The 105,366-nt window shown below is 43.1% G+C and overlaps 1 protein-coding gene across 1 annotated transcript; it reads left to right on the plus strand.

Annotated features, from left to right (window-relative positions):
- The first annotated feature begins 15,493 nt into the window (after positions 1-15,493).
- TDRD1 (tudor domain containing 1) lies at positions 15,494-78,412 on the plus strand. The gene is made up of 26 exons (XM_024198610.2): positions 15,494-15,516; positions 22,127-22,446; positions 23,786-23,856; positions 24,660-24,683; positions 26,509-26,656; positions 27,316-27,421; positions 28,951-29,014; positions 33,856-33,960; positions 34,366-34,548; positions 35,508-35,651; positions 42,453-42,627; positions 45,462-45,548; positions 45,789-45,971; positions 55,358-55,465; positions 58,278-58,448; positions 60,302-60,553; positions 60,758-60,886; positions 61,988-62,098; positions 62,840-63,010; positions 68,893-69,147; positions 69,719-69,835; positions 70,101-70,214; positions 75,505-75,672; positions 76,083-76,298; positions 76,478-76,524; positions 78,320-78,412. Exons 1-26 carry the CDS (start codon positions 15,494-15,496, stop codon positions 78,410-78,412), a joined length of 3,585 nt encoding a protein of 1,194 aa, XP_024054378.2.
- Positions 78,413-105,366: the final 26,954 nt, after the last annotated feature.

Here is a 105,366-nt window from a genome sequence, read left to right on the forward strand (position 1 = left end):
GATTTTTTCTTCCTAAGTGGAGCACTTTGCATTTGTCTTTGTTAAACTTCATCCTGTTTAACTCAGACCATTTCTCCAATTTGTCCAGATCATTTTGAATTATGACCCTGTCCTCCAAAGCAGTTGCAATCCCTCCCAGTTTCGTATCATCCGCAAACTTAATAAGCGTACTTTCTATGCCAATATCTAAGTCGTTAATGAAGATATTGAACAGAGCCGGTCCCAAAACAGACCCCTGTGGAACCCCACTCGTTATGCCTTTCCAGCAGGATTGGGAACTATTAATAACAACTCTCTGAGTATGGTTATCCAGCCAGTTATGCACCCACCTTATAGTAGCCCCATCTAAATTGTATTTGCTTAGTTTATCGATAAGAATATCATGCGAGGATACCAAGTATCAGAGGGGTAGCCATTTTTTTCCCATCCCATCTCCTAGAACTGGAAGGGACCTTGAAAGGTCATCGAGTCCAGCCCCCTGCCTTCACTAGCAGGACTAAGTACTGATTTTGCCCCAGATCCCTAAGTGGCCCCCTCAAGGATTGAACTCACAACCCTGGGTTTAGCAGGCCAATGCTCAAACCACTGAGCTATCCCTCCCCCCATGTTAGTCTGTAGCCACAAAAACAATGAGGAATCCGGTGGCACTTTAAAGACTAACAGATTTATTTGGGCATAAGCTTTCGTGGGTAAAAACCCCATTTCTTCAGATTCGTGGAGTGAAAATTACAGATACAGGCATAAATATACTGGCACATGAAGAGAAGGGAGTTTCCTTACAAGTGGAGAACCAGTGTTGACAAGGCCAATTGAGTCAGGGTGGATGTGGTCCACTCCCAATAATTGATGAGGAGGTGTTAATACCAAGAGAGGGAAAATTGCTTTTGTAGTGAGCCAGCCACTCCCAGTCCCTATTCAAGCCCAAATTAGTGGTGTTAAGTTTGCAAATGAATTATAGCTCTGCAGTTTCCCTTTGAAGTCTGTTTTTGAAGTTTTTTTGTTGAAAGATGGCTACTTTTAAATCTGTTATTGAATGTCCAGGAAGACTGAAGTGTTCTCCTACTGGCTTTTGTATGTTACCATTCCTGATGTCTGATTTGTGTCCATTTATTCTTTTTACATAGAGACTGTCCGGTTTGGCCAATGTACATGGCAAAGGGGCATTGCTGGCACATGATGGCATATATCACATTAGTGATATATGTGCCAGTATATTTATGCCTGTATGTGTAATTTTCACTCCATGCACCTGAAGAAGTGGGTTTTTTTACCCATGAAAGCTTATGCCCAAATAAATCTGTTAGTATTTAAGGTGCACCCGGACTCCTCGTTGTAATCCAGAGATGCAGGATCTTTCCTTGAATCCATTCTTATAGCTTCTTCTCACAGAAAACAAGCTGACAGTGTCACTACCCACGTGGGCTTTTCCTTTGATGATGGAGAGTGAGGAATTTTGACTGACGATTTTGAGTCTTTGATTGCCGATCATCATTCACAGTGACCACTTGCTTTGACATTAACATTTTTCTGTTAAAGTTCTTAATTTGCATTTCACAAGGCTTTTTTCTCATTTGATGGCTCGTTTGATGGGTTATTTAGTTACAGGGGTATACACAATGTAAATGTTTGCTACTACATTATAACAGGATACAGATAAGTGCAAACAATGCAAGTAACATCCCCTTAGTTTTCATGACATTTAAAAACAAAAACATTCATATACATTTAACAGTTAGTTTGATCTATACTAATACACAAGGGAATTGACCTGGGCTTTGGCATGAGCTGACATCTGGTCTGCCAGTGTCACGCTGGGTTTTCTGGAACTCCTCCCGTATGGAAAGCTAAGCCTGTGTGTGTACAATATTGCCAACTTCAATCGTTGAAAAACATAAGTCAGGGCTCCCCAAAAAATCACAAAATTGTATGATTTTTTTAAAGAAAATCTCATGCTTTTTAAACCATTCAGAGGTCTTTTTATTTGCCTTCTGATTTCTGAGCCGTTAGGGTACCCTCACTTCACATTATCAAGATTTTCTCTGCAACCATAAGGGCTAGAAACTTACTTGAAAAAAATAAAACAGAAAGCTGAGATTCGCATGCCATTCTTTTTATTCAAGCAATGGGGGCTTTAGGAAAAGCACCAACTAGCAAGCACGGATAACATTGTTCATACATAGGTATGCACGCTTACAGAAATTTTGCGTGAGGCTTTTTTTAAAAAAAATTAGAAGTAGTCTTTTGAAGTACCAAGTGTAACTGGTCAGTGGCTATTGGCATATTTAACCTTTTTGCAGTCCTAGCCCATGTCAGGTGCCTGGGGTTAAAAAGCAAAGATCAGTCTCTTACCACGGCTCCTCTGTGTGACGTCGTTATTTCCTTTTTTCCCATTCTAACTTGTATTTCTGGGGCAAGTGAGCGCTCTCTATAAAGTGTGAAACACTTCTTGTGTTGTATAAAGCCCCAGTCTTGCAAGAAGCTTTGCATGAGCAGACCCTCATTTACTTAGATGTGGTGTTACATGGGCACCCATGCAGAGGTCCTTGCAGGATCAGTGCCTAAGTAATAAATAATAAAAGTAGCTTATCCTCACCCCAAAAGAGAATTATATCCACTCCCCACAATCAGTCCCTATGCACTCATTGGTCTCTAGGCCTGATTCACACATTGATGTCAATCAACTGTAAATCAATTGAAGTTAATGGGTGAAATCCTGGCCCTATTGAAGTCAATGACAGTGTGCCACTGATTTCAGGGGGCTAGAATTTCATCTAGTGAATTTACACTGGTGTAAGATCAGAGATAGGATCCTAAGTTAGCAGATAGATCAATAAAATGTCCTTGGCATTCAGTCCTAAACGTGTCTGAACTGCGTTTCAGTAGTCGGTAAAAGGATTCTTATATGGTCCACAAAGCCTTTTGGAATGCAAGGAACTACACAAATGGCACTTATTAATTATAAGAAGACATAAATTGAAAAACCTACCTTGGCTGACTACGTAAGGGAAAATACCTATGTTTACCATAATAGAGTAGCTGGCAGAAGAAGCAATTGCTTCTTCTCTGCTGGAAGAATAATCCATTTCTTAAATGTAACAGTAGGAAAACAGATGGTTCCTTTGTTTTTTTATATACCTATGAAGTCAGTGGTTCTCTTTAGCTCCTGTAATTCAAAGCTGAAATGAACAATTTTAGGAATCTTTGGAATTAAATGTACCATATACATTTTCTTTAAAAAAAAAAAATTAGGGTAGACTTAAAGTTACTGTGGTAGAACTTTTCCCCCTCCCCATATTTTTCTGGAAAGTGGGATTTCAAAACACCCAGCTCAAACGTTAGAAAACCAGGAAATGCTCCATAAAGGCCTCCTTACAGATCCCTGAAAAGAACATTGGGTTTATAAGAAACTCCACCCACAAGCTTCTAGAAACCAGGAAATGCTCCATTAAGTTCTGCTTCTCACTCTCACACCTCTCTCAACTCTGCCTTTATTGGGATGCCAGTGCCTTTAGTTTAGGAGAACATTTGCCTAAATGATTAAATTGCAGTAATCCCAAGATCCATTTGTAACATAGGTAAGGATATTTAAAACAAAATTATTTTAGGACCCTTTACTGATAGCACACACTAAGGCAGCTTGTAGCATTACTGTGCAGAAAGGATTCTCTTCCTACCCTAGCTGCTCTCTCTGGCTTCTACTCCAGCCTTAAGGCTAGAATAACTCCCAAATCACCCATGAGAACCTTAGACTAGGGGACAATAGGTTGTTATTATTATTAATAAATATTTATATGATAGCACTGCTTATGCTTGGTGCTGTACAAACAGTTATAGAGAGAATTTACAGTGTAAAAGTCTCTCGTGCTCTCTCCCTGTGCAATGGAACCACATCTGTTCTGCAGCAGACAAGGGCCCTCTGCATTGCAGGAAGGGGGCAGTATTTACCCCTTAATCATTTTGGGATGCTGCTGGTTTTGGCTTAGGGATATTGTTTCATTATAAAAGGAAACAAACAAACCAAAAAAAGGTAGGCCAAAAAGATGTTTACACAATAGTTCCATTCTCTACCTAACAACTGTTAATAATATGTTGTATTTCTATAGACCTTTCTATCAGAGGAGCTCAAAGTACATTACAAATAGGGATATGTCTACACTGCAAAAACAAAAAAAGGTGTGTTCTTAAATCAGATTATGTAACCTGGCTTGCTAACTCAGGTTAAAATAGCTTTTAACTCATTGAGACCTACAGGGCAGCCTGTGGTTGAACTCAAGCTACTAACCCAAGTTATTAGCTAAGTTGATGTGTCTTTGCCACCATTCCTGGGTTAGCTAATAAGGATTTAGCTAACCCAAGTTAAGATGACACCTTTTATTTATAGTGTAGACATAGCCTAAGTCTCAGAACCCTTCTTGAACTATAGAGAAGTATTATCGCTATTTTACTGATGAGTAAATTGATTGAGACATGGCATTGGATCAACACCCCCAGGCAGAAGCCTACCAGCACAAGCTTTTTCTTCTCAGAGCTCCCACATAGCCACCAATGGATTTCCACCCACAACTACCTCTGGGTCCACAGCACCTCTGAACATTGATGAGCTTCCAAAATCTTAATAATCGGTTCCCTACTGGGTCTTCGGCGGCACTTCGGCGGCGGATCCTTCACTCGCTCTGGGTCTTCGGCGGCACTTCGGCGGCGAGTCCTTCGGTGCCGCCGAAGACCCAGAGCAAGTGAACGACCCGCTGCCGAAGTGCCGCTGCCGACCCGGTAGGGAACCGGTTATTAAGTACCGCCCGGTGAGTACAAGCCCGAGACCCCCTACCCTAACGCTCCCCAGGGCCCCACCCCCTACCCAACTCCATGTCCCCTGACTGCCCTGACCCCATCCACCACCCCGACAGACCTCCGAAACTCCCATGCCTACACAACCCCCCCCATTCCCCGTCCCCTAACCCCCCTCCCCGAACCTCCGCCCTCTCCAACCACTCCCTGCCCCATATCCAACCCCACCTCCCAGCCCCGGCCCGGCCCCCTTACCATGCTGCTCAGGGCTGCGTGTATGGATGCCGCGCGGCCCGCTGGAGCTCGCAGCCCCACCCCCTTACCATGCTGCTCAAAGCGGCAGGAGCTGCAGAGCTGCGCTCCAGAGTGCTGGCGCCGGGCTCTGCGAGAGGGGGGAAGGCGGGGGAGGGGTTGGGGGAGCCTCCCCAACCGGGAACTCAGGTGGGCCGGACAGGACGGTCCCACGGGCTGGATGTGGCCCGCGGGCCGGAGTTTGCCCACCCTTTAACAACCGGTTCTAAACCGGCTTCTAAATTTAACAACCGGTTCGCGCGAACTGGTGCAAACTGGCTCCAGCTCACCACTGCCTCTGAACATCAGGACCATAAATGACTCTTCCAAGAAGATGCAGGAAGAGCTGTGAATAGCATCCAGATTGCCTGACTCCCAGTCCCATGCATTATTCCCAAGACCATTCTAACAGAATAGAATAACTGCAGGATGATTAGAGTCCTGAATGTGTATGAGTGTCATATTATTGTACGATTGTGTAAGAGGGTTTTTATTTTTAATTAACAGGAACTGTTCTCTTTGCTAAAACTTTTTTTATCATAGAAGTGTTTGTCTACACACAGTTTTTGCACCTCTATATCAGTATAGTTAAAACAGTGCAAATCCTTAGGGTGGACACAGTTATATAAAGGTGGTTGGGCGTAAGTTATACCAATAAAAGTACCTTTATATTTAATTTAGATTGTAAGCTTTTTGAGGACATGGACCATCATTTTGTTCTATGTTTGTACTTCACTTAGCACAGTGGTTCTCAACCTATTTACCACTGTGGGCTGCATATGCAGCTCTCTATGTGTTATGTGGGCTGCACTCCCCCCCCCACACACACTATATGTATATATATATATTACACATTACCTATATAGCCTGAGGATATCACATGGGCCGCAGCTTAGCGAGAAACACTGACTTAGCGCAATGGGGTCCTGGTCCATGGCTGGGGCTCCTAGGCAGTAACGTAATACAAATAATAAATTGATATAGTGAGAGGTACAAACTACGTGTGTAGACAGGCCCTAAGAGACAGCAGCCTTCACAGTTTCCTTCTGTTCCCTGCAGCTACTCTGATACTGTTCGGATCACCCTCATTTTTTTCCAGCACTCTCACTGTACTCACTCTCCCAGAGAACCTCTGACCCACTCTTTTACAAACATCTTTTTTTATTGCAACAGCCAAGTCTGTTTTCTTTTTAACATTACTCTATTTATTGCTGTAATTTCCTGCCTTTTCCAGCTTTAATATCCAATTCATGGAAAGTCCCCTAGTAACTAACAACACTTTAAAAACTCTCTTACCCTGTCCTTATTCTCTTGGAATGCTCTGAAAGACCTTTGCATTAGTTCGCATACTGATAAAACTCCATGTCCCCAATGGGGAACTTAATTTTCCTGTTAATTGCTTCCTCTCAGATGTTTCCATTTTAGAGTCTATAGTGTTAATTAGTGTAGTTTTAAAGGCTGTTCAGATTGACATCTTTGTTTTTATTAATACAAATCTTGGAGATAGAAATGATTAATCTTCTGAATGTACTGATAAGATCCTGTACTTTTTAGGCCATAAATGAAGATTTTCAGGTTAGTATTTGTGTTTGTGAAGGCTTGTATGAAATAACAATATTTTTAAAAGCCTCACTGATATTAGCACTTCCCAAACACTGGGGGCACTAGGTTTGTCCTGGGGTAAGGGGAACGTGATGGTGCCGAGGAGGTAAAAGAAGTTGCATGACCCTGGAATGACCCTGCCATTTCCCCTCACCCCCCACACTACAACTTTGGATAATATGTGATTTCCCTCCCTGTTCCTAAAGCAATCAGCTATGGTTGCAGCTCATATATTCAGGGCTGCAATCCAGCCTTCACTGAAGTTAGTGGGAGTCTTTCCATTGATTTCAGTCTGTGTTTGATCAACTCCCCAGGCAGAAGCTTACCAGCACAAGCTTTTTCTTCTCTGAGCTCCCACAGAGCCACGAATGGATTTCGCCATCTACTGGTGATAGAGGTACTGAGGAGAAGGAAGAATGTACTAGTACTATAGAGCAGACATTGCACTAGGACTTAGAAGACCTGGATTCAATTTCTGGCTCAGCCACAGACTTCCTGTGACTTTAGGCAAATCACTTAATTCAGCCTGTGCCTCAGTCCCCCATCTGTAAAAGGGGATTATACCTCCCTATCTCAGCCGGGTATTGTGAGGATAAAATCTATTAAGGACTGTAAGGTGCTCAGATACTATGGTGAAGAGTGACATATAAGATAAAGAGTGTAAACACTAAAATAGACCATGCTGAAGCATTCTTAGCACTAGGTGTAGACCTGGATTTCAGGACACTGTGCTGAAAACACCTGCAGCCTTTCTTCATTAACGCCACTTTTGTTGCAAAGATGTAATGGGGCTGGAAAACGGGTACAACATTATCTTGTGTAGACACAGCCTAGAGAAAGGGAAACAAACTGAGATGAAAAAAAAATACTGCATAGTAAAAGAAAGGGGAAAAGAAGAAAGGAAAAGGGGAAAAGAGAGGAAATGAACTGAAAATAGAAGACAAAGCAGAAAATTTTCTAGGGCACAGTGCAAAACCCATTTAAAACGTTTCAGAACAAAATGTGCTCCTAGTCAAACGCTGTGTCCTAAGTTTCATGTTGCAAACATATTTTTACAGCAAAGTTCTGAATTCATATAAAATGAGGTTGGCAACTGAAATGCTGACAGACACTTAATTTTATTGGTGCTATCAGAACACTAGTTATTGGAACATCCTGGCTTGCAGCCTGCTGCTGAAATGTAACATTTAGCACCTGCGGCTGACAGGGTTGCCAGCTGTGGAGTGTAGCCAATTAAATCCAATTTAAGAGAAACCCAAAGTTGCCCAAACATGTTCTGAGCGAGACGGCATCTTTTGTAGATTCAACTGAAATCTAATGCCTGAGGCGAAACGGGTACAAAAGTTCTCTGTAGCCAACATCTGAGAAAAAGTAATCACTTAGATCTTCCATTGGCAATAGAGTCAAGAGCACCTGTGTGATCCCAACTGTACATTGTGTGGCACTTAAGAGGCTAAAAGTGAAGCTAGTGAATGTCCTTAGCCTTCATAGAACTCAATTAATGTTCTGGAGGGGACAGAGTGAAAACAACTGTAATAATTTTGCTGAACAAATGGGTGAGGTCTCATGGAGCATGATTAATGTATTGTTTAATTGGTGCCCTGACAATCAGACTCTCGTTGAAAATAAAGACAAGTCAGCGTCAGCTTCTAAACTTAGGGATGGCAGACGTAACCAGAGTGCTGAAAATTAGAAGGTGACATTAAATTATCTCTGATTGTTCTGTTGGTCCCTCTTTCAGAGTGCTGAAAGAGTTCATTGTGATGCAGCACTGAATCCACTGTAGAGACCGTGCCAGCAACTGCCTATAGCTCACTGACACAGCTCTATAGTAGGTCTATGCAGATTCCAACTCTGATTAAATACCTTTTGTGATAACCTTCCTTCAAAAAGATAATACCAGCTTATCTGCAGCGGTAACTCGGGTAAGTCTACATTACAAAATTAAGTTGACTTAAGTTACGTCTACGCATAGCCACCACAGTAATAAAATCACTTTTGCATGTCCACCCTACCCATTGTGTGTCGGCGGTGCATGTCTTCACTACGAGCGCTTGCATCAATGCAGAGAGCAGTGCACCGTGGATAGCTATCCCACTGTATGACTTGCCACAATCTAGCGCAGGGCATGGGCGGCGGGTATCATAGGCAAGGGGAGGCTGTGCCTCCCCAAACAGTCTACCGTGGCCCCGTCTCCAGGCCAGCTTGCCTCCTGCAGGGACTCGGGGCTGCCCGGGCGGCTGGTGTTGGGCCGCGCTGCCTGCCCAGCACTCCGGGGCAGGACACCTGGAGCCCCGGGGCTGGGGGCATGGTGACCGGGCCACCCGGAGCCCCGGGGATAGGGGTGCGGCAGCCGCTCTGCCCGGCCACCCAGGGATGGGGATGCAACAGCCGTGCCGCCCAGAAGCTGTGGGTGCTGAGAGTGGCTGTGAGGGGCTGTCGTGGGGGTGCTTTGGGCTCCTGCGGAGGAGGGGGAGGTAGAAGAGGAAGGAGAGGGGGCAGAAAGGGAGGGACGGGGCCTCGGGCACAAGGGGAGGGGCCCGGGATTAGCCTCCCCGGCGGCCGGGTCACTGGCCGCCGATGGCACAAGGTGTTTTGGGAAGGGTTTGCAATGCCTCATGGGGGCAAATGGGTTGCACAGGGGTCACTGGTTTCAATGTCCCATGATGCAGTTTTCTCAATCCCATAATTTTATCTGCATCCTATAATGTTTTGCGCCTCTTTTCAAAAGCCCTGCAAACCCCACAGGTCCGCCATCTGTGTGAGAAGCTTGGATCCTGCATACCTCTGCATTATTGTGATGAGCATTGTGAGCATGAGCACCTAATTCTGCAGTATGTGGGAGGGATAGCTCAGTGGTTTGAGCATTGGCCTGCTAAACCCAGAGTTGTGAGTTCAATCCTTGAGGGGGCCACTTAGGAATCTGGGGCAAAATCTGTACTTAGTCCTGCTAGTAAAGGCAGGGAGCTGGACTCAATGACCTTTCAAGGTCCCTTCCAGTTCTAGGAGATGGGATATCTCCATTCATTAATTGAGTTCATCAATTTAACAAAGAAATTGATATGTACCAGGCTTGTTATCCCAAGGAGAGTCTCTGACACGCTTCAAACCAAACGCACTGCTTCAGGTAGAATAAACAAACAAATTTATTAACTACAAAAGATAGATTTTAAGTGATTATAAGTCAAAGCACAAGAAGTCAGATTTCGTCAAATTAAATAAAAGCAAAACACATTCTGAGCTGATCTTAACACTTTCAGTGCCATTACAAATGTAGATGCTTCTTACCCCAGGCTGGCTGGTTGCCCTTCAGCCAGGCTCTCCCCTTTGATCAGCGCTTCAGTCACCTGCCTTTCTCACTCATGAAGGTAACAGAGGCTGAATGGGAACATCTCCTGCATGCTTCCTGACTGGGGCCATATGTTGCTAGCTGCATGCTGGAATGGTGCCTGCTGAAGTAATTGCTGAGTAGCATGGGTAAGTGTCCTACCGCGGTGGAAGAAATAAGGCAGCCATCGCCAGAAACCTTCGGAAGAGGATTTCAGACTTCCTCCAGGAAAGTTTCCTCAAGGAAATCCGCAATGGAGGATTCACAGGACATCCCAGTGCACATAAATACATTGTTTGGCAGGGCCCCCTCTGCCTAATTGTACAGGGGAGTGAGAAGCAGATAGCAACTCTGCCTCTCTTTGTTATTTCACTACCTCTTCTAGAATGATTAATAAAGAATAAATGAACAGATGTGTCCCTGCAATATCAAAGCAAACTGCATACTTACCAGAGGCTTGCCTGTGCTGAATTGTAGGCACGGACTCAATTACTCTTGCGTCAAAAACAGGTCCTCGCTCACTGTGCCACTGGATCCCAGTCGCCTGTCCCCCATACTCCTCCTGCAGGGACCAGTGATTCTGGCTCCTCTGAAGTGTCCACATGGTGGTGGTGGGGTCTCCACTGAGGATGGTGTGCAACGCTTTGTAAAAGTGGCATGTCTGCGGCTCTGCACCAGAGTGACTGTTAGCCTCACTTGCCTTCTGGTACACCTTCCGCAGCTCCTTGGATTTCACGCGGCACAGCTGCAGGTCCCTCTTTTAGCCCTTCTTTCTCCTACATGCCCCAAGCAATCTGCTGTGATATCAACATTTTTACGGTTGGATCAGAGCTGTGCCTGCACAGCCTTTCCCCCCCACAGATGCAGGAGATCCACCACCTACTGTATACTGCAGGGAGAGGCATGTCTGCAGCATGTAGCCAGCATGGTCAGGTGGGCAGTCGTTAGGTAAGCTCTCCACGCCAAGGAAACAGGAAATGAAATTTCAAAAATTTGCTTTAGAGGGGAGGGGCATATACCTATGTACCTGGCTACCAGGCAGCGGAGTTCAAAACGGTGACCAAAGTGGTCATAGTGGGGCATTGTGGGACACCTCCTGGGGCCACTAAAGTTGACATAAGTAATGCAGTGTCTTCAGTGACATTGCGGTGACCTAACTACATCGACCTAAGCGCTACATCTCTCATGGAGGTGGAGTTATTAAGTCGGCATAGTGGGCGAGTTACATTGGTGGGAGCAACATTTTAGTGTAGATGCTTATAGAGTTAGGTCGATGTAAGCTGCCTTGTGTTCACCTAACTCTGTAGACCAGACCTCTGAGGTGGTCTGTTTTGAACTCAACTCCCTCAGCAGCAGGAACTCTGGCAGGAGGACTTTATCTCTGACATTTCTAGTGGGGGAGACCCCAAATAGTCTCAAAGCTGTAGTAAACAGTGCTCTGCATTGTATCCAGAAATTAACACTAACCACACACTAATTTAGAGAGGAATAGGTGTCAAATGTCAGGGGAACAATTGGTGGTACTCTTCCAAGCTCCGCCACAAAATAAGATCCACCCATTCATGACACCACAGGGAGACATTGCTCACAGTAGATTCGGCAAGAGTTCAACATATGATTGTGTATACTGTCTGAGCTTCATTGGGCTCCTTGAGTTTGGCTCCCACTTGATGGGACTTGAACATGCTCATGAGGTCTGCTGTGCTCTTTGGGTTTGGCTCCTTCTTGACAGAGGGACAAAAATACATGGTGGTAACTTCCAAGCACCCCCCAACACACCACTGACTTGTGGCACCACAATGAGAGTTCATTCACAGTAAATGATGCACATCTGTGATTCACCCTTTTCTTTCTTACATGAGAATGAAACAGTTAACAATGTAGAAAACCTTAGGAACATCCAGGCTTGTAGGGAAAATTTAAGTCGATATTTATGTTCTGCTGTTATAATTAGGGTTTAAATTTGACTTTATACGGTATGTACAGATTTTGTTTGGAGCAGAGTAGGAATGCTACCTGTTTAAGCCTCATTAAAAATTAAGTTTTATGGACCTGATTTTCAGCCCAATTCTCCCTTTTGTGCCCTCACTTTTGCAGATGCAAGTAATGGTGGATGCAGTTGTGATTCCACAATCAATTGTATGTGCATCATTGTCATTTTGATGCCTAACTGCTGGGGTGAACATGCACCAGGAAGTTAGGCATCCTAATGATATTGATCGTGCCATATAAAATGAAGACACATTTTTGTCTTCTTAGACTGTAAACTTTATGGGGCAGGGACCATGCCTTGGTATGCGTTTGTACACCATGTAGCACAATAGGGCTCTGATCTTGACTGGGGCCTCTGGACTCTTTTGCAAAATAAATAATACATTAAAAAAATAAGGTAAAGTGCTGTTTGACCAAATTGCCCAGCACTTGTTTCAAGGACAGTATATCACTATTTGTCATGTGATAAATTAAAAAGTGCAATTAATTAATTTGCATACAGGACTTTGAAGTTGCAGAGTGCAAATTGCAAACTGATTATCATGGGGCAAGTAAGCAGATAAATTGGTCCAATGGCCTATTGAGATCTTGGTTGACTCTTGCAAGGCACTGAGATGTTGTGTTGATGGGTGCTGTTGTAAGGACCTAGATAGACACAGTTATTATGATTGCAGAGCGCATGTGGTAGTGCGAGAGAAAGACTAATTCAGCAAAATGCAGTGAGTTTATACAGCACAGTCTAGTGTAGTGTGCAGTATTCAGCATAGGATAGGATGCAGACTAAATATGCAAGTGCTGTCTCAGGTATCGTTCAGGGTGCAAAGTGCAGAAATGGTTGCATTACAAAGGGCACCAAAAGTGCAAAAGCCAGTACTTTTGCACTGTAGCCGGGACAATGATTGGAGGGTGCCATCTGCAGTGTTATTAACTGCATCTGAACCCATTATAAATCAAGCCTAGAATCAGCTGTAAAATAATCAGTTAGCTCTGATAACAGAGCCAGGCCTCGCGTGAAACCAGTCACCAAACCCACTGCACCATGCCACTCCAAGTAGGAAAGCCACTAGACTCAGTCTGTGCATGCCTAGAGGTGAATTAAGATTCATTAGGACCCTGGACACAAAGAACATTTGGGCCCCCCGCTTGCCGTGGGGCCATGCCCCCTCTCCTCCTCTCCCCTGAGGCCCTGGCCAGGCCAGAAGCCAGAGCTGGGCAGTAGTAAGAGCCACCCAGGGACCCAAGCCACTGTGGGCAGAGCCAGGGGCTGCTCTCTGTGGACAATCTGATTTCAGTTTGAGCAGCCTATTTTGGTTGCCTTTCAACTTGTTCCCAGGCCAATTTAAACTAAATGGAAAAAGCCACTCTCAGATGATGTTTTCACTGCAAAAAAGTTGTGGCTTTACATAGATGTGGTGAATTCGAGATTGCTATCTCAATGTAAAATCCTAGTGGAAACAAACCACTGTAGTTTATACCTCAGCTTAGTTAGTTGAGGTCACCCCTATATCCCCCAACTGGGGTTTAGCCCTACTAGCTACATTAAGGTCAGAACTACCCGTGCCTTCCCTCCACTCAATTTTATATCACAGCAGTGATCCTGGTATCAAAACACACCATTTCTGCAGTGAACCCATAGCCTTTAACTGAAATCAGAGCAGCCACACTGGGGTTTACACTAGTTTAACTAAATCAGTTTAAATCCACCCCTTCAATTAAACCAGGGCCACTTTTACATGCAGACAGCCTCCATGCTTATTAGATCACCTTACATTTGACGCCATCAAAGAACAGCAATGTATTGACAAGGCAACAAAGACAGAGTTAGGGCTACCGTGAGGCCAAGGGTGATGGTGAGGCAAATATAAAAAAAAAAACAAAACCCATGAGCTAGAGTAATGGAGATCAGAGGTTCTCCCATAGGCTGTCGCTTATGATGATCTCGTCTCTCCATCACAGGGCATCTCCTGTGGCCTTCTCCCCTGGCACCACTTTTACACCAGTGTAACTCCCTGGACTAGCAGCGGAGCTACGCTGGGGGCTGGAGCCCGGAGCCCCGCGGCCGGGAGACGGAGCACGCGGCCGAAGCCTGGGCGAAGGCACCGGGGTGAGCCCGAGGCTAGAGCCCGCCGCCGCGCGCTGGGGGGCCTGAGCCCGGATCCCGAAGCTCCGCGGCGGCTCCAGCGGGCAGGGTCGGGGCTGGGGCTGGCTGGGGGCGAGGCTGGCGCGTGGGCGGGGCCCGCTAGCGGAGCGGCACGTGGTGGGGCCGGGCGCACGCGGGAAGGAAGGGACCCTGCCTCCGGCCTGGCTAACGGTCGCGGCGCTGCGTGGGCCCTGCCCTGTCCGCCGGCCCGGCGCGAGGAGAGACGCTGTGAGCGGGGGGCCGGGCCCTTGGCCCCTTTGGGGCGGGCAGCATGGTGACCAGGGCTTCGGGCGCACTGTAGGGCCGAGGGACCCCTTCCCAAGGCTGGGGGGATGCGGCTGGGGCCCTGGGGTGGGTGCTCCATGGCTCAGTTTCCCCACAGGCTGCTGGGAAGTGGGGCTCTGCGGGAGCAAGTAGGCACCGCACCTCCTGGCTTAAAAGCTTAGCGCTCCCGCGTGGCACCAACAGCCTGTGACTCAGGGACATGGTTATTCCCATTGTACAGTCCGGAAACTGAGGCCCATGGGCGAGGCTGGGATTTCCCAGGGGCCTAAAGGAGTCCGGGATGCTTCTCCCATTGAAAATCATTAGGAGGCGTGTGCTTCTCCTAGGGCTTACTTGGCAGTTATTCTGGTGCAAGGAGGGGGGTGGATTTAAAGCTCTTTGGCTATTACAGAGTAGCCGCCTATGTGGATTCCAGAATAAAAGGGCCTCTTGTCAATTCCCTTAATCCAGAAGTGGATTAAGGTAAATTGGGAAAAGGCACTCTTATTCCAGAATAAGAGCCTCCATATGGGGCACTATGGCAGAATGCTTTAGTCTGTGATCGCTAGGGTGACCAGATGTCCCAATTTTATAGGGAGAGTCCTGATTTTGCGGTCTTTTTCTTATATAGGCTTCTATTACCCCTCACCCCCGTCCTGATTTTTCACACTTGCTGTCTGGTCACCGTAATGATAGCTGTCTTGGTCAGTTTTCCCCAGAGATAAACTCTTAGGCCCTTCTGAAAATCCCAGTTTAGGTGATTTGCCTAAAGAGTTACAGCGAGCTAATTGCAGAGGTGGTAATAGAACACAGAGCTGTCTCCCATTTGTATGCATTGCCCCAGAAACCAGCCTCTTCCCCTCAGTGCTGTTGCCAAATATGAAGAACACTGTTTAGATTTTAGATTAGCATTGTGTCTATTTCCTACTGATGGAACGGTTGTTTCTGGCTTTGCCACTGACTTCCTGTGTAAACTTGGTCAAGTTCGTTTTCCTGTTATTCCTTTCCCATCTATAAAATAGTGATTTACTTTTATCTCTTGGTGGTGTGAGACTTCATTCTTTAGCGTTTCAGGGCTTCCTGAGCATCTGATGAAAGACGCTCTAGAACAGGGGTAATCAATTATCTTTTTGTCGAGGGCTAAATTTCTTGGTCAAGGTTTAGACTCTAGATAAAATAAGATTTTGCAGTCCATCCAAAAGCATCTGGTGGTCTGGATTTGGCCTGCGGTCCACCTATTGATTACACCTGCTCTAGAAGTACAAAGTTTTATGGTTAAAATCAACTGAATGATTTCCTTGAGTGTGCTCTACTTAGGTTAAATTGAGGTGTTGTAATCTATTCAGTGCATGTTAAGCCAGGCAGTTTTATTTAAGGTGTTGGATGTTAATGCTTAGCAGGAGGAGTATTTTACTTACATCATTCTTGTTGGAGATGCATGAAGCTGTAGAAACCATTGGGCTAAGTAGGAGAAACAGTTTTTCAGGAATTGTCAGTAATATAACTAGATCAAATATTTGAATTGTGTATGTTTGCTTCAGTCAACCAAACAACTTGTTCAGTGCTGCTATATTTGTTATTTATAACATCTCACCTTGATATGTTAATTTAGTGATACATTATGTAGTGTATAGAAGCAGGGGTCTGTAATTATCTAATAATTTTTTTTATATGCCAAGTTTCTTAATCTAAGATGCAGTACTTTATCCTCATTAAATTCTTGGCAAGGTAGAAGTCTTAAAAATACATGTTTGATTTAAAATCAAACAAGTGTCTGAGTAACTTTCAAAGTGAAAAACACACTAACATAACTATGGCCATTTATTGCTCTTCAGAACTTTCCAGAACAGTTCACTTTTGATCTGAGTCCAAATATGGAAAACTAACAGGTACTTTACAAAGTGCTAGCTCTAGCAATAACTATAACTTCTCTGCCATAACACAATACAGTAATTTATTTACAAAACAAGGTCCTTGAAATTTGTAGATTTTTCTGCATCTATGGAAACTTTGTCACTGTCTGTGATCCTTTTTGATAATAAAATTCAACTGCCACACTCAGGGGCTGGGTTTGTGAGGTGATAAGGAGAGAATTTTTATTCTTACATTTTTCATGAGTTAATTGGCTATTTCTCAGACTACTTCAACTCAGCTTTGCATAATTGCAACACTTTTTGAAACTTAAGTTGAAGGCTGTATTAAGAGGGACAAGAATGAATAATCTTGCATGTATTTATCAATGTTCTGGAGCTTCCATCGAGGCTTTTGACAAGTTCTTAGTTTCATTACACTGTATACTTGAGGGATAAAGTTATGTTGGTTTGTTAGGATTCCATTGAGCTCAGTTTGCTGCTCACTTTGGGTAATAGGTTTAGTTTTACTTCTGTACAAGAAGGGTGAGCTAAAATAGTGCAGGCAGCTTGCTTCTTACAGAGACAAGGAGTTTTCAGTAGCTGCTGCTCAGAAACTACTTATTTGAAGACCTAATTACAGTATGCACTGTATGTAGCATGTGTTGGTAGTTGATTGTATATAGCCTGAGAAACAGTACATGGCTTTCTTGCAAATTTATTTCCAACTAGCAAATTCTTTAACATATACAATAATGCAGTACTGCATTGTACTTTAACTTCTGGAACCCAAGGCCAGGTGTATATTACAAAGTTTGGTCAATATAAGTTCTGTTGGCGAAAAGCCGCCACAGTTAGTACATCACGTGTGTGTGTGTGTGTTCATACCTGGCTCCTTGCATCAGCACTGTGTGTACTCACCAGGAGTGCTTGTGTTGATGCGCAGTGTACTATGGTTAGGTATCGCACTGTACCACTTGCCTCCATCCAGCACACTGTCTTTTGGAAAATTTTGACAATGCCTGGTGGGGTAGAAATGAGTCATGCAGGGGTGACTGCGAGCAAGGGGTCAAGTTCCCATTATGCAGTTTTCTCCATCCCATAATACTATCCACATCCCATACATTTTGTATCTTTTAAAAAAAATTCTGTAAATCCATGTGGCACTTTTTGCTGTCTGCCATCTCTGATAGAAGCATGGAGCCCTCACAGTTATGCACTATTGTGTTTGCAACACACATGACAAGATCCTCCAGTATTTGCAGAGCCACGGGAAGAACCACAGCAATGGGGAGACATGATCATTTCAATGAGGACAATTTGCTGTGGGACATAGCAACAACTAATTCAAGGTTGTTGGTGGCATTCACGGAGCAGCTGCAGATGGTTGAACACCACTCCTGGGCACAAGAAATGAGCACTGACCAGTGGGATTGGATCATAATGAGGGTTTGGGATGACAAGCAGTGGCTCATCCTCTGTCTCTGTGCTGATCTCGCTCCAACTCATGGACACCGGAAAAAGAGCTGCAAGCAGCTGAGAAGCAGTTGGCGATTGGACTGTGAAGGCTTGTAATGCCAGATTCCTACCAGTCAGTGGGCAAGCATTTTGGAGTTTGAAAATCCACAGTGGGGGCTGTTAACAGACTTGTGTTGCACAGGAGTATGGCTCTCGGTAATGTGCATGACCTAATGAATGGATTTTCTGCAATGAGGTTCCCAAACTGCAGTGGGGTGATAGAAGGCACGCATATTCCTATTTTGGCTCCAGCCCACCTTGCCACAGAGTACATCAATAGAAAGAGCTACTTTTCTATGGTTATGCAAGTGTTAGTGGATCACCACCAACTGACATCAATGTTGGCTGGTCAAGGAAGGTGCGTGACACAAACATCTTTAGAACATAGAACTGTTCAGAAAACTACAAGTAGGAACATTCTTTCCCTACCGACAGATTACCATTGGCCATGTTGAAATGCCAGTACTGATCCTGGAAGACCCAGCTTATCCCTTGCTTCCCTGGTTCATGAAGCCATACGCCGTCCATCTTGACAGCACCATGGAAAGAGTCAACTACCATCTCAGCAGAAGCAGAATGACAGTTGAATGTGCTTTCGGTAGATTGAAGTGATTCTGGTGTTTACTCACAAGATTGGATCTCAGCGAAAAGAATATCCCAATGATTATAGCTGCCTGTTGTGTCCTGCATAATATCTGTGAGGCAAAGGGGTAGAAGAGGGCAGAAGTGGAGCAGCTTTCTGATGAGTTTGAACAGCCAGGCACAAGTGCTATTAGAAGAGCACAACATAGACCTATGAGGCTGAGGGAGGCCTTGAAAGAGCGCTTTAACTGTCCGCCACCATAATGTAGTGTGGTGAATTGTGCTCTACCTGGACATGAAGTTTTGGGGCCTGTTAAGAATTATGTGATGCTTGGTGTGCATTTATATGAATAATACAGTCAGTGCATCTGTTAATTATACAGTGCTTGCTGTACATTTATAATTATTACACTGTTTGTCACTGATCCTATGAGAGCCTTTGCCCTGTACAATCACAAGTAGTGGGCGCTTTGAGTAGCCGTGGGCAGATATTTAAAAAAAAATTGTTTTGTATATCAACCACTTGCAACAAAAACTGATTAAAAAACAAATGCGATGAAAACTTTTGAAATAAGTTCTGCTCTATTGATTTACTAAGGGAAAAGAATATTCATCTCCATTTCAGTCTATTTTTGCTACACATCCAGCAACCGTGGCCAGTGTATGTGAAGCTGTGGCTGTTTGTACTGTCCCCTGGCATGGAGTGGTGGGGGTAGGAACGCAGCCTCTGATGTCACATGGAACATTGGGGGTGTAGGGAGGTGCTAAAATGGAGTTCTCCATTGACTACCGAGGGAGGCGAGCCCATGCTTGTTGAACTTGTAGGTCAGCAAGAGTCTGCAGTATTAGTGCTTGCTCCTGGAGAAGTCCCATTAGGTCTGGGTGCATTTCCCTCTACTTTTCCTGCTGTGACTCCTTTCTCCATATTGTCAGCAGTATTCGCCCGCCAGGCCTTCTGTTCACAGTCCGATGCAGCACTGACTTGCAGGATCTTGTTGAGCTTATCCTTCCATGTTGTCTCCTTTCTTTTCCTCATCAGGGCCAGGTGTTCCACAGGTGAGGAGGGGACATCCCTCAAGGCTGCAACGGCAATAGCCACAGATAAAACACAAAGACTCGTCACTGTATTTAGTTAAAACAGAAGGTGAAAGTTAATGTTCAGAACTCATTCCCATAAAAGTTTTAAACAAGACATTCTTATTGACACTTCAGCTTTGGAGCACTTTGGCACAGCACCACCCTCTGGTCCCAGGCACAGTGAGTATGCCCTATGAGGGAAATAGGGGGGAGGGGGAGGGAATTGTTTGATTGCCTGAAACAATAAAACGTTGGTCCTTGTTTCCATGTATGAATGCAGGGCAATGGCACTGAGTAGTGCCACTATTTTCACAGGTGGTGATTTTTAGCTGATATTTCGCTCCTGAGGGTAACAAAGGCACAGAGAGCACAGCTGCTGCTGGCATTCCAAAGCCTCCTGGGTCTGCATGCTGTTAGCCTGTTTAAAGCAATGGTGCCTGCCAAAGTCATTGTGACTGGCACAGGAAAGTGTCCTATTGCAGAGGAAGAAATAAGACTGCCATCTCCAGAAATCTTCAGGAGAGGATTGCAGAGTACATCCATGGAAGTTTCATTGAGATCTCTCAGGAGGATTCAGGGGACATCCCTGTGTACATAAACATTTACACATCTCTTCTCTTCTCTTTTCTCTTCCACCCCTTCCCCCCTGCCAATGTTGGACTGCTATGTCTTCTAGTACAAGTAAAACAACGAAAAGTAGATACCTTTGTCCTGCGAAGTTGGTGTCTGGCACCATTTGTACATTTAAACGTTGTAATGGAAAAGGTATTCACATATTTACTCAAGGTTCCTTCCTGTGCATCAGGCTCAGCTGGCGGGATTGGCTAAACCAGGGGTAGGCAACCAATGGCACACATGCCAAAGGCGGCACGCGAGCTGATTTTCAGTGGCACTCACACTGCCTGGGTCCTGGCCACTGGTCCGGGGGGCTCTGCATTTTAATTTAATTTTAAATGAAGCTTCTTAAACATTTTAAAAACCTTATTTACTTTACATACAACAATAGTTTTAAGAACAGGAGTACTTGTGGCACCTTAGAGACTAACAGATTTATGCTAAAATAAATTTGTTAGTCTCTAAGGTGCCACATGTACTCTTGTTCTTTTTGTGGATACAGACTAACACGGCTGCTGAAACCTGTAACAATAGTTTAGTTATATATTATAGACTTATAGAAATAGACCTCCAAAACATTAAAATTTATTACTGGCACGCGAAACCTTAAATTAGAGTGAGCAAATGAAGACTCGGCACACCACTTCTGAAAGGTTGCCGACCCCTGGGCTAGACTGTAGTGTAGTCTCAAACACGTCCTGCTTGGGATATAGCTGGATGTCTCCAATGCCGCATTGCAGATCCCCCATCCTCCTCCTCCTGCTTGCTGTTAACGGCAGGTGTCTCCTTTGGGCTCCTCCGAGGTATTAGCAGTGCTGTGCAGGGTGCTGGTGGGGTCTCCACTAAGTATGGCAAGCAGCTAGTTGTAAAAGCAAGTTTGCGGCTAGGCACCAGATTAACTGTTGGCCTTCCTGGCCTTGTGGGATGCCTGCCACGGTTCCTCCATTTCCATGTGGTACTGTTGCTGATCCCTGTTGTTTCCCTTTGCCTGCCTCCCCTATTCAGTTTTTCATAGATGACCACATTTCTACAACTGCTCTGTAGCTATGCCGGCACAGCCTCTTTTCCTCAGGCCATAGTACCTCCAGACAGGAGTGTCTAGAATGTGTAAGTGGCATGACCAGTTGGGCAGTTGCACACAACAAGGGAGAGCTGATAGCTGGGCTGTTGGGAAAAGGCATTTCAAAAATTAACATTTGAGGGGGCGGGTTCTGTTCTCCATGACCCCTGGGCAGTGGAGTTCACAGTTGTGACCAGAGCAGTCACTGTTGGGCATTGTGGGACAGCTGCTGGAGGCCTGTAAGGGTCGACATAAGTCATGCAGTGTCTACACTTGTTCTGTGTCAATCTCAGTATGTTGGCCATGGCTCAATGCCATTCGGGGAGGTGGTGTTACTGCATCACCGTAACAGGGTGCTTATGTCGTCTGGAGATAAATTTGAGTGCAGACACACACACTATATCTATATCTATATCTATATCTACCTAACTTTCTAGTGGAGACCACTCCCAAATGCCAAAAAACTCATTGAAAAGCAGAGCCTGGTACAGTATACTCCCAAGATAATCCTTGCCAAATCGAAATTTGATTTTCTTCCTAATATTTCAACTTGTAATACTTCAGAACCCTTGCCTTCAGTTGCTTATCTCTAGTTCTTGAAGAACAGGGGACTATAACAATTAAGTGTTACATCTCCAGTTTTTCTCAGAATTATACTGTTAGTATTAGCTTAACATAGACACGGGTTTACTACAAATATGGACAGCTCAATGAGAGACAGATTTATTTCCGTCCACCATCACTACCCCTTTGAGAGTTCTTTACTAACAAATTCTTGGTCAGGAATGACAAAAATGGTTGAAATTTTAAGGAAGAAACTTAATACACCTTTCTTTTAGGATAATCATTTATACTTTATTTTCTTCATTAGTTTAATAAGCATCGTTAAAACTTTCCTTAAAATTAAGCTATATTTAAGTATTTTAAAAGTCAGAGTTGAATGCTATATCCAGTTTAACACATGTTTCAACTACTTTTTTTTTCCTCTAGGTTTTTGTAATTACAAAATAGTAACTTTGTAGGATGTCAGGGAATGATTTGGGTGTGCATGTTTACAAGATAAACCAACGATTTCATATAAAGAGCAAGGAGACGAAAGCCCCAAATGAATCCTTAAGAAGCCCTCGCGCCTACCCCAACTGCCAAGTGAAAAGCTCTGAGCTTGGAGGTAGAACTTCTGGATTATCCAACAAAAATTTCTTATTTTGTGAGCAAACTAAACAGTTCTTTACTAGTCGTGAGAATGGTTTAGGAGATGCTAGCTCTCATTGCAAGAGTGGAGTGGCAAATGACTTTAACAAGGAAGAGTTTGGATCAAAGATGAGCAAGGGAACGCTAACAGGTGAGAGAAAACATCTTTTAAATAGGGTAAGCTATGTGAAGGCTTACCTTTTTGTAGCACTATACAACATGCCCATACATGTGGTGTGCAGGTGGGAGGGGAAAGACTAATTTAATAAACTTCCTCACTAATCTGAAATTCCAGTTTGATAAAGGTCATCAATCTGAATACAGTTTGAGTACATGGTAACGGGATAACATTAATTTGCCATACGCATGTGTGTATGTAAAAATTATGCACAACAATTGTAAATGTATCTGACTAAGGAATAAAATTCATTAAAGGGAGACTATCAAATTGTAATCCAGTCACTTAAAAAAAAGTTAATAATTTCAGGGACTGCTTATGTCTTGATACCTGGAGTTTCCCCTTGCTTGTTTCAAACAGCAACAAGCATACAATACTCCTGGGAGAATTCTGCACCACTGTGCAATTCAGAATTTGCATGGAATGTTCTGTGCAGAATTTTATTTTTCCCCTGCAAAATTGGCCCTGCAGAGCTGCTGGGGGCTTCTAGACCTGGCAGAGCAGTGAGGATGCAGGCAAAATCATTTGAATGCTGATAGTCTTCCAGTGCTCTTCCTTCAGTCGTCTCCCCCCCCCTGCCTCGCAAGGACAAACAGCTTCTCCCATAATTGAAAGCCCTAGGAAATAATTCTTGAGTGTCTCAACACAAAGAACCATGGGATATATGCCCCTCCTAGGCCCATGGGTAAGTGCAGAAATAGTGTGAAACAGTAATGCAGGTATGGCTTTGCTATGGGGACATTCACATCCAGACTAGGCAACCTGGATGTTCAGATCTGGGTGCCAACCACCTAGGTTAACTGTGCAGTAAAACTAGAAACAATTATTTTAGCTAATATTTCTATTCCCGTAATATTGGGTCTACTAATGGCAATTCAGAATGTTTATTCGGTCTCTCTTTAAATCTTGTGTTTGGGGTCATACTCTTTTAAAGTCACACCCATGGACTTAAGTGGTGTAAAATTTGTATTGATAAGGATGCATGATTTTGTTAATTACTCATCCAACGTCTTGTATCAAGTGATAGACTGGTCTCGTTTTTATTACATGAGGATACTGTAGTTTCAGTGATGTCTTTGGTAAGAATGATTTGTGTCAAAAATTAATGTTAGTCAATTGTAAAACAAAAAGCTGTGGCACTTGTGTTTTCATATTCCTTGCTCTTAATTTGTAGAAATGGAAGATCTTCAGTTTTCTTAGACAAAATATTATTTGAAAATTTCTCATGCTTTTTGTAAACAATCTGTTAATACTACTCCTGTCTTTGGTTTTCTGAAATCAGACCATTTTGTAAACAATTCTTTGTTTTTAGGAAACTCAGTGGAAAGCATAAGTGGTAGAAGTAGTTTGCTGTTAACACCTTCAACTAAGGAAGAAAATGCTGTAAGTTGGGGTTTTGTGCCAAATTGGCAGCTTGTATAATGCTAACAAATGATCACCATATATTTTATGCCTTTCTAGAATATTTGCATTTGTGTTTATTTTTGCTTCATTTTTTTCCTGTTGGCATCACATTTCAGTTTACAATTAACCATTTGTTTTGTTGTTGTTTGCAGATGCAATATTCTTGCTTACAAGTGACCTTATTTGTGTACTTTATCAAATATAAACTTAAACTGCACATTTAACTTATTTTTAAACATAAATGCCCAGTAGCTCAGCAAAATTTTCACTGTTATTTACAGGTGGTCTATAAACTGCCAAGTAAATATCAGAAAAAATATTAAGGGTTTTAATGAGAAGGTACCTATGGCTCACATTTAAAAATTGGCATTGGAATGGTGATTTGCTAACAGTATCAGAGATACAGTGCGCTGGTCAAAATTAAAGACATAATTTGAGAGATGCAGTTAATCTCCCTCCCCATCCATATTTATCTTGTAATGTAGCTTCTCCAATATTCCTCTGAAAATCACTGACTTGACAAAGATGGAAATTTAAAAGACCCTTGTTTTGTTAAAGGCCATCTGTTCTCCACTAAGCCAATAAATTGACTTCTTCACTGGATAGTGGTCTAGAAAGATCCTGGATCAAATGTAATCTTTGAATCTGTAAGAATTTAAGACTGATGTGAGTCCTAAAGTGATGTTCATACGCTCGAAGAGGTCATAAATGTAAAGTTTTTGAGGTGCATGAAATGTAGGGAAACTGAATGACCCGGTTCCTCTATCCTGTTTTCTCTCTAGGTTGCTGGTCCAAACTTAATCCAGGTGAGTAAAAAATTAACATTTGGCCATTCAGTCGGATGAATATTGTACTCACATGAAATAAAGTAGAAATTTTGAAAAAAGAAACTTGACAAATGTTAGAGAAGTTTGTGATATACCTACTTTTAAATGTACTTGTCTGTTGTAAATTTCTTCTTTCTGGGCTAGTTATGTTATATTTCTCGCTTCTATTCTAATAATTTTTCAAAATTGTCCTCTGTTTGTAGGTCTCCTACTTTTCCTTTTTTTTCTGGCTGTTGTCTTGCTCTGCTTTTTGTTGGTCGTTTTCTCCCTATATATATTTTTTTCTCTCCATAGTCACTGGCACACTGAACAAACAGCATTCCCTAACTTATTGACAAATACCAATTTGCTCATAGCATTTTCTCAATAAGATTTTTAAAATGTCTTTATTCGATTTAACTTAATTTGGTTCTTCACTGATCTGAGTGTTCACACTATGGTTTGCACTGATTTAAGTTAAACTGCTGCTAACCTGATTTAGTTACATTGGTGAAAAAACTGTATGTAGGCCAGCCTTCATGCTACAGTGAGGTAAGGTCTTTAATTTTAAATGTCTAAAATCTGTTTGAGGCCCGCACATGTGAGACCTAAAGTTGACATTTTTTCATAACTAATGCTGTGTATCTTTTTTTACCAAAGAGTTACTAAATAGCATATGAAGGCTGTGTCTACAATAGCACTTTTCTCGCAAAACTTTTGTCGCCCGGGGTGTGAAAAAAACACATCCCTGGCTGACATAAGTTTCACTGACAGAAGTACTAGTGAGGACAGCACTATATCGGCAGGAGATGCTCTCCTGCCAACCTAGCTACCACCGCTTGTTGGGGATGGTTTAATTTATGCTGATGGGAGAAAGCTCTCCCGTCGGCATAGAGCAGCTACACGGGAGAACTTACAGTGGTGCAGCTGCAGCAGTACAGCTGTGCCGCTGTAAGATCTGTAGTGTAGACATAGCTGAAATCACCTACTCTTTACTCTGTCGTAATAGTGATAGTAGCTGGCAAAGATGCAGTTTCAGAACTTCTTTGCTTTTGCATGACCTTTATTGTTTCCTTTAGATAACAATTCAAACAAAATATAATTAGGTGTAAGAATCAAATGTAAAATAATTTGCTGATGCATTATTCATTAAATGGTCTAATTACAGAATTGTAAATAAAACTAGTAGCTGAAAGCCATGCTGTTGCATAGGCATAATTTTTGTTTTTGGGCAGGGGGGAGCCAAAAATGGTTGAGAACTTAAAAATTGGACAGTAGCAGCCTGTGAATCCCAGTGATATTCTAAATAAAAAAAGTTTTCAAGCATGCTTGTAGCTGTTTCTATCTGTTTTACATTTTAAAGGTTGGGATTTTTTACTGGATTAAAGCATTTAGGAGCTACACAAATTTGTACTATGAAAAGAATTATTCAATCTCTCTGTTGATCCTGGCATCTTCTCTTGTTAATCAAAAGGTACCCCTAAATGATTGTGATCCACAGTTTGTTAGTTAAGTGAAACAGCTCTATATTAGTTTTAAAAAATTAAGAATCTGCTTTAAATATCTGTTTTCATTGCTATTTTAAAGTGTGATCAGGACCTTGAGCAAGTTTTATTCAATTAATACTGAAAACTTAATTTGGTAGCTTTATCTGCAGTTATTTGTAAAGAAAGTAGTATGTGCTTTGGAATTTTGAGAACTTGTAACTTTTCTATACTAGGGTAAGCAGTTCTAGAATTGTAGGTATTCTGTATTGGAATATTACTGCTTTAGGGCTTTGAGTTCCTGTTAAAAAATATTATTTGAGATTTGTGTTCTCTTACAGAGCTCCAATTCTGATTTGCTGCACACAAAGCAGAAAAAGATACAGAATTCCCCTGAGAATATTTTATCTATAAGCTACAATTCAAAACTATTTAATTCGTTAATGCCGACCCCTCGGATGACTACTTGCCATCATTGTGGTCTGTATGGTAAGCCTTTATTACTATCCCGAAGGCCTGCACATACAGTATTCAAGTTGGACTAGGCTTTCAAATATATATGTGCAAAAGACTCTTATAAAAATGTAGATATTAAGCCATCTCCCCCAGACTTTCACTTTGAAAGAAAGTGATATTTTAAATTGGCATAGTAATTCTGTAAAACATAAATAGCAAGGATTTCAAAAGCATCAGACAAAAACTATTAATCAGGCAAATCAATCAATGAATCCATGCTTTGAAAAATCCACAGTGACACCACACAGATGAAAAAGCAAATGCTTAAGTGAAAAATTAATGAAGTACAGACTGGCCTTCTAAAACAAAAAGATAATAGTAGATTAAGTTAATCATAAATGTGTATTCTATAACTTGACAGCTCTTTTTGAGAGAATGAAGGTGGATGAGAAAATATTTTATTGGACCAACTTGTGTGGATGAAAGGGACAGGCTTTCGAGCCTTGAAAGCTTGTCCCTTTCACCAACACAAGTTGGTCCAATAAAAAATATTACCTCACCTATCTTGTCCCTCTCATATTCTGGGTCCAACACAGATACAGCACTGCAAACAACTTTTTTTTGTTCAGATTGTGCCTCTTCCCTTCTTTAGGTTAGGCACAGTACTGACTTTTTGTTGTTGTTAATTTTAGGAGACCTAAGATGTTCTCAGTGTAAACAGACATATTATTGCTCTCCAGACTGCCAGAAGAAAGATTGGTCTGCACATGGTATTGTATGCAAGCCAATTAAACAAAAGTAAGTTTAGGATGTTAAAGCAATATCTTGTAACTCAGAGAATCTTAAAAATAGGCAAGTAAGAATTATTCTTGATTTAATTCCAATTTTTCTTTTACTATCATTCAAATACCTTTTGATGATCTATGTTGCTTGGTCTTATACTGAAATATATTCCACATCATTGTAAATCTGAACATCATAAGAAAATGAGGCAGGAGAGGGCCGGAAATTACAAAAAAAAAAAAAAAAAAAAAAGCTCAAAGGTGACTGAAAAAGACCTCTTACAGCTTTATACTGTCCCTGAATGGCTAAATATAAAATTTGCTGAGTTTTCAAGTGGAAAACATCCCTCTTGTAAGTTACAGCACTGCAAATGAATTTGGGGTGGGAAAAGTCAAGCTGAATTTTTTTTTTTCTGCCTCTTGTTACCTGACTAGTAATAAAGATTTTTGCAGCCAGAACCTACATGTCACTGTGGTGCTACCTCTATTTGCAGCTGCTACATAGTGTTAAAAGAAATTCAAAGCTACTACATGCTTGCTTTATGCTACTCTTCCATATGTACAATAACTGTGGTTACATGGAATGAAATCCTGCCCTATTGAAGTCAATGGGAATTTTGCCATTGACTTCAGTAGGGACAGAATTTCATCCAAGAATGATGTTTGCTCTCTAGTGAGAGAGGAGGGGTTCCATGGATACAAACATTTGCCCTTTACCTTGGGATTCAGTCAAAGTAAAGAACAAACATTTGTACCCTGGAACAGACCTTTGGTGAGCATCCACACTAACCTTTACAAACCTGTTAATTGCCAATTAACTTGAGGTCAAGTCTAAACTCTCATTTAGTGTTTGAGCTTTTTGTCACAACCATAACTAGAGACTTTAAAGAAAAAAGAGAGCTGAGATTCTGGAGAAGACAAGTTTCATAGAGGAGCTGGTACCCCACATTGCTGCTTTTCAGCGTAGTCTAAGAACTTTTTGGCCCAGATTGTTTAAGTTTATATCCTTTCTGTAATAATTAGCAGTGAAGTTGCATTAATTTTCATGTCAAGAAAGTTAAAATAAAATCTTAATTATCAGAATTTTTTTTTAAAATGTATCACTACAAAAAGTGAGACACACCTCAGCATGCGTGTATATTAAATGTACATTTAAAACCTCCCCCAGTTGTCTTCAGATGCAAGAACTGTTACTGCTAGATACCAGCTGTGCAGTATGGTTTAAAAAAATAAAATAAACTGGCCTTTACATTACTTTATTAAGCAGTCTTTATTGAGGATCTAGATGCAGGTTGACATGCGTCTGACGAAGTAGGTATTCATCCACGAAAGCTTATGCTCCGATACATCTGTTAGTCTTAAAGGTGCCACAGGACTCTGTTGCTTTTTTAGGATGCAGGTTTACACTCATAGGTTTACAGCACTTAAGTCACTTTGCTTTGGGTCTATAAGTACCTGTTACTAAAATGGCTTGATTCTTTATTTGCTTGTTCTTGAATACTGTTGTGACATTCTTTAATAGTTTAATCAACTGCTTTATTTCAGTTTAAAGAAAAGTGAAGATAATGCCAAGTTGCCTGGTGAAATTAAGGATAAATTTGATTTTAAGGTACAGAATGTTAACTTTTATTTTAATTGGCTCTGGTTTTTGGAGAAGCCCACTGCAGGTTGGATATAATAAAGATATTTTTAAGTTTAATGTGTTATTGTAACATGTTTTATACATTGTAATGCTCAACTCACTATAGTGAAGAGAATAGGAAGTTAAGAAATTTTGATCGCTTCAAAATACACCGTTGCTTCAAATCAAACGAGCTAGTCTAAGCAGCATTCCAAAATGTTTGTTAAAACTGAAGTTTTTGACAAAAGTAGAGTTCAATTTATTGCTGGATCTTACCTGTGTCAGGAGAGAGTATGATAGATGGCATAGGTAGTGGAGGTTCTGATTGGAGGGGAGACATAAATATAAAATGTCTAAATCTGAAACATTACTTACATGCTTACATTTCCTAACACATTGTATATTGTTACCCTTTTTAGCCCAGGCAGTTAGCCATTATTCGGGAATTTGTGCGTTGTTTCCGCTAGGAAGAGAAAATTGATGAGTCCGGTATTTCTTTGATGCAATATTGTTGCTTTAGAATGTACACATAGTCCTGTTTCCCAGCATAAAAAAATAGGCGGCATTTTCTTTGCTTGCAGTTTCAGGATTCTTTCCAGCTAGCACTCTCGTCAAAAAGCCCTCTCTTAGCTTTCTCTTCTGCTGCTTCTGCCCACAGACCCATGTTACTCCAGCAGACAATACCCAGCCCTTTGTGTTCGTATTCCATCTCCAGTATTTCAGATTTCAACTGGCCTTGCATACTGTCTGTGTTTTGGGCAGTCGCTCCTATTATTTCAGCATCTTACTCCAAAAAAGTAGCTTAACTGCTTACGTTTATCCTTCATAAAGGGCACTATCATGGCCATCAGCTTCAACAAGGTTTCACTCAACTTCCATCATAACTTTTTCCTTTTTGGAAGGTAAATGGAGGGAAACTAGTCTGCACAAACTATTGGGTATAAATATATCTGAGCTTCCCAGTAAGATTAGCTTTCTGTTTACTTTTTCTACTTTAAATCCTTAATCAAGGTTATAGGTCTGATTTCTTTCTTTGCTTTGATGGTAGTTTATATATAGCCATATAAAATAGTCCAGACCTCCAGTGCTTATATTGCAGCATAACTCTCCAGGATGCATTAGTCTATTTAGTTGATTCAAAACAGCAAATGCTAATTGACAATAAAGGTGCCTTGCAAAAGAGGATATACTGATAATGAATTAATACATCCTTATTTCTTGGTTTTTAATAAGTGTATAAAGAACAGAGTTCCTTTTGTGTTCAACTTCAGCTCAGTTTTAAATCTCAGGTTGTGTAAGACTATATGCACTACCAACTAATACAATGAAGGAAATTTTAATACATTTTATTCTTGCATTGAAAAATGCATCTTACAATATAGGATGTCACAGAAAAGCTTTAGTAGATGTGGATCCCAGTATACAGGTTGGCTGATAAGCCATTATTGGAATCCCTTTGCTTGTGTACAGAAGAGAGAGTATTTTATGATATAATAGTAAGGTACAAATTAAATATGGTGCCATTTTGTTATGGTCTGAGCAAATTAGGTATATATTGAAATCAGTGGGAGTTAAGTGCCTAAATACCTTTGAGGATCTGGGCTTTTGAAACTACTTGGAAAGAAGGCATATGTGCTCATACTTTATTGGAGCATTAGCAGCTTCTGAGTCCTATTTTTGTGTTATTTCTAATGCTGCAGGAAGACCAAGTCCCGTTTAATTTCATTTAGATTGCAGGTCATGTTAAACTCTTAAGCAAAGCAGTCCTACATTTTTTGTTTTGTTTTGTTTAAATTGGTAAGTTATCCAATACCAAAGGCAATTGCTGCTCTTTTAGGGTATGTCTACACTACGAAATTAGGTCGAATTTATAGAAGTCGATTTTTAGGAAGCGATTTTATACCATCGATGGTGTGTGTCCCCACTAAGCGCATTAAGTCGGTGGAGTGTGTCCACAGTACCGTGGCTAGTGTCAACTTTCCGAGCATTGCACTGTGGGTAGCTATCCCACAGTTCCCGCAATCTCTGCCGCCCATTGGAATTCTGGGTTGAGCTCCCAATGCCTGATGGGGCAAAAACATTGTCGCGGGTAGTTTTGGGTACATGTCGTCAGTCCCCCCTCCCTCCATGAAAGCAAAGACAGACAATAGTTTCGCGCCTTTTTTCTGTGCAGACGCCATACTGCTTTCAGCAGACGGTGCAGTAAGACTGCTAACCGTTGTCATCCAACCACTGCTTCCGCTGCAACTCTTCTCTCCTGGTGCCATGAATCCACCTCTCAGGTCCTCTTGTCGTTTGGCACAAATATCTATTCTCGTGGCATCCATTGTCATCCACCGCTTCCGCTGCAACTCTGCTCTCCTGCAGACGCCATACCATGGCAAGCATGGAGCCCGCTCAGCTCACCGCTGCTGTTGTGAGCATTGTAAACACCTCGCGCATTATCATGCAGTATGTGCAGACCCAGAACCTGCAAAAGCAGGCGAGGAGGCGACGACAACGCGATCACAACAGTGATGAGGATATGGACACAGACTTCTTTCAAAGCACGGGCCGTGGCAATTTGGACATCATGGTGGTAATGGGGCAGGTTCATGCCGTGGAACGCCGATTCTGGGCCCGGGAAACAAGCACAGACTGGTGCAACCACATAGTGTTGCAGGTCTGGGATGATTCCCAGTGGCTGCGAAACTTTTGCATGCGTAAGGGCACTTTCATGAAACTTTGTGATTTGCTTTCCCCTGCCCTGAAGCGCAATAATACCAAGATGAGAGCAGCCCTCACAGTTCACAAGCGAGTGGCGATAGCCCTCTGGAAGTTTGCAATGCCAGACAGCTACTGGTCAGTCGGGAATCAATTTGGAGTGGGTAAATCTACTGTGGGGGCTGCTGTGATCCAACTAGCCAACGCAATCACTGAGCTGCTGCTATCAAGGGTAGTGACTCTGGGAAATGTGCAGGTCATAGTGGATGGCTTTGCTGCAATGCAATTTAACTGTAGTGGGGCGATAGACGGAACGCATATCCCTATCTTGGGACCGGACCACCTTGGCAGCCAGTGCATAAACTGCAAGGGGTACTTTTCAATGGTGCTGCAAGCACTGGTGGATCACAAGGGACATTTCACCGTCATCAACATGGGATGGCCGGGAAAGCTACATGACGCTCGCATCTTCAGGAAATGTGGTTTGTTTGAACCGCTGCGGGAAGGGACTTACTTCCCAGACCAGAAAATAACTGTTGGGGATGTTGAAATGCCTATAGTTATCGTTGGGGACCCTGCCTACCCCTTAATGCCATGGCATTTTGCCTCTTCTATTGAGGGCCTGCTGCTTTGGTGTGAGAGATGAGACACACAGGGCCGGGCAACAGAATTTGGCTTGCTGGCAGCCATGGTAAGCCACAGTCTTTCAGCTTCTTCAACCTTCATAACATGTGGGAATGGTTTCAAACAGCAGTGCCCTCCTTTCCCATACCAAGCACCCGTTGGGTTGGCCTTTAAAAGGAGGGGCTGTACTGGCTGCGAATGCATCCCAAGTCTTCAGGGCAAATTAATCATTAAACACGCTTGCTTTTAAACCATGCATTATATTTACAAAGGTACACTCACCAGAGGTGCCTTCTCCGGCTTCATGGTCCGTGAGCCTGCCTTGGGAGGGTTGGGAGCGTATTGGCTCCAGGGTGATAAACAGTTCCTGGCTGTTGGGGAGAATGGTTTCTCCGCTTGCATGCTATGCGCTATCCTCATCCTCCTCCACCTCCTCATCTTCCGCATGCCCCAAATCCTCATCCCTGTTGCATGAGATTCCCCCCTTGCAGGTGTCCACGGACAGGGGTGGGGTAGTGGTAGGGGCGTTATCTGGGGCTCTGACCCGGAGCGGCCATTTGCCTCTTTGGTTTTTTGGTAGGCTTGCCTGAGCTCCTTAATTTTCATGTGGCACTGCTGCGGGTCCCTGTTGTAGCCTCTGTCCATCATGCCCTTGGAGAGATTTTTCAAATATTTTGGCATTTCGTCTTTTGGAACGGAGTTCTGATAGCACGGATTTGTCTCCTCAAACAGCAATCAGATCCAGTGCCTCCCGTTCGGACCATGCTGGAGCTCTTTTGCGATTCTGGGACTGCATGGTCACCTGTGCTGATCAGCTTGCCATGCTGGTCAAACAGGAAATGAAATTCAAAAGTTCGCGGGGCTTTTCCTGTCTACCTGGCCAGTGCATCTGAGTTGAGAGTGCTGTCCAGAGCGGTCACAATGGAGCACTCTGGGATAGCTCCCAGATGCCAATACCGTTGAATTGCATCCACACTACCCCAAATTCGATCCAGCAATGTCGATTTCAGCGCTAATCCCCTCGTTGCAGAGGAGTACAGAAATCGATTTTAAGAGCCGTTTAAGTCGACAAAAATGGCTTCGTCATGTGGACGGGTGCAGGGTTAAATCGATCTAGCGCTGCTAAATTCGACCTAAACTCGTAGTGGAGACCAGGGCTTAGACTTCAAAACTGTATGCCTGTACCGGGTGCTTTCAAATACCTTTGTATAGAACAGTGCTCACTTTTGTCAGAAGAGTTGCTATTCTGAGCAAGCGGTGAAGAGCTGAAGGAAGGTAGTGTCTTTGTACTCTTTTTATAGTGTTTAGGCATAAAATTTTCAAAAGCACCTAAGTTGACTTTCTCTGAGACTTAAATTCTTCAGTACCTAAGTCACTTTTGAAAGTTGCACTTGGGTACTTTTGAAAATTAATTAAGCATAAATGCTTTAAAGGGCTACCCTCAGCTGGGTAATATGTAGACAATTCCAATTTAGAAGTCACCTATATTTGTTTCTAAATAGGGCAGTTTAACCCCTGTTGATGCACACAAGATAGAAGATGACATCAAGAAAATAATGCTTTCTGACCTGCAAAATCTAGGGCTCAAAAAAGCTATGGAAATACAGGTACTTTCTCCTTGCCACTCATTGCATGATTAAATTTCTTTTTGGAAAATATTGATACATTTCATTGTCAGCATCTTCTGTGTTGTTCATATCTATTTCTTGGACAGGCAAGTCACTTCACCACTGTATGCGTGTTTCCTCACCTGTAAAATGTGGATAGCAATCCTGGCCCATCTTTTTAAGAGCTGTTCCATCTATAGATGGAACTGCTATAAAAGGGGTGCGGGTGGTATTTTAGAATTGGGCGTTCTTGGCATCAGTAGTGTACATCTATCAGTTCTAACTGATACAGAATATTTATAGTATATAGACGCTCTTCATGTGTCCATTAAATAGTAAACACGGTAAGTTATTGATGACAAGTATTAATGTTAGATACTTCAGTAATATGGCTTTTCTTTTTAGGGTACAGTCACAGAATTCAGGAACCCAAGTGAATTTTATATACAGGTCTATTCTCCAGAAGTTTTAGAACATATCAGCAAACTTACTGTGAAACTGAAAGATTGTTATGCAAATATTGTTAACCAAGAGGAATATATTCCTATCAAAGGGGAAGTTTGTGTTGCAAAATATTCTCTGGATCAGGTAACTTTCTTTTATTTGGGGCCTGGTAAACATTTTTAAAAGAATTTGGGACTGTAAATATCTAAATGTTCTAAATATCTTTTAAATTGTGTGTGTTCACTCAGTTTTATATATTCCGTTTTGTGTTGCATGTAACTCCCATTGTTATTAGCACTTGCATCGAGTGACGAATCTGTTGTAGCATTTGGAAAGTGGGTGTAGCTTATACTGTACTCTTGCACATTCTGAATTCCAACTTTGTAGAAATTCTTGTCTTTTGAGAGAGTTTTCTTTGTCCAAGAGTAGATCATTTTCATGTAATATTTTTTTAAGTTCTTTGTTAAGTTAATTTTCTTTTAAACAGACCCTAAGCAAGTCAAAATAATTACCAGAATGGACTATCTTGCTATTGGTACAAAGGGGCAACCTGCAAATAAGAGTTATACCTCAATTTTTTTTAACCTTAGTGCAGGTCATTTGACCCTCCCCATTTACTTCTGATTCTTACCTGGTGTGTGGCCTGACTTTCCTGACAGCAGTTTTGTTGTTAGTAAAACAACTTATTTCCCCCCTTCGTCGTCATCTACACTTTCTTCTTTCCTCCTCCTCCTTCTTTCCCTCAATGGTACCAGACTCTTAGGCTGTTAGGAGCATTGTCATGATATGTGGTGTCTGTCTAGGGGGAAGGAGGTGGAAATTTCTTTGGCGCAGACTTACTGTGAATCCTGAATGTTTTGTGCTTTGAAATGAACCTTATCTTGGTGACAGTGCTAATTCTTTTTCAGATGGTTTTTGCCCAAAACTATTGCTATACAATCAGTCTTTTGTTCAGTTGAGTTGCTTCAGAACTGATCAATATTTTTTACTTTGTTGCCAACTTGATGGAGTAAAAGTAATTCCTGAAATTATTCCTTTTGTGGAGAATATAATGAGTGTGTAGTTGTGTTTTTACATCCAGAATATCATTTGTTCATGTGTAGACCTGGAACAGAGTACTGGTAAAAAAGGTGGATATCTTGCAGAAGAAAGCACAAGTGTTGTATATCGATTATGGCAATGGAGAAAATGCTCCACTAGATTGGATTAAACCACTCCACAAAGACATTGAACTGTTTCCTCCCTGTGTGAGTATTTCTTTTTAACTTCTAACAGCTAGTTGGGTAAGCAAAAGTTGTATTTAAAATGAACAGTTGTCAATTAAATCACTGTTTCTAGTGGCATGCTATAATTGCAGTTACCACAACATTTTGTAAAAAGATAATATTGCAAGGGTAGTTTGGTATCATTCCTTTTATAATGAGTAGGGATATGATGATGTCATGGTAAAGTTGTCATGGGAGGAAGGATAGCTCAGTGGTTTGAGCATTGGCCTGCTAAACCCAGGGTTGTGAGTTCAATCCTTGAGGGGGCCACTTAGGGATCTGGGGCAAAAATCAGTACTTGGTCCTGCTACTGAAGGCAGGGGGCTGGACTCGATGACCTTTCAAGGTCCCTTTGCAGTTCTATGAGATAGGTATATCTCCATATATTAATTACACATAATTTATGGCACAGTCACAGTAAAAAATAGATGATTTCTCTGTATGATCATGGCAACCTTGTGCACCCAGCTGCCATGCATTAGCAGTTAGCTTGTTTTGAAAATTCAAGCACTGATTAACAGTTAGTTGGTTCAATTTGATCTAGTCCTGTTTCCTCTTTGAAACAGGACTAGATCAAATTGAACCAACTAACTGTTAATCAGTGCTTGAATGGGGGGGGGGGGCTGCCCTGTCCTCTCTTCCACTCAGTGTAGAGCTCCTAGAAGGACAGGGCTGGGTTCTCTGTGGTGGCAGCTCCCATTTTCTTCCTTTTTTGTAGGTCCCCTGGACCTCAATTTCTCCCCCCTTTTCCTATCTCCCTCCCTAGCTGGTTGCTGGGATCTGCTACCCGGGCTTGGTGCTTCACTTGGCAGATCCCAGTCTCCGAGGCCCTAGTCTGGAGATGCCCCTTCGTCCTAGCAGGAAGAGAGCGGCGCTGTCCAGTGCTCTGGCCAGTTGCTCTGCAGAGATCAGCTGAAGCCCGCAATATCTCATCCTGATCACTCTTCCTCCAGTGACAAGCTGGGGTGCGGGGGACTGGGCCAAGAGTGGGGGCAGGGATTGACGGGGTTGGGGGGTATTGGGATTGAGTGAGTTGGGGGGAGATTACTGGGGGCAGTGGCATTCAAAGAGGACTAGATCAAAGTGAACTAGTGCTGTGTTAATGCATGGCAGCAGGATAAATGTCATCATTCGTGGTTCTGTGACGATGGTGAGCTTTCATGGTGGAGTTTAAGTAAATGGCAGAATTCCTGGGTTCCATGACAATGATGACCACCATGACAGAATTGTATGCCTACTAATGATTCAGTTACTGTTAGTAATTCAAAGTTATGGTTTTGTGAAGTTTGTGATAGAAAAATATGCAAGTGTTGAAAGTGTTGGCATGAGTAAGTAAATGTGGTAATTGAAAATTTGTTAAAAGTTATTAGAGAATTTTGGCCTCTGCATATTTCCACTCATGGAAGATGTGCCTCCCAGTGCAGGCTAGACAGGAGAACTTTTGCCAAGCAGTGCTTGTTGAAGCTCAGCTAACACCAGCTAATTTGCCCATCATCTAACATACTGTCACCCACACATCTCACCTAATGCTGAAGCATTCTTGAAATATTTTTTCTTTGAACCTTTACAGATTGCTAATCATTTTAGACTGCATGGTGGCTGTAGTATTTGGACAAATGTTAATTCGCTATCTGGAATGCGTCCCCCAAATTCATTTTCACTTGAAAATTTATACTGAGATCTTAAACTGGTGCTCTATCCCCATACACCTAACATATGATGGGCAATCGTTACCGAGTATGATCATTTTCCATGGGAGTTATGGGTCCTCAGGTGGCTAATAAGGCCAATCCTTGAACCACAAGTTCTATTACAATGAGGGCAAATGTTTTCAGGCTCAGCAGGAGGCTGTTGACCATGACTGGGAGCCAGTCTCTCCTTCCTCCTGCACCTCTTGTCCTCTTCAGCTTGTCGGCGAGCAAGTTCAAAATGCAGGGGACCATCACGTAGGACTTCACTCCATTTTAAGCTATCCTGGGCAAGTGTCTCCCAAGTGTCAATGTCAATATTACACTTTTTTTTAGGTTTTCCTTCAGCAAGTCCTTAACGCTTCCATTGTCCACCCATGTTACCGTATCCTTCTTTCAGCTGAGAGAAAAGGACCTGTTTTGGGAGGCGATGGTCTGTCATCTGGACAACGTGACCAGTCCAGCGGAATTGCTGATGGATGATCATTGCCTCAATACTGGTGGTCTTTAGTATCTTTGCCTCGTCCAGAACACTAATATTTGTGCACCTGTCTTCCCATTTGATCTTCAGAATCTTACGATGGCAGCGTTGATGGTGCCTTTCAAGGACTTTCAAGTAGTGTCTATAGGTTGTCCAAGTTTCGGACCATACAACAGGGTTGGGAGAATAACGGCTTGATAAACAAGAAGCTTGGTGTCTGTTCGAATGTCGTGATCTTCAAAAACCCTGTGCCGTAAACGAGAAAAAGCTACACTGGCACAGCTCAGGCAATGTTGAATTTCTGCATCAATATCTGCCTTGGATGAAAGATCACTTCCAAGGTAGAGGAAGTGATCAACATTCTCCAGTGCTACTCCATTGATTTTTTTGATCGATGAGGCATGTAATACCTCATTTGGAGAGGGCTGATAGAGTACTTTAGTCTTCTTGATATTAAGAGTGAAACCAAGACATGCGTAAGCATCGGCAATCACATTCAAGATAGTTTGAAGATCTTTCTCAGAGTGGGGAAAAGATTGCGTTGTCATCAGCATACTAAAGTTCCACAATAGATGTTGTGGAAATCTTACTTTTGGCTTTCAGCCTGCTAAGCCTGAACAGCTTTCTATCCATTCTGTAAATGATTTCAACGCCAGCTGTAAACTTCCCAGCAATTAGGTAAAGAATGACGGCAATAAAAAAAATTCTCCTTTTTACCTAACATGTACACCATGAGAAATAGGTGGCTATTTAAGCTGTATTTTGGACCTTGTCCTCTGCCATGTCCACCACATTTGGGCTGGTTCTCTTCCTGAAAATTGAGGCAGTTCTGACTTGCCCATGAAGCTCTGGGTTTTTAGCTATGCCTCTTCTACCCTTGTGCCAGATTTTTTTTCTCTGTGATGTTCGCTGCTGGCATCCCAGCCTTTGGAGCTAATTTAAGGAAAGCTGTGACAAGACGCGGAGACTGACTTCCACAGTGTCATGGAACCAGGAGACATCAGTCAGCCTTTGCCCAAAGCTCCTGGGTCTTCTGCACAGAGATGGTTTCATGGACAAGACAGTCTCCTTTACTACGCAGCTCTGTATCCTTAGAGCAGGTCCACTCTGTGCATTGAATGAAATAAGACTCCTGTGAGGCAAAATGGTATGTGATCATAAATAAGGACTGTTATAATACATATATACAATAGGACTCAATTAAAATGGCAAAAGCCACCTTAATTCTGGTGTTTCCTTTCTTTTGGGTGCTTGACTTTGCAACCTTAATGTTCTTTTAAAATGGCTTTGTGTGTTTGTTTAATTTCCTAGATTTTTAAAAAGCAAACTTGAAAAACAAATTCCATCTCTTGGCATCATATTGATACCCATGTGGTTCATCAGCACTGTTGAGCATATCCAATGTGGATGAAATTGTGGAGATTTTAGCTGCAAAAATCTGAAGTTTCTTCTGGACATGTATGAGGAGCTGTGACTTTTCCCCCCAGAGACTTAAAACTTGGCCACATATGGGCAGTTTTTCACAGGGATGGCAAAATATGCACCCCTAAATACAAAGGCCACTTCCTTCCTTCCTTCCTTCCTCTCAAAACTTCAAGTATAGGTTCCTTGAGAATCTCTCTTATTTAAATTGGGGGAAGCACCCTTTCCAGATATGCAAGGGGAGTACTGTTTTGCCCATAGCTTCCTACTAAGGTGCTCATGACACATGCTTCTGTGTTCGGGTGGGGAACTCCCCTGGGACATCTTCAGACCCAAGACCTCTGGATTTCCAGTGAGACTCACCTTCATATAAATATACTTGCTGATAACCTATGCTGTCATACGATTGTCATTCATAAAGCCGTGTTTTGTTTTGTTTTTAAAAAAGGCCAAAAATGACTGAGAACTTAAAGTAGATGGTAACAGACAGTGAATCCCAGTAATGATTGCACCTTATGATATTCTAAACAAAAAACTCTCAAGTATGCTGTCGCTGTTCATCACTTCATGCTGACTCAAGACATTCTAGGCTTCAGAGTTATAATGCTGGAATCTTATATAGATCAGAAATCAGAGCTATTGGTCTAGCATTCACAGCTCTCCCTTTCCACTCTGTGAGGTTTGACAGTCCAGGTCAGAGCACTCAATACAACAGCAATGTAGTAATGTTTTGTAAGACAGGGAGGAACATGATCATTCCCTCTTTGCCAGGAAACTGTTTTTGGAACTGGTGCATTTGTCACCAAATCATTCCAGTAGCTCTGCTTCTGCCAGAATTATAAAATGTCCTAGGACCATCTCCACAGACAGTTCACAAGCAAACCACAGACATGGACTCTGTCATCCAGAACATCTTTCTGTAAGTGGGGTCACCTGACTGTAGATCAGTTCGCCTCAAGGGTTAATGTCAGCTGTTTTGCTCAAAGGGGAGGGTCTGAGCCAGGTTCTCTGACAAGTGATTTCCTCAACTTGTGGACTTCAGGAATAATCTAGGCTTATCTACTGATACCATTAATACCGAGGGTTTTCAGAAACCACATTGTAGGATTCAGGGGTGATGATCATATTAAAACCAGCACAGTCAGTTCTGGTACTGGGACCTCATGAACTTGTCCACTCAGCCACAGATATCCTCATCTTTTAACTATCATAATCTCCCAGAATGAAGGACACTTTCTACATCTGGACCCAGCTTTGTTGACAGGGCAGATGCTGGCTTTTCTAATCATCACGGAGAGAAGCTGCTCTACAGAGGTCAGAGCATACTAGTTCAGAAAAGACTCTACTAGACTAATATAAGCAGCCAAGTGGAAAAGATGCCCTGTTTGGGCGGAGCAATGCCATTTATGTCCTCTAAAGACTTCTATTCTTGCCATTGTGGACGATGCACTCTCACTGACTAACTCAGGGCTATCAGTCTGTTCAACCAGAGTACGCTGAGCAATATCAGCTCACCATCCCCTCTCCCTGAGAGTCACATCATATTCTCCTTCCCCACAGTAGCCAGGTTCCTTAAGGCTCTTATTTTCCCCCCAGTGCCAGAGCCCTCTCTTTCCTGAGATCCCAGTGTAGTCTTACCTGGGTTAATGGGTTTTCCTTTTTGAGTCCCTCTCATCATGGTCATTCTTGCTCACTCTATCATCCATCTCTGAAGAGGGCCTTATATGTCTACATAGCAGCTAGGAGGTGTAAAAACCCAGTGTGACTGTGGCAACCTAGGTGGTGACTTAGGCTAGCTGCCCGTATACAAGCTGCCCGCATACAATCCACGACCCCATGGGTATGTACTCTGGCAGTTAGCCCAAGCCAGCACCTGTGCCAACACTGCTATTTTTAGCATGCTAACTTGAGTAGAGCTTGCATGTGAATGTCTACCTGTGTTAGGATTTGCACCGGCTAGCTGCTGTGCAAACATAACTGAAGTGGCTATACCATCAACTCAAAAGTTTGAAATTCAGGCTCTTTTATGTCTTATCCGTCTTAGCGTGTTCCGTTAGGACAAAGTACCCTAAGGCCTCATGCTACATTTTTTCCCCCTCAGTGGTAGCCTTCCATTTAAATCAGATGATTTATCTGCCTGTTTTCTTAAGGACCACTACAAAGAGAAGCTAGACAGTACACATTTGGTGTGTGTAGGGCTCTTTCATTTTACCTCGACAGGATCAAGCCTTTCAGACTCCCTGAGACTATTTGTAGCATTCGAAGATAGGATGAAAGTTCAGGCAAGATCTACCCAAAAGCTAAGTGTGTGGGTATCTAATTGTATTAGGGTATGCTATGAGCTAACCAGATCAGATCCACCCATGCAGGTAAGAGCCAACTCCATTGGAACTCAGGCTTCCCTGAGATGCATACCTATCTGAAATCCTCTGGGATCAGTCCACACGTTATCACGTTACACAGCCTAGTTGGAGCATCAAGATCTGAAACCCACTTTAGCAGAGCTGTCCTGCAGCCTTTATTTAAGTAGACTTTCTGAGCACCCACCTCCTTTATACTAGGTCACTCCTTGTTAGTCACCAAAAGTGGAATACGTATTGACAGTCATTTAGAGAGAACAGTTACATGCTCTACAGTAACTGGCCCTTTGAGATGTTCTCTCTCTCTCTCTCTCTCTCTCTCTCTCTATATGTATATGTATGTGTGTATATATATATATATGTATGTATGTATGTATATATTTTCCACTGCCCTCCCTCCTTCTCCTGTGAAGTTCTATAGCACCTGGATTCTGTGTCTGTGAAAGAACTGAAGGATGGGGTGGGAGGGGAGGCGCAAGGGCAGTCTTGCACATGGGGTACATGTGCACACCAGAAGTGGAGTATATATGGATAATAGGTCTTGAAGACACATCTGCACTTATTGTAGGGTCTGTAACCATTTTGTATGGCACAATGAATGAGGATAACAGTGGAGGCAGGGAAAGAACAGGAACAAGAATTACAATATATTGTCACTTAGTTCCCCTGTAACCGTAGTACCTTATGTAAACAGCTTGAATTGTTAATATGGACTTCATTGACTTGAGTGCAAAAACAAAAATAAGAACCAGTGACTGTTTCTTGCAAACCAAAGATTTTGCAAGCCCTAATTTTTCTTAAAAAATGTATTCTTTATGGTCCTCTCTTTCAGGCCATTAAGTGTTGTGTTGCTAATGTTGTTCCAAAACAAGGAGGATGGAACAAAGACTGTGCTAGCATTATTACCCCTCTGCTCGTGGGACAGTACTGTTCGGTGACTGTTGTTGACCTATTACAGGAGGAGATGATGACTTGTTTCGCTGTAGATGTTGTCCTGCCAGGTTCTGGTAAGATGGGTTTGAGTGTTCAGGGAAATATCTTCAAAATTGTCTGTTTTGATTCTCATTTCTGTTCCCTTAAAGCAGTGTTTCCCAAACTTGGGACAGCGCTTGTTTAGGGAAAGCCCCTGGTAGGCTGGGCCAGTTTGTTTACCTGCCGCGTCCGCAGGTCCGGCCGATCGCGGTTCACTGCTCCAGGCCAATGGAAGCTGCTGGAAGCGGCGCGGGCTGAGGGACGTACTGGCTGTCGTTTCCAGCAGCTCCCATTGGCCTGGAGCGGCGAACCGCGGCCACTGGGAACCGCGATCGGCCGGACCTGCGGACGCGGCAGGTAAACAAACCGGCCCAGCCTGCCAGGGGCTTTCCCTAAACAAGCGGCGTCCCAAGTTTGGGAAACACACTGCCTTAAAGCGTTCTACAGAAATGAGATCTCACACTTTTTACCTAAAATGTTTAGTTTTCTAGTCTTAGAAATTTGAATTGCTGCAATAGAGATCTTGTTTTCAGAAGTTGTGTGTCTTGATTGGCTTAATCTCATGCTTTGTTGACTACCTTTAGAAACTTAAATTCTTCAATAGTGAACCTTTTTTTGTTATCCAGACTTTCTAAATGATCTTGTTAATTTTCTTCCCATATGGTGCTAGTCTTTATAGAGCTCTTGTAGACTGGCATGTAGTGACTTGGGGTTATTTCCGTACATTCTTTCTTACTGTAACAGTAAAAAAAATTTCACGCTGTTTACTTTGAGTAGTTGCCTTTTCCAGGAACAACTGTAACTCTGCTCTGTAGTGATGTTATACAGTTATAATATGGCTGTGACTAATGTGTGTTAGTTTTTGTGGTCCTAGTGTACATTAAATGGATTCTCAAAGACATATCCGATTTTATTTTTCCTCTCAAGTCATCGCTACAGGGCAGACTCAAGGTTGTTTGGATCCCTAAACTGTGCATTGCTTAGCTTAACATGTTTGGATTTCTTTTAATTATTACCTTAACTTTGAATTTCCTGAGTTTTTAATGCATGGTTTTGGGGAAAAAAAAATTATCCTTAAATTACTGGTACATACTCTCAACCTTAAACCCAGCTTCTAAGAGTTTTTTTTTTTTTTTTCCTCCTGGGACTTTCCTTATTTTTTAAAAATTTATTTAAGATTACATACCAAACTAACTAACATAAAAACTAAACAAGAATTCCCCCCAAAATGCTACTGTGTGATATTTCTAATTATTTGAAGTCATAATACCAACCTTAAATCTTTACATGTTAAGGACAGAGTCCTCAGTAGAGAAGAGTAGCATGAAGCAGCCAGAGTGCATTGGCCAGCTAAGCAGCTGTAAACCCAGCCTTGCATTGCTATAACAGCTGAGATAAACTAGTGGATCTGGACCTAAGTTTGCAATTAATTTATTGGTTTTGAGAGCTCTTTGTGAAACCAGTGCTATGTGAAGAGGGGAGGCAGGGAGAGCTCAGTTCTATTGTACCTGCTCTTTTAGGGTTCCCATTGTGCTGCTGCGTTGGTGTGCCATGAAGTTAAGGCCGTGGTACCATCTAGTTCAGGGGTGGCCAACCTGTGGCTCCGGAGTTAATGTGGCTTCAGAAGTTAATATGCGGCTCCTTGTATAGGGACCGACTCCGGGACTGGAGCTACAGGCTCCAACTTTCCAATGTGCTGGGAGGTGCTCACTGCTCAACCCCCGGCACTGCCACAGGCCCTGCCCCCACTCCACCCCTTCCCGCCCCCTCCCCTGAACCTGTCATGCCCTCGCTCTTCCCCCTCCGAGCCTCCTGCACGCCATGAAACAGCTGATTGGGAGGGGGAGGTGCTGATCGGCGGAGCTGTCGGTGGGCGGGAGGCGCTGGGAGGGGAGATGGGGGGGCTGCTGATGTATTACTGTGGCTCTTTTTGGCAATGTACATTGGTAAATTCTGGCTCGTTCTCAGGCTCAGGTTGGCCACCCCGATCTAGTCTTGTAGTCACTGATGTCCATAGTATGGCTGCAGCCACAGAACCTTTAAAGAGTAGTGATATTTGAGCCAGCTAACTTACCAATGAGAACTCTTCCTGCATGCTATTGTGTAATGATAGCAAATAGAATTATTAGCTATAAAGGAAGAATGCTGATTGAATTACAGTGGCCCCACTTAAGTTATCTGAGCCTGGCAGTAGCCTGTATAATCATAACAGATACGATTGTTAATAACTTAGCTTAATTATAACCCAACTTCTTCAAATATAGGTTGTGCATGAGATCAAACTCTCAAACAGACAAAATTAATTTAAGTATTTGTGTTGTTCTACTCATTTGGGACAAAGAGAAGAGACTGTCAGACACTGAAGATCTTAAAGGACCCCATTTTTAATTAACTAATTCATAAGCTAATGGATTTACTTGTAAATTCTCAGGCCTGATCCTGTACTCAAAGTGCTGTAAGTTTGGGGAAGATCTGGAGAGGTTGAATCCTGTTTGGTGTGACACATGGAACTCAGCCTTAACTATAGAGTGATAACAAATTAGCATGATAACAAATTCAGTAACAATTGTTATAGATATTTTGGTGAAGTGAAATTAGCAAGGCAATAATATTTGAGGAATGGGTGTTTTTAGGAAGCTTCTGAGTAGTCAAACTACTCTGAGACTTGTGTTTATATCTATATAAAAATGTTATTCAACACCCACGGCATGCTAGATGCTTGACCAACAAGTAAAATAGACATAGTCTAGGTCAGATTTTCCAGGGTTAGTAGTTTAGAGAGTGTGTTCAGAAAACATGATTTAAAAAACTAGTCTGAGACTGCCTTTGTATGGTAAATTAGTTTAATTTACATAAATATGTATTTTAGGGAAACACCTAGATAAAATACTTCTCGAAATGGGACATGAATTGAGTCCAAAGAGGAAAGAAACTAAGAAAACGGACCCAGATACAGGTGAGCAAACCAGTCAGGCTTTTGACAGATTGATCTGAAATTTGGGAATGGTATCTTCTCCTATTTTAGATGGTGTGGAGATAATGGTGAAGTTAGGTTGCCCTCTGTTTCAAACTGTTACTTAAGATGTTGGACAGTGGAACTAGCTTCAGTTCACCGTTGACTGTGATGTGGTGTGTTTTCTTATTAGAATATTCACTTAGTAAAATAGCTTCTCCTATTATGTTTGTATTTCCTCAGGTACTGTGTTACAAAAGGATTCTGAGGGAGAAAGAGAAAAAACAGCTGAAGATGAAGAACTGGTTCAGAATAGTGTTTTAGCCATAAAGGTTGTTTCCGTATCCGTGGGAGATACATTTTCTGGTGTAGTTGCCCATATTCAAACACCAGCAGACTTTTTCTGTCAGCAGATGCATAATGGCCGTAAGTGAATATATTCATAGAGGTCATTCTAAAGTAAAAGTGTTAACATAATTATTTATGCAAAAATGGTAAATTACAATTATATATACTATTTTCTTTTTAACGAAAAGCACCTGAAAGTCCCAGGGGAAGAAGGTGGGACCAGAAGGAGGGGAAATTGAGTTAGGGCTCCTAGTTTATTTCCCCCAGAATAAGAGCTGCATGCAACTTGAAGCCTAGAATACCTGGTGAGGACTCAGTGGATCCTATGAGTCTGGAAGAGGCTGAAAACAGCAGGATCCTATGGCACAGAGTTTAGCTTTCTTGTGTGGCCACTTGACAGAATTATTTTTTCTGCCTTGCTTGTACAAAAAGTGTTTTTTGTTTTGGTTTTGTTTTTATTTTTGATTTGTTGAACTGACCCAAAATATATTGTTTAATGCTGAGCTGATTCTAAAGTAATACTTATAGTGCAATATTTCCTTATAGCAGTTGCAGTTTGAGTGCTTGATGCCCCTATTCTCTCTCACGGCTAAATCCACAGATTGTCAGTATGGGTCATTGCCTGTCTGCCCCCTACTGCTACAGAATCAAAGCTGATTGGATGGCAGACAAGGGACTAGCCCCCACTTTCCAGAGACCCCTCCCCTCAGTTTTGGGTTTGTTCTGCCTCCAGTAGCTACTGGCAGGGAAGTGGAATCCAGCACCTGCTGCAAGAGAGAATGGGAAAACAAAACCCAAAATATAAAGATGCAGTTTGTCTCATACAGCGCCACTCCCGACTGCTCAAGTAACGGGCTATGAGAATGATGGAGAAAGGTCCAGACAGGAGACCAAGGCTACGCTTGTTCTGCATCCCTGCAATAAGCTTGTGCCTTGTTTTCCAGCTGCCTCATTCTCTGGGTTGGACATTGTTTTGCTCTGGTGGCCTTATTTTGACCCAGGAGCTAGTTTGACAGCCAGACTGCGAATGTCTTGAAGGATGGAGGGAAAATGGAGATCCCTTTGGCCACCAGAGGCAGATGCATCGAAGGACAGCATCCTGGCACAGGGAAACCGTAGGCGGGCCTGGCTGAATTTGCCAGACGCAGAACAAGAAGTGACTAGTAAGACTGTTTCAGGGATGTGCCCTCTTGCAATGCAGGTCACATCATTCCCACCTCCCTCCCCCCCAATCCGTGGCAGGAAATTCAGTCTCCTTCCAATAGCCTCTGGGAAAGTCAGGAATTCTGCATATATAGATATATAGGGAAGAAGAAGGGAATCTCATCAGGAAGAAATTATCTCTTGGGCTAGGCAGCTCTTGGGTTTGGTATGAAAAGCATTGTTACCTCAAAGTCCTGTCTTGGAGCCCTGGGCAGCAGCTTAGTGTCCCCTTACTAGCATATGGTCTGCTCTCAAAAGGGCAAAGATAAAGAGATGCATTTAGCAGAGGAGGTTCACGGGACTCCTCACCTGACTCAGATTCCCAATCCCCACCTCCCCTAAAGAGTAAAATTTAAAAAGGGGGGGAAAGGGTTCAAGAAATTACCACAGAAATCTAGGAAAAAAACTTGGCCTGTTCTTCTGAGAATAGCAGTTTCTTTGACTCCTCACCAGAGCAAAAACTCTGCTCACAAGGTTTTTATCCATGGAAAGAAAAAAATAATAAAAGGAATAGAATTGTTTGTGTCTGATTTTTCTTTATCTTCATCATCATTTAATTCATTTTCATCCTCATCTTCATGTGTATCAACAAAAGAAAAAAGACTAGGAAGTATGTTCAATCCAAGTCCCAGAGAGGACTTGTCAGGATTTTCTTCAGAGGAGGAAAGTGAACTCTAAAGTCAGAATCTAAATAGCAGGATGAAGCAAAGCAAGAGGATCTTTTTCAAACTGTCATTTGAGAAGATGTTACAAAGCGTGATTAGATACTTCAGGTATTTTATTGGATGAGCCCATTAGCAAATACTCCAAGGAAGAAAAGGCATTTGGTCCAGAAATTAGAAAAAAAATATTTTCTAGCCGGTTCATAATCTGAACTGTACATTGTCCTTCACATCTTTTTGGAAAAAGTAATTAAGGCCAAATGGGAAACACTGTCAAAACCTGAGAGCATCCAGGTATATAAAAAAATTCTACAACGAACATCATAGCAAAGGAGATTTTGTCTCTTTCCCAAAGTGTCAGAGCAACTTCAGCACTAGTCTAAGATGCTGCTATCCTAATGGAAGGGGATTTTTTCCTGAAAGAACCCAACAATTGCAGAATGGAAATACCATTGTTCTGTACATTTGAAGCTGCATCTTCCTTTCTGAGGGCTTCTCCTGCAGCAACATGTTGTGCAAGGACAGTCCTGGCCTTGACTGACAGTTTGGCAGTCAGACTGCCAAAAAAAAAAAAAAGTTAAGAAATTGTTTTGGTTAGGTTTGGAGTTAAAGAAAATCTTAATGGCTTCAGCCTTCATAACCAATGAAACCAGGGATGCTTTGATGTTTTCAGCACATGTCACGGCCTCCAGCATGGTGACCAGATGGCATCCCTGTTTATGAGCCTGGAAAGGCAATATACAAGCCAGAATCACGTTAGAGTCTTCAAAATATTCAGGAGGTGGCTTATTTGGAGAGCTGTTAGAGACAAAATGATGCTGGAATCCTCAAATAAATCAAAAAAGATCTTACAGAACCATCCTTACTCCAAATCTGGGAAAAGGGATAGCTGACCTTATTACGGGTATGAATCTCGTTTTCGTGGCTACTGAAAGTATGGAAGGTAAGATTACAGCAAATCTAAGCCTTGAAAGGGTAGATATCAGTCTTCCTGCAATGCAAATTCCAACACTTAAAAACAATGCCTGACTAAGTCTGGAGAATTCCAACGAGCGACAACTGGGGGGAGACTATTAACATTCAAGGACCAGTGATCTTTCTCCATATCAGACTGATGGATCCTGGATGTGTTTTGACAAGGGTACATTATAGAATTTTCAAATATTCTGAATCTTCATTTTCTCCCTTCTCCAGTATCCTTAAATCCACAAACAAGGCAAAATATTCTAAATCAGCTTCTGCAAATTGGCAAGATAATTACCAAGGTGGAGATGTTCTCTGAGCACTACTCAGTCTTGGTTTTGTACCCAAGAGATCCAGGGAGGAGAGAGCATTGTTGGACTAAAACACCTGAACAAGTCCATAAGAAGGGCCAGAGTCAAGGTGGAGATCTTAAAGTCCATAGTGGTGGCGATCTGACAGAGGGATTATCTTACAGGAATCAATTTGAAGGAGGCCTATCTTCATATGCAAGTTCACCAGGTACACAAGAGATTTCTGTGCTTCATTCATGGGATCAGTTGTTTTCTATACAAAATGCTGCCTTTCAGACAGTCATCTATATCTCACAAAAGTCCCCATTCTGGTGGCTTTTCTCAGGCAGAACAGGATACAAGTATACCCTTTCCTGGACGTTATTCTAGTCAGAGCCTCCTCCAAAGAGGGGTCTATTTTGGCGGCTCAAACAAAAATCGAAAGGTTGCAACAGCAATGGGTTTATAGAAAAGTTTCAAAATGAGTCCTCTTTAGCCTTCTCAGCACCTAGTTAATCTTGGTGTGTTGATGGACACAGAGGCCCACAAAATCTTTGTCAGCTGAAAAATGGGACGAGATAAATTCAGCAGTTAGCCCTCCTACCAGAGGACATGGGTACACACTCTGAGTATTGTAGGGATGATCATGTCCTGCATTGGAATAGTGCCCTGAGCAAGAATGCATATGAGGATTCTCCAGTTTCCTGCTGTCCCTTCCCGACCATTTTCTGATTTATTTATTCCCCCCCCCCCCAATCTTGGAAATTGAATGTTTTGTTACTGGTGTTGAAATCCCGGGGTTGGCGGATGAGTCCAGAGAGACTTCAGGGAGGTCTGGCCATGGTAGAATCAAAGCAGTATGTCATCACAGACGCCAGTCTGGAAGGATGGGGAACATTCTCTGAGAAGTTAGTGGCTCAAGGGATATGGTCCTTCTCAGAATGAAGACCTACATTTTCCTAGAGTTGAGGCTGGGCAATTAAGTATGTTCTTCAACAACTGGCCCCAGCGTTGCTGAATGGTCATATTTTGGTACTCTCACACATGGCAGCAATGGCATACATAAATCATCAGGAGGGTATGAGGTCAAGGGATCTACAAAAGGAAGTAGCATCTGTGATGCAGTGGATGGAAGTCCATCTATGGTCTATCAGGGCCCTGTATATCAAGAGCACCAATAATGTGAAGACTGACTGATTGAGCAGTAGAAAAATTGATGAGGCAGATTGGAGTCTTCACAATGAATCCGATTGGAGTTCTGATTTTAGATCTTTCCATCCAAGACACACCAGAAGGTTCACTCATAATTTGCAAGAAGGCGGCAGCCAGGAGCCCTAGGCATACATGCCTTGTCACTCAAGTTTCAAAAGGGCTTACTTTATGCTTTTCCCCAGTGCCCATCATGAGCGTAATACAGAAGATCAGGAAGAAGGAAACGGATATAGTGGGATCGCATCATTATGCAGATATGGGATGACGAGTAGTGGCTGTAAAACTTTCCAATGCACAAATCACACCTTCCTGGAACTGTGTGCAGAGCTCGCCCCTTCCCTGCAGCATAAGGACACCAAAATGAGAGCTGTTCTCTCAGTGAAGAAGTGCGGGTAATCGCTGTGTGGAAGCTGGCAACTCCAGACCACTACTGGTCAGTTGTGAATCAGTTTGGAGTTGGGAAGTCCACCATGGGGGTTGCGTTCACACAAATGTGTAGGGCCATTAATCTCATCCTTCTATGAAGGACTGTGACTCTGGGAAATGTGCAGGAAATAGAGGATGGCATCCTCCTAAGGTGCATTGTGCTCCATCTTGAGATTTGTCAGCTATAAAGGAAGAATGCTGATTGAGTTACAGTGGCCCCACTTAAGTTACCTGAGCCTGGCAGTATACGGTGACCAGACGTCCCGATAAAATCGAGACTGTCCCGATATTTAGGTGTTTGTCCCGCGTCCCGACCGATCTTTGGTTGGGACGCAATTTGTCCCGATATTTAGCTCCGCCGGCAGCACTCGGCTCTTTTTTGTTGCTCCGCCGGCGGACCCCCCCCCATGTCCCCCGATATTTTTTTCCTCTCATCTGGTCACCCTATGGCAGTAGCCCGTATAATTATAAGATACAATCATTAATAACTTCTTCAAATGGCCAGGACTACTTCAGTGGATGACTAGTAGTCCCCAGGTTTGGATCTCTTCCTCCCTCAATGAGGTGGTCAACCCATCCTCTTCAGGGGTTTGACAAACTTAAGATCTTTGAGGACCTCTTGACGAGGATTACAGATACCCTTGACATACCACCTGAACTGACTCAGGAAAAGCAGTAGACGGTTGGATGTTCTCCACCAACAATACTGAGCAGAATAGCAATGCACATTAACAAGTCTCTCCAAGTTGGCCAATGAACCTTGCATACTTCTGTCTCCATCCCACCCTTTGAGCCCTTGGCAACCTGCTCTTTTATTTCTCCGGGCTAATGTGACCGCTATCCGGACACTTCCTGAAGAGTTGGTGAAGATCCTCATGGCAGAGTTTCCCTAAACTATATTCTATAAGGATGAGTTCAGGCCTCCTCAAGTTTTTGCCTAAGATGGTATTGGATTTTCACCTCAATCTATTCATCTCCTACTATTGTTTCTAAAACCCCACTCTAATCCAGCCAAAATGAAACTATAAACCTTGGACGTAGTGAAAGCTTTTTCCTTTTTTATTTAGACAGAATTAAGTCATTCAGAGTATTACCAAGAGTGGTCATGACTTCCGTGGAGAGTTTCCTCTAATCCTCTATCTCCCTTCAGATTATCCAAGTGGGTTTTGGACTGCATCAGACTTTGCTCTCAAGGGGTTAACAAGACATTGTCCGGACGCATTCCACCAGGGTTCATGCACCTTCAGCAACTTCCCAGTCAAACGCTTGAATTTCTGAAACGTGGTGTGGTCACATAGAGCTAGGTTCACATGTTCACTTCCCGCTACTTCCTGGTTCAGGTTTCCGGATCAGATGCCAACTTTGGTAGACCAGTTCACCAGTCACTCTTCAAGTTAAACTTCTCTTCCACCTCTTGTAGAAATAATTGCTTGCTACAAGTGGAATCGGTGTGGACAATCACTTGAGAAAATGGTTACTTACCTTATGGTAAGTGTGGTTCTTTGAGATGTGTTGTCCACACAGATTCCACTACCCACCTTGCATCCTCACTAATCGGAGTCCCACTATGTGGGATTTTTATTGTCAAAGGAACTGAGTAGCAGTTGCATGTCCTGCTTGGCGGCAGTGGGCAAGAAGATATGAGGGATGCTATTCAAAAATAATCTGATCATGTGCGTGTAAGGCACTTGTGTACCAAGAGTGGAATCTGTGTGGACAACTCATTTGGCGAGCCAGTTGCTGTAGGGTAAGTAACTGTCCTTTTCAGTTTTTCCAATGGAAAAATCAAAACATTTTAGTAAATCAAAATTTTCTCTATTTTAAAATTTTGATTTTACAAAAACTATTTTCTGTTGAAGAATAATTTTGACTGAAAAATATATACTAGAGCTGGCTGGGAATTTTCTAACAGGAATTCATCCTCTAGATCACTGAATAGAATTCATCACTCTTGTAAAGATTGGCTTTCTGTGATGTGTGGTGTTCAGGCATGTACTTATATGTTTTCACCTCTGAACAATCTTGGACCTGATAGACTTTTGTCATCTCCAGAGATTCAAGATGAAGGTGCCATGGTTAGTCATTTAGCTGGTGCTCTGAAGAAATTCTTGGATTTCATAGATCTATAAGGTACTTGTCTGGAGCACAAAAAATACCTGATTCTGTTGGAAACCTGTAATTCCAATACTGCACTTTGCCTTTCATCTGGGAAGCCGCTTCTGAGATTTATTAAACTTATCAGTGGTAGCTGCCAACTTCCAGAAGTGGAGAATCTTAAAGATTTCCTGTCTTGGTGACTGGCTGGTCAGGGACAAGTCTCCCAGAAGACAGTCAAAAATATACCAGAGATCCTCCATTTGAAGCTCATAAGACTTTCTTGCATTATATTAAATCCATTTCTGATGGCCCAGTTGTTGAACCATAAGAATGAAGAGCTCTATCCTGTGATTTGAGACCAAAGGTTACCTTGATGAGGGGAAAAAAATGCCTGCCTTTTGTTCCAGACGTGGCAAACCATAAGGAAGCAGATTGCATTGTACAGTGTTATGAGGGGTCCTTGAATCTCTTTAAATTCTGTAAAGCCTTGAATTCTCTCATCTAGAGCCTAGGTAAAATATTTTGTAGAACAGGTCTGCAAAGTTTTATTGTAATGGAGTCAAGTTCTGCTTTAGTTAAGGTTGAGTTGTAGTGTTCTAAAAATCTGTTGTGGTCAGATGTCAGATGTGCTTAGATTGTCTTGAAGTATGCTGTGTCTTACGGGAGTGTGGGGTAGGGTTAGTGATCCAAATTTGGGGTCATTTGAGCAAATTTCCCCTCAAGCATTTCATGTAGTCCTCAAACTACCAAACTTTTGCGCGCACACCTGGGGCTTGGATCATCCCCCACCTAATCTGTTGCTTGACATTTTAGCTCAGCTAGTGCATGGCACCCACAGCCCCTTTGAGGAAGCAATATTGAAAACATTATTAAAGGACGTATGTAGTTCTCTAGGATGGTATATGCTCAACACTCACACATCACATTACAATGTGCATGTGCAGAAAGACTAGGGAAAACTGTTTCCACCCAACCAAGTTTCACATATCCCTTGGTGGCTCAAGGGGACATGCTGTGGCTGTCAAAAGCTGAGCTATACCAAGGCACTGTAAGTTTGAATCTTACCCTTTGGCAGAAATCTTAGAGCTCTGTAGACCTGATGCAACTATCCACCTATGTCAAGGGTTGTGGGTTTTTTTAATATAATCTGAGTAAAGCAGATAATTCAGAAGGGGCTCAAATGACTTGCGGGGGAAAATGACATACAAATATTTGCTATACAGTGCTTGGGGGTGTGAGAGTTGAGAGTGCAAGCAGATGGGGCAGGGAATAGGTGTAGAGATTTAGGGTGGGATGATGTGGGGAGGAGGATTTGGGGGGATTAGGAGTTGGTGGAGCCCTATTCCTCTCAAGGGCTCTGAGCCTCTCTCCCTGCCTCCCATGTGAGCTGGGATCGGTGGGGGAGGGAGGAGACGAGCAGGAGTGCTGAAAGTAATGCAGATTTACACCTCTGAAAACTTAGGAAATACAAACCTAAAGTACCTATCACTCCTATGCAGGGTGGGAGGCTGACAGGGTGGGGGAAGGCCTGGCCTGGCCTGGCCTATATTTCAAGCAGAACTCAGACCTCTGAAAACCAGGAATTAGAACGAAGATATACACCAACACAACCTTAACTCTGATCTCTTTGAGCAATGCCTCAATAAGATCATAACACTTACTCACTTTGCCTCTGCAGATAGTGCTGAATTTAGGGAATAGACAGTCCAACAGTGATCACCTACCCTAACACTACCTCTTTAGGCAAAACATATGGTTAGGTGAGCTGTACAGAACAGGAGCTACTTACACCCGACTTTCACTCAAACATCGTTTACTCCACAGAAACAGCATACACCTGCTAAATTTTACAACCCCTTCACCATGAGGCACAGGATGGTATTTAACACTGTACTTTCACTTAGCCATCATTAAACCCACAGACCACTCGTATCCTACCTTACTACTGCCAGTCTCCCTGGCAAGAAGATCCCTTTGTACCGCTATTGACACAGCCTACAGAACTCATTGCTGAAATGAGGCATACTAGATCTCTCAAGGTACATACGCACCTCTTTCCTTTGATCATGCTATACCTAACAGTGAATGCAGCAGCAGTGCATGCTGATAATTCCCAGTGGCTATTGCCAGCTCCAGGGCTCAGTTAGAATTGTCCCTTAATTCCTTATTCTTTGGTTTTCAGAGGTTTGAATTTTGCTGAACTCCTGGAATGCCCTGGAAGGGCACTAGGAACCACCAGCCAACTTTAACTCTGCATTAATGAAGTTTGTCATTGAATTAGATTTTTACAGAGCGGATGTGCCTTTGCTGTCACAAGTTTTGACAAATCTGTTCCAGCACTGAGACTGAAAAACCATCCCACCCAGTTATACAGAAAGAAGTTGATTTTTTTGTCCACTGGAGAAATACCATTGATTATAGGAAACCTCTGTTCTTTCAGGCTTTTGGAAAATCCTTCTCTTGACACAAAAAGGAGTCTAACACTGTGATTTTTTTTTATGTAATAGAGTAATCTTAATTTTGTGCATTGAGTTAAAAGGTTTTGTCTTGTAATGCTTGCTTAAAGAAGTCTTGTTAATGAGTAATTTCCAAAAACATTTCTTGTCAACAGGCCAGCTCGCTGAGCTTCAAGTATCCTTGGGTGAATACTGTAACAAAATCCCTGCTATCCCAAATTTCTGTCCAGCTGTTGGAGATGAGTGTTGTGCCCAGTTTACAGGTAAAGGAGACTCTAAATGGCTAATCGCTATTATGTTTAATTTCTTACCCAATTAAACTAAATCTCTATAAAGCACTCTTAAATAGATTTGAGTGTCTACATTAGAGAGTTGCACCGATTAAACTTTTTTAGACATATATTTAATTCAAAGATATTTCTGTGTTTAGACAGGGCTTTTATCATTTTACTTGGACCCAATTTACCTATGGACACAGAATTTTCAGCCACATCTATGGTAACCAGTGTTGTGATTAAGAGCCTGGAAACCGTACTTACACCAAGGAAACCGTAAAATTGGATAAATTCTTGGGTAGAAATGCTTTTAGGGAAATCCTGAAGAAATTGCTAGCTCCTTAGGCCGGAGGAAGAGAGTACTACCGATGTGCTAAATAAACAGTTTTTCTTGTGTCCAGAAACAGTATGGGATACATAATACAAGAAAATGGGGAGCAGAGAAGCAGTGCAACATCCAGTAATGTTTACTTTGATATTGGCAGGGGGATTTGGTCTTTGCTCATCTGTTTCAGTGAACATAGTTGTGATAGTGGAGTAAAGTTAGCTAATATCTCACTTTAAGATACCAAATGCCTTAACACCATCTAAACCTATTGTTATCCCTTTTTTGACCTGAATGATTGGACCCTCAGATTGTTTCCAGGAGGAGGAAAAATTGATCATCGGGTATTTCTTTATCAATAAACAGGATTGCATCGAAGTCCTGTTTCCCTGAGTGCAGTAGGAATTAAACAGGAGATAGTTATTTGCCCACTTTTCTAAGCCCCTTTCCAGCTAGCACCTAGCCCTAAAATGTTCTAACTTAGCTTCTTCTCAGGGCCATGCTCCTAGTGCTTTTTCTGGCTGTCTCCTTCGCTTTCTTGTTGCCTTTTCTGTCTGCTTCTGTAGTCTTTCTGCTGTTTCTCATAGACTCATAGACTTTAAGGTCAGAAGGGACCATTATGGTCATCTAGTCTGACCTCCCGCATGATGCAGGCCACAAAAGCTGACCCACCCACTTTCCCTTATCTCAGCTGTTGAAGTCTCCAGATCGTGATTTAAAGGCTTCAAGTCGCAGAGAATCCTCCAGCTTGCGACCCCTGCCCTATGCTGCGGAGGAAGGCAAAAAACCTCCAGGGCCTCTGCCAATCTACCCTGGAGGAAAATTCCTTCCCGACCCTAAATATGGAGATCAGTAGAACCCCGAGCATACAGGCAAGATTCTCCAGCCGGACCCACATTTTACCAGCGATGGCACGTTATTGCCTAATTGACTAAAATCACGTTATCCCATCAAACCATTCCCTCCATAAACTTATCTAGCCTAATCTTGAAGCCAGAGAGGTCTTTTGCCCCCACCGTTTCCCTCGGAAGGCTGTTCCAGAATTTCACCCCTCTAACGGTTAGAAACCTTCGTCTAATTTCAAGCCTAAACTTCCCCACGGCCAGTTTATATCCATTCGTTCTCGTGTCCACATTAGTACTGAGCTGAAATAATTCCTCTCCCTCCCTGGTATTTATCCCTTTGATATATTTAAAGAGAGCAATCATATCCCCCCTCAGCCTTCTTTTGGTTAGGCTAAACAAACCGAGCTCCTCGAGTCTCCTTTCATAGGAAAGGTTTTCCATTCCTCGGATCAACCTAGTAGCCCTTCTCTGTACCCGTTCCAGTTTGAGTTCATCCTTTTTAAACATGGGAGACCAGAACTGCACGCAGTACTCCAAATGAGGTCTCACCAGCGCCTTGTATAACGGAAGCAGCACCTCCTTGTCCCTACTAGAGATACCTCGCCTAATGCATCCCAAGATCGCATTAGCTTTTTTCACAGCCACGTCACATTGCCGGCTCATAGTCATCCTGCGATCAACCAGGACTCCGAGGTCCTTCTCCTCCTCCGTCACTTCCAACCGATGCGTCCCCAGCTTATAACTAAAATTCTTGTTAGTCATCCCTAAATGCATCACCTTACACTTCTCACTATTAAATCTCATCCTATTATTATTACTCCAATTTACAAGGTCATCCAAGTCTCCCTGCAGAATATCCCGATCCTTCTCCGAATTGGCAATACCTCCCAACTTTGTGTCATCCGCAAACTTTATAAGCCCACTCCTACATTCGGTTCCGAGGTCAGTAATAAATAGATTAAATAAAATCGGACCCAAAACCGAACCTTGAGGAACCCCACTGGTGACCTCCCTCCAACCTGACAGTTCACCTTTCAGTACTACCCGCTGCAGGCTCCCCTTTAACCAGTTCTTTATCCACTTCTGGATTTTTATATCGATCCCCATCTTTTCTAATTTAACCAGTAATTCCTCATGCGGTACCGTATCAAACGCTTTACTAAAATCGAGGTATATTAGATCCACCGCATTTCCTTTATCTAGAAGGTCTGTTACTTTCTCAAAGAAGGAGATCAGGTTGGTTTGGCACGATCTGCCTTTCGTAAACCCATGTTTTCTGACAGATGCCTCTCCATCAAGCACTACCCAGTGAAACCTCTCTGGCCACATAGCTCTGTTTCTGGTGGGACTTACGTGTGCCTTTGTTTTGGGCAGTGATGTGCCCATGTTTTGGGTGGAATCTCCTGTTTCAGCTATCTGGTTCCATTAAGGAGCTTATATTTTTTCTTATATTTATTTTGAGTGAAGGGTGGCTGTTATACTTAACAGCTTCAACAAGGTTTAACTCAACCCATGACAATATTCTAGTTCAGAGCCATTGCACTTTGTATTCATGTGTTGCCAAGAAATCCTTTTGGTGCTTAGGAATTAATTATTCACAGAATGTTTGTATCTGCATCTTTCCTTCCAGAAGACAATCAGTGGTATCGTGCCTCTGTTCTAGCATATACTTCTGAAGATACTGCTTTAGTGGGCTACATAGATTATGGTAACTTTGAAGTTCTCCAAGTGGCTAGACTTCGCCCTATGATTCCAAAATTATTGGAGTTGCCAGTGCAAGCTATAAAGTGTACATTAGCAGGTATGAAATGAACTACAAGCTATTGCAGGTGGGATGAAAAATAAAGTTCAATACAGATTTGGGGGGAAATTTTCTCAGAATTTGCCTAATTTAAGACCATATACAGCTACTGTGTGACGGAGGAAGGGAGGGAGGATGAGGTTAATGGTGGAAAGCTACCTGTAGAAAATCAAATTAGCACTTCATAGTGTTAACAGGAACATTAAAATTCATAAAGCTAAAATCCTTTCAAATGTGCATAATAAAGATATCTAGTAAAAAGGAATAAAATATACTGTAAGAGCTGTACTGTCCTCAAATATGCACTTGGGCATTGTGCATATGCCCTTGGTTCTAATTTGTTGAGGCACTGGCTGCAATGACTTTCTTAGGCACCAATTCTTTCTTGGCGCCAGTGCTTTCTTTGAACTGAAGAGGCAGAGACACAGCTGTTCAAAGTGCAGTTTTCTGATAGAGTGTAATCTGCAAAACCGCATCTTTTTCTTCTTGGACAAATCGAATGAAACCGCTTTTTGTTAAATTTGACAGCACAGAATACTTGAATGGTACTTTTTGGCAAACTATGGATCAGATGCTCCCTTGGATCACAGTGGCTTTTTTGAAGCCTCTGAGCATTTTCTTAACATTGCCAGTAAGGAATATTCAATTTAATCCTGTCAAAAGGACAAGGCTGAGATGCTGCTCAGGCTCGAAAGCTTTTTAAAAGAGGAAAACCTTAAAGGATGGCTTGTTCCTTTAGGGATGGAATCCCTGCATATGGGGCATGCCCTGCAAATCACACTGGATGGAATCAGCAATAGATATTTTGGTGTTGCAAGAGGTGCATGTTTTGGAATCTGACTGTTTCTGTGCCAGTATTGCAGTGCAGTTCCTATAAATGGAGCAGTTCATTGATAAGAATGAAGAATAGAGTAGACTAATACCACATGAAACATGGAGATGTTTGCCTTGAATTGAACCAACAGTTGGCACTGAGCCATCTGATACCATACAGTGGGAAGTCTAATGTTAACTTTTTAGAACTACCACCAGAAATCTAAAACACAACATAGGGAAATAGCAAAGTAGAAAACGGTGCTGAAGAGTCTTGGGGATTCCATCTTAATATATGCCTGAGTCCAGTCATTGCATCCTGAAGCCCAATGACTACTGCTTTTCTAGGGGGTTCTTACTTGTCACTGAGAGTGTATTGCAAAACACAAGTATGTCTATACTGGCAATCATCTACAACTACAGTTACTAAGTAACCTTTCTTTTAAGGGTTTCCATCATTAAAACTGTTAAGCAATACAAAAATTGAATCTCTCTTTGCAGTATTGAGATGTGTTGGAGGAGCACTTACCATATCTAACAAGTGGAGCTCTGATATCTAGGCTCTGTCTAGACCAAGGGTTCTCAAACTGGGGGTCGGGACCCCTTAGGGGGTCATGAGGTTATTACATGGGGAATTGCAGCTGTCAGCCTCCACCCCAAAACCCGCTTCACCTCCAGCATTTATAATAGTGTTAAATATGCAAAAAAAAGTGTTTTTAATTTCTAAGGGGGGGTCGCACTCAAAGGCTTGCTGTGTGAAAGGGGTCACCGCTACAAAAGTTTGAGAACCCCTGCTCTAGACACTACCTTAATAGTTCCCTTCAGCATTTTGTAACCCTGACATTAAATCACTGGCATGTGCTGCTACTGATGTGATGCATATTAAAATGGCAAGTAATTTCAACCATTGACAATGTTGTTCATTCTTCATTTTGTGAAGCTGTTTTATGAATTAGTTCAAGAATGGGGGAAGAACAACTCCCAATACCTACAGTCCAGCTTGAAATAAGATAATTCTTTCCTTTAAATTTCACTTTCAGGTGTGAAGCCCCTTTCAGGAACCTGGTCCTCGGAAGCTATTTCTCTGATGAAACAACTAGTGCAAAATAAAATGATCACTATAAGAGTGGTGGACAAAAAGGAGAATAGCTCTGTGGTAGAGATTGCAGATGAATCTGTTACTCCAATAATAAATGTATCTAAACATCTTTTAGAATCAGGCCATGCAGTGAAAGATTCCAAGGATGTCTTAACAATAAATGAAACTGTTAACACTGTGAAGGAAGTAAATGGTAAGTACATGAAAAGTCGCTATAGAAGCTGGTTTTATCTATACTGCAGTACAATAGATGTACAGTAATCTATTGGATGATTGAAATGAGTATGGTCAGTTATGTGGCCAAGATTGGGCATTTAGAATGTACATTTTCTTTCCCTATAATGCTGTCTTTTATGTCTCTGACCCTGTTTTCTTCTCTTTCCCCTTCACCCTTTAGCTGTAGGAGAAACAATAAATAAAATAGATTGGACATGGACTAAGCTGACTCTTAAACAGACAGTAAATGTCTTGCTGTGTACGGTGAACAATCCTGGAGAGTTCTTCTGTCAGATCTTCAAAGATGATGGTAAGTTGTCTCAGCCTTCATTTTTGTGTGCGCTCTCTGTCTTCTCATCCTTAATCTTGTTGCACATTAACTTGTAAAATATTTTGGAATGGGATCAATGTAGTTTTCATGCACCAATGCTCTTAGTGGACTTTTCATACTTAGAGCTTACGTCTCAGCTTCCTAATTAGTTCATAGTAGTCCTGTAGATCTAAATTTGAACATGCATCTTAATAAGGACAAAGATCAGATATCTAGGGACAAAGAATGTTGGTCACATTTACAAGATGGGAGATAGTATCCTGGATGCAGTGACACTGAAAAGGAATTAAGGGTAATTTTAGATGAACGTGAGCTCCCAGTGCAATGCTGTGGCTAGGAGGACTAATACAACCTATAGAGGCCCAGGCAGGGGAATATCAAGTAGGCGTAGGGCTGTATACAGCATTATTAAAACCATTACTGGAATACTGTGTCCAATTCTGGTGTCAGGACTCTAAAAACATGTTCAAAAATTGGAAAGGATTCAGAAAAGAGGCACAAGAATATTTCAAGTGCTGGAAAAACAGTCTTATTGAGCTTAGGTCGAGCTGTCTATTTAGTTTATCCAAGAGAAAGTTAAGAGGTGACATGGCCTACAAGGTGCAAGTACCTGCATGGGGAAGAGATTTCTGATAAGTTTTAGTTGGTCAATAAAATATAACAGGACTAGATTTTTATACATGAATTTATTAATACACCTCTACCCCGATATAACGCTGTCCTCGGGAGCCAAAAAATCTTACCCCGTTATAGGTGAAACTGTGTTATCTCGAACTTGCTTTGATCCGCCGGAGTGCGCGGCCCGGCCCCCCGGAGCACTGCTTTACCGCGTTATATCCGAATTCATGTTATATAGAGTCGCGTTACATCGGGGTAGAGGTGTACTGTTTTACCCTAAATCAGGAGCACCTTGAGATATTTAAATATCTTTCTAAATATGCTCTTAATGGGACCCAATAAATAAGATTGTCCTTCTGCAGGACACGGTCTTATTTTTGCCTGGTAAATCCAAACCATTGACCTGCTGCTTCTAAAGATGTATTAAGTTTGGTTGTTTTTTGTTTTTTACATTCTTCTTAGACTTACTTGCTCTAAATGTACTCAACAAGTCATTGGCAGAATACTGCCAGCAGACTTCTACTAGTGTTTTCAAGCCTTCAGAGGGAGAACCTTGCTGTGCTTTTTTCTCTGGTAAGTAATATTACCACCTACTCGTGTTCATTTTTTCATTTACAGAAATGTCCTTAAATGGAAAATGCATCTTTATCTTTGACTCCGCGAATGTTCTGTTTAATATATAGCTTTCTAAATCTTGTCAGATATTTTGGACATGGTCTTGATGTGTTTGGTGTGTTGCTAAGTTGAACAAGGAAAGAAAATAGATCTGCAGTTGGCAGTGGTAAACCAAGTATATGTGAATAGTGACTCCAGTGAGTGAACAGTTAGGAACCTTTCAGATCTGATATACACTTAAATATATCATAATATTGGTTATTGTTAATATATAGTCTGATTGAATAGAAGTAAACAGTATAGAGAGAGAAGTTTAATAATTACCTTAGAGAAAGTTACTGCTTTTCCAGGAAGTAAATATTGGATTTTCCACTAGTTTGTATGGGATGTTAATAGATTACTTGCATCACTTTTTTTATGTACTTTCATTTCTGGATGAAAACTGTATTGATATTGTGGAAAGGGCTCGATTGCCCATTGCCCTGCACCTTGTGTAGTCACTCAAAGCAGTGCAGAATGAATATAAAATGCTATCATATCAGAATGGCAGTGTTTTATACCTACTTTGAATTCATGTAACCGATTACATACTGTGCAAAGCAACAGAAATTAAGGCCAGTTTTCTCTGCCAAGGAAAGTAAATTAGTTCTGCTTATGATTTAGATAAATGTGGGAAATCACAATTCTTTTAAATCCTAGGTGATGGTAATTGGTACCGTGCTTTGGTAAAAGAAGTCTCTGCAGATGGAGCTATTAAAGTGCAATTTGTGGATTATGGAAATGTTGAGACAGTAACTCCAGATAAACTTCGACAGATCACATCAACGTTGCTAAAACTTCCATTTCAAGGAATTAAGTGTTGGTTATCAGGTAAATCTTCATTTCAAGATGTTTTGGGAAATAATTTCTGCACCTGCTAAGCATTCTGTCATAACTACTCTTTTATATTGAGAAATCAGATGGAGTTTCAGGCATGGTAGACCTTCTAATGTAGCATGTTTTTAACTAAACGTAAAAAAAGAAAAAAATTCAACCATATTTTCTTCTTCTATGTTAAATAGAAGTGATTTCTCTTTGTGAACTGAATGGCAAAGTTTCTCATCACCTGTAAACTTTTCACAATTACACCTCCATTTATGAGAACAGAGACATCTCCTACAGTTTGCCCCATTCTAAGCTCCACCCAAGTTTTTCTTAAGGGCAATGCAGAGCCAAGCCACTCCTGGATACAGGCCAGTACAGAGTGGAGGTGAAGCTATGGTTCTGCCTGCCCTGCCTTGAACTGGAATAAGTCCCCCTAGCACTCAAAGTGAAAGTTTAAGGATCCCATCTTAGTTTAATAAATATTGAAATAGTTATTTGGCAAGGATTCTGACGTTTTCCCTGACCCACCTTTTTCCCAAAAGGAAAATATGGGCTCTCAGGGATACATTCCTAAACTACCACTCCAGTCACAGGCGCCAAGTTTCCTTGGCGCCGGTGGGTGCTCGTGCTGCCCCCGGCCCTGCCCCGACTCCGCCCCCTCCCTGCCCCTATTAGACCCCTCCATAAATCCCCGGCCCGGCCCCGCCTCTTCCCCAAGCGTGCCGCGTTCCTCCTCCTCCCCCCTCCCTCCCAGCGCTTGCCGCGTGAAACAGCTGTTTCGCGGCACAAGCACTGGGAGGGAGGGGGAGAAGCAGGATGCAGTGGCGCATTCAGGGGAGGAGGCGGAGGTGAGCTGGGGCGGGGAGCTGCCGGTGGGTGCAGAGCACCCACAAATTTTTCCCAGTGGGTGCTCCAGCCCCGGAGCACCTATGGAGTTGGCGCCTATGACTCCAATTTATATATACATATACATATACATATACACATACACATATATACATACACACACACACACACACACACACACACGATGAGGAAGAGCACCGGGACTCAAAAACAACTGCTCCCTTCTGTCAATTAATACTCTGCCTTTTTAGTATGTTGCAAACAAGGATGTTAAACTGCTTTACAAACCCTGTATTGCCATGTACTATCCCCTTTTACAGATCACGATGGGAACAGAGGTACAGAGGAGATTAAAAAAAAATATAGGTATATCTCCATATATATATATCTCATAGAACTGGAAGGGACCCTGACAAATCATCAACTCCAGCTCCCTGCCTTCAAGTACTGATTTTTGCCCCAGATCCCTAAGTGCTCCCCTCAAGGATTGAACTCATAACCCTGGGTTTAGCAGGCCAATGCTCAAACCAGTGAGCTATCCCTCCCCCTCATTGATAGCCATGCAGAATCTATTAGGGATTCAGGAATAAACTCAGGATGATTTTTTAAGAGGAATTTAATATTATAAACTTGATGGGGGGACAACTCATTTTGCACTAGATACACTTAGGGTATGTCTACACTACGAGAGTAGTTCGATTTTAGTTAAATCGAATATGTGCAATCGATATTAGAAAGTCGAACGTGTGTGTCCACACTAAGGACAGTACTTCGACTTTGTCAGTCCACACTACCAGGGAAAGCGTCGACATTGGAAGCAGTGCACTGTGGGCAGCTATCCCACAGTTCCCGCAGTCCCCGCTGCCCATTGGAATTCTGGGTCGAGCCCCCAATGCCTTCTGGGGGGAAAAAATGTCTCGAGGGTGCTTTTGGGTAACTGTCGTCATCCAATCGTCACTCCCGCCCTCCCTCCCTCCTTGAAAGCGCCGGCGGGAAATCAGTTCGCGCACTTTTCTGGTCAGTGACAGCGCGGACGCCACAGCACCGCGAGCATGGATCCCGCTGCGACCATCGCTGCAGTTGTGGTCGTTGTCAACGCCTCGCAGCTCATCATGCACCTTTCACAGAGGCAGATAGAGAGAAATCAGGCGAGGAGGCTACGGCAGCGGAGTGAGGACCTGAACTCCGAGAGTAGCACACGCCTGTCAGAAACCACGACACCCAGCGCCGAGGACATCACGTTTGCAATGGGGCATGTGGATTTTGTTGAACGGCGATTCTGGGCCCGGGAAACAAGCACGGACTGGTGGGACCGCATAGTGCTTCAGGTCTGGGATGAATCCCAGTGGCTGCGAAACTTTCGCATGCGGAAGGGGACTTTCCTGGAACTTTGTGAGTTGCTGTCCCTTGCCCTGAAGCGCAAAGACACCCGCATGCGAGCAGCCCTGACTGGTATTTACTTCCCGGACCACAAGATAACTGTTGGGGATGTGGAGATGCCTACAGTGATCCTCGGGGACCCAGCCTACCGGCTAATGCCCTGGCTCATGAAGCCCTATACTGGCGCCCTGGACAGTGAAAAAGAACTGTTCAACTACCGTCTGAGCAAGTGCAGAATGGTGGTGGAGTGTGCTTTTGGCCGTCTCAAGGGGAGATGGAGAAGCTTACTGACTCGCTGTGATCTCAGCGAAACCAATATCCCCATCGTTATAGCAGCTTGCTGCGTGCTCCACAATCTCTGTGAGAGCAAGGGGGAGACCTTTATGGCGGGGTGGGAGGTTGAGGCAAATAGCCTGGCTGCTGATTACGCCCAGCCAGACAGCCGGGCGATTAGAAGATCCCAGCGGGACGCGCTGTGCATCCGGGAGGCTTTGAAAGCCAGTTTCAAGACTGAGCAGGGTACCCAGTGACTTTTAAGTTTGTGGACACAGAGGCTGAACTTGCCCCCGTTTCTTTACCCAGTTACCCCCTTCACCCCCTTCCCAAAAAATAAAATCTGTTCTGTTTTGCTAATGAACACCGTTGTCTTCATTACTGTTTTCGCGGGAATGTTTTAAACCTGGGTTTAGTGTTGTGATGCTAATGATGCTTCTAAACTGCCCTCCACCGCCACAAAGTCACAGAGCAACCCCGCCCCCCCCCCACAGAACATGAAAGCCACCTCCCAGACTGACCAGGGTAACTAGTCACTGCACTGTGTATGTGCCCTGCTGCTGGGCCTGCCCCCTGCTAAAGGTGACTGTCCTGTCTAATTACCAAGCCCCTTCCCCCCCCTTCAGACAGACTCTCCTCCAAAAGAAGAGGATGGAAACAGTAATGAACAGAAACGTATTTTTTATTAACAACCACACATGGAACGGGGGGGGTGAAACTTGGACGGGGTCTTGTGTGAGGCGGGTAGGAAAGGACTTTTCAGATTTTGGGGAATGAGAGCCTTCTAATGCTATAGCTGTCCGCTGGGGTGGAGTGAAAGTTTTCACGGCCCCTGCCGCCCCTCCATGTTTGGACTTTGGGTGAGGGGAGTATGGGACTTGGTGGCGGGGCAGGGCGGTTAGAGAGAGACTGCAGCGGGGCTCTCTCCTCCTGCCTCCGGTCCTGCAGAACATCCACAAGGCGGCGGAGCGTGTCCGTTTGCTCCCTCATTAGTCCAAGCAGCGTTTGAGTCGCCTGCTGGTCCTCCTGTCGCCACCTCTCCTCCCGTTCCATGTTTGCCCGGTGCATTTGGGACAAGTTCTCCCTCCTCTGTGTCTGCTGGGCTGCCTGTGCTCGGGAGCATCCCATTAGTTCAGCAAACATGTCTTCCCGTGTCCTCTTCTTCCTCCTCCTAATGTGCGCTAGCTTCTGGGCAGATGTGGCTGTGGGAATTGGAAAAAGGGAGTGAATTCCTGAGACAGATCAATGTATCTGTGAACAGAGAACATAGTCTTTCTCTGTGAACAAGACCATGCAGAGCACCTATCACACGCGCACTGAGGACAAGGTCGAATTTTCGGCCCTCGCCTACAGTGCCTGTGGTCTTGCTGTGGCGAGCTGAGGAGCGGGGCAGGACACCGGACTTTGTCTAGCTGGCAAACATGGTAAGCCGTAGACTTGTGGCTGCTTAAAACTTTAAGAGTGGCACTGGCCTCCTTTCACATAGAAAGCAATGCGAGTCTCTGCTGGCAGCAATCCTGCAAGCATGAACTCTGCCCCTGTCCCAGCCCCTCGCGGCTGTAAACCGCGTGGCTGTAAACCGGCGGTTGCAGTTCTGTAAAGGAACGGGCAAGCAGTCCCAATACTAACTTTCCCCTACCTAATTCAAAGCAGGGAGTCATGGCAGACATCACCCTCCTGGGGGTCTCGGAGAGCCAGAAGGAGAGGATGCTCCGGGACAGCCTGCAGAAACCGGGGCCATTTGCTGCTATGCTGTGCAAGGCCATGATCCCCGAATACCTGCTGGCGTTGTGGCAGGGAAACGTTTCTTACCACGGGGGGCCTAATAAGCTCTCCCTGCCAAGGAACCTGATAATTAGGCTGGAAAGACACCTGCAGGAGGCCTATGAGGAGTTCTCCCTGGGGGATCTCGCCTCTATCCCCGGACACATCGACCAGTTTTTGGGTTAGGTGCCCTTGGAGGGACAAAAGAGTGGAGCGTCTTGGGCAGTGTAATCATGAAGCGGACATTGTTGAATTTTCTTAAAATAGTTCGGACTATACATTGAAGCGGCCAAAGACACAATAATCATGATACCCTTTGTTCAGATTCCCGTTTTGTTGCACTTTCCTGTTTACATGTTTAGAAGCACTTTACCCATTGTTAATATTTCAAATCTTCCTGTTCTGTTATAAATAAAAGTTTACATACTTGAAAGCACTTTAGCTATTGTTAATATTTAAAATATGCAAGTTCTGTTATAAATAAATGTTAAGATATTTAAAACACTTACTGCTTGATCCTTCCCCTGAATCTGTGTCTGGGGTAACGGCGGGGGACGGTTGGTAGGGGATCTCTGTGAGGGTGATGAAGAGCTCCTGGCTGTCGGGGAAATCAGCGGTGCCAGCGCTGTCGACTGCCTCGTCCTCCTCATCTCCTTCTTCATCTTCCCCGTCCGCTAACATGTCCAACGAGGAACCGGCCGCGGACAATATCCCATCCTCAGAGTCCACGGTCAGTGGTGGGGTAGTGGTGGCGGCCGCACCTAGGATGGAATGCAGTGCCTCGTAGAAACGGGATGTGTGGGGCTGGGATCCGGAGCGTCCGTTTGCCTCTTTGGTCTTCTGGTAGCCTTGTCTCAGCTCCTTGATTTTCACGCGGCACTGCGTTGCATCCCGGCTGTATCCTCTCTCTGCCATGGCTTTAGAGATCTTCTCGTAGATCTTTGCATTCCGTCTTTTGGAGCACAGCTCTGAAAGCACGGACTCATCTCCCCACACAGCGATGAGATCCAAGACTTCCCGATCAGTCCATGCTGGGGCCCTCTTTCTAGTCTGGGATTGCACGGCCATCTCTGCTGGAGAGCTCTGCATCTTTGCCACTGCTGCTGAGCTCGCCACGGTGTCCAAACAGAAACTGCGCTTCAAACTGCCCAGACAGGAAAAGGAATTCAAATTTTCCCGGGGTGTGGCTGGTCAGAGCATCCGAGCTCGGACTGCTGTCCAGAGCGTCAACAGAGTGTTGCACTGTGGGATAGCTCCCGGAGCTATTAGCGTCGATTTCCATCCCCACCTAGCCTAATTCGACATGGCCATGTCGAATTTAGCGCTACTCCCCTCGTTGGGGAGGATTACAGAAATCGATTTAAAGAGAGCTCTATGTCGAACTAAATGGCCTCGTGGTGTGGACAGGTGCAGGGTTAAGTCGATGTAACGGCGCTAAAGTCGACATAAACGCCTAGTGTAGACCAGGCCTTAGATTACACATTCCGTATGGCAGCAAAAGTGTTCTTTCTAGCTAACCGGACATTTTTAAAATTTGGGTAAAACTAATAGAGGGGTTTTTTTTTGGTTTGTTTTTTTAAATTGTGAATGAGAAGATATTTTTAAGTCTTGTCTTGTTTCCTTAGGTGTAAAACCTGTTAACAACGAATGGCTCCCAGAAGCCACAGCAAGATTTCAGATGTGCGCTGCAGGAATTAAACTTCAAGCCAGAGTAGTTTCTTTCAACAAAAGTGGTGCTGGAATAGAGCTCATTGATAATTCCACAGGTTGTCCAAGAATAATCAATGAAATTTTAATCAGTGAAAAATTGGCTTTAAAGGAAGGTCTGCCAAATAAAGATGGGCTACCAAATACGTCTGCTGAGAAAATAGAGCCTCAAGGTGACTAAAGCAGTCTTGTTAACTTCTTTTTGGATTGGAATGATAAGAAAATTGGGTATCCCTCAATCTGTCTCTCCTTTTGACCATGTCTAAAATGTTATAAATATATCTATCTAGTTTTAAATTCATCATGAAGTTTGCGATTGGGTGCAAGTTGTCCTGCAGGTGGCATGATAGGCAAAAGATAGGTAAATGTGCAAGTCATTGGGGTTGTGTGTTAAACAACTATTACTTAAATAATACTGTAACAAATTATAGCAAACTTGAAGTATGACTAAAGAGTCTATTGCATAGTGGGTTCTAGTGTCTTATTTTCAGCAATATTAAAATTAACTAGCATTGATTGATTGATTGTAAGTAAATTAGATATTTTCTGACGAACAGAATATCCAGTGTATTAATGTCAGTGTTCAGTTTTCATTTCACTGCGATCACACTAAAATGACTGGAACGTGTTGATAGACAGGAGATGTTACTTAAGTTAATAGACATGTGCAACTGTGATGAACTTGTATATATGTATAGAAGTGCTTTGCTCTGTGCTTTACTAGTTCGTGTCTAATTACTTTAGAAACCTCTTCTGAGCAGTGGCAGACAATAGAATTGCCTATCAATGAAACTGTATCAGTCCGTGTAATGGAAGTGATAAGCCCAGACTTGTTTTATGCTCTACCAAGTGAAACCAGAGGTAAGAAATGAAGAAAATCTCTTGGTTTATCTAGTTGGTAGCAATATATTTGGAAGACGGATGCAAGATGTTATAATAATTGAGAGACTACCAAAATACATTTCAGACAGTAAGAAAAATGCAGAAAATATAAATATTTTTATTAAAAAAGCTTTGAGGTAACTTAGGTAAAATCAAGCCTAATAATAAGCTTTCCTATGGTATGTATATTTATCATGCTTGAAACTTCATGCAGTACTAACAGATTCTGTTCACTTATTTTTAGTAGATAAAGAGAAGTTGTGTAGGTTGATGACTGAACTGGTAGAATATTGCAACACTCAGAACAGTCACTCCTTCAGACCAAAAGTTGGTGAAGCCTGTTGTGCCAAGTTTGCAGGTGAGAGAGAATTCTTGTTAATTCTAAAAAAGGAAAAGTGATCTGAATTGCAAAACTTCGGCATGTTATAAAGGATAGATGGCAAAGTCCAAACCTTTAAGAAGAGAGAGATTTGTAAAATCCTTTGTATGCCACAAAACATTGCCATATTTCATTTTGTATATGGCTTCTCTTTAGTTACAAACAATATGTGACAGTCTAGGCTAGAAAGTAGAGAGTGCCTCATTCATCTGAAAATCCATGGAGTTTTAGGAGGGGCAATATAATCTAAACTGGAATTCAGTGAGGCTACTTGAGTGAACTCCCCTATTCCTAAGCAGTTTTATATATTATCCAAAATAAATTTCTTCAGGAGCAACCCAGAGGGGTGACTTGACTGAGTCATTTATTTCAGTATTGTTTCAAAGAGAGTTCTGCCAAAGAAATCCATAAACATCACTTTCTGTAGCACTTGAATTTTCCTTGGAGGTCTCCTATCCAAGTACTGACCAGGCCTGCACCTACTTACATGATTGGACATTGGTGTCAAGATCACAGTCCAAAGTGGTATAGCTGCAAGCAACAGAACATTCCTGTAAAGTGAAGCACAAGGGTGTCAGATCTGTCAACGGTTCCAGGAGAGATGGACAGAAATACTACAAAACACAGTGTTAAATCTAGGCACTGAAGTCAAGTACTAGATGAAAAGATGGCCAACATAGTTGAAGTTCTGATTTACTTTACTATTTGAGTTGGGGGATTAAAAGAGATGTTGAGGAATTTATGTCCCTTGGAAGTAAATAGAAGCTAGCACTCGTGGTAGGTCAAAGGAGTAGGTAATTAAAAAAAAAATACATAGGATTTGTATAAACACCCAGAAAACACAATTAATGTTACAGCAGAGATGCTATAGTTAAGACTGAGACAGCAGTTAATAAAATGTAATTGCTGCTTTAAGTGGTGCAGTTGATGCTTCATTAAATTGTGTGAAGATCCCTCTTTCCCCTCCTTTTGTGCTGGGATGTGAAGAACTCTCCTTGTCAAGGCCAGGTCATGGGCAGTCAGACTGTAGTAGTTGCAGCCAGAGTCCACAGTCATGCAACAGCAGTTAGGAGTCAGCTGAGTCAGGATACCGGGAGATCAGAAGACAAACAAGAAATTGGAACCAGAGTTAAGCCAGATCAGGATACCAGGAGGTCAGAGCCAGGAAACAAACTGGAGGTCCAGAACCACAAGTCAGATGCCAGGAGTCAAGCCGGGTAAAGACGCCAGGAAATCAAGAAGCATAAGGCGCACAGTCCAGAGCAGGGTGGAGCTCAGTTGTTTTGGATACTTTTCTGTGCTTGCTGCTGGCTTAAGTAGGGCCAGTGGGCCAATCAACTGCCAAGGGGCTTGACCAGCTGGACCTCGGGACAGAACCTCGACTTGGGGTTGGGCTTCATGAGTCCTAGATAAGCCATTGTGAGCGGGCTGCCATGTAGAGGGTTGGAGTATGGTTGCTCCCATGCACCCTGTGGACTGGGTTTGAGACACATGGGTCATGACATCATCCCTTCCCCTAGGGGCACCCTCTGGGCAACATGGGTCTAAGTTTCTCAGGATGGCTCCTATGGAAGGCCTGAACCAGGGTGAGAGCATGAATGTTTTCAGCTGGCTCCCAAGTGTGTTCCTCCAGGCTGTAACCTTCCCAGTCAATCAGTACCATAATTTGCCCAGCTTAATCTTAAAGTTGAGGACTTTGTGCACCTAAGTTCTCTCTAGGCTGCGCGGCCATTAAGGGCTGCACGCGCAGGCAGGTAGTGGGGAGAGACGCCTCTGCCCTGGCCCCGTCGGAGCTGCCGTGGCCAGGGAGAGGTGTCTCAGTCCTGGCCCCCGGGCTGGTGGGGGGAATCCTCTCTCTCCCCGCCACAGCCCCGGGGAAGCCTGCACCCCAAGCCCCTCATCCCTGGACCCACTCCAGATCCCGCATCCAAATACTGTCACCACTCTTTGAAGGCAGTCTTAATTGCCAAGTGCTTTTTGTCCAAGATCTCAGTTTCATTTAGCAAGGATAAGCTTCCTCCAGTAGTAGGTGATGGGGTGCAGTATTTGGTTGGTTCCATGCCTCTGAGAGAGGATTGCCCCAATCACTGTGATAGACGTGTCGACTTCAACAACAAAACTTGCATCATGTTTGGGAGGGCCGATACAGGAGCAGTGAAGGCAAGCTTTAGCTGCTCAAATGCACACTGGGCCTCGGGTGATCTGTGGAACGGAACATTTTTCCAGAGCAGGGTGTGGCTTGCTTTTTTTTTTTTTTTTTTTAATTCAAAATGAACCTCTGCTAAAAGTTTGCGAACTTTAAAAATATCCTCGATCTTGCATGTTGCAGAGGGCTGCCCAGTTGCAGGCAGACCAGACCTTGCGTGGATTGAGCATAGACACTCTGTTGTCCTAATCTGTGCAGGATTGTATGGATGTGAGTGGTATGTTGGTCCATATCATCTGAGAAGATCAATATATGATCTAAGTATACTACTGTGAACTGGTTCAGTAGGTCTCATAGCATATTGTTAATGAAGTGCTGGAATGTTACTGGGGCATTAGTCAGTTCGAATGGCATAACTAAATATTCAAAGTGCCTTTCAAACCTGCTATGTCCAATCTTCCATTCATCCCCCTCTTGGATGTGGACAAGTTGTAAGCTCCCTGGAGATCCAGTTTAGTGAATATGCGAGTTGCCCCCATGCTTTCAAACAATTCAGGGATAAATGGTAGTGGGTAACGGTTCCAGGTTATCTGATTTAGGGCTTGGTAATCGACACAGAAGCAGGGGCTTTTACGGAAAGGACTGGGACACTGGCTGGTGAAGTCGGCTTGCGAGTGAACCCCGGGGCCAGGTTATCTTGGAGATATTCTCCCAACGTAGCCAGTTCAGGCTCTGACACGGCGTATATCTGCCCAAATGGAATCTTCACCCCGGCTGGAGTTCTGTGGGGCAATCGCAGTTCTCGTGTCGGGGGAGGCTTTCTGTATTCTTTTTCTCAAGGACATCAGTATAGTCAGAGTATTTGGGGAGATGTTCCATAGTTCCCTCAGTAGGTGTTTCAATGCAGGTGACTACACCTACTTGAATCCTCTAGGGTCTGGGTGCAGCGCTTCCTGGTCTCTGGCTGTGCTGTCATCAGAATTATGATGGGAAAGTGACCACCTGTTCTCGCCAGTGAATAAAAGGATAATGAATGGTTATCCAGGAGATGCCAAGGATCAGGGGGAAATGCTGGGAATGGATCACACTGAATTGTATTATTGCTCAGTGTTCCTGACATAGGGGGACAGTCTCCTCCGCGACTGGACCTGAAGACAGCAGGGATGATCTGTCAATTGTGTTAATCAAGTCAGGTACAGCCCTGTGTAGCAGGGGAATCTGTAGGGCCTGAGCTGTAACTGCATCCATAAAATTGTCTGCTGGACCTGATAGATTCCCCTCTAACACATCCTCATCACTCAGGGGGTCCCTTGGGATGCGCAGCACCTACAAATGGGAAGCCCCAAGATGGGGCTGAGGGTGCGTTTCAGTGAGGACTAGGATACGGGTCTGTTTTCCCCAACCTCCTCGGCTCTTCTACTGGGCAGGCCAAGATGGCATGGCCAGATTCGCGGACTAGTTTGTCTTTGATTTCTTCCTGCATGCGCCTTGGAACTGGTACAGCTGCTCTGCTTCATTCCACTCTGTATCTGCTGTGAGGCAGTGGAAGTGTGCTGTGTAGGAGGCCTCGGTGCCTTGCCCCTGCCAGAGTCTCCTCAGGGCAGCCCCTTGGCCATTCGAACTTGGTGTGGGTCATCCAAGATGGCTGATATCGACTGGAGAAAGGCATCCCAGTTAGACAGCACTGGGCTATGGCCTTCCAGTGCCGGGGGTGGGGTGGGGGGGGATCTAATAAATTTCCTGGCAGCAGGCTGATTACCAAGGCCATTATCAGAGGCATAGATTTTGGTACACATCAGAAACAAGGTGGCACTGGTTTGTGAAGCCCCCAAACTGCTGGCGGTTCCCGTTGAATGGTTCAGGAAAGGGTATTGCAGGCCCCTGGTTGGGGCAAGGAGCTGTAGGTTGTGTTCACAGCGCAGTATTCTCAGTGCTGAGCTGCCTCACTTGCTCCTGTAGCCGCTGGTTGTCCCAGGCCAGCTGTGTTACTTGGGCCTGCAGTGCTTGATTTTCTGCCTGGAGGCAGGGGGCTCATTCAGGCAAGTCAGTACACCTGGTGGCTGTTGTGGTGCAGTTGGGTCCAACCTTCTTGCACCAGGCTCAGTCCTATAGGGTTATTGTGGTCCAAACAAGTAGTAGTCAGAGCCAGAGTTCACAGTCACGGGACAGGAGTTAGCTGGGTTAGGATACCGGGAGATCAGAAGCAAAAGACAAACTGAATATCAGAACCACAAGTTAGGAACCAGAGTCAGCCTGGGTCAGAATGCCAGGAAATCAAGCAGCAGGAGCAGGAAACACAAGGCACACAGTCCAGAGCAGAGTGGTTTGGACAGCTTCCCTTTCCTGCTGCTGGCTTAAGTAGAGCCAATGTGCCAATCAGCTGCTCTGGGGCTCAGAGGTGGAGCCTCATCCTGAGGCTGGGCTTCATGGGTCCCAGGTAAGCCATTGCAAGCAGGCTGTCATGTTAAGAGTTGGAGTGTGGTTGTCCCCATGGATCCTGTGAAACTGGGTTCAAGACCCATGGGTCATGACTCTCCTTTATTTCTTGTGCCAGATTTTCCTAGTATCACTGAGCTGTGCAGCCAAGGAGCTAGAACAGGCGCCAATAGAGTCAGTGTATGTTCACATGGCCTTACCTGGGTGACCTTGATCTTTTGAGATTTGCAAGACATAAGGTGGGGAGGAACATTCCCACACTCTACTTCAGGGTGACTGGGCTAGCAAACTCAAATCTCAGATGGAACGATTTGGAGGAAACTCAGTCTTTCTCTCGTATCCCATGCCCTCACCAGGACTTCTATAGATTTTCCTGTCAAAAGGCATACGATCCAATTTTGAACACCAACTGTAATTCGTAACTAAGAAAAGTTGAGGTTTTGGAGGGTTTGAAACATCTGTAACGTAACTTAGTTCTTTTCTGATGTTGATTTTCTTTTTAAAAAAAATTAGTACTTTTAAATGGCAGTGTTTCGTTTTCTGTTTTTGTTTTTACAGTATCCATGTACTCTGAATAATCTCCTTTAAATTCTGGAAAGCTATATAGATTAGATGGATTATTATGTAACTCTGGATCCTAGTCTGAAAGTAAAGCACTTCAAATGTTTTGTTCCAATTTTTTTTCAGGTGATGGCCATTGGTACAGAGCTATCGTTCTGGGAGTTTCTCAGTCTGAGGTGAAGGTAGCGTATGCAGACTATGGATGCACCGAAACTCTACCATTCTCTAGAGTGCTGCCGATCACTGCACATTACTTGAAGCTCCCTTTTCAGATAATTAAGTGTTCGCTTGCAGGTAGAAACACAACCAAACACCATGTTGTCTATTTAGCAGTGAGACTATTTGGTCATAATTTTTTTTAGGTTGTTACCATTAACCCCTCTGTTATATTGTCCATCTAGATGAGGACTCAACAAAACAGTACACAGATTAGCATTGTGAAGTCTATTTTCAAACCCAGAAAGACTAATTTGAAAATTTTCGGAATTAGTTTAGGTACTGCAGGAAAAAATACTATAGACAACTAGAAAACTGGGTTGCTCCTAATTGAATGATAACGCTTGGTTTTTTTAAAAGTTTTGTAACATTTTCTAGGTTTTAGTGGCATTACATAATTTAAGATTTAAATGATGGTGTAGAGGACGTAGCTTAACTATTTACAATCTAAACTAGAACTCAGTTGTCTCTCATTTTATTTTTTCCAGGAATTATGGAATGGTCTCCATTAATAATAGATTTGCTAAAAACATTAATATTGAATAAGTGTGTCATGATCACAGTGAAAGGGATCAATGAGAATATTCATGCAGTATCTGTGGAGAAATGTTTTGAAAACAGTAGTCTAAGTATAGCCGACAAATTAGTAATGGAAGGTTTAGCCAAATATAGCAACTCTGGAAATCAAAGTATGCTTCACCAAGGTAACTGTTTTTCACTTAAAATATTCTCATTCTTAAATGTATTTAGTGTTCAAAAATGAGTTGTGTGCATCCATAACTAATGTCCTTTGTACTTCTAAAATCTCATTGTATTCAGCCAATTAATGCGGCAATAATAATGTTTTACTGATCAGTTTCCTGTTCATTTTTTTTTCTTGTAGCCCATGGAAATGAGGCTAGTTGCTGTTGCACAGAATTAAAAAAGCAAGTAAGTAAGATTCAGCCTAAACTTACATTTTTCTCTTCCAAATACTGATTATTTAAAAAAAAAAGGCATGGAAAAGGTGGGTTTTTTGGTTTGTTCGTTTTGTTTGTTTTTGTAATTTGTGGCTGGCTATAAAATTGAAAAAAGATTTTCTAAAAAATATGAACTTTCCTATTTTATGTTTTACATGGTCAAATAATTCAGAATGTCATGCAACATGGAAAATATAGGTTGACTGTATAGTCTTGGTCAATTCCTAGTATATCACAGATGCATGTAAAAAATGAATGATCTGGGTATATATGAATGCTATGAGAATCTACTGTGAATATTCTTCAATGTGTTATACGTCATAAGTACTTCAAGTAGCTAGCCAGAATTGGCTGCTGCTATTAAGATTTTGGAGTTGGACTTATTTTTATCTTTTTAAAAGAAAACCACAAAATATTTATCCCCAGCACTGAAATTGCTTACTATGTATCTGTAAGAAAAAGTACAGTACAGTACCATTACTCGTTTTATAGAACTGACTTGCTGACATGAAAACAATATTCAGTTATGTCTGTAGGATTATTAAAATGAATTTAATTAAAATTCTAGGGACTGTTGCATAGGAATTAAGGCTATGTAAAGCTGGCAGAACCTGCAACCTTTAAAGAAAAGATCATTTATTAGAATATTATAACAGCACCATTATATTGTCAAGGGACTACCAGCCTTTTCATATAACTAAGGGTTAATAATGTGCCTATGAAAAAATTAACTGTGGGTGCAACTTGGCATTCATAATATCTCCACGCTTGTATTTTTTAAAAGAATCTTATGAAGTCTGTTGCAGGTAATAAGCAAACCTAGATTTTGTTTTGCTTTTATAAAAACAAGTGAAATCAGTGTTAAAATCTTACCTTTGGAGTCTCAAAGGCCCATTCTCATTTTTAAGAAGAAGCCCTACATTTAGTGAGAGTTAATATCTTTTGAGCGGGAGGTAGAACCAGAAGCATTTGTGGGTTCTGACTGCTCTGATGACTTTGAGGGGAAAGGAGAGTGTTTCTACTGAAGAGGGGGTTGTCACGGAAGTCGGGGAAGTTCAGGCATTTAGAGGCTGGTAGAGAGTAAAACCGTCTTGTTACTAGCTTACTCTTGCTCCTTCCCTGTCCCACTACAGAGGGAAGCAAAATCATTTTCTCCCAGGTAGCCCTTTGAACTGTAGCCATGAAGAATCCAGCCAAATTTCTGCGTCCAGCCCTATGAATGACTCCTCTGCTGCTTTCGTTGTGGGGGACGGGAGAGGGAGAGTGGGGGACAAGCCATGGAAGGGGTCTGGCTCTGAATCCCCTGAGACAAATGGAGGAAAGACAGACTTAATACACTTCAAAGGGCTTCCAGGAAGTAACTCTAGAGGTAGGTAGCACACCACTGAATGGGAGCAAGGAGAGAACTTGGTGACAGGGCTAGGTTCACTTTCTATTGGCCTGGGCCATTGATCTGCTGACGACATCATCTCTAGCACCTCATCAGAGCTCTCCTTGGCGGTGTCTTTAAAAAAATAAATAAATAAATAAAAATTGAGCGTCAGCCAAAATCATTTGATGCACCATGCTGTATTTTTTCACAAAATAGGGAAAGGTAATTGTACATTCACTAAACTAGAATGGGAACCCAGGCTCATTTGTAGTACCTAAAACTACTTTTAAAAAGTGGCTCTCAAGTTGATTTATTTAATTTTAAAAATGAACATTTCCATAATACTTTACATGGCAACATGCTTGCTGCTAATCTCTCTGTCCTTCCCCCACAGATTGAAAAACATGAACAGATCCTCCTCTTTCTTTTAAATAACCACGTGGCTCAAGATAAGTGTAGTGAAATGAAAAAATTATTACAACACTAAATCTTGTAGGCATGATGTGTGTGTTATATGCTTATACCCGTAACACTGTGTTGCCAATGTTAATGAAATTGCTGCTGCTCACCGCTCTTATTCCTAGAATAGTGGCTGTGTTCAGGAACAAAAAAAAGCTTGATTTCTTTTGTAGAAATTGTTTTGCTGTTAAATGCTGTTGGAATGTATCTGTACATATGTGAAATAAGAAATTGTACATTTGCACTGTCTGGATCAGAGCAAAGCTAGATGGAACCAAATTAAGACGTGAAGCCTCTGGCTGTTAGTGCAGTTCTTTTGAACGAAGGCAATACTTTTTCTTAAGCAACTGTTTTTATAAGAAAACTCTTCACTTGCAAACCAAAAGTATTGTAAGAGAACTTAGTGAAAACTATTCAGTTTTCATTTGCAAGAGGGAAAAATTGGATTTTTGTTTTAGAAAACTCAACTTCATTTTTACATTTAATGTATAGCAAACACAAATTTAAGTTTGAAATAAAAATTCATGTGAAATTTTAGGTAAATGATTTGTCATAAAGAATAACAGTACAGATAGATACTACTTTTTTCATTTGGTCTACTTAATGTTCTGTGTCTAACTTACGGTTAGATTTGTTTAAAACCATATTTTCAACCTTTTATTTTTCCTTACTGTTTCCTCCAGCCACTTGAGGTAATATGAACAACCAAACTTGATTTTTAATTGGCATGTAAGGTATCTCTTTTACCTGCAAAATCATCCCTTTTTTTCAGATTGTTATTCAGCAGTTCTGCTAGGCATTGTTTCGTGGTTAGAGCAAGGAATGGGCTCTCAGAACTCTTGGGTTCCCCATCAGACTTTGCTGCTAAATTTAGATAAGTCACTTAACCTCTCCATCTGTTTCTGCATCTTTATTTTATTAATGGATAAAGTTCCTGTATATGCTCAGATGCTGTATCAGTGCATAGTATTTACCCCCTTCATTTGAAAGCATACATCACATTCACAATTTGGCACCTTTATTGACAGTCTCAGCAGATTAAACCAAGGGATCCGTAGACATGGAGATTGAATTGCTCTCAACTTTAGAGCTAGTTTCCATGTTTGGATGGAAATGTGTATTTCCATTGGTCATGTGCATCTGTTTTGTAGAGACGTAAGGACTTCAGTTTACAGTGCTGCCAACTGCTGTGCTCCTGAAAAGTATCAGATTAACTTGAAGGAGTTGGAATTTTTAAACTGTTACTTTGCTTGTGCTACCAGACTTTGTTTTCATTCCTCTTGATAAACTTTGAGCAAAGTTTTGATTTCCTTAAAATAGGGGATTTTTTTTTTACCACTTTGTGTATGGCAGTAAACTATTCCTTACCCTTGTAAATTCAGGATGTCTATGAAAAGAGTCAGTGTAGTCCAATTCCACCAAGTCTATTAGAAACCTGATCCTTTAACACACCTCAATGATGTAAAAACTCTCGATGTGGATAAGTAGTTACGCAGAAGGTTGGGAACTTCTAGTGTTTCACTAAATGGTGAATCAGCAATGTTCATGAGTTTGTTTTGCCCTAAGCACAGGGTGAATCTTCCACTGAGAAATAAATTCCATTTGAACACTTATCATATCCAGTCAGACAGTTGGCTTTTATTTGAAACTGCATTATAGCATTTTCCTTTGCTGGATGTCAGATATGGAAAACATACCCTAGGTTATCCCCCTCTCTAGTTTTTTTTGTGTGAAATACTTATATGGACCAGCAGACAGAACTGGACCCTATTTTAATGACATTAACTTACGCATTATCAAGGAATAAGTGCATTTTTGCATGTTACTGTTATCACTTACAGCTCCCCTCTCTTTCTCTAAAAACATTTGGCTTCTGGTTATGAGACTCTGAGTATATGACCTGCAAAATCCAAAATATGCCAAGAAAATAACATGCTATTGATGTTCAGATGAATAAGAAGATAGTACAATGTAGCCTCACAAAACATTCCTTTGGAAGCCAAGGTTAGTATGTAGCACTTGTATAGCTCTTATATTTTCAAGCACTTTACAGACATTCAGAACCAAATGTGTTACAGTTGAACTATTAATGGTCAATAAAAAGTTCAGCTTCGGAGGAGTTCAACATAAGTATTTGAAGGTGAACTAAAAGGCTTTTTTACAGCCAAGACGCAAGTTAGCTTCCCATATTTTTTGCGGCAACAGTTACTGACCTCACCAATAAAAAAAACAGAAGGGAGCAACAGTTCCCGTATGGCATTAAGGACAAATTCTGTCTCTCTACGTGGTTCCCATTTATGTCAATAGGAAGTGGTGTATGCATGTGTGCGCTTAAGTTGTTTTTAGATCTTGGTGGATAAGTAAAGTAGGAGACGATTTTCTTAATGTGTTAAGATCTTTAGTTTTAACATCTCAGAAGCATGACCATATTCCTAACTAACCTCAATGTCCTGAGATAGGGTCCCTGTCTATGGGCTATCCCATGAATTAACATTCCCGGTCTCCCCCATCCCCCTGTGTTAATGACTCCCACTTCAATGAGTGGCATCTGTACCATCTGGTTATCTCTTGTATCCCAATGTGGGGTTACCGGGATCACTTTTGCTAGACTTCCCTCTGAGGTAAGCCCCCAACCTATTACACAGTTGTAAGTTAGCCTGTAACAGATATATAAAAAACTGTTGATCTCTGAGGCAGCTGAGCTAACCTAGCAACTCCGGACCCTCCCCCAATACCATGGGTCCCCATGTGTCCCCAAGCTCTGTGGCTAAATCTGTTGCCCCACAAGTTTCAGTAGCTAAAGCTCTGGGGTGCTGCAGAAAGTGGCCGCTCTCCTGCATCTTGTTTTTAGCCTCAGTAGGAAGCAGTAGGCCATATCCATGTGCTGTGCCATTCTCCCCTCTAAGATCCCCACATGCAGCATTGTAGGAGAAGTGGTTAAAATTACCATTCCCATATTGCCTCCCCCTTCCCCCACACTGGAAGGCCCAGCCCCTGGGTGCAGCACCCTGCTGTCCCCAGCCATGCCCGTTAAGCCTCTCTCCCTCGAATTCTCCTACCCTTCAACCATCCCTTGGTGTCAGTCCAACTCACCAACAATGACTCTGTCTCCTGCAGTTGTAATGCTCTGCTTCTTTGGTCCCAGAGGTTGTTCATCCTAGAGGTCTGGTTCTGCTTGTTCTGTAAGCACCCTGTAACTTTAGAATTGCTACAGAAAGAGCTTCTGCTGCAACAGTATGCGTAGCTTCAATTAATTCTTGGCCTGCTTCCCCAGTCTTCAATGCTTGTTGCCCTGCACCAGCAGTGGTCCCCCCCCCCCCTCCTCATGGGAGGAAAGAATGCCCAGATGATTCCTCCCACCCACTTCATCTCCCATACTGCCCACAGGAGTACAGACGGGGGCCCCACTTTCTCCCCCTCTCAATTGGGCCCAACATGCTGGGAAGGAGGGAATCCTCTTCCCCCCCCCCCTTCTATTACACAGAGGGGCTGGTTGCAAATGAAGACGTTGCTGATGCTGCCAGCCCAGCTGGTAAAGAGGTACCTCTCCATGGCTGCATGGGATATAAATACCCCATGAAACCTCACTTTTGCAGTCAGCAGAAAGGACCAGGTCAATGCTCACCCTAACCTAGCTCCAGTGGCTTCCTGCCCTTCCAATCTATCCCTGTACACTTCCCCTTCTCCCCGTCTGCTGCAATGGAGCCTTTTAAATGGGCAATGCCCCTTTTCACCAACTAGCTGGACAAAGACCCACTTGTATAAAGATTGAAGTGGGCACATGAGTTCTAACATCTTCTCAGAAGTGAATAAAACTTCAGCTAACTTCAGAAAATACTTTGCACTTATATAGCACTTTTCATCCAATGATATTAAACGACTTTACAAAGGTGGGGAATAGGCATTATTTCCATTTTCTAGATGGGAAACTGATGCACAGAGAGATTGTAACTTGCCCAAGATCACACAGCTAGTCTGTGGCAAAATTAGGGCTAGAACCCAGGTCTCCTGACTCATGGTTATGTTCTAACCACTACTTCCCTCCTCCTACAGATGGAAGACATGGTAGACTATTCTGTTCAGATTTACAATGCCCACTCTCTGCAACCTTTTTGTTTGTTTAACAATCTGAACATCTGTTTGTTCACATTTTCTCATGCACGTTACAGGTTCTCCAGTACTGTGAGGTCCCTCTAGCACTGTTGTTTTTCTATTTCTCTTTTGCACAGTACAAAAATAACGGCAAGTTAATTTTGAAATGTATGGGGTGTATACGGAGAGATTGTACAAATAATACTGAATATATGAGTTTTGAATTACAATCTTTCCTAGTAAATGGTTCCATTCCAGTGCTTTTTTTATGTAAAATCTCACTTGCTGAAGCATCATAGTTTTATCCATGAAGGCTTTTCAAAGGTTAGAAATAGTCGGTTTGCTCCTTTCACGATTGTGTGGCACCAGTGCGAACTTAAGCTTGTCCTTCACATGATTTTGCATTTACTGAGCTGCTGGATGCAGATAGTATGTAAGCATGGTGTGAAAGAATTGTACATTTCAAACAGTTGTGACCTTATTTAAACTTTACTCAGCTTTAAATTTGAGGATGCTACTTTTTGTTGTATTTCAAAGACCAATCTTGAAACGCTGTACATACTCTGTATGTTACCAGGAGTAATAAAGCTATTTCACGGTCTAGATTTCATTCCATTTGTATGGAGTTAATCTGTTGAAAATTAAGCCCTTTCCTTTTTCTCTCCAAAATTGGTGTTTACATCATTAAAGGTTAAATTTTGCCATTGAATGCATACATGCAATTCCCTTTGAAGTCGATAGGAATTTATATGCACACATCCAAAGGCAGAATATGTCTCTAAAGTGTCTCTGAATTATTTATTTGTATTTATATTTTTGCCATCAAATTCGCACATCACAAATGGGTTGTTTGGAAATTGAGACAGAATGGAGTTAACCTGAATGCCATTGTTGAGAGTATATTACAACTCTCATTTTGTCTTTTAAATGCAGCCTGTATCTCCTTCAAAATTTGAAACTGTCCATCTTCAATCTATAAGATTTGTATCTATCTGAATTTTACCACATAGTTTGAAGCGAAATGAAGAGGCTGTGGCTTTTATATTCCGGGTTCCATGTTGAAAAGCCCCTATTTTCCCTTTTCTGGGAAAAGAGAACCCCATTAGTGATTGCTAAGAAAGGAAGGAATAGAAAGGAAATCAATAGGTTTCTGTTGCAATCTCTAAAATTTCATTTATGTATAGATGTCAGGTTTTAATATAATTCCATGATAGTGTTTCTAATGGAATCCCCAAAATTATTTGAGCTATCAATGTACTCAGTACTAGACATATTATAAAGGAAGATGTTATCTCTGTCCCTAGGGGGCTGAATTAAGCTTATAGCTAAAACACAATATACTGGCAGAGCAGCTTAAGTTCCAAAATTGAAGGCCTTATCTAAACACAAGTTGTATATGTTTAACCAAAATTATTTTAAGTAGTTTTAGTTACAGATGCAAACTCTTGTGTGGACACAATCAGTTGACTTCATCTATTCCTTATTGATTAAAGCTAAATTGATCATAAGTCCGTTGTAACTCAGTTTAAATGTATCCACATAGGGGTTTGCATGGATTTAACTAAACTGACTTTAAAAAATATTTGTTAAACTGCTGGTGCAAATTGGTGTGTGGAAAGGGCTTGTCACGAAATAGGACCTCAGTTAATATCAGATTGTGATACTTTCATGTTGTGATCACCCAGGCTCATCTAAGTTCAGTATTGCTGATGGCGCAGTATAGAAAGGGTTAAAATAAGCGGAAATCTATTTTATTTTTTAAGTTAATACCATGTGTGTGCTACAAATATGGGTGTCACGTTTTGGGGGGTGACCCAGCCCAATGAGAAGTTGTCGTCACTTGTCCTGTAACCCTGAGTGCCTTAAAATGCTCTGCTGCTGTAGCTCCCAGCTTGGACACTCCCAGCCAGCATACAAGCCTACACTGAGTGTCTGTGTCTCCGTTCAGCAACTCTGAATCCAGCAGCCCGCTTACAACACCACTGCCACACTCTTGTCTCCACCAGCTTTGGTTACTGTTAAGCAAGTGACCCCAACGCATCACCTGTCCTGAATTTCCTCAAAACTGCCTGCCTGAAAATGTCCAGCCCTCTCCAGAAACATTCAGACGATTAGTATGGGTTGCTTGTTCTTCTAAAGAGACAAAAGCACATGACAGCGTATTAACTTAACTGGGGTAAATGCACCCTTCCCTTCAAGCACAGCACTGAGGTGGTTGATTGTAAGAAATAAAACAGGTTTATTAACAAAGGACGTGGTCTCACTTAACCTAAGTAGAAAGAATAAAGTTAAAATGGGTTACGAACCAACAAAAGTAAAAATACGCTTGCTAGTTGCTAAGACTTATCAAGCTACGGCCTTGGTTCAAGGTAGATTTCTTACCAATCTTTTTCTTTACAGCCATACTGACTTTCTCTCAGTCAGGACATTCCACAGAAATACAAGGTGCTACTTTCCCTGGTCTTCCTAAGTGAAAGATCTTTGCATCAGCAGGTTTCTCACCCATATTCAGTTCCCAGAAACTACAACCCTCTTGGCAGAAGGACCCATCTTTCTCAGCTTGCAAGAGCTCTGGCCTCTTGTGTCTGTCCAGTGATGGATGCCAAGATGGCTTCTTCTCTCTCTTTTTATTTCCCTTAATTCACTGCTTTGTCCCCAGACTCAGGATCATCCCATGCTGTTCTTCCCTTCCTGTGGACCCATCCTCCTGCTGATTCATATGTAAATGGGTTTTCTGTTTTTTGTCACGCCTTGCTGAATTTTGTTGGAGACAGATAACTGCCTTCCTGTCTGGGATAATACCTGTATATCAACTACATGTGACCTGCGTGGTTCAAACACTTTTTATTCACAGACTTCAAACCATAATATTAGTGAGTATTCATAATTTCTCATGTAGTGTTAGTGCATACATTTCACAATGATGATAATCAGTGTGTGTCTTTCATAATAGACCTTACTTGATGTACTTTTATAATACAACCGATTGTATGCAATATTATTGTATTTGAATGCCAGACCCTCGTCTTTATAGCCCAAATAAAGTTTTTCTTTTCTGCTGGGGTGTTGACACCATGTTGTCTTCTCCCCTGATTATTAGCTTGATAGCTTTGCTTATCTTATATGTAAATGGAACTTCATTGTGTCTTCCTGCTGACCAGGTTGTACAGATTAACAAATACATTTCTTTGTCTAGAGCAGACTGTGGCTATGTCTACACTACTGCGGTAAGTCGACCTACGCTACAAGTTACCGCGGGGTCTACACCATGGGAGGTCGACAGGAGAAAAATCTCCTGTCAACTTACCTTACTCTTCTCATCGGGAGTAGAGTACAGGGGTCGACTGGAGAGAGATCTGCAGTCAATTTGGCAGGTCTTTACTAGACCCACTAAATCGACCGCCGGTGGATCGGTCTCAGAGCGTCGATCCCCGCTGTAGTGTAGACCTGCCTTGTGGTTATGCATTGCTTACCAAACCTATTAAGAACATATCCATAACTCTTTGTACACACTGCGTACATACATCATGCAAGAATATTAGAGACCAGTGTAGTGTTAGTTTTTCAGTGATACGCTACATGCCCCCTTTGGGGTATGTATCATGACTACAATGTGTTAGGTGCAGTGAGCACATCAGGCCTGACGAGTTACTGACATAGAGTAGTGAATCACAAATGGACCTCTGTCTCACTCTGGGTACTAATGTATTGTCCAACGGAACAATATGAAAACACACACAAGGGTAGTTACCAAATAAAATGGGAGATCAAAGTTGAGCTGCTTTTGAGTTGCAGTAGTTACAATCTAAAGTCTCATGGTTTTACTGTATGAACTCCAGATACCAAACTATGCATGTTTCCAGAAAGTGGGGGGAAATGGGGGGGTGTCGCAGGTCACAGATTCCATGACTGTTTGATTTTGGTCAACTGGTTGGCTATCAATAAGCAACTCATGGATGGCATTTGGTTGTTAGGCAATGTCTGAGGTAAACTCTAATCTGTGGTGTTTTTTGTAAAAGTTGTTCCTACTGTACAGTATTTGAAAATGTTAGGCTGTCTATTGTACGTTTGTGGAAAAGGAGTGAATTGCTATCTTAATGTTGCAAGGCATAATATTGTATCCAATCAATTGTATGTTAGTATTACTATGCATTTATAAGTTTCTACGTTTAATACACAGGTGAACAATATCAGCCTTATTAGAAAACAAAAATAAAACCAGTTCTACTGCGGAGGGAGAAGGAGGAGAAAAAGGAGGGCAATACAGTCTTAAAATTTATATTAAGCTAGCTAGCAGAGTCTCCATCTAAAATCGGAGAAGATGCCAGTGTTTTAAGTAACAGTTGTGGGCACCCGAGTCCCAGTCAAGTGCCTTAAACACAAATCATGAGACCATATTTTCTTTCAACAGGCCTTTACTTTCCTTGTCTTAAACCTTGCCTGCGCTATAACACCTTGTGCTGTTTTCATTGGATTTTGCAACCAGACCAGTGTCATGCCAAGTCAATATCTGAATAGGAACTTTTCAATAAGTGGTAAAAACAACGAGGAGTCCTTGTGGCACCTTAGAGACTAACAAATTTATTTGGGCATAAGCTTTCGTGGGCTATAACCCACTTCATCAGATGCATGGAGTGGAAAATACAGTAGCCCACGAAAGCTTATGCCCAAATAAATTTATTAGTCTCTAAAGTGCCACAAGGACTCCTTGTTGTTTTTGCTGATACAGGCTACCACTCTGAAACCTGACTTAAGGAAAGGTGCCAGCTACGTTCTTACCACTGGGGCACCGTGGAGGTATGTGTCCTGTTAGACACAAAACCAAGGTCCTGGACGCTTGTGCTTACTAGAGTTTCCATAGCAATATCTTCTTTTGAAAAGCACAGATGTTAACTCTAGTGTTTTGAGCAAATAACTCAGGTAATTGCTTTCCACTTACTTGTATTTCCCCCTCCTAATTCAAATGGAGGAAGATAGTCACTGCTTCAGTTCTAAACTGCGCACTATTGTGCACTGTCAGACAGTTGCAACTGAGGTAATTACATTTCAGCGGTGAATGGAGTGGCCCTTAAGTGTAATTTACTTCATAGTTTTTGTTTAAATGTCACACAGTTTTTCTTAAACCTTTTTATCTTGCCTCTATATTTTCTTCCTCTCTTCAGTTTCTTCCTCCCCTATACAATCTGTTTTCCTTTCATTATTTTATTGTGCATTATTTTTGTAGTGTCTAGTTGTTCACTAAGGGTTTTTTCCTCTTGCAATCAACTTAATTCTTTATTAAACTCCTCCTCTTGTCCTCCCCCCCCTTTTTTTTTTCTCCTGAACAAAGGATTGTGACTCTCTGGAGTGTGGCTTTTTGTAAGGAGTATTACCAGCTCCAGGGTGTGGCTGTATACAGGATAAAGAGAGCACTGCTGCCATAATCCTACAGTTTTTGTTCCTCTTTCAGATATTGCTTCTGCTCCCAGCAGCCAATTTTTGCTGGTCCTGTAAGTGGCCCGGTAAGTTGTATTCCACTGTATGTAAATCCAATCCAACCAATACCTAAAAGACATTTTGACTGCATCTGAAAAGAAGGAAATATTGATTAGGGAATCCTTGTTTGTCCTGTGTGGGAACCATAGAGGGCACAAGGAGTTTGTTAATCTCTCCCTTAAAAGAAAATGGTACATGTGTGATGTACTGAAAAATCTGGAGCAGTCCTAGCAGCTGGGGGGAGTGGGGGGGTGTAGGAAGAAAAGCATTTTAAAGTGATGGAGATGATTCAAATAGTTCATTCATTATTTAACTTCAGACAAAACTCGTTGTGGACGGTGACTTAAACTGCAAAATCTTCAGTCAGGAATTGTCTTTTATGTGTTAGTATAGTGCTTCCTATAATGGGAGCATATTATTCATTAGGGCCCATGAGTGCTAGTAGATATTGTCCCTATTTTACAGATGGGAACACTGAGTCTGAGACTATCTTTAAAAAAAAAAAAGTGATCCTAAATTGATGATTTCTTCTAGTAAATGGAGCTTGCCTGCCAATTGACTTCTCCCTGGCAGCATTTAAACTGTATCATATAAGAGATATGGATGCCAGTATTCCCAATTTTCAGTGTTTGGTTCCAACCCGTGACACACCCTCTGTCCTTGGGCAAGTGGCTTTACCCATCTGCCTCGGTTTCCCCATTTATAGAAGGTCACTGTTTCCTTGTGCTTTTCCTGTCTGTGGTTGTATCCATCTGCTATTTCATGTTTAGATTGTAAGCTCTTTGAGGCAGGGACATTGTCTAGCACAATAGGCACCCGGTCCTGCAGGTATTACTGCAATAAAAGTAACTCCAAAGATACAGCCAGTGTAGGGTAAGGTATTAAATAGATCCAGGAGGTGAAAAGTAATCAATCATTTGAATTGTCAGTTAAAAGCAGTTTAATCCTAAAATACCCAGAAAAGAAAGCAGAATAAGGAGGATTTAATCTAGTAATGGAATCCACTGCCTATTAAATATAGCTCCTGCTATTGGAATAAACTTGCTAAAACACTTAAATAAATCCCAGTGTATTCTTAGAAAAGGGGGGGGGGGGGGATAAGACGATTTATAATTATTTCAGTATTCAGTGTGTACTGAAGATAGGAACATCTTAGGAACATGGACCGTGCTCTTAGGAACATGGAAAGGTCCTGTGATGTAGTGAACTGGAGAAGACTGGATCCTGCTCCCCCTTAAGGTGATGCTAAAACTGCCATTGATTTTTAGATCAGATATTACCCTGTATTCTACTGTTGGTGACCACAATCAGCTGATCCAAGAGCAGCCGCATATTGTGCAGGAGAAGCTATAATCGGACCTCCATTATTAAAGAGATGGGCATGGTGAGCGTCTGAAATTACTTGTAGGAGTAGACACACCACCCTTCCTCAAATGAAGCACCCGTTGCAGGGATGTGGAAGCTTTTTAAATACGGGCTCTAGATCTGATTTGATTTCTAGAGTAGTGTTGGTTGAAATTTTCTTTGAAATATTTTTTGATGAAAAGTAGCTTTTCAACTGAAACTGCCATTTTGGTCAATTTTCAGTTTTAATTATAGAAAACAAAAAATATTTTCCCTCCCTTCTCGTCCTCTTTTTTTCAGGGGAATGAAGAGGGGAGAGAGAAGGGAGGAGAAAATCGAGAATTATTCATCTTTTGTTAAAAAGCTGAAAAACTCCACTAAAATCCAACAGATTAAGACTTTGTTTTCATTTGAAAATGTTCATGGAAAATACACTTTTGTGTAATTAACTCTATTTTGGAGCATTTTCCTTTGGGTATTTTATTAAAGGGAGAATTGACAGCTTGAAATAGAATAGTTTACTGCTTCCACATGAAGCAAACTCCTGTTAAAAAGTAGATTGTATGTTACTTGTGGATGTAAAGAAGAGCACAGCCAAGTCTCACTCCGTTTCAACAGCTCTGGAACAGAAGAATTAACGTTGCTACATCTTCTCAATACATTGTGCAGTCAGGTCATACTAGACTGTGGGACACTTAAAAGGAAGACATTTGTGATAGTGAAAAAGCTTTATATAACGTACATCCTTTGGTTCTTTCTTGATTCATTGTTACCCAATGCAACAATAAGAGCACTTTAGATGGGCTTACTGTGCTCTGCAGATATTAACTAATGAATCCATATAGCTCCTATGTTTACTAGGTAGGTGTTAACCCCATTTTAACCCATAGACGAAATAAGGATGAGATGAAGTGACTTGGGCAAAGCCACAAAACAAGTCAGTAGCATAGTTTAGCAAAATAACTCAGGACTAAGGGTGTGCGAATAACCAATTTTTCTGTTTAGTGGTCAAACCAAAAATAATTTTACAATTGTTTTGGGTTAAAAAAAGTTTTGTTGAATTTTGAGGTTATTTCTTTGCCTTTTTTATATAAAACAAAGTAAATTTTGAAATGAAAAGTTGTTTTGAACTGGAAAAATTAAACCTTTTGAGTATTCTGATTTTGTTTTGACCAAAACTGTGGTGAATTCAGTACAAAGTTGCCAAATGTTCCAGTTGACCTGACTGCATTTTTTGGGCAAAGTTTTATCCAAAAAATTTCGTTCAGGGATTTCCTGATTCCCAGAACAGTGCATTATTTCTTCTCTAGATGATGTCTTGACTTTATTTTGGTACTGGAATTCATCTCGCTCTAGAAGGACTCTTTATTATTATTATTATTTATTATTATTATTATTTATTATTAATGTGAGGTACATTCTTTCATACCCCATCTGTTTCTTTCTGTGGTGGTGTCATCCTCTAAATTTCCTTATCCCTTCAGTATGCCCTCTTCATCTGACATACGGTCCCTGAGCTGCAGAGTTTGTAGGTTCAGCTGGGTAAATGGGGCAAGTCTGTGCCCAAGGGGGAATTGCTGCTCCTCAGTCTGCTTTGACACAGTTGACTGCTGCTGCTTTGCATGCTGTTTGTCATGCAGCAGGCTGAAGAAACCGCCTGATTCCAGAGCCCATTGTGAACCATTGCCACAGATCAGCTGTACGCACAACATTTTCTCTTCCGCTGCTATCATACAAGTTTTAGACCATAGTGCAGGGCATTCTAATAGAGGATTTTGTAAGCTGTACTGGTACATGAAGACTATCTTGTATGCTTTAGTTTTACATATATTCTTACCGTGTGTGAGTTTGTTTCATTTCAACCTTAGGGGCTAATTCCGTTCTCTCAATGTAAAGCCAAGGTAATTTAAGAGTGTTGAAAATTATCACCTAGATCCGTTGCTACCTTAATACAAAAACATGAATGATCTTTGAACATGGCTGAGGGCAGTATTTCCTAAACTTTTGAATGTTGAAACTCTCTTTGGGAAAATTAAACCAAAAGTTCTGTAGTGTTTACACCCTGATATTGCTGCATTGTGCTAGGCATGAGAACGTGATCATGAAATGGACTATAAACAATTAAATTGTCCACTCTGGTTTTTAATGGCTACATTGAGAGAAATGTAAAAACAGTGAAATATAAAATGGATTTTTAATATTTTCCACTTAAATTGAAAATATATTAATCTTAACATGGGAATGGTGAGTTGGAGGAGCCTCATTAAACTAACAGCTCAGTCACTTGCTGACATAAACTGTGATGGTAGCACCCCTAAAGGTAGGTGGTATCAGGACAAAAACACATGTTGGATTGAGAGTCAGGCAGACTTGCACATAGTTCAGAATCATATAATTTAGAGGATCATAACCCAAAGTATAATGGTGAGATATAAAAATGGGAGTAAGTTGCATTGAGGATAGCACTTCTGAAAAGGAGTGGGGTTTAAGGGAAGATGGAAGGGACCGACTGAGAGCTTTGATGTACAGGAAAAGGGGTGGTCCAATTGTTGGGTTTATCCTCCAAGTTATAACCTGAAGAGAAAGAGAGTTGGGGACAAATCTCCCCAGATGGGCTAGGGCCCTGAAGCACAGTAGAGTGAGCACTGCACTGCTTTGTTGCACAAGGAGAGGGAGGCTGTGATTTTCTGCGGCTGTATCGGTTTCTCAGCCTACCAACTTGGCTCTGCTAGCCAGTGACTTGATGATGTCCCTTCTGCAGCCAGTAGCTTCTTCCTTTACGGCTTGCTGATGAATGTGTGGATTAGGGTGCGTGCGACTGAATGAGAAGTAAGTGAGGTTGACACACCGGGAGCCAGCACAAAAGAGAGGCTCTGGATTTAACCATTATGGTCCTGATACTACAAGCCTTTTGCACAGCAAGACCTCTGCAGCCATGCTGAATCCAGTGCAGGCTAGGGGAGATGACAGAGGAACCACCAGAGAAAAGAGTCAGAAACCAGTGAAACAAGTTTGACATCCTGGACAAAATACAACATGGATGGGACAAAATACAACATGGTTTTACAAAAGGTAGATTGTGCCAAACCAACCTGATCTCCTTCTTTGAGACGGTAACAGATTTCTTAGACAAAGGAAATGCAGTGGATCTAATTTACCTCTATTTCAGTAAGGCATTTGATACGGTTCCACATGGGGAATTATTAGCTAAACTGGAAAACATGGGGATCAATATGAAAACTGAAAGATGGATAAGGAACTGGTTAAAGGGGAGACAACAACGGGTCATACTGAAATGTGAACTGCCAGGCCCGAGGGAGGTTACTAGTGGAGTTCCCCAGGGATCAGTTTTGGGACCAATCTTATTTAATCTTTTTATTACCGACCTTGGCACACAAAGTGGGAATGTGCTGATAAAGTTTGCGGATGACACAAAGCTGGGAGGTATTGCCAATACAGAGAAGGACCGGGATATCATACAGGAAAATCTGGATGAGCTTGTAAACTGGAGTAATAGTAATAAGATGAAATTTAATAGTGAAAAGTGCAAGGTCATGCATTTAAGGATTAATAACAAGAATTTTTGTTATAAGCTGGGGACCCATCAGTTGGAAGTAACAGAGGAGGAGAGGGACCTCAGAGTATTGGTTGATCACAGGATGACTGAGCTGCCAATGTGATATGGCTGTGAAAAAAGCTAACGTGGTCTTGGGATGCATCAGGCGAGGTATTTCCAGTAGAGATAAGGAGGTATCGGTACCGTTATACAAGGCACTGGTGAGACCTCATCTGGAATACTGTGTGCAGTTCTGGTCTCCCATGTTTAAGAAGGATGAATTCAAAGTGGAACAGGTACAGAGAAGGGCTACTAGGATGATCTGAGGAATGGAAAACCTGTCTCATGAAAGGCGACTCAAAGAGCTTGGCTTGTTTAGCCTAACCAAAAGAAGGCTGAGGGGAGATATGATTGCTCTCTATAAATATATCAGAGGGATAAATACCAGGGAGGGAGAGGAATTATTTAAGCTCAGTACCAATGTGGACACAAGAACAAATGGATATAAACTGGTCATCAGGAAGTTTTAAACTTGAAATTAGATGAGGGTTTCTAACCATCAGAGGAGTGAAGTTCTGGAACAGCCTTCCAAGGGGAGCAGTGGGAGCAAAAGACATCTGGCTTCAAGACTAAGCTTGATAAGTTTATGGAGGGGATGGTATGATGGGATAGCTTAATTTTGGCAATTAATTGATCTTTGACTATTAGCGGTAAATATGCCCAATGGCCTGTGATGGGATGTTAGATGGGGTGGGATCTGAGTTACTACAGAGAATTCTTTCCTGGGTGTCTGGCTGGTGAGTCTTGCCCACATGCTCGGGGTTTAGCTGATCACCATATTTGGGGTTGGGAAGGAATTTTCCTCCAGGGCAGATTGGCAGGGGCCCTGTGTTTTTTTTTGTTTTTGTTTGTTTGTTTGTTTGTTTGCCTTCCTCTGCAGCGTGGGGCACGGGTCACTTGCGGGAGGATTCTCTGCACCGTGAAGTCTTTAAACCATGATTTGAGGACTTCAATAGCTCAGACATAGGTTAAGGGTTTGATACAGGAGTGGGTGGGTGAGATTCTGTGGCTTGCGTTGTGCAGGTCAGACTAGATGATCATAATTGTCCCTTCTGACCTTAGTCTATGATTCTAGTTCTGAACAGACATGCCAAACCTGTGAAAAACCACCACAGAAATTGGGCTTGTTTTTGGCTTAATTGGCTTGTGAGTTGCTTGTTGGCTAGTTTTTCGCTTGTAGCTTGTTGTTTCTATTTTTTTTTTATCAGCTCCCAGCAAGGGGGGGGAAGCAGGGGCAAGGAGGGGAAGAGAGTCGGGATGCACAGTGGGCCCACCACAGTCCCAGACTGTGTGCTGGGGGGATCTAGTTACATAGAGTTGAGGTTCTTAGGGATTGGCTTGTTTTGGCCTTGTTTTGAAATGGGATTCGCTTGATTTTTGGCTTATTGTGAAAGTCGGGGTGCTTATTTACCGCATGAAAGTTGGCAACTGTGGTTCTGATCCCTGGGCCAGTGGGACTGGAAAATACCAACTTTTACTGATATTTGATACAATCTACAAGTTGGGTGCACTGGGGGCATTTAAGAAGACAGCCAGCCCTTGCTGCCCTATGTCCCCTGGCCTGGGGTGCAGTTAGCTAACATGCCTGCCCTGCATTCCACACCTTAAGGGTCCCTGTGTCTCAGGCTAGTGAAGCCCTGCCCTGGAGGTCAACCTCTGCATGCTCAGAGGCACCTGCATTTCAAACTAGACTGGCCAAAGCCAGCAGGCAGGAGAAGGCTCAGTCCTGCACTGGCAGGGAGGGATTGGTTCAGTGCTCAGGCCCTGGCCTGGCTTTGCTGACACAGGCTGATGGAAAAGTCTGGAGAGAGAACTTCTCCCCCCCTTGCCCTCGCTGGACTTCACTCCGCGCCGCACCGGCCCCCTCGGCCTGCGCTGCAGCGCCCCCTGCAGCCGAGAAGGGAGAGGCGCGCGGGGAGGGCAGCACCGCGCTTCCAACCCTGTATGCAGCGTAACCAGCAGCGGCTGCGTTCATCTCCCCCTCGCCTCGCCCGGGCGGATCGCTGCCCATTAGCTTCCGCAGGGAGCCGAGCCGTGGCGGCCGGGGACACCGCAGGCAAGCGAAACTGACTTGGTCAATTACAGGCGTCTGGCGTCCCCCCTTCTCTGCCACAGAACCGGTGTCTGAGCAGAGGGACCACCCGCTGCACCCGCTGCCCAGTGATAAAGTTGTCGGGGCGGGGAGTGCGGCTGCTGCTTCCCTTCTGAGCCGTGATTGCAAAGTGAAAGGTGAGGCTGGGTTCTCCCCCCTGGCAAACAGCTGGGGCTGAGCAGGCAAAGCACCCAGGATCGGGGCGCGTGGGGACCCTGCCCGCAAGTGCTTGGAGGAGAGAGGGGGGGATTTTGTGCTTGGGGGGGTCAATGAGCGTGACTTTGTCTAGCACGAAGGCTCTTCTCCCGACCCAGGACGGCGTGACCCGTGCTAATCCCTGTCCCCATTGTCTGTCTCGGTACCTGCCTGGTGGGAGACGTGCCAGCTTCCGGGGGCGGGGGGGCGTGCAGAAAATGGATACCTTCTCGGTAAGGTTAGCCAGAGCTTGATCCCTTCGCTTCCGTGAGCTCTGCCGCTTTGCTGGGACAGCTGCAGACTGCTTGGTGTCCCAAGGCACCTGGAGGGGGGTTGGCGGACCTCATAAACTAGCGAGGGTGTTAGCCCCCGAGAGATGGAGGAGGGCACGGGCAGAAATGTAACCACCGCGAGAAGGACAGAAGAGAGAATTTCTTCTAACTTGTGCATTGAGTAACTCCAGCAGACATTGTGTCCTGGTGCAATATTGATCAGCGTATTTCTAGCATGCTCCTTGTTCTGGGCGTATTGTATATATGGAAAAATACAAATTAAAGTTAGATTTCGCTCCTCTCCTTCATGGATTCCCCCCACACACACACACCCCCACTTTGGTTTCTGTTAAGCCAAACACACCTGGAATACATAAAGCTGCAGTCAGACTGTTCTGTTCTGATCTAGCTCCCTGTTTTGTCCTGCTAGCGGGCCGGTTCAGCACCCTGCATTATTTTGGCAAAACATGTCGGTCTAGGTATATTATTGCAGAGTTTTACAAGGCTAAATAGTCGGCAGCATAATATATCGGAATAGTAGCGTGCTCAAGTTTAGATTGTAAAATAAGAGAACTTGTTCAGGTAGAAGTGTAATGGTTAGTGGGCAATTTTTAGTAGCCCTAGTTTATAAAGTAGTTCTACAAGTATGTATTCCCAATTGTAATTTGTCTTGGCATTGTTCACCGTACAGATCTATTCAGCGGGTGTAAATTGGCGTCGATCCATTAAAGTTAATGGAGCTATGCTGATTTACGACAGCTGAGGATCTAGCTTGTGATTTTATTTTGACGGGACCTAGTTATAGTCATGCTTCTTTTTAATACTGTTTGTAATAAGTCTTAAAACTTTATCTACAAAACTAGTATTGAGCATTGTGATCCATAAAACACAGTATTGCAGTCTGTGAACCGTGTAGTATTTTATTGTGAGGCTACATGGCACTATATAGTAGTTACACTGTGCTAAACAATAATAAGGTCCCTTCTCCAAAGAGCTTATAATCATAGAAGATTAGGGTTGGAAGAGACCTCAGGAGGTCATCTAGTCTAACCCCCTGCTCAAAGCAGGACCAACCCCAACTAAATCATCCCAGCCAGGGCTTTGTCAAGCCTGACCTTAAAAACCTCTAAGGAAGGAGATTCCACCACCTCCCTAGGTAACCCATTCCAGGGTTTCACCACCCTCCTAATGAAATAGCTTTTCCTAATGTCAAACCTAGACCTCCCCCACTGCAACTTGAAACCATTGCTTCTTGTTCTGTCATCTGCCACCACTGAGAACAGCCGAGCTCCATCCTCTTTGGAATCGTCCTTCAGGTAGTTGAAGGCTGCTATCAAATCCCCCCTCACTCTTCTCTTCTGCAGACTAAATAAGCCCAGTTCCCTCAGCCTCTCCTCGTAAGTCATGTGCCCCAGCCCCTTAATCATTTTCATTGCCCTCCTCTGGACTCTCCAGTTTGTCCACATCCTTTCTGTGGGAGGGCCCAAAACTGGATGCAATACTCCAGATGTGGCCTCACCAGTGCCGAATAGAGGGGAATAATCACTTCCCTCGGTCTGCTGGCAATGCTCCTACTAATGCAGCCCAATATGCCATTAGCCTTCTTGGCAACAAGGGCACACTATTGACTCATATCCAGCTTCTCATGCACTGTAATCCCAAAGTCCTTTTCTGCAGAACTGCTGCTTAGCCAGTCAGTCCCCAGCCTGTAGTAGTGCATGGGATTCTTCCATCCTAAGTGAAGGACTCTGCACTTGTCTTTGTTGAACCTCATCGGATTTCTTTTGGCCCAATCCTCCAATTTTTCTAGAAAAAAGAATAGGAGTACTTGTGGCACCTTAGAGACTAACAAATTTATTGTAGCATAAGCTATTGTAGCATAATTTTTCTAGGTCACTCTGGACCCTATCCCTACCCTCCAGTGTATCTACCTCTCCCCCCAGCTTAGTGTCATCCGCGAAGTTGCTAGGAGTGCAATCCATCCCATCATCCAGATCATTAATGAACAAAACTGGCCCCAGAACCGACCCCCGGGGCACTCAGCTTGATACCAGCTGCCAATTAGACATCGAGCCGTTGATCACTACCCGTTGAGCCCGATAAGCTAGCCAGCTTTCTATCCACCTTATAGTCCATTCATCCAATCCATACTTCTTTAACTTGTTGGCAGGAATACTGTGAGAAACAGTATCAAAAGCTTTGCTAAAGTCAAGATATATCACGTCCACCATTTTCCCCATATCCACAGAGCAAGTTATCTCATCATAGAAGGCAATCAGGTTGGTCAGGCATGACTTGCCCTTGGTGAATCCATGTTGACTGTTCCTGATCACCTTCCTCTCCTCCAAGTGCTTCAAAATGGATTCCTTGAGGACCTGTTCCATGATTTTTCCAGGGACTGAGGTGAGGCTGACCGGTCTGTAGTTCCCCGGATTTTCCTTCTTCCCTTTGTTAAAGATGGGCACTATATTTGCCTTTTTCCAATCGTCCGGGACCTCCCCGGATCGCCACGAGTTTTCAAAGATAATGGCCAATGGCTCTGCAATCACATCAGCCAACTCCCTCAGCACCCTCGGATACAATCTTAGAAGACAGGAGTGGGAGCATTACAATACAGAACACACAGAGAGTGGTATGTGGTCTCTGTAGTTGGCAGACTTCATGGAACAAGTGGGTTGAGAACAGAATATATGTTTGGGTTATGCACGCCTGAATTATAGCATGTGCAAAGTCAGTTGATGGGAGTTTAACAATGGTTTTTAAAGTGCATTTCTTAACTGTTAGAAATATAAAGTTGACTTTCAGCTCGGGCAACCTTGGTTAAGCTCCTAGTGGACTTAGCTGGAAGGAATTTCCCTTTGGGGTCATGCAGTGCCTGAACCTGCAATTTCTATTCTCTCACAGGCTACCCACTTACGTCAGTAGGCGTTCTGCATTAGCACAGACTGCAGGATTGGATCCCTAGGGTTGATTCAGTTTACACTCCATGCGAGTCCTGGCTTAAGTGTTAACATGCATCCTACATCTTTCCACAACCAGAAGCAGATCTAGTTAGCGGGTGAGAGCAGTCAGCTAGATGGTTATTGTCTGGCCACCAAGAATTTAGTAGGAATCAGAATAGCTCATCTGTACTGATCAACTGCCGATGGCTAAACTTATTCTATGCCTCCATGTGTTACGGTGTTATAGGCCAAATATGGAGCTCTTGCCTGTGGTCATAAGGGACACATTCACCTGGAACAAATGGAAATATAGCTCCTGAAGTGTGTTTAAAAAAGCATCACACCTATTTTAAACATGCTTGGCAGCTATATTTGCTTGTATCGTCTAGTGCCTATAATAGGAGTCTGGGAGCCATGATTCCTGGGTTCTGTTCTCAGCTCTGCTACAAACTCGTTTTGTGCTCTGGGGCAAGTCCCCTAGCCTGTTTGTGCTTCAGTTTCCACACATGCTAAATGGGGATAAAATACCTGTCTAAGAGCTCCATTGTGGTGGATAATGTTTGTAAAGGATTTTGAGAGCCTGGAATGAAAGGCGCTTTAGAAGGGTAGAGTTTTCTTCCTGTTTATATTGGTGAGGTTGTGGGGAGGATGACAGGTGAATAGGAGATGTGAGCTAGAAACAATGAAAATGGCTTATTTGGGACGCTTGAGGGTTTTCTCAGAAAACCCACCTCCTCTGATTGTATTTTTGTTCCTGGTGTCCTTTCTGGAGAACAGTCCCAAATGTAAAAGTAACTATGTTCTGGCTACACATTTGACTTCTGATGTGAATGTAAACATATAGCCTGCACAGAAATGCTTCATGAGCTGAGCAAATCCCCTGTGGTCCTTTCTTGTGTCCTAGTTGTTGGATAACTTAAACAGAGCATCATCTGAAAGACATGGGTTAAATCAGCCTTGGCAGGGAGGTTCTCATGGTTGTGAATGGCTTACTGGCTTTTTCAGAGCACGCAGACTGACCAGCTAACCTGATGGAAATACTCATGTGTATGTTTTAAAAACAGTCTTGAGCCAAAGCCCATTGAAGCCAATGGGAAGGCTCAAGCTGATTTTAATGGGCTTTAGCCCCAGGCCCCAATCTTGCAAACACTTACACTATATGCTTAATAGAGTAGAACTTGTGCCTGAAAGGAAAATCCCAGACTGGCTTCTAGCAGGGCTCACAGCTCTGCAGCAGGAGGGCATAGACGTAACCACTCCGGCTAGGCTTCAAAAGGGAATTGGGTATCTTATGACCAATCGCTACATTTTATCATATATGCCAAGATTCAGATAATCAGTCCCAGGTGCGAGGATCTAAGCTGGTTGCTAAAGGGAGCAAAAGTGGACTTCTTTCTCCGCACCCTACGTACATGGTAGAATTGACTGACTTATGGGGATTATTCTGTCTTCCTCTGGAATTTCAAAAATTGGCCTCTGGCTTAGGACAGATACCAATCTAGATGGACCACTGGACTGACCTGCCATTGCAATTGCCAGACTGTTGCTCTTCATGATCCTGTGAGCCCTGTTCTGCCATACTGATCAACGATGTGTTTGCATTTTAAGGTATGATTGATATTGTCAGGAGCAGCATTCTAATCAATGGCAAAGGCTTTGCATTGCTCAGAAATGACTAGTCGGCTGTCTGTTGCTCCCAATGCAGGCTTTCCAGGTGTGCCGTCTTTGTCGTCTCTCAGATGGCTGCATGGCTTTCTGTGCTGTAACTGTTGCTCATTGGCCTTTGACCTAAGTCAGCATCCTCAAGGGACCAGGTGGCCAATCAATCAAAGGTCCCTCTGACCCATTAGTGATCAGTGTTGGATGGATGTACGTGTATACCTTAGTCACATTTTAAAAAGAGAGCGATTGATGCATTTTTAAGAAATGTAAGGCAGTGTCCCATCTCCTTGCTGACACACAATGCTGTGAAGATGCTGTACATATAGGAGGCCTGATTCTCAACAGACTCTTACTGGGGATAGTCACTTACACCTATGCAAGGTGAGTGTATATCACTAACTTTCCACACTCACCTTGCACAGGTGTAGATGATTACAGAAGGTGTAGGGAAGCGAAGAATCAGGCCAGGGTGTCTCCATATGCTCATTTCTTCTGGGCCAATGTGCCAGAAGCATACAGATCTTGTCTGCTTGCTTCTTCAGGAATACATTGCATATAAATAACTTCTGTGCTGAGGAACAGACCCCTGAGGGTATGTCTACACTGCAGGTGGGAGGTTTGATACCCAGCGTGGGTAGACAGACTTGTGCTAGTGGGCTAAAAATAATAGTGTGGCTGTTGCAGCACTGGCAGCAGCTTGGGCTAGCCACCTCAGTCCAAGCCCACCCAGTCTCCTGGGTCCAAGTTTGGGTCTGGGTGGGAACGGTTAGTCTGATCTGCCACCAATGCCGCAACGTCCACACTGATAATTTTTGGCATGGTAGCTCGAGCTGAGCTAGCCCGAGTCTGTTGACCTGCCCTGGGAATCACAGCTCCCACTCCTGTGTAGGCAGCCCCTGAGATGGGAATGTCTGAAATAAAATCCCTAGTCTTGAACAACCCTTTGCAAAAAGCTAAAGGATTTGGTGCCGTGCAGAGTACAGTAATTGCACTGGAATTTCTAGAAGTGTATTCTAGCCTTGGTTTAATAGCTCCTAGCAAGGTACATGACTCAGTCACGTAGATGTTTTCACAACCTTGGAATAATTATATTGTTTGCCTAGTTTATTTCTTTCCAGCTGTAGCTAGTTTAACCTAAGAGATTGAGTTCACATAGATTGCTACATCCCTCTGGTTCAGGCACTTCAACAAAGAATTTATTCCTAGTATCCTGTACTTAGCTATAGATTGCTTCGGGGAGATCCTTATTGCCTGAAACTCTAAAGAAGGGCAAAGTGTTATTTTCACAGAGGAGTTAGATTGAAAACATCAACTACTCTTGCTGGAAGGTAACACTACTTTTATTCTTAGAATCCAGAATAACAACACACAAGAACCCAAAAACCAGAGAGAAACAAAGCTGGCTGCTCCCTGAAACAGATGCACTGCTTATCCCACCTTCCTCTAGGTTGGCTGGCTGCTGAGCTGATTGCAGCGAGGCCCAGATCACACTGCACCCTTCCCTTCAGAGCCCCCTGCTTGCAAGCAGGACCAGGAAAGCCCCTGACAATTAGAAGTGATCACAGTTTTAACTACACCACTAATATGTGCCCAGAGAGGCCTTACATATATCAGAGGCAACACAAAGTTCAGATGTTTGTGGAAACACATCTGCTGCTCAAATGGGCAAAATCAGTAGCGTGATGATGTCCACTGGAGCAAACTATGCAGTAAGTTCTAGCACAAGCTTTTGGAGTCAAAAAAGGTCCTAAATTCAGATATTCTTAATTGTTATAGGACCTGATCCAAAGCCCAAACAGGGCCCAGCTGGGTGTAAGTATAGACCCGTTTTATGCACAGTCGTCATCATTTCACCAATAGGACTGCTTGAAAATTTTCCAGCAAAACCGTCTGCAATTTCAGTGGAAAACTGGGGTTTGGCTAAACAAAAAAAATTTTTTTTTCTTTTCTTTTCAACAAAAAAATTGAAATCAAAACTTTTTTAACCAAAAAGTTGAAAATTTCCACACATGCACCCATTTTCCACCCAACTCTATTCGCCAAAGCTTATGCTCAAATAAATTTGTTAGTCTCTAAGGTGCCACAAGTAATCCTGTTCTTTTTAGTAATACGTCAGCAGCCCACCATCAGCGCCCCCCCCCCCCAGGTCCCAGCGCCTCCCACCCACTGGCAGCCCCACCAATCAGCACCTCCCCCTCCCTCCCCACACCTCCCGATCAGCTGTTTCGTGGTGTGCAGGAGGCTGGGTGGAGTGGGGGCAGGGCCTGTGGCAGAGCCAGGGGTTGAGCCGTGAGCACCTCCCAGCACATTGGAAAGTTGGCGCCTGTAGCTCCAGCCCCGGAGTTGGTGCCTCTACAAGGAGCCACATATTAACTTCTGAAGAGCTGCATGTAGCTCCAGAGCCACAGGTTGGCCACCCCTGCAGTCAAAACTGTATGCTTGCAATCCTATGTCTGCATCCTGTAGGATTAAGTAAAAAATGGTCATTTGCCCACAGATACCAAACTGGTGCTTACAGTTATGGGAATCAAGTATACAAATTAAGTGGGTGATGTTTTGGAAAATCCAGCCTGTTGAATTTGTAAAGGGTTTCCCCCCCCCCCCCCCGGTGTCTTTTGTCACATGTAAAATACAGTATCTAAATGTGCTTGTTATAACAAGTGAACCAGAACCAAACCCTGGATCCAAAATCATCTGTGGGTAATTTTGGTAATCTAGAACAGGAATGGGCAAACTTTTTGGCCTGAGGGCCATATCAGGGTTGCAAAACTGTATGGAGGGCCGGGCAGGGAAGGCTGTGCCTCCCCAAACAGCCTGGCCCCCACCCCCTATCCACCACTTCCCGCCCCGACTGCCCCCCTCAGAACCTCCGACCCATCCAACTGCCCCTGCTCCTTGTCCTCTGACCACCGCGCCCAGGACCCCACCCCCTGACCACCACCCCTCTAAAGCCCCTTTCGGAATGTGGCCCTGCGAACATGGGCGGAGGACTCAGGAGCAGTCGCACAGCTGGAGAGAAGCGGTGGTTTTCCCTTCAAAGTGCTGCTTCTCTCCGGCCGGCGAGTCCTCCGGCCTGCCTTCGCCGCGCTCCCGCCACCCACACCTCCCGCCTGCTCCCCTGAGGCTGCAGGTGAGACTCCCTCCTTGCTCTCCCCTGCCCCCGCAGTGCAGCCCCTCTCCCCCCATGGGAGGTGCGCCGGTGCTGAGCTGCCCGAGTGCCCGGCCCTGGGACCCCCTGTTGTTGGGGGGCCCAATGCCAGGACACCCTGTGTTTGCTGGTAAATCCGCCCCTGAGCCGCGCCGCCCGTCTGAAGCCAGCCACGCCACCTGGCAGGAGTTCGCAGCCCTACTGCCCAGAGTGCTGGTGGCACGGCAAGCTGAGGTTGCGGGGGAGGGGCCGGGGACTAGCCTCCCGGGCCGGGAGTTCAAGGGCCAGGCAGGACGGTCCCACGAGCCATAGTTTGCCTACCTCTGATCTAGAACCAGAGCTGAACTTAGTCTATAATAGGCTGAACCAAATGGATCCAAGACCCAGGGAAAATGCAGACCTGCAACACACAGCTTGAACAGGTGTTTCTGTGAGATGGGGAAAAATATAGCTTACAGTTAATGTAACGTACTGCTAACTTTTTGTTGAAATAGCGTGGTCATTATGGGGTACTATGGGAAACCATAATAAAATACCCATTAAAGTTCACCATTACTACAATGTCAGCAAAATGGTTAATACTGTGCACTGCTTTATTGCAAACCCAACGTCTGAGTCTGAGCCTCTTAAATCAGTGCTGAGGCATGAAGAGGCTTACTTGAAAGTGCCAGCCAGTAGCTTTAATTAATTACCACCTACTCTTAGCTTGGCTCACAACCAAAAGAGCTGGCTTACCAGGCTGGTTTCTCAAACCCTCCTGGGTCTATTTATAGAACGAGAGGAAAAAAAGATTATGTTGTGTTTTTATTCAAATGATCTTATGAACAAACCAAACTAGACTTCCGTGGATGGGCTATAATATTGCTGGTTCACTCCAGGCATTGTTTTTTGAAAGGAATGCAACATTTGGCCTGAATAAGAAGTAACCCAACAGCCCAGTGCAGCCAAAAGCACAGATTTTTTGTAGACTGAAGTCTTCTTTCAAATGCAGATTTGACTCCCAAGATAAAACCAAACAGTCGATCTCTATTCTGCTTATTCTGATCCTTTCAATTCCTCTGGATTCATTGTCCCCCAGACACACACGTTCCCTCCTGAAATTTTAAGATCCTATTTTCCTGGGAGCGTGTTGGGAGTGGGATGAATACCACATTAGCGTCGTAGAAACAAAAGCACTCAGACATAAGACACAAATGCACGTGTTTGCTTTTGCTGGCAGCTTCCAACCCCAGATTTAGCTTGCTCATGACAGGCAACAATGGAAGAACAGAAATTCAGTTCAAAAAGACAGCCACCCAACAGACACTCCTTCATGGCAGCTTTCCACAATGTCAAATGCCTGCCAGCAACTCCACAACCTCAACTACACAACTAAGAGATTAACATGTTCTGCTACATTCTTCTCCTCCAATGGTCACAGTAACACTTCTGTGAAAGGAAAGGACTCCAAGATTGCTAGGAGTCACTTTGACATTTCGGAATGGTTAATATATTTATTTATTTGTAACCCTTCTGCCCATCTAAGTTGTCAGCAACAAGGGCCGGGTTCTGTATCTAGGGGTTCCGTTTCAATAACGCAATGCAAAATCGGCTCAAGCCCCCACCCAGTGACCTGGGACAATTACATACCACCCCCTGGGCGCCTCTAAGAGGCAATACTTCCCCTCTCGCAAGCACGGAGTCTGAGTGTAGCAGAAAATGTTTAATAACATGAGGTAAACGACATCAGCATTAAATTGGAAAAAACACCACAAACAGGATTCATAACACAAACCATGAGCAAAAGACCCACCCCAGCCAGTGGGTGGGAGGCGCTGGGACCTGGGGGGGGGGCGCTGATGGTGGGCTGCTGACGTATTACTAAAAAGAACAGGATTACTTGTGGCACCTTAGAGACTAACAAATTTATTTGAGCATAAGCTTTGGCAATGTACATTGGTAAATTCTGGCTCTTTCTCAGGCTCAGGTTGGCCACCCCGATACACTGTTTTTACACCAGGGAAGAAAAACTAAAGGCCTTTTGCTCCCACCCACTTCCCAAGCCAACACACCCTCTGAAGTTGTTTGATGCTAACAGGGCCGGTGCAAGGAAGTTTCGCGCCCTCGGCGAAACTTCCACCTTGCGCGCCCCCCCCCCCCCCCCC

This window comes from Terrapene carolina, unplaced genomic scaffold (assembly GCF_002925995.2).
Source record: "Terrapene carolina triunguis isolate 2854851 unplaced genomic scaffold, T_m_triunguis-2.0 Scaffold95, whole genome shotgun sequence".
NCBI lineage: Eukaryota > Metazoa > Chordata > Testudines > Emydidae > Terrapene > Terrapene triunguis.

Bases quoted from the DNA above. Each gene is read 5' to 3' on its own strand.
- TDRD1 (XM_024198610.2), top strand. From the start codon at position 15,494: ATGAAAGACGCTCTAGAACAGGG. The intron at 22,447-23,785 runs GTGAGAGAAAAC...CTTTGTTTTTAG, and splicing joins GAGCAAGGGAACGCTAACAG to GAAACTCAGTGGAAAGCATA. The intron at 60,887-61,987 runs GTAAGTTGTCTC...CATTCTTCTTAG, and splicing joins TCAGATCTTCAAAGATGATG to ACTTACTTGCTCTAAATGTA.